This window comes from Anomaloglossus baeobatrachus, chromosome 1 (genome assembly GCF_048569485.1).
Source record: "Anomaloglossus baeobatrachus isolate aAnoBae1 chromosome 1, aAnoBae1.hap1, whole genome shotgun sequence".
Lineage (NCBI taxonomy): Eukaryota > Metazoa > Chordata > Amphibia > Anura > Aromobatidae > Anomaloglossus > Anomaloglossus baeobatrachus.
The window spans coordinates 761,795,218-761,939,396 of NC_134353.1; the positions used below are offsets into that span (position 1 = coordinate 761,795,218).

The 144,179-nt window shown below is 46.8% G+C and overlaps 2 protein-coding genes across 7 annotated transcripts; both read left to right on the top strand.

The window, feature by feature from the left end:
- Window positions 1-7,434: 7,434 nt before the first annotated feature.
- On the top strand, window positions 7,435-54,426 carry LOC142251398 (phosphatidylethanolamine-binding protein 1-like). The gene is made up of 4 exons (XM_075324166.1): window positions 7,435-7,598; window positions 32,069-32,175; window positions 44,388-44,488; window positions 54,020-54,426. Exons 1-4 carry the CDS (start codon window positions 7,464-7,466, stop codon window positions 54,235-54,237), a joined length of 561 nt encoding a protein of 186 aa, XP_075180281.1. The 5' UTR covers window positions 7,435-7,463; the 3' UTR covers window positions 54,238-54,426.
- Window positions 54,427-59,742: 5,316 nt separating this feature from the next.
- LOC142251405 (uncharacterized) lies at window positions 59,743-63,599 on the top strand. Of its 6 annotated transcripts, XM_075324179.1 has the most exons (8): window positions 59,743-60,325; window positions 60,407-60,501; window positions 60,583-61,567; window positions 61,636-61,713; window positions 61,795-61,872; window positions 61,966-62,179; window positions 62,260-62,416; window positions 62,546-63,599. In XM_075324179.1, exons 3-8 carry the CDS (start codon window positions 61,526-61,528, stop codon window positions 63,597-63,599), a joined length of 1,623 nt encoding a protein of 540 aa, XP_075180294.1. In that variant the 5' UTR covers window positions 59,743-60,325; window positions 60,407-60,501; window positions 60,583-61,525. The 6 variants fall into 6 exon arrangements, with proteins under 6 accessions (XP_075180294.1, XP_075180302.1, XP_075180319.1 ...); XM_075324187.1 differs by lacking the exons at window positions 59,743-60,325; window positions 60,407-60,501 and having other exon boundaries at window positions 60,510-61,381; window positions 61,462-61,567; XM_075324204.1 differs by lacking the exons at window positions 59,743-60,325; window positions 60,407-60,501 and having other exon boundaries at window positions 60,510-61,205; window positions 61,287-61,567.
- Window positions 63,600-144,179: the final 80,580 nt, after the last annotated feature.

Sequence of the window (144,179 nt, forward strand, 5' to 3'; positions counted from 1 at the left end):
GAGTGCAAAAAAGTGGAACATTCTGCAATGGCCAAGTCAATCACCAGATCTTAACCCAATTGAGCATGCATTTCACTTGCTCAAATCCAGACTTAAGACGGAAAGACCCACAAACAAGCAAGACCTGAAGGCTGCGGCTGTAAAGGCCTGGCAAAGAATTAAGAAGGAGGAAACCCAGCGTTTGGTGATGTCCATGGGTTCCAGACTTAAGGCAGTGATTGCCTCCAAAGGACTCGCAACAAAATATTGAAATTAAAAATATTTTGTTTGGGTTTGGTTTATTTGTCCAATTACTTTTGACCTCCTAAAATGTGGAGTGTTTGTAAAGAAATGTGTACAATTCCTACAATTTCTATCAGATATTTTTGTTCAAACCTTCAAATTAAACGTTACAATCTGCACTTGAATTCTGTTGTAGAGGTTTCATTTCAAATCCAATGTGGTGGTATGCAGAGCCCAACTCGCGAAAATTGTGTCACTGTCCAAATATTTCTGGACCTAACTGTATATATATATATATATATATATATATAGTATAGATGTTGTTGTGTGTAGTTACCAAGTGTTTGTGTAGGGGCTGTACATGTTCTGGGTGTTGTCTGGGTGTGGTGGGGGGTGAGAGCGGTGTTGTATGTGTGTTGCGTTTGTTGCGTTGTTTGTGGAGCGCTGTGTGTCTGTAGCGTTGTGTGTGTGTGTTGCGCGATTTGTGTGGGTGTGGGGTGTGTGTGTGTGTTTTGGGGGGAGGTATGTTTTGTGCAATGTGTGTGTTGTGCGGTATGTGCGTATATTTATGTATGCCGCGATGTTTGTGTGTTGGGTGTTGTGTGTGTGCAGTGTTGTCTGTGTGTGTGGGTGTCTGTGTAGGGCGGTGTTTGTGGTTCCCAGTGTGTGTGTGTGGTGTGTTGTGCAGTGCGCGTGTGTGTGTGTGTGTGTTGGGGGGAGGTGTGCACCTCCCATCGTGCTCCATCCCCCATGCTGTGCACCCCCCATCGTGCTCCATCCCCCATGCTGCGCACTCCCCATCGTGCTCCATCCCCTATGCTGCGCATTCCCCATCGTGCTCCATCTCCCATGCTGCGCACCCCCCATCGTGCTCCATCCCCCATGCTGCGCACTCCCCATCGTGCTCCATCCCCTATGCTGCGCATTCCCCATTGTGCTCCATCCCCCATGCTGCGCATTCCCCATCGTGCTCCATCTGCCATGCTGCACACTCCCCATCGTGCTCCATCCCCCATGCTGCGCACTCCCAAACGTGCTCCATCCCCCATGCTGCGCACTCCCCATCGTGCTCCATCCCCCATGCTGCGCACTCCCCATCGTGCTCCATCTTCCATGCTGCGCACTCCCCATCGTGCTGTATCCCCCAAGCTGCGCACTCCCAAACGTGCTCCATCCCCCAAGCTGCACACTCCCAAACGTGCTCCATCCCCCATGCTGCGCACCCCCCATCGTGCTCCATCCCCCATGCTGCGCACCCCCCATCGTGCTCCATCCCCCATGCTGCGCACCCCCCATCGTGCTCCATCCCCCATGCTGCGCACCCCCCATCGTGCTCCATCTCCCATGCTGCACACTCCCCATTGTGCTCCATCCCCCATGCTGCAAGCTCCCCATTGTGCTCCATCCCCCATGCTGCATATTCCCCATCGTGCTCCATCCCCCATACTGCGCACTCCCAAACGTGCTCCATCCCCCATGCTGCGCACTCCCCATCGTGCTCCATCCCCCATGCTGCGCACCCCCCCATCGTGCTCCATCCCCCATGCTGCACCAGCATCAGCCTCTCTGCCCCAAGCATTAGCTTCTCTGCCCCCAGCATCAGCCTCTCTGTCCCCAGCATCAGCCTCTCTGTCCCCAGCATCAGCCTCTCTCCTCCCAGCATCAGCCTCTCTCCTCCCAGCATCAGCCTCTCCTCTCTGTCCCCAGCATCAGCCTCTCTGTCCCCAGCATCAGCCTCTCTCCTCCCAGCCTACCCCAGCCTCAGCCTCCCCCAGCATCAGCCTCTCTTCTCTCAGCCTCCCTCCTCCCAGCCTCCCCCAGCATCAGCCTCCCCCTCCCAGCCTCCCCTAGCATCAGCCTCCGCCTCCCAGCCTCCCCCAGCATCAGCCTCCGCCTCCCAGCCTCCCCCAGCATCAGCCTCTCTCCTCCCAGCCTCCCCCAGCATAAGCCTCTCTCCTCCCAGCCTCCTCCAGCATCAGCCTCTCTCCTCCAAACCTCCTCCAGCATCAGCCTCTCTCCTCCCAGCCTCCCCCAGCATCAGCCTCCCCCTCCCAGCCTCCCCCAGCCTCAGCATCCCCCAGCATCAGCCTCTCTCCTCCCAGCCTCCCCCAGCATCAGCCTCCCCCAGCATCAGCCTCCCCCAGCATCAGCCTACACCCTCCCAGCCTCCCCCAGCATCAGCCTCCCCCAGCATCAGCCTCTCTCCTCCCAGCCTCCCCCAGTCTCAGCCTCCCCCAGCATCAGCCTCTCTCCTCCCAGCCTCCCCCAGCATCAGCCTCCCCCAGCATCAGCCTCTCTCCTCCCAGCCTCCCCCAGCATCAGCCTCCCCCAGCATCAGCCTACACCCTCCCAGCCTCCCCCAGCATCAGCCTCCCCCAGCATCAGCCTCTCTCCTCCCAGCCTCCCCCAGCATCAGCCTCCCCCTCCCAGCCTTCCTCAGGATCAGCCTCTCTCCTCCCAGCCTCCTCCAGCACGCCGTGCTCCTCTGCCGACACTCACAGATCCGATCGCATACACACACACACACCCGATCGCATACACTCACACACACCCGATCGCATACACTCACACACACCCGATCGCATACACTCACACACACACTGACGATATCGCACATACGCGCTCACACTCACAACATCCGGAGATACCACATGCTTCTGACCATGTGATCCTCCGGCAGGTCCTGGAAGCTCACTGCACAATATCGCCGCCGAAAAGCAAGCAATATCCCAGGATGTTGTGAGTGTGTGGATGCGATGTGATGTGTGTGTGAGGTGTGTGTGAGAGTGAGTGTGATCTGATGTGTGTGTGTGTGTCTGTTGTTATGTGTGTGCGTGTGTGTATGTTCCGCCGCTGCAGGACCTTGATGCCCTGGTAACTATGCTACCATGGTTACCAGCGTATCCCGTCCCCCGCTCGCATGGGAGCCCACACCAGCATACGGCGACAACCCCAGCAATGCGAGGGTATGTGTCAGCTGGGTTGGCGGCGTACGCTGATGTGGGCTCCCGGGGGTACAGTACTCACCTGGGAGTCGTGGCTCCGTGTCGCTTCGGGGAATGCGTGCGGGGCCAGAGCAAGCGTGCATTGCGTGAGGGGGACGGGGCGTGGCCAAGTTGCCAATACGTGCAGGGTGCCGGGGCGAGAGGCCAATCCGAGTGGGGGCGGAGCCTGGGCGAGCGGCCGGCCAATCCATGTGGGGGCGGAGCCTGGGCGAGCGACCAATCCGTGCGGGGGGCGGGGCCATGGCGAGCCCAGCGGCCAATCCGCTTTGTGTCACCGTAAGGACACAATTTTGGAGCAAGACAGACAGACAGACAGAATAAGGCAATTATATATATAGATACTATCTACAGAGCTCCTGTGAGTAATATCACCCAGTGGTAATATTAGTGTTATTAGAATTGTGTTTTTTATTAATCATCAATAGAGATGAGCTTATTGTGGAAGTTCGGTGGGTGCGGCCAGAATTTTAAAAAAAGGTTCAGTTTGGGACCTGGACTTGACCTGAATAGAAGTCACTAATTGGACAGTTTGGGTCTCCGCCCACATGCAGCCAGCCATAAACAGGACATTTCCGTGGGTGGGGGTTTTTAACTTTTTTTTTTTTGGGCGCACACTACATCCGATCATGCCATTATTACCATCAGTGCGAGTTGATGACACTGGGCTGAGCAGTGTGCGTACCTGATCACAGCGATGCTCGCGCGAGTGGTTTGCATAAGTAAAGCATCCAATCTTCGAACTCAAACTCTATTTGAGTGATCTTGCGCTCTGGCTCATCGGGTGATCTTGCGCTCTGGCTCATCGAGTGATCTTGCGCTCTGGATCATCGGGTGATCTTGCGCTCTGGCTCATCGGGTGATCTTGCGCTCTGGCTCATCGAGTGATCTTGCGCTCTGGCTCATCGGGTGATCTTGCGCTCTGGCTCATCGGGTGATCTTGCGCTCTGACTCATCGGGTGATCTTGCGCTCTTGCTCATTGGGTGATCTTGCGCTCTTGTTCATAGGGTGATCTTGCGCTCTGGCTCATTGGGTGATTCTTTTTGGAGCATAAAAGATCATCGTTTCTAGCAGTGCATCGTCTTATGTAAACAGGACCTGCATAGCCAAGAACAATGGCAATCTATGTGCACTGAATGATCTAATTTAGGCCTAAAACTCACTTCCGCAAAAAAAACGTACGTGTCTCACGGTCCGTTTTTCGGGTCCGTGTTCCGCTTTTTAGGGGCGTTTCTCCGGTACGTATGGCATCCGTGTGATGGTGTATGCGAGCCGTGTGTGTGTGTGGAATGTCCGTATTGACATAAAATACGTACGTGTGCTGTCCGTGTGCTGTCCGTTTTTAAAGGCCCGCATTCTTACCCAATTAACGTTGTTAATCATTCGTCATGAGATCCTGGTGTTGTTGTTTGCCATCAATTGACCTGATAGATTGGTAACAAGTGTTTCCGATTTTGTGATTAAAAACGGACACGGACGATACGTGCTGAACACGGACATACTCTGTGTGCGGTCTGTGCAGGCATCGACCCATAGACTAAAGCGGGTCCGTGTCTGCGTGCTGCCAGCCAAAAACGGACATGTCGTCCGTGTAGAAAAGCGCACACACGTACTTACGACACGGACACACGTTTCGTGTGATTTTACGTGTGTGTGCCATCTACCATTGAATAACATGGGTCTCCGTGTGTACGTGTCTCCGGTACGTGCAAATACGGAATTAAAGGAGAAAAGACATTGCATATATCGCACAACCCATAATGTCATGTGAAAAAGGAACCTTTATTAGCAGTGCACAATAAAATTTAAAACCAATTAAAACATATAATATAGACAGGATCCTGTACCCACAAGTAAATAGTAATAGATAACAGTACAATATTACAATAATGCAGTCACATGGCCCCACCACAAGGGGAAAATCTATTGCAGCCTAGTATACCCTAACTAAAGCACCATAGAAAAATGTCACATATAAAGAAGGTGCATGACCAATGACAATAGTGAAGGCTAGAGGGTAGTGACCAGGCACGGGACCATAAAAGGAGCTCTATAAAGGGACCAGCAAAAACATGGTAATCTCCCCAAACACGCGATGTAAGTTGTTATATGCCCCTAGGGACATCATCACCCTGCTGAACAACAAGGAATGAAACCTCCATTAGATACCTGGCAATCCAGGAGTATGGTCAATTCGGAGTGAGGGACAGCACACCTCAAGTAGGGTGCAGAGGAGCGGTTATGGAGAGGCAGTGTAAGTCCTATGAAGTGATAAGAAATATCAAGGGGACACCACTGCAAGGTCCATTAGAGAGCCAGTCCTCAATGTGGAGGGGCACATACCCGGGGTACAAAGGATCACCCCACGCGTATCGCCGCCGCTGCGGCTTCGTCAGGGAAAGTACAGTGCACTGTGACAACAGGCTCCTATATAAGGAGATGAGTGAGGGTTACTCACGATCAGCTGGGTCATCGCTGGCGCGCGGTCCGGACCATAATTAGGAGGGCGCAGATGCGTACGCAGGCGCAGAGCATACAAGCCGGGCCTCGGCATAGTATTATTATCCCTGGGCTTATGCGCATGCGCCAGAGCCAGTACGGAGCGGCGAGGGGCTCAAAAAGGTGAAGCAGTTGCACAGACAGTGTTAGAGCTCGAAATGAGCATGCGCAAAGAGCAATATGATTATATGTGCAGAGACGGTAATCGGAGCCAAAAGATCAAGAGACCCCGGCTACCAAAAAGGGCAACCACATGTATGTATATAAGAAACGGAGAATAAGAAAGTCATGAGCCCAGCATGGATGCAAGCCCAAAATTATTATTGTGTACGGTGTTAAAAATATCATATTTCATTCCTAGTTAAACAAAACCACATAGAGCAGAACAGCATATAATAAATAGTGATAATGTAATTTGTCCACCAAACACGCAGCCTGATATGTGTCGGATATATACAGGTAAACACACCCAAGCAAACCATGGAGTGACACTGATGTGTCACAGCAGCATGTCATGCACATATATAAAACACATATGTGTACACATGTATAGCATGATGAAAACCCGCCCAAATATGGGCCCATAACACATGATAACACATGTGTAGATGGAAGATATATTTTTATGGGAAGAGGGGCCAATTTGCAAATACGTACCGCACACGTACAAAAAAAACGGATGTGTGTTGCGGGTCTTAGACAGCTCAGTGGTCTGAACGTGGATACCTACAGAAGTTTACTGATTATCAATTGTATATTGCTGTGTGTGAGTGTGTGTGTGTGTGTGGAGGGGTGTGTGGGGGGTGTGTGTGTGTGTGTGTGTGGAGGGGTGTGTGGGGGGTGTGTGTGTGTGTGTGTGGAGGGGTGTGTGGGGGGTGTGTGTGTGTGTGTGGAGGGGTGTGTGGGGGGTGTGTGTGTGTGGAGGGGTGTGTGTGTGTGTGTGGAGGGGTGTGTGGGGGTGTGGATGTGTGTGTGTGTGGGGGGGGTGTGGATGTGTGTGTGTGTGTGGAGGTGTGTGTGTGTGGAGGGGTGTGTGGGGGTGTGGATGTGTGTGTGTGGGGGAGGGGTGGAGGTGTGTGTGTGGAGGTGTGTGTGGATGTGTGTGGATGTGTGTGTGTGTGTGTGTGGAGGTGTGTGTGTGTGTGGGGGGGGGGTGTGGATGTGTGTGTGTGTGTGTGTGTGTGTGTGTGGGGATGGTGTGTGTGGATGTGTGTGGATGTGTGTGTGTGTGTGTGTGTGTGTGGAGGTGTGTGTGGAGGTGTGTGTGTGTGTGGGGGGGGGGTGTGGAGGTGTGTGTGTGTGTGTGTTACTCCAGATAAAGGTGGATTAAGCAGTTCCAATCAAAAAGTGGGAGTGCGAGCCGCACGGTACAGAGCTGACTGTGTGCCATCATTCTGCCAGGGCAGCGTTACACTAGGTGCCAGGTAACGTCCTGAGCTCCTCCCTCTCTTTTGCCATCTACAAGCTGCTTATGTTTCTACATGTACATGGCAATCAGTGCCCGGAGCCATCACAGCTCATACCAGCACCTCCGTGCCAGCTGCCGGTGCCAACCCAAACACTGCAAGCCCGAGCCCGCTCCAGAGCCGACCTGCACTCACACAGAGCAGCAACTACCAATCACAACCGAGCCTGCGTATGGTGCGCGTCAGTCATTGGGTAGGAGCAGCAGGGGGCGGGGCGGAGTGGCCGTTCTTATACGGGGCACACGGGCAGTGCCAGGCTGTTCAGCGGTCACGATGGTGTTTGATGTTCGCGAGTGGGACGGCCCGCTGCAGCTCAGTGATGTGGACGTGACACCACAGTTTCCCCTGACTGTGAAGCACGCAGCTGTGTGTATAGACAAGCTGGGCCAAGTGGTGAAGCCTTGTGAGGTGAGTGCCCGCACTATAGTCCATTACTTGTTAGGCAGCGCTCAGGCTTACGATGGGTTAATACAGCAGGTTATGGAGACACTTATACAGTAGCACTATATTAATTATTATGTATAAAGGATGAATTAGCTGTACCCATAAGGATGCCCAGGTGCCCACACTGAGTGTAAGGGGTACTGAGCGTGGGGCATTCACAGTGACCCCACTTAAACACCACCGTGTGGTGACATCAGTGGCTGGCATTTGGTGCTTGGTGATCTGCTGGGTGCCCTGCCCATTGTTGCAGGGGCTCTACCCCAATCTACAGTGATGCCAGACTAATCCCATGACCACATGCCCACTATGCATCACTCCGCCAGTATAGGAGCCACATAATGTATAGAGCAACACTGCAAATGGTTCTAAAAAGTGCAGTGAGACCCTCTGTAGGGAGGACCCCTCTGCGGTGGGGACATAGACATTATCACACAGGACCGTGCACTGACAGCGATACCAGAGTCAGTGTCTGGGGGGGTTTCCACAATTGTCCAAAATACAAAACTAGAAAACCTCCATTCTGTCCTCCCCTCCATAGCGCCCGTGTTGCTGGAGCGGGGTGCGGGTCATTGCAGGGCCAGATGGGCTCGGTTGGAATCAGACTCCTTTTTGTATTACATTTTATTTTCCTTTTTTTTGGAAAACCAGGAGCCCAAGGCCAGCAGATCTGATGGGGTCCCACATACCGGAGAAAGGGGTGCGTTTTATAGTGTGAACAGTTATGGATCCAGCAGTAACACTTATGTGTTTATGTATTTTTTATCTTTTACCTAAGAAATAGAACAATTTTGTTTTATTTTTTTTAATCTTGTTTTTTTATACATACATATTTGAACATTTTCGTAAAGTTTATTTTCCTTTTTTTCCCAGTAAAGAGAACCTGTCAGAAGGATCTTGATAACTGAAGTACAGCTGTGTCTGTTAGGCCATGTTCACACACTGCACCTTTTACTGCGTTTTTTGGTGCATTTTTGAGGTCAATGAGATTTCTATTTTGCTGTCCACACTGGGCATCTTTTGTTGGCTGCATTTTTGAAGATGCAGTACAGTATGGCAATTCTTTTTGCGTTTTTCCAGCATTTTTGATCCCTTCCACTCAATAGATTTGACTTAAAAAAACACACATTGGGTAATATGCGGTAAAAACGCAGCAAAAATGCAGGCGTTTCTGCCACGGGTGCAAATCTTTAGGGCCAAAAATGCTGCATCTTTGTGGTTAAGAAAAGATGCAGTGTGTGAACATAGCCTTACACTGATTAATATGCTGCCTGCAGTGAAGAAATCCGTGTTGTAGATTTTGTGTAGTGAGTGTTTAAAGTTTTCTTGTAATCGTAATGTCTTACATCCAGAGGGCTGTGGGGTGGACCCATGGGTAGGGTTCGGGCTCTACCACGGCCCCCAGCTGCCTCTCTTTATCATATCTGGTGTAATTTCACGCCACCGCTGTCCTAGCTGCAGGCGGCGCTTCCACACATTGATCACAAAGCGCACCATAAAATGAACATAATGCACAGCTAATGCGGACTTTACACGGTACGATCTGTCGTGCGATTGCACGAGTGATCGTACCCGCCCCCGTCGTTTGTGCGTCATGGGCAAATCGCTGCCCGTGTCTCACAGTCGTTAAACCCCCGTCACACATACTTACCCGCTCATTCCTTGTGTGGCTCCCTCTTTGATGCCGCCTGCTCCCTTTATTTTACAGTATAGAATAAGACGGCAGTTGCGGAGGTGCCACAAGAATGACGGTAAAACTGCCAGGGAAGCTGCCTCAGGAAAATGACTGCCAGCGTTTAGCTAAAGCAGCTTTGACTGGGGCAACTGTGCGTCTAAACACTGTGCACATGGCCCTGTGCGTACGCTGCATTTTTGGTGCAGTTTGTTGCCCAAATCTGCAGGTCTATCCTTATCCCAGCAAAGTCTATGAGAATTCTAAAGTGTTGTGCGCATGTTACTTCTTTTTTGCAGTTTGGGTGCAGAAGAAAGAAGCAGCATATCATTCTTTGGTGCTTTTTTTTTGTTTTTTCCTGTGTTTTTTAGGCTATGTGCGCACGTGTGTGTATTACATGCAGTTACGCTGCGTTCTGCACTGCAGCGTAACTGCATGCGTCCTGCGTCCCCTGCACAGTCTATGGAGATTGTGCAGGAGCCGTGCGCACGTGGCATGTTAGAACGCAGCGATTCGGCTGCTTGCCGAATCGCTGCGTTCTAAGAAGTGACATGTCACTTCTTCCGTGCGGTTTGCATGCCGTCTATAGGGAGAGGCAGCATGCAGAGCGCATGTTCTCTGCCGGCACCATGCGCTTCAGAACGGAGCTTTTCAGCTGCACTCTGAAGCGCACCTTTTAGGTGCGGTGCAGAGCGCACACGTGCGCACATAGCCTTAGACCTTCCAGCCAATGATTTCACTAAAAAAAACACATGGCACAAAACACACCAAAATCACGTGTTTTTGGTGCGTTTTTCTGCCACAAGGTGCAGTTTTTGATGCAGAAAACGTCTGCAACCAAAACCTCAGCGTGCGCACATAAGAGAGGTTTCCTCCTGCGGAGAAGTCATACTTGTCAGTGAGGTTATCTGTAATCCAAAACCAGACCGTATGTGTTACAATATACTGCAGCATCACCACAGGGAAAAGGGAATGATCTAAATAATTTTAGGGCAGGTTTTTGTTAGTGAAATGCATGCACAGTATTTTGGCAATGCAGTTACTTTTGCAATAGGGTTTTGTGAAACATATTGGGCTTTGACAGCCCACATGTGTCACTGTGCAGAGCAGACTGCAGAATGAGCTAACAGTGAATCTGTCAGTAAGCTCGTTCTGATGGCAGGGCTGGAACTCCTATCTCTTCTCCTGAGCTACCTTCTAAGCTGATTCATGACCAAATTAAATTTAAAAAAGTTATCCTAAAAATCCATTTTCTTTTAAAAACTCCCTTTAGCCAAAAAAACACCTTCCTAAAGTAACCAACCAGGCTTTCAGATACTGTGGTACATTCTTATTCTTTCTGGCTCCAGCTCCTTCTCTGATCAATGTGAAGTGGTCAGCGGAGCCCTTAGGAAACTACATTTCCCAGAATCACCCAGCGTCTTCTCCAGGCTCCTGGGCACAGCTGGCATTAGCTACTCCCCCAGCACACTTTGATCTGCTATTGGCAGCAGGACTGGCACTTGGAGACATAGTATCATAGTATCATAGTTTTTAAGGTTGAAGGGAGACTCTAAGGCGGGCTTTGCACACTATGACATCGCAGGCCGATGCTGCGATGTCGAGTGCGATAGTCCCCGCCCCCGTCGCAGCAGCGATATGTGGTGATAGCTGGCGTAGCGAAAGTTATCGCTACGCCAGCTTTACACACACACTCACCTGCCGTGCGACGTCCCTGTGGCCGGCGGCCCGCCTCCTTGTTAAGGGGGCGGGTCGTGCGGCGTCACTGCGACGTCACACAGTAGGCGGCCAATCAGAGCGGAGGGGCGGAGATGAGCAGAATGTAAACATCCTGCCCACCTCCTTCCTTCCGCATATCCTACGGAAGCCGCAGTGAGGCCGGTAGGAGATGTTCCTCGCTCCTGCGACTTCACACACAGCGATGTGTGCTGCCGCAGGAGCGAGGAACAACATCGGACCATGGCGTCAGCGTAATTATGGATTACGCCGACGCTGTACCGATGATATGATTACGACGCTTTTGCGCTCGTTAATCGTATCATCCAGGCTTTACACACTGCGATGTCGCATGCGATGCCGGATGTGCGTCACTTTCAATTTGACCCCACCGACATCGCACCTGCAATGTCGCAGTGTGCAAAGTGCCCCTAAGTCCATCTAGTTCAACCCGTAGCCTAACATGTTGATCCAGAGGAAGGCAAAAAAAACCCAATGTGGCAAACAAGTTCCAATGGGGAAAAAATTTCCTTCCTGACTCCACATCCGGCAATCAGACTAGTTCCCTGGATCAATACCCTGTCATAAAATCTAATATACATAACTGGTAATATTACATTTTTCAAGAAAGGCATCCAGGCTCTGCTTAAATGTTAGTAGTGAATCACTCATTACAACATCATGTGGCAGAGAGTTCCATAGTCTCACTGCTCGTACAGTAAAGAATCCTCGTCTGTGATTATGATTAAACCTTCTTTCCTCAAGACGTAGCGGATGCCCCCGTGTTCCAGTCGCAGGCCTAGGTGTAAAAAGATCTTTGGAAAGGTCTCTGTACTGTCCCCTCATATATTTATACATTGTGATTAGATCCCCCCTAAGCCTTCGTTTTTCCAAACTAAATAACCCCAAGTTTAATAACCTGTCTTGGTATTGCAGCCCACCCATTCCTCTAATAATCTTGGTCGCTCTTCTCTGCACCCTCTCCAGTTCAGCTATGTCCTTCTTATATATCGGTGACCAGAATTGTACACAGTATTCTAAGTGCGGTCGCACTAGTGACTTGTACAGGGGCAGAACTATATTTTTTTCATAAACACTTATACCTCTTTTAATACATCCCATTATTTTATTAGCCCTGGCAGCAGCTGCCTGACACTGTCCACTAAAGTGAAGTTTACCATCCACCCACACACCCAAGTCTTTTTCTGTTTCTGTTTTACCCAGTGTTCTACAATTAAGTACATAATCATAAATGTTATTTCCTCTACCCAAGTGCATGACCTTACATTTATCTACATTAAACTTCAATTGCCACTTCTCAGCCCAATCCTCCAATTTACATAAATCTCCCTGTAATATAAAATTATCCTCCTCTGTATTGATTACCCTGCAGAGTTTAGTATCATCTGCAAATATTGAAATTCTACTCCGCATTCCCCCAACAAGGTCATTTATAAATATGTTGAAAAGAAGCAGGCCCAATACTGACCCCTGTGGTACCCCACTATGAACTGAGACCCAGTCCGAGTACGTACCATTAATAACGACCCTTTGTTTCCTATCACTGAGCCAGTTTTTAACCCAGTTACACATATTTTCCCCTATCCCCATTATTCTCATTTTATGTACCAACCTTTTGTGTGGCACCGTATCAAAAGCTTTTGAAAAGTCCATATACACAACATCCACTGCATTTCCCTGGTCCAGGCTTGAACTTACCTCTTCATAGAAGCTGATCAAATTAGTTTGACAGGATCGATCCCTCATAAACCCATGTTGATACTCTGTCATAAAGTTATTTTTCTTGAGATACTCCAGTATAGTATCTCTCAAGGATTTTACCAACCGTAGAGGTTAAACTTACCGGCCTATAATTTCCCGGCTCAGTTTTTGTCCCCTTTTTGAATATTGGCACCACATTTGCTATGCGCCAGTCCTGCGGTACCGACCCTGTTATTAAGGAATCTGAGAAGATTAAAAATAATGGTCTATCACAGAACTCAATTCCTGTAGTACTCTGGGGTGTATGCCATCCGGGCCCGGAGATTTGTCAACCTTAGTGATTACGAGGCGGCGGCGTACTTCCTGCTGGGTTAAGCAGGTAATATTCAAGGGTGAATTTATGGTATCACTGGTCATGTCATCTGCCATGGCATTTTCTTGTATAAAAACCGTAGAAAAAAAGTCATTCAGCAGGTTGGCTTTACCCTCATTCCCTTCCACCATTTCACCAAGACTATTTTTAAGGGGGCCAACACTATCGCTTTTCAGTTTTTTACTGTTTATGTAGTTAAAGAATATTTTAGGATTATTTTTACTTTCTCTCGCAATGAGTCTCTGTCTCAAACTTGGCTAACTTAATTTGCTTTTTACATATTTTATTTAATTTTCTATAATTATATAATGCCTCATCACTACCTACCCTCTTTAATTCTTTGACATCTGTATGACAATACTTAGTAATTAGTTTATATATATATTAGTTATATGAATAAATGTAATTCTTTTCTGCCCCCGCCCCCTGTGTACAGGTTTATAATCCTCCAATTTCCCAATGTGTGCTCTCTTAGCTTCTTTTGCAATAGCAACCAATCACAGCTCAGCTTTCACTTCACCAGTGTTATTTAAAAAATAAAAACTGACCTCTGATTGGTTGTTCTGGGCAACAAAGCCATTTCACTTTCAGACAGTATAGATTAAGATTCATTTTTATTTATATTGTGTTTATGGGTCAGAGATGTCATAACAAATATGGACCAAAATTCATGCCTTTAATGAGAAAAACCATTAGTGGCTGGTACGTCTGCGCTCTCTCCGCCTCTACATCTATCATACAGCCTACCAGCACTGTCAGAAATGAGGATAGCTGTTCCACCTTTGACAGCATCAGGCGCACAGTGCTGATATCCACCTCATGCATTGAGAATGGCACAAACATGCATGGTCTGTTAGGGAAGTTTAGAGAGAGAAGACGTGGAGTAGTGCTGTCCTGTGGACTGGGGCCTGGAGCTGGAATAGCTTGGCCCAGTAAAGCGGGATTGGCAGAGAGGCACAGAAGAGAATTAGACATAGGAGTCTGTGGTTGCCAGGGTGTAAAACCCTTTCCTGGTAGCCGAATCCGAAGGGCAGGAGGACTGCATCATCAGGGCCCGGTGTGGACCCCAGCAGGGAAGCATCAGAGAGGGCCTGCGCAGCCTATCCTAGGAGCAAGGGACGAAGCACCAGTCCCAGCAGCAAGAGGGACATTGCTAAACTCAAAGTGCAGGGTCCTGTAAAAGTAAAGGAAGAGCAGGGAGTAGGCCTCAATACTCGACTGGCCAAGGTGATTACCCCGACTACTTCCAGGCCGACCGGATCCCCTTCACCACCTGTGCCTGTCTCCCAGGACTGGACTGTTCCGTTAAAGTAAAAGAAAAGAAGGTAAAGAGACTACTGCTTGTGTCTGTTTCTGTGTCGCCCGGGGACCAGGGGGTACTCAGATCCGTGCCACGAGGTCACTTCTGTGGGTATCACGGTGGCGTGACCCGGTCTGTGATCCCAGGCTCCACAGTAAAAGGGGATTTGGTAAGGGAGATTGTCCGTGACGCCACCCACGGTTGTGGTGATTGTGGACACCACCGCTGCGATGAAGGTGCGGGACTCCCGGGAACGGTGTTGGGATGCAGCTTAGGATGTTAACCCCTCCGTGGGTAGGGGCGGTTGGTCCCGGGGCCCGTTCGGGGATAAGCAGGGAGCAGGGTGCAGTGCTGCGGTGCGGTGCCTGAAGGCACGGGCGTACTCACAAGTAGTTCACACAGAGTCACTGGTAACTAGGAATTGCCGGTGTCCGCAGCCTTCGGTACGGGGGTGTTAGTGTCCCACACACGGTGCAGCAGCTCCTGTTGTTCTTTCCCTGCAGCCAGGTGCCTTTTCTCTCCACTCTCTTCCTCTTTCTCCTCAGCCGGGAATGGGGAATACACTCCCCTGCAGTGATCCGGGTCACCCAGGTACCGGGGGGCCACTACCCTGCCCCGGCTACCTCTGGCCCCTTCCTCACTCACAGCCTGTCCCGGCCCTCTCGGAGCACGCTTCACTATCAGCCTGGGAGCTACAACTCCAGACTCCTCTTCTGTCTGCCTCTCCAAACACTCTGCTCCAGCCCCTCCCCTCTGCTCTGCTTTTCTCTTACCCTGGGGGCTGTGGTTTGTCCTGCTGCATCGGTGTGGGATCATGTTACCAAGGAGGATTAACTCTTTCTGTGACAACCTGGCTTTGCCAGGGCGTCACACACCCCCTTGGTAAAACACGGCCCGTCCTCAGGCCGTCTGGACACCAACATTTATTAAAACTGGAAAAATCAACACATTACAATCATACATCTTCCCACATTGGGAGGTACGTTTTCTAAAACTTTAAACCGTTCTGCCACCCCACACCTGCGGAGCAGATGGCCTCCTCCTGAACTTGAGGGCGTTCAACAGGGGTGACAGTCCATAAACAGTCAACTTTTTAACTTGTGGGTAGCCGTCCATGCTCCACTACCGCTGCCGCTGCCGCCACTCCCAGTACGGGGCACGGGTTCCGTGCTCTGCCTCCTGCTCAGAAGCCAGGCCCACTTGGATGCCCTCGGCACGGCTACAACCGGCCTCGCTAACTGCCGAGGGCTCCATCTCTCACTGGCCTGCTCCTCCTCTCTGCAGGTGCACTCCGGCTGCTCCACAGCCGTGACGGGGTACCTGGGAGCGGCTGGCGCCACATCTGGGGCAGACTTCCAATCGGGTGCCACCTCCGTTGCGGCCGGGCGGACTGCCGGAGCCGACGTCATCACCGTGGCGGCTGGGCGAACTGTCGGAGCCGGGTAAGATGTCATCGGGGTTGCGGCTACTGCTTGTCCAGGAACGGAATTAGGCAAAGTCCTGGCGTCCCTGCCTTTACAGTCCTGGTCACATGAACTGCGGTTCCTTCTTCCTGCTCCCCCTTGGTATCTCGGGAGCAGTCCTTCTAGCAACTTTTAAAGTTTTCCTTTCGCTTCCGGTCCTCCGGAGCTTCACTTCCGCCCGCGTTCTCAGGGGGCGGAGCCTCTTTTTCGCACCCACCGCTTGGGGAAGAAGGTGCTGGGCGGGAGATTTTCGCGCCCAAAATGGCGGCAAAGATGGCGACTTTCAAAATTTTTGCAGCGGATCACCGCTGACAGTCCAGAACAAGGCGCGCTTCCTCCAGGTAACTGGATGGGTTCGATCCTGTTCGTGACGCCAAATGTGTCGCCCGGGGACCAGGGGGTACTCAGATCCGGGCCACGAGGTCACTTCTGTGGGTATCATAGTGGCGTGACCCAGTCTGTGATCCCAGGCTCCACAGTAAAAGGGGATTTGGTAAGGGAGATTGTCCGTGACGCCACCCACGGTTGTGGTGATTGTGGACACGTTCGGGGATAAGCAGGGCGCAGTGCTGCGGTGCGGTGCCTGAAGGCACGGGCATACTCACAAGTAGTTCACAGAGAGTCACTGGTAACTAGGAATTGCCGGTGTCCGCAGCCTTCGGTACGGGGGTGTTAGTGTCCCACACACGGTGCAGCAGCTCCTGTTGTTCTTTCCCTGCAGCCAGGTGCCTTTCTCTCCACTCTCTTCCTCTTTCTCCTCAGCCGGGAACGGGGAATACACTCCCCTGCAGTGATCCGGGTCACCCAGGTACCGGGGGGCCACTACCCTGCCCCGGCTACCTCTGGCCCCTTCCTCACTCACAGCCTGTCCCGGCCCTCTCGGAGCACGCTTCACTATCAACCTGGGAGCTACAACTCCAGACTCCTCTTCTGTCTGCCTCTCCAAACACTCTGCTCCAGCCCCTCCCCTCTGCTCTGCTTTTCTCTTACCCTGGGGGCTGTGGTTTGTCCTGCTGCATCGGTGTGGGATCATGTTACCAAGGAGGATTAACTCTCTGTGACAACCTGGCTTTGCCAGGGCGTCACATTTCTTCCACTGCCCTGTCGGCCCTGCACCGTATCATCCACACAACATCATCATAGACTCTTACAAACACCAACTGTTGCCCCGGGGCACCACTCCACCTGTGGGGAGCAGAACCATCCAAGCTGCCATTCCACCAGCCCCGGAGGCCCCATACAGCAGCGGCAGCTTAATAGCCGCAAACCACAGGTGGCGTCACGAATATAAACTTTAAGCACCCCCACTGAAGCCTTATTAATTGACTCCCGCCAGGGTCACGGAGTCGGGCCCCGCCACCACTGACGATCCCCGGACTAGTCCGGCCTGGCACCGGGTGTCCCATAGCCCTGGGGTGGGCGAGTCAAACTTGGCGTCATGAACAGGATAACGTGCTCGGCCCCCACCGGGTACTGTGCGCCTTGAAAGAACTGTATTTTATTGTGTGAAAGCCGCCGCCATTAGCACTGCCGAGCGCAGGAAGAAGGGCGTGCCCGAAAAAGAGCGCGAAGAGAGCGCGCCATCAGAGCAGAGGTTCGTTAACCCCGCGCGACTCAGAAGAGATTTTGAAAAGGGAGCGGAGCCTGGTAAGGTCCACTAAGGGGGAAGGAAGATGTCCGACACCGAGGGAGAACAGGGGGCTGCTATAGCCCAAGACGCAGCAGCACCGGCCAATGTGATCCCAGTCGCCGTCGCCCCAGTTCCCGCTGCAGCGCCTGTAATGCCGCTTACCATGCCATACCTTCCGGGAGCGGACTGGCTACCGCAGTACTCCGGGGAGTCACATACCCTGAGCGACTTCAGAGAAAGGCTGCATAGCTTGTTTAAAGTGTACCCTCTGACTGAGAGCCAGAACGTGGGCATAATAATAGGACAGTTAGCTGGCGCAGCCCAGCGTGAAGTAAAGTCCTGGCCTGATACAGATAAAGGGACAGTAACCCAGATACTGGCCAAGTTGAAGAGTACTTTTGACACCCGCACTGCAGCAGAAATAAAAATGAAATTCCTTTGGGTGCAGTCTCTACAAGTGACCCCACCGCCAGCGAGAATCGAGTTGGCCTCCAGTCCAGATGACGTCCCGTGGATGCAACAAAGGAGGATTCCGCCGACCACAGACCGGTACGACCCAGCTGGACAACCGATCTGCCGCCGCTGCAACCAGGCGGGGCACTACGCAAGATACTGTCCTTTAAATGGGCCGAACCTGGGGCCAGGAGCCAACCCCCAGGGGTAAGAAAGCCCGGCTCAACCCCCAGTCGCAGCAAGTATGTGGGAGGACGACCGGTCCTTCCTATTGTGCTGGATGGGATCCCTTTGACTGCCCTCCTGGGTACGGGGTACCAGGTAACGACCATCCCTTATAAACTGTACAAAAGATATTGGGCTGATTCAGACATTGACCATGGCCCAGATGATGATTTAACAATTGTGGCCAATAATGGTCAGCCCTTGCCTCAAATTGGGTATAAGGAAGTAACCGGGTAGAATTGCATGTCAGGGGATGATAATTGTAGATATTGATCACAAGGAATCTAACCCACTGCTAACCATTGGTACAAATGTAATGGAAAATTGTCTTGCCGAAGTGATAATTTTGTTGCAGCAGGCGGCTGAAACTGCCAGCTCCGGGCAGCAGCGTGCCCTACAGAGGGAGATCAGAGCCCTGATGAGGAGGCAGCAGGTAGAGCTGGCCGGAGGAGAAATTGGCAGTGTGAGGGTAAGTGACCCCTTTCCCATTGCAATACCCCCAAGAAGTGAAATGTTGATATGGTGTCGGGCAGCAATAGGCCTCAAGGGTCAAGATTACCAAGCCCTGGTGGAACCTGTGTATTCAGACAGTAGGCCTGGAGTCCTGATAGCCAGAGGGGTAGCAGACGTCCGCAAGGGAAGAGTGCCCGTCCGCGTTCTGAATTGTGGGGAGGAGGAAGCCAAACTACCCCGGTACGCCACTGTAGCAAAACTGTACACTGTCGGTAACAATTCCATCAAAGCAGTAGAACCCTTGATCCCGTCCGACCAGGCGGAAGACAATGGCTCCAAGGGACAGCTGGAGGACTGGTGCCAAAAATTACATGTGGGCACCGACTCCACCTCCTCACACCAAAAGCATGGGGTTTACCGGGTGGTACAGGAATACGAGCGGGTCTTCCGCCAACACCCCCTAGATTTTGGGCAGGTAAAAGGGGTTAAACATCAAATCCTTACTGGTGACCATCATCCCATTAAAGAGAGATACCGCCATGTACCCCCAGCACAGTATCAGCGTGCAAAGAAATGTTACGGGAAATGAAGGAGGCTGGGGTTATGAGAGATAGTTGTAGCCCCTGGGCAGCTCCCCTAGTGCTTATAAAGAAAAAAGATGGCACAATGAGAATGTGTGTTGACTACAGGCAAATTAACCGCATTACACATAAAGATGCTTATCCACTACCCAGAATAGAAGAGTCATTAGCAGCTTTAAAATCGGCTAACTATTTCTCCACCTTGGATCTCACCAGTGGGTATTGGCAGGTTCCCGTGGCAGAGGCAGATAAGGAGAAGACTGCATTCACGACACCAATGGGTCTCTGCGAGTTCAATTGTATGCCTTTCGGGCTCTGCAACGCCCCAGGAACATTTCAGAGATTGATGGAGTGCTGCTTGGGCCATTCTAACTTTGAAACCGTGCTATTGTACCTGGGTGACGTCATAGTCTATTCCAAGACCTATGAAGACCACCTGAGGCACTTAGCAGAAGTGTTTGAGTCCTTGTCAGAGTATGGCCTGAAAATAAAGCCATCCAAATGTCACCTCTTGAAGCCAAAGGTACAGTACCTGGGTCATGTGGTCAGCGTAGAAGGTGTGGCACCTGATCCAGAGAAAGTCACAATAATCAAGGACTGGCCAATACCCACCACGGTAAAGGAGGTGCGGCAGTTCCTTGGGCTGGTGGGCTACTACCGAAGGTTCATTGATGGTTTCACAAAGATAGCAGCGCTTCTTCAAGATCTCCTGGTGGGCCAGCCAAAGAAGGCTAAGAAGCAAAGCCCTCCATTTGAATGGAATAGCCAAATAGAAGCATCCTTTGTCTGGCTGAAAAGGGCTCTCACTGGAGAAGAAATTCTGGCCTACCCTGACTACAGCCAGCCGTTTGTACTATACACAGATGCCAGCAACGTGGGATTGGGAGCAGTTCTGTCCCAGGTGCTGGGAGGCAGAGAGAAGGTGATAGCTTACGCCAGTAGGAAGCTTCGTCCCACAGAAAGGAATCCAGAAAACTACAGTTCCTTCAAGCTGGAGCTCCTCGCTATCGTCTGGGCAGTGACTGAATGCTTCAAGCACTATCTGGCGTCGGCCAAGTTTACCATCTTAACGGACAACAATCCGTTGACTCACCTGGCAACAGCTAAGCTAGGTGCACTAGAACAGCGATGGATGGCTCGACTGTCCAACTTTGACTTTACCATCAAGTACCGGGCTGGCAAGAAGAATAACAATGCGGATACGCTGTCCAGAATGCCTCACTTACTCGAGTCTGGAGAAGACCTGGATGAACTGGAAGAGAGAGTTACCAGCTTTCCATGGACAAGGTGTCTCCCAGTGTGAGCATGCTGTAAGAGGAAAGCGCTCGAGTCAGCAAGAGGTTTCTATCAACCCATTACTCCACCATAAATGGGAAGAAACCCAGGACAGTGACCCAGCCGTCCGATTAGTTAAAGAAAAGCTGGCACAAGCCGAAACCAATCTTGGTCCCGATGCTCCACAAGAAGCCCAACAGCTGTGGAAGGAGAGGGGACGACTGTTTCTCTACAAAGGCAAGCTATGCAAGAGATATGTCAACTGGCGAACAAATGAATTTGTCTGGCAGATAGTGGTCCCACAGAGGGATGCTCCAATGGTCCTAGCAGCTTACCTTGATAGAGCAGGACACTTCGGGTGGAAGAAGTTGAAGATCCTACTCCGCGATCGGTTCTACTGGGTGCACATGAGAAAGGCAGTCGAAGTGGTGCCGAGACTGTGATCCATGTAACCTGAGGCGGAAGGATGATACCAGCCAGAGGTCTCCCCTACAGCCATTTGTCACGAAGCAGCCCCTAGAGTTGGTGGCCCTGGACCACGTGAAGTTAACACCAAGCCGGTCAGGCTATGTTTACGCCCTCACCATTGTGGACCATTCCTCTCGTTTCCTGGTAGTAGTGCCTGTGAAAGACCAAACAGCCAGAACAGCAGCTAGGGCATTTCAAGCATACTTTTGTCGACCTCACGGTTATCCTGAAAGGGTACTGACTGATCAAGACTCTGCATTCGAGGCAGAAGTGTTCCAAGAGTTCTGTAACATGTACAGCTGTAAGAAAATAAGAACAACACCTGACCACCCCCAAACCAATGGATTGTGCGAGAAAATGAACCATGTGGTTATTGATTTGCTCAAGACTCTACCTCTGGAAGAAAGAAACCAGTGGCCAGAGAAGTTACCAGATCTAGTGGACTTGTACAATAATATCCAAGTAAACTCGACCAACTGCAGCCCTGCTTACCTGATGCGAGCAAGACCTGGCAAGTTACCTGTAGACTTTGAAATGGGAACTGTGTCACCTGAAGCGGTTCAAGAGATAGAAGTTTGGGATACAGAGCGACAACAACAGTACCGCAAAGTTCAGGAATGCGTGGAAAAGAGCCTGTCCCAAGCCAGAATGAGACAAGAAAAGAACTACAATCAAACAGCCCAAGCAACTCCCTTAGCACCTGGAGAACAGGTCCTCAAGAAAAAGCGGAGAACGCATAAATTAGATGATTAGTGGGAGAATGAACCCTACACCATTATTCCCTCCAATTTTGACAATAGTAAAGTGTGTCTCATAAGCAAAGACTAAGGCAAAACCTATCAAACAGTTTCTAGAGACCGCCTGAAAGTGTGCCCTGAACGGTGCAAACTCCAAAAGGAAGTAGAAGTACAAGAAGGTCCCCAAATTCAAGAAAAAGAGGAAGAGATGATCCAAACAATACTTGAAAAATTCCCCAAAACATGGATCCAAATAAATAATGCTATAGTGGTACCAGTATTGACATTCCTGCAAATAGTCGAACCAGCAGCAGAAGAGGTCCCGGATCCACCTGAAGACAAGTCGGTCCCAACAATAGATGTCCCGCCAGCAGTGGAACAGGAGAACCAACCCCCTGCCAGTGGTGAATCTGTCATACCTATGGTGAATCTAAGAACCCGTAGGAGATTGCCAACCCTACCAATTAGGCCAACCTGCAACATTGAGGTAGTACACACACCAGATAGTGAAGAATTACAACCCCTACTACGCAGGTCCCAGCGTAGCACTTGGGGACAGCCCCCTCCAAGGTATAGAGATTAAAAAGAAAAAGTACCTATTAGAGTGTATATAGTTATTTGAAATGTCTCGTATAGAATGCTTTTTATTTTAGGTGATTAAGTAAATGGACAATTGGGCCACTGGACTATGGGTGGCCAACACTTTGTTTATAGTTAGCACCAGTGTGCTCAAACCCCAGAAGAAAAACCCATCCGGCGTGCATACAAAGGGGTCATTGATGCTCTGACGCACGCCCAGAGCCTACGTTGGGGGTTTTATCGCGGTGGGTCCCCCATGGAGCAGTGTAATGGACACCCGGCAGGGAGCCACACTAGACTCATAATCTTTGTTATTTAAGTTTGTAACATTTAAGTAATGCGCCTCCCATAATGGGATGAAATGTACTAACATGTTATGTCTTGTTTATGTTTTTCCTCAGTCCGGGAGTACTGGTTTTAACTACGGGGGAGTGTGGCACCCCAGGATCTGGTTGCCACAACAGCATTGCCCCTCCAAAGGGTTAATGCTGAGCCTGGAGGTAGTTGGGGAAGTCTATTAGCCAGTAAGTTCAACATTCAACGCAGTTTCTCCCTCAGGCCAGCAGAGGGAGCTCTAAACCTGGAGTTCCAGGGAGCATTCCAAAAGCCTGACCTGGGGGAGGAGTTAGTGAGTCTGTTAGGGAAGTTTAGAGAGAGAAGACGTGGAGTAGTGCTGTCCTGTGGACTGGGGCCTGGAGCTGGAATAGCTTGGCCCAGTAAAGCGGGATTGGCAGAGAGGCACAGAAGAGAATTCGACATCGGAGTCTGTGGTTGCCAGGGTGTAAACCCCTTTCCTGGTAGCCGAATCCGAAGGGCAGGAGGACTGCAAGTCTCCTGACCCCCAAAACAAGCCGCAGGTACAGCTGCATCATCAGGGCCCGGTGTGGACCCCAGCAGGGAAGCATCAGAGAGGGCCTGCGCAGCCTATCCTAGGAGCAAGGGTCGAAGCACCAGTCCCAGCAGCAAGAGGGACATTGCTAAACTCAAAGTGCAGGGTCCTGTAAAAGTAAAGGAAGAACAGGGAGTAGGCCTCAATACTCGACTGGCCAAGGTGATTACCCCGACTACTTCCAGGCTGACCGGATCCCCTTCACCACCTGTGACGGTCTCCCGGGACTGAACTGTTCCGTCAAAGTAAAAGAAAAGAAGGTAAAGAAACTACTGCTTGTGTCTGTTTCTTTCACTGCCCTGTCGGCCCTGCACCGTATCATCCACACAACATCATCATAGACTCTTACAAACACCAACTGTTGCCCCGGGGCACCGCTCCACCTGTGGGGAGCAGAACCATCCAAGCTGCCATTCCACCAGCCCCGGAGGCCCCATACAGCAGCAGCGGCTTAATAGCCGCAAACCACAGGTGGCGTCACGAATATAAACTTTAAGCACCCCCACTGAAGCCATATTAATTGACTCCCGCCAGGGTCACGGAGTCGGGCCCCGCCACCACTGACGACCCCCGGACTAGTCCGGCCCGGCACTGGGTGTCCCATAGCCCTGGGGAGGGCGAGTCACATGTCATAAAAATGTCACACCACCCCACGTTCTCTGGAACCGTGTCGGCAGCGGAGGTGAAAATAGGCTTTATTTTTATGGAGGTGCACAAGGGTAATGAGAAGGGTTGTCCAAGTACCTTTTAAAAGCACCACTCCCTGCACTGAAAAAACCCACCATTGGAGTTGTACTTTAAAGCGACCCAATCACCAAAATTTTCCTATATAAACTAAAGCCAGTGCTATACTGGTGCTATCATGCTGCCTGACCTCTGTAGATATTAGGCCTCTTTCACACGTCCGTGAAAATCACGCACGTTTTTCACGCACATGTCAAAGGTGCGTATTGCCCTCCGTGTGCCGTGTTTATGGCACATGTGTGTTCTCCGTGTGCTATCCATACACGGAGAACGGGAATTTTCTGCTCACCTGTCATTGGCGTTGCTGTCCGTGGTGCTGATCCACTGTCTCCGACCCTGCCGACTACCCGCTGCTGCTGCTACCGGCCCGCAGTGGATTGACTATGTAATGAGCATAATGAGCGGGGGTCGGAAGCAAGTGACAGCAGCGGCAGAGACAGCAGCGCTGGAGAAGGTGAGTATAGAAATTAATTTTAATTCACAGACACGTGTGTTTTCTCCAGAGCGTGTCACATGGATCACATCTGTGCGGTCCGTGTGACACCCGTGATGCCGGAGAAAAACGGACAGGTCTACATGTGGAGCACACGGTCATACATATGCTCTACACGGACACACGGTCCATGGCAAAACACGCACGTGAGCGCAAACCCAATGATTTTAATGCGTCTACTTCTGCCCGTGTCTTCGGCATGTGAGGAAACAGACAAAACACGTACTGGAGACACAGATGTGTGAAGGAGGCCTTAAGCCCACTTTACACGTTGCAATTAGTTGTACAATCGCATTTGCGATGTGACACGCCCAGGTTGCATACGGGATCTATGAGATTTCACGTTGGTCGTTCATTTGCTGTCACACGAGCGTTAGTAGTCTATGTTAAATTGGTCAATTTTGTGTGCGATCCTTTAGATCATGTGTTCTGTGACGTATGCATTGAGCACCTTTTTTTTTTTTTTTTATTTATTGACTTGCCAAGCGTGTGTAATGTGGGATGCGTTTTTACTATGTCATCTGCCATTCAGCTCTGCTACATGGCCGCTAACAGCAGACACAGACAGCCATGTAGCAGAGCTGAATGGCAGATGACAGCAGACACAGACAGAGCCGCACTGTCAGAATGAACTCGGGTGAACTTCACCCGACTTCATTGTGATGCTGGCTGTGTCTGTGTCGCGTCCTGATTAGCGGTCACCAGTGAAGACTCACCGGTGACCGCTAATCTCCTGAGTAACTGAAGTTAGCAGCCCTCTCTCACATACTCACCAATCCCCGATCCCCGGCGCTGCACGGCATTCACACTGCTCCGGCGGCTTTTACTGTTTTGAAAAAGCCGGCCGCCCATTAAACAATTTCGTATTCCCTGCTTTCCCCGCCCACCAGCGCCTATGATTGGTTACAGTGAGACACGCCCCCACTCTGAGTGACAGGTGTCACACTGCACCCAATCACAGCAGCCGGTGGGCGTGTCTATACTGTGTAGTGAAATAAATAATTAAATAATTAAAAAAAACGGCGTGCGGTTCCCCCCATTTTTAAAACCAGCCAGATAAAGCCATACGGCTGAAGGCTGGTATTCTCAGGATGGGGAGCTCCACGTTATGGGGAGCCCCCCACCCTAACAATATCAGCCAACAGCCGCCCAGAATTGCCGCATACATTATATGCGACAGTTCTGGGACTGTACCCGGCTCTTCCCGATTTACCCTGGTGCGTTGGCAAATCGGGGTAATAAGGAGTTATTGGCAGCCCATAGCTGCCAATAAGTCCTAGATTAATCATGTCAGGCGTCTATGAGACACCCTCCATGATTAATCTGTAAGTTACAGTAAATAAACACACACACCAGAAAAAAATCCTTTATTAGAAATAAAAACACACACATATACCCTGGTTCACCACTTTAATCAGCCCCAAAAAGCCCTCCTTGTCCGGCGTAATCCAGGATGATCCAGCGTCGCATCCAGCGCTGCTGCATGGAGGTGACCAGAGCTGCAGCACACACAGCCGCTCCGGTCACCTCCACACAGCAAATGAAGACAGCCGCGCGATCAGCTGCTGTCACTGAGGTTACCCGCGGCCACCGCTGCATCCACCGGTGGCCGCGGGTAACCTCAGTGACAGCAGCTGATCGCACGGCTGTCTTCATTTGCTGCATGGAGGTGACCGGAGCGGCTGTGTCTGCTGCGGCTCCGGTCACCTCCATGCAGCTGCGGTGGAAGCGACGCTGGACCATCCTGGAGTACGCCGGACAAGGAGGGCTTTTTGGGGCTGATTAAAGTGGTGAACCAGGGTATATGTGTGTGTTTTTATTTCTAATAAAGGATTTTTTCGGGTGTGTGTTTATTTACTGTAACTTACAGATTAATCATGGAGGGTGTCTCATAGACGCCTGACATGATTAATCTAGGACTTATTGGCAGCTATGGGCTGCCAATAACTCCTTATTACCCCGATTTGCCAACGCACCAGGGTAAATCGGGAAGAGCCGGGTACAGTCCCAGAACTGTCGCATATAATGTATGCGGCAATTCTGGGCGGCTGTTGGCTGATATTGTTAGGGTGGGGGGCTCCCCATAACGTGGAGCTCCCCATCCTGAGAATACCAGCCTTCAGCCGTATGGCTTTATCTGGCTGGTTTTAAAAATGGGGGGAACCGCACGCCGTTTTTTTTAATTATTTAATTATTTATTTCACTACACAGTATAGACACGCCCACCGGCTGCTGTGATTGGGTGCAGTGTGACACCTGTCACTCAGAGTGGGGGCGTGTCTCACTGTAACCAATCATAGGCGCTGGTGGGCGGGGAAAGCAGGGAATACGAAATTGTTTAATGGGCGGCCGGCTTTTTCAAAACAGTAAAAGCCGCCGGAGCAGTGTGAATGCCGTGCAGCGCCAGGGATCGGGGATCGGTGAGTATATGAGAGAGGGGGATAGACTGACATGGACTGAGAGTGAGGGACAGAGATAGTGACGGACTGACAGAGATTAGTGCATGACAGACATTGTGAGGCGCTTCAGAACGCAGCTTTTCAGCTGCGCTCTGAAGCAGACCTTTTTTAAGCTGCGGTGCAGAGCGCACACCTGCGCACATAGCATCAGACAACAAAATCGTATGAGGGATGTCACACGTTACAATTCACTAGGTTCGTGCAACAAAACGCTCAATTCTAGAGAATGATACGATGTGTTTGCGATCAACGGTTTTGCGTTCAATCCTGATCGCATGTAGCTGTCACACGCAGATACCTCACAAACGATGCCGGATGTGCGTCACTTACGACTTGACCCCAACGACGGATTGTGAGATATATTGAAGCGTGTGTAGCGGGCTTTAGACTGTATGGGCTGCATTTCTAACACTCCTCTATCACATAACTGACTCATACCTAGAAGGAGCCCATACAGTTTAGCATCTACAGAGGCCTGGCAGCAGACAGGGGCAGGAATAGATAGCAAAACCGAACCCACATCTTAGCTATTCGGCAGCTGCCAAAGAAAAAGCTTTAGATTTCGGTAAGTTTAATTGCCTATATTTCAAAAACTATACATCCATTCTGACAACTAAAGGAATGTTTAGAATCAGCATGATAGCGCCAGTATAACACTGGCTTTAGTTTATATAGGAAAATCCTGGTGGTTAGTTTGCTTTAAGTGATAACAAAAAATTCAGAATATATTGTTAAAAAAAATAACCAAATATAATGTTTTGCTTCATGTCACCGTTTTCTAAGACTTGTCACATTTTTATTTTTCTGTTGATGTGTGAGGGTTTGTCTTTCGTGCAGTGAGAGCATTTCTTTTTATTGCTACCAATTTCATGAATATCAAAGGTTTTAATTGTTTTTTTATTACATTTTTGGGACGTGAGATGACATGAATTTTGGTGTTTTGATTTTCTTTTTTCTCATTTACAGATTTTAGATCAAACTTTTACAAATGCGGCGACGCCAAATGTTGTTTTTCCTTTTATTTTTAACAGGGAAAAAAAACTTTTATATACCTCTTTCAATTTTTATAATTGAACTATTTTTCTTTATTTTTTTTAGTCCCATAGCGGACTTGAACCTGCTGTCATTTGACCACTTATACTATCTACTGCAATATAGCTGAGCTTTATACGAGGACCACTAAGACAGTGACCGGTGTCTTCAGGAGACATTTGGCTGCTATAGTAACCCAGTAATAATGTTGGGGCGATAGGAGCCATTCTTTGTGGGCACTGATTTGCATTCTATTTAAACTTTGCTGCCAGGGAGTGACAGCAGCATCTAAATAGTTAACAGCAGTGACCGGTACTTGGCCCCTAGAGACAGATGCCAAACTGATCGACTGTCGATCTGGAAACTTTTACCAATTGGCGATTGATTTATAGTCTGTTACACATTGAATGATCGGAATTGCTCAGTTCGCATAGGTTACCATTGTTCTTGTTGCAACCCAACTCTATGGCTTTTTACTGTGGGTCTCAGTAAGGGACATCCTGTAATCCGGTTGTCCAAAGCATACTGTCCCTTTAAAGAGCTGTGACAGCCTTTACATATGATAGCGCAAAAAAGTGTACGATAATTAAACACTGTGTAAAATTATAGAGCCTGACATCTTAAAGATCTTGTAAATGCTTGTTTAGCACTAATTGCCATATGCAAAAGTTGCCAAGAAACAAACATTCTTTCTTGTTTTTCTTTGCAACAGTTGCAGTAGTCAGACCTCAGAAAACTGTACTGTGTATAATCTGGCTTGTTTTGCTGGCCTGTGGGTCTAGCAGAGGAATAAGCTTCACCCTATAAACTTGTTTTCTGCTGCGAGTATAAACATTGTTCCTTCTAAGATACTGAATGAGGACAGTGAACAAAAGGAGCCATAACCTTACAGTTTACTGTTTTGCATGGTAGTCTTGATGAAAGATGCACTGGAGTAATGCCGGCGTCACACGGGACGATCTATCGTGCGATCGCACGAGCGATCGTACCCGCCCCCCGTCATTTGTGCGTCACGGGCAATTAGTTGCCCGTGGCGCACAAAGTCGTTAACCCCCCGTCAGATGTACTTACCTCCCGGACGACCTTGCTGTGGGCGGCGAACAACCTCTTCCTGAAGGGGGAGGGACGTTCGGCGTCACAGCGACGTCACAGAGCGGCCGCCCAATAGAAGCGGAGGGGCGGAGATGAGCGGGATGTTACATTGCCGGCGGGACGCAGGTAAGCTGCAGTTCATCGCTCCCGGGGTGTCACACGGAGCGATGTGTGCTGCCTTGGGAACGATGAAAAAGCGGAGCACAGAAGGAGGACCGACATTTTGAAAATGAACGACGTGTCAACGAACAACGATAAGGTGAGTATTTTTGCTCATTCACTGTCGTTCGGAGGTGTCACACGGTACGATATGTCAAACGATGCAGGATGTGCGTCACTAACGACATGACCCCAACGACATATCGCCCAATATATCGTACCGTGTGACGCCGGCATAAGATGTACCACCTACAGTAAGAGGCATACACTGTTTTATGAATTTTGCATATTTTCCAGCTGCTGTGCAGCATCACAGGAGAAGTATTACAGTCAGGGATTGGAGTACATTTCTGTCTTAATTTACACCATTTTGGTGGAGTAAATTATGATGACGTTGTTGGGCGCGCATTACAATGCCATCTGTGGCTAAGATTTGCCCACATTGCAAAAAGTTGGTGGAGCTGGGGAGGGTTGGTATAGAAAAAGCAGAAGTTGCAAAATTTTTTTGCTACTATGAATTTTGTAAAAACTGTTAGAGGCCACGTGCACACATTAAGTATTTGGTTAGTCTTTGTTATTTGTAAGACAAAACCAGGAGTTGGTAATACAGAAGTCGCTGCTTGTGTTTCTATTATACGTTTCCTCTGATCAGGTCTATATAGAAATTATGGGGCCCCAGAGCAGAAGATCTAATTGCCCACCTGCAAAAAATAATATATATATATATATATATATATATATATATATATATATATATATATACACAGTACAGACCAAACGTTTGGACACAACTTCTCATCTCTAGAATAACTATTAAGAGGAAACTTTGTGCAGCAGGCCTTCATGTTAAAATAGCTGCTAGGAAACCACTGCTAAGGACGGCCAACAAGCATAACAGACCTGTTTGGGCTAAAGAACACAAGGAATGGACATTAGACCAGTGGAAATCTGTGCTTTGGTCTGATGAGTCCAAATTTGAGATCTTTGGATCCAACCACCGTGTCTTTGTGCGACGCAGAAAAGGTGAACGGATGGACTCTACATGCCAGGTTCCCACCATGAAGCATGGAGGAGGAGGTGTGATGGTGTGGGGGTGCTTTGCTGGTGACACTGTTGGAGATTTATTCAAAATTGAAGGCATACTGAACCAGCATGCCTACCACAGCATCTTGCAGCGGCATGCTATTCCATCCGGTTTGCGTTTAGATGGACCATCATTTATTTTTCAACAGGACAATGACCCCAAACACACCTCCAGGCTGTGTAAGAGCTATTTGACTAAGAAGGAGAGTGATGGGGTGCTACGCCAGATGACCTGGTCTCCAGTTACCAGACCTGAACCCAATCTGGTTTGGGGGGAGCTGGACCGCAGAGTGAAGGCAAAAGGGCCAACAAGTGCTAAGCATCTCTGGGACCTCCTTCAAGACTGTTGGAAGACCATTTCCGGTGACTACCTCTTGAAGCTCATCAAGAGAATGCCAAGAGTGTGCAAAGCAGTAATCAAAGCAAAAGGTGGCTACTTTGAAGAACCTACAATATAAGACATATTTTAAGTTGTTTCACACTTTTTTAAGTATTTCATTCCACATGTTTTAATTCATAGTTTTGATGCCTTCAATGTGAATCTACAATTTTTAGTAACTAAAATAAAGAAAACTCTTTGAATGAGAAGGTGTGTCCAAACTTTTGGTCAGTACTGTATATATTCGTCTTGGTCACATAACATACAGTATCTCACAGCTTTACAGCCCTACAAAGTACTGCAGCCCATAGATTCCCCTTTCATTGCACCCATAAAGCTTGATGCCAACAAGTGCCCCTCAAACACTGTATGATACCCCCAGAGTGAATTCCTCCACAACACCCTCAACTGTGACCCCCACACAGCCCTCCATGCAGTATAATGGGATTACCGTACATACAGTATAATGGCCCCCAAACCTCTTCAGACTGTATAGTAACTCCCAACATAGCCCTCCTTAAAGTATAAAGGCTTCCTCATAGCCCTCCAAATATTATAATGGCCGGCACATAGCCCTCCAAATAGTATAAAAGCCTCCATATAGCCTTCCAAATATTAGCATGGCTCCCACATAGCCTTCTATATAGTATAACTGGCCCTGCATAGTCCTCCATGTAGTGTTATGCATCCCCCATTATCCTCCATATAGTATAATAGGCTCCACTTTGCCTTCCATTTAGTATAATATTCCCCCGTAGCCCTCCATGTTAATATAAGCCCCACATAGTGCTCCATAATGTATAATGCACCACATAGTCCTCCATGTATTATATGCACTCTCCATAGTCCTCCATAAATTACAATACACTCCATAGCACTCTATATAGAATAATGCACCTCACATAGTCCTCCAAATAGTGTAATGCACTTCCATAGTCCTGCATATATTATAATGTACTCCCATAGTCTTTCATCAGTATACTCACTGATTTAAAATAAATACTCACCTTTTCTCTTTCCCCCACTGCTCCAGTCTCTAGTGTCATTTGTTCTGCACCTCTGCACAGCGGGCACATCTTGGCACAGCGGGCACATCTCGGCACAGCGGGCACATCTCGGCACAGTGGGCACATCTCGGCACAGCGGCAAAGCGCTCCCTCTTTTATGACTTCTTTCAACTGTATCAGCATTTCAGATGCCTTGGAGGGGGGCATAGTGGGCGTGTGGTCTGCCACCATTGGCAGTACACCACTGCCTCTGATTATCCCACTCCTGGTTTTGCATTACAAAAACTAAGGTAAAAAACTCACCAAATACTCAATGTGTGCACGTGACGTTAACTAAATCAGGGTGTTTATGCTTTTGCACAAAACTGTGGCACAATCAAGTTGGCACACAAAAATCTATACAGTTTGTGAGATCTTTTCTTTAAAATGATTGTTCTAATTTTTATCTTTCAGATTAAAGATAAGCCAACCATTGAATGGGAAGGTATAGATCCTAAGAAGCTTTATACTGTGATATTGACGGATCCTGATGTACCCAGCAAAACTGATCGCTCAATGGCGTAAGAATGACAACCTATATAAATATATATACATTATATTAAGCACTTGAACCGTGTAACTCCCAGCTCCCTCCACTTTATTTTTGCTATATATATATATATATATATATATATATATACACACAGTCAGGGCCAGAAATATTTGGACAGTGACACAAGTTTTGTTATTTTAGCTGTTTACAAAAACATGTTCAGAAATACAATTATATATATAATATGGGCTGAAAGTGCACACTCCCAGCTGCAATATGAGAGTTTTCACATCCAAATCGGAGAAAGGGTTTGGGAATCATAGCTCTGTAATGCATAGCCTCCTCTTTTTCAAGGGACCAAAAGTAATTGGACAAGGGACTCTAAGGGCTGCAATTAACTCTGAAGGCGTCTCCCTCGTTAACCTGTAATCAATGAAGTAGTTAAAAGGTCTGGGGTTGATTACAGGTGTGTGGTTTTGCATTTGGAAGCTGTTGCTGTGACCAGACAACATGCGGTCTAAGGAACTCTCAATTGAGGTGAAGCAGAACATCCTGAGGCTGAAAAAAAAGAAAAAACCCATCAGAGAGATAGCAGACATGCTTGGAGTAGCAAAATCAACAGTCGGGTACATTCTGAGAAAAAAGGAATTGACTGGTGAGCTTGGGAACTCAAAAAGGCCTGGGCGTCCACGGATGACAACAGTGTTGGATGATCGCCGCATACTTTCTTTGGTGAAGAAGAACCCGTTCACAACATCAACTGAAGTCCAGAACACTCTCAGTGAAGTAGGTGTATCTGTCTCTAAGTCAACAGTAAAGAGAAGACTCCATGAAAGTAAATACAAAGGGTTCACATCTAGATGCAAACCATTCATCAATTCCAAAAATAGACAGGCCAGAGTTAAATTTGCTGAAAAACACCTCATGAAGCCAGCTCAGTTCTGGAAAAGTATTCTATGGACAGATGAGACAAAGATCAACCTGTACCAGAATGATGGGAAGAAAAAAGTTTGGAGAAGAAAGGGAACGGCACATGATCCAAGGCACACCACATCCTCTGGAAAACATGGTGGAGGCAACGTGATGGCATGGGCATGCATGGCTTTCAATGGCACTGGGTCACTTGTGTTTATTGATGACATAACAGCAGACAAGAGTAGCCGGATGAATTCTGAAGTGTACAGGGATATACTTTCAGCCCAAATTCAGCCAAATGCCGCAAAGTTGATCGGACAGCGCTTCATAGTACAGATGGACAATGACCCTAAGCATACAGCCAAAGCTACCCAGGAGTTCATGAGTGCAAAAAAGTGGAACATTCTGCAATGGCCAAGTCAATCACCAGATCTTAACCCAATTGAGCATGCATTTCACTTGCTCAAATCCAGACTTAAGACGGAAAGACCCACAAACAAGCAAGACCTGAAGGCTGCGGCTGTAAAGGCCTGGCAAAGCATTAAGAAGGAGGAAACTCAGTGTTTGGTGATGTCCATGGGTTCCAGACTTAAGGCAGTGATTGCCTCCAAAGGATTCGCAACAAAATATTGAAAATAAAAATATTTTGTTTGGGTTTGGTTTATTTGTCCAATTACTTTTGACCTCCTAAAATGTGGAGTGTTTGTAAAGAAATGTGTACAATTCCTACAATTACTATCAGATATTTTTGTTCAAACCTTCAAATTAAACGTTACAATCTGCACTTGAATTCTGTTGTAGAGGTTTCATTTCAAATCCAATGTGGTGGCATGCAGAGCCCAACTCGCGAAAATTGTGTCACTGTCCAAATATTTCTGGACCTAACTGTATATTATACAGTACAGACCAAAAGTTTGGACACAGCTTCTCATTGAAAGAGTTTTCTTTATTAGCATGACTCTGAAAATTGTAGATTCACATTGAAGTGCAGCACAGATTCATCTCAACTAAAAGCTAAGATCCTTTGATCAGGAATAGATCAGACATTTATAGGACATTTCATAACTTTCTCAAATTCTTATGAAAAAATATTAATCATATACTGCATTGAACTGCTGTACCAAATATATACTAAAAAATCCAGTGCATCCGTTTTTGCATCCGTTTCATCAGTTTTTTTGCTGGATCCATTTTTTACAATAAATTGGAGCACGCTCAGTTTAATAAACCGGATCCGGCGGCCGCATCCGTTGTTTTACTGCATCGCGCCGGATCCGGCGTCCATATACTTCCATTGTAAATCATTTTGTCTCTGAAAAAAAAAGTATCGCGCCGGTCGATCCGGTGTGATACGTTTTTTTTTTTCAGAGATAAAAAACGTTCAATGAGACGTTCCATCCAGCCGCCGAATTGAGTAATTACGCCAAATCCGTCAAAAAAACGGATGCAACGCAAAGCCATCAGGCACAATCCGGCGCAAATACAAATCAATGGTGATAAAACTGATCCGGCGCCGGATCCGGTGTATCCGTTTTTTTTCGGATTGTGCCTGATGGGAAAAAAACTGATGTGTGAACATAGCCTAAGGCCTCGTGCACACGCTGAGAATTTGATGTTTTTTTTTTTTACTTCAGTATTTGTTAAACTATGTTCACACGGGGTTTTTGCTCTTTTTTTTTTCATTTTTTTTTGGCAATAGTCTTGTTTACAGATTAAAGTTGGACTGTTCAATACTATGACTTAGTGGGGGGGTTTTAGCTGAAGGGTATATTTATTAGATAAGTGGATGTTTTTTTAGGTTATAGCTTCGGCAACTATTTTTCTGAAATGATCTGTTTCAGGTGTATGATGATGGACCCGTCACATGACTCATGTGTAGGGATGGGGGGCCCACAGGTCCTGAACAGCTCAGGGCCCTGGTTACCCTTAATCTGCCCCTGGTTCTACTATGTTTTTCTCTATAAGCAGATTTATTAGATAAGTGGATGTTTTTTTAGGTTATAGCTTCGGCAACTATTTTTCTGAAATGATCTGTTTCAGGTGTATGATGATGGACCCGTCACATGACTCATGTGTAGGGATGGGGGGCCCACAGGTCCTGAACAGCTCAGGGCCCTGGTTACCCTTAATCTGCCCCTGGTTCTACTATGTTTTTCTCTATAAGCAGATTTAAAAAATGCAGTTGCATCTTTAAGTATAGAATACATTTTTTTCCGTAATCAACACATTAAAAATCTCTGCTTCAAATCTGCATCTCGAACATGAAATGAGTGGAAAAAGCTATAACAAAAAAAATGCAGGAAAAATACAATAATTAGAGAATATTGTTATGTGTTGTTCACATAAAAAGCATCAGAAAAAACATACCCCTTACAGTACGAGTGAACATGGGCTCAACATTACATTTTTATTTTTTTTTTTTTTTTTTAGAGTTTAATAGAGTTAAAAAAAAACAGTATTCTTTTACATCATTTACTGATCATTGAGAGTTTTACATTCCATTGGAAACACAAAGGAGCCACAACGGGTTCACAGCAGCTCAGAGCACATGGTGACAAAAAGGAGAACTGGAGCAAAATTTGCTGAAACAATATAACAAGTTTATTATACAGGATTTCAAAGTGCAATACAATGAGTCACATTAATAATAATATATAGAAAAAAGAGAGGATGGGGGGCAGGTGGTATGAGCAGAACAGTAGCCTGGTACAGACAAACAGGAGAAAAATGTTCCCAAAGACAAGGTTAGGTGCTCCTAGATCCCTGACATACCATAAATTGGAGAGTAGAAAGAAAAAAGTAAATAAATAAACTGGATAAAGGGGTTCACCCTTCACTTTCCCCCTCGATAAAGCGGCAAGCGACGTGCTGTTAGCCGCAAAACGTACGTCGGGCCTTTCTTTTTACCACCGGACTCAGGTAATTATGTTCCCCCCCCTACGGGCAATATTGCCCAGCTCCTCCGCTGACACCTGATTTTTTTCTAATACACTTTTAATGTATTCCTGGATAATATATTTCTTTGAATTAATTTCAGTATTGCCACTCATTGTATTAGGTGCTTACCAGACGGCCATAACTCTAGTGCTTCTACATATTTTGCACTTGTTTGTACGCCGTCTTTTCCCCTATAGGTTCTATTTTCCTTTGGGACAATTTATATATATATATATATATATATACAAGTAAAATATATCTTTGTACCGTGTTAGCCAGTAGAGATAAAAAAAATTGTTTAAAAGAACAGAGAGTCCTCAGTGGTTGATACCTTTTAATGGCTAACTGAAAAGATGGTAATAATTGCAAGCTTTCGAGACTACTCAGGTCTCTTCATCAGGCATGGTATAACACAAAATCTGAAGAGTCACGTATTTATACACAACAGGACTTAGAATAGTGCAGTAAAAAAAAAAAAAAAAAAAAAAAAGAACAAGTTATATGAAACAGAACTATCTCTATGGCAGGGGGACAAGCTGTTCTAGCCATAAATACTGCTGCAGTTCAGTGTGAAAGTTTTATTGTCCTTTGATAAGGGTCTGGTCCAGGGCTGTGACATGCTCGGATGGTCAGAGGAGCACATCTTTTAACTGATGTAAAAAGACATGAATCCATGAGACACATTCATTCCTTCTCTGAATGTGTCAAAGGTCATCATAGTCTCCTGAAGTAATCTTCCATGTCGCTGCAGAGTTATGATGACCTTTGACACATTCAGAGAAGGAATGAATGTGTCTCATGGATTCATGTCTTTTTACATCAGTTAAAAGATGTGCTCCTCTGACCATCCGAGCATGTCACAGCCCTGGACCAGACCCTTATCAAAGGACAATAAAACTTTCACACTGAACTGCAGCAGTATTTATGGCTAGAACAGCTTGTCCCCCTGCCATAGAGATAGTTCTGTTTCATATAACTTGTTCTTTTTTTTTTTTTTTTTTTTTTTTTACTGCACTATTCTAAGTCCTGTTGTGTATAAATACGTGACTCTTCAGATTTTGTGTTATACCATGCCTGATGAAGAGACCTGAGTAGTCTCGAAAGCTTGCAATTATTACCATCTTTTCAGTTAGCCATTAAAAGGTATCAACCACTGAGGACTCTCTGTTCTTTTAAACAATTTTTTTTATATATATATATATATATATAATATATATAATATATATTCTTTTGACCCTTACCCACAGATTATCCATTTCCATGGATACAGGGCCTGTCGTCTCTTACCCGAGCGACAGGTGATAATATATCTTTTGTTCTTTCTTTCTTTGTCCCTAGGGATATTATATAACAACCACATTAGCTCCTTATAAGGGTTATTAATACTTACGATCTCCATACCTTTTTGGCCTCCTTGATAACCTCGTACCTACTGTGACGACATGGACTCTCATGGGTTAAAGTTTCTTAAAATTCAGCCAGACAGGATGATTGTTTATAGACGGGGGATAAGTCCCTCATTGTTTTTACAAGACTCTTGTTGACTCATGTAATTGTGTTGGCCACTGAAAGCCAGACGTATTGTTTCTCCAGACTCTTCCAGTAATCATTGTAATGTCGTTGTGTATTGCTAATGTGATTACCTTAGTAGCCATTATCTAGTCTGTGCATTCCAGACTACATGTATACCCTCAGTCTTTCTGTAGACATCATTTGGATGAACATTGTCCATGCAGCTTGAGATTCATCCAATGAGAGAGGCGATCTTGTCCAACCAATCGATGAGGACGCAGTGTATCCAAGTGGAAGGCTGTGGCTATAAAAGGGATTTCTTTAAGCCACCAGGTGGTTGTTGACGGATGCTGATGGATCCAGTCTAAGCTCTTAGGAGCTGACTAGAGGATCAGGATATCTTATGGCTTCAATCTAGGGACTCCGGTTCCGGTGGGAGACCATATCCACATCCTAGGGATTTTGACTCCGGCTGCCAGGATTGTATCATCATACCAGGACTACCTAAGGAGGACACTCAGGTTGGGACAGTTCAGTCACCTGTTACAGACTTTGCAGACCTCAGCCAGCCTCCTAAATCTGGCGTTATTCCAGTCACGGTGGGTGCCTGCCGAAAGCGGGGTGCTGCTGGATTGGAGTAAGTAGCCCTGGAACCTGTGAGGCATGGACATTCTAAATCCCTGGTGAGCCAGCGGACGGGTGAGACTCTGTTGCCTGTTACATTTGTGTGTTTTGCTGATTATGTGTTATGTGCCGTTAATTGTTTGGGGATCCAATAAAGTCTAATTATTGTGGTTCCTTCACCCTGTGTTGTCTGAGTAGTGTTACGCCCATGGTTAAGGAGGCCGGCGTTCAGTTGGGATGATCCCTGAGCCACACTGTCTTTCTAAAGGCGGCCGGTTTTAGCGAACGAGAGCACCCACTGAGCCCCGTGTCTCCACACCTACTATATACAGTGTTCCATCTCCTTGGTAGAGCAATCTTATACAGGTCTACCCTCTATACAACCTTAGACCCCTTTATCTAGTTTATTTAACCAGGCTACTGTTCTGCTCATATCACCTGCCCCCCATCCTCTCTTTTTTCAATATATTATTATTAATGTGACTCATTGTATTGCACTTTGCACTTTGAAATCTTGTATAATAAACTTGTGATATTGTTTCAGCAAATTTTGCACCAGTTCTCATTTTTGTCACGATTTACTGATCATTGTAAATAATGTGATCACTGTATTGTACAGGTTATTAGGATTACATGGATACCAAATATGTCTGTTATTTGCTAATTTGTGATATTTGTTTGTAAAGTACATTATAATAGTAATAATAATAATCTTTATTTCTATAGCACCATCATATTCCGCAGCACTTTACAATTCAAGGATTCATATACAAGCAAGTAACAGTTATAGAAGATAAAAGTCAGGGAAAAAATAAAGACAATCCTGCTCGTAAGAGCTTACAATCTACAATGAGGTGGGGGGGGAAGGTACAGGTGCTTATTTACAATGACATTACAACCATCTCTAAGAAATGGGGATAGATAAAGGCTGCATGAGCTAGTCATCATCCAAACTTTTGGATGCTTTTTGGTGCGGTGGAGTTTGACGGGGAGTTATGTTCTGAGACGTTGTGGAGGGACTATGTGAATTTAATTCAATTCAGGAGTGTGATAGACCATCCTAAAAAAGATGTGGTTTTAGGGACCATATGAAGCTGAGTAAGTTGTGGTTTGTCCTAGTTCTTAGGGTAGAGCATTCCAGAGGATTGGTGCAGCTCGGGAGAAGCCTTGAAGCCGGGAGTGGAAGATTCGGATTAGTGTGGATGTTAGTCGAAAGTCATTTGTGGAGCATAGAGAACGGGTAGGGTAATAGACAAAGATGAGGGTGGAGATGTAGGGGGGTGCCGCACTGTGTAGAGCTTTGTGGGTGACAACAACCAATTTGAATTGGATCCTGTGATATACAAGCAGCCAGTGCAATGACTAGCACAAAACAGAACCGTCCGAGTAACGATTAGCCAGAAAGGTGACTCTGGCTGCAGTGTTAAGACTGGACTAGCTAGTTAGGGGGAGACTAATTAATAGAGAATTGTAGTAGTCAAGGCGGGAGTGGATCAGGGCCACAGTGAGGGTTTTAGAATGTTGTTGTTTGTATTGTTTTTCATTATTTTTTAGTAATTTTATAGGAAGAAATTTACACCAAAATGTTGGCACTTTTTTAGAACATGTTGTTGTACATTAAACCCTATTCACTAAGGCGCTTTTTAGGAAAACCATATACTCATGTCAGACAAGACATCTACAGTGTCTAAACCACATAATAAATATGGTTCACGTCAAGAGAGACAGTTTTTGATGCAAATTGCCCCAGAATTCCAGTTCATTTAGCTTAATAAATGTCTCCCTAAGTGAAATGTTTCCCGTAAAGGGGTAGTCTGGTCACAACAAATTGATGACCTATTTATGGGATAGATCAGATATCGGACCAGTGTGAGTCCAACATCCAGCACCACCACAATATTTAGTTAGTGTAGTAATAATAATAAGAATATTAGCAAATACCTCCAATTAGAAATGTAGTACACTTATCCTGATAAGCTGTCTCTTACGTCATGTGCAGGGCATTACAGTAGCTTAGGTATCCATGGTTATGACCACGAGGAACTATCTAACTATGTCTGGCTGTAATCATGGATACCTTAGCTTCTGTAATGCCCTGCACAATGAGGTAAGTGACATAGCTAATCAGGAGAACTATACTACATTTCTAATTAGAAGTATATACCATTATTATTATTATTATTATTATTATTACATGTACTACATATTGGGATAGTATTTTGGAGATGGGAATACCAATTTAAGTTTATTTCCTACAGAAGTTGCATTAACCCCTTCACTACAAGTGAGAATTTTAGGAGAAGAAAAAGGACTTTGTGTGCCATCAATATATATAAACATAATCAATATCACCCAAAAATCACTTGCACGTAAAAATATTTTATTTTTATTTAGAAATGGGGATAACAATTACAATAGTAATACAAAATTACATGACGGGGGGGGGGCAAGGAACGAGGACTAGAAAAATGGCACAATAAAAACCCTACTGGATAATAGAATTAAGACCTCAATTGTCATAGCCTGACAGGTACCATTGGCTAGTGAAACTGCCATAATCATAGTTTAAACCAGGCATGAACATACAATATGGAAGGCAAACTGTAATTAAGGACAAGAATCCTGTACACATATCAATAATGATGAACCATGTTATAACAAATAAATCAGAGGGGGTTCATCAATAGTTATAGGTATAGGTCCTCAAGCAGTCGGCTTACCCATGGGAGGTCACGTTGATTAGATCGATGTATGCCCCTACGCGTCTCGCAGAAAAAGCTTCATGAAGGGGAGAGAGATCAGTGGAGTGATGCCAATCACCACATAGGCCGGTAATGAGATTTTTATACTGGTTGCCGATAAAGGAGTAGTGATGTGGGCGTTACTACAACGTGCACACGCGTCACCCGCCGTTCACCGTCACTTCCGATACTCCAGCGGTCACCATAGTTACGTTCAAAGCCATCAGGGGCCGGGAGCAATGGGAGAGAAGGGGGGAAGCGGATGTGGGTGTTACTATATGCGGCACGTGTGTCCGCCTCTCCCATCATTCCCCGTCACTTCCGGCAGTAACCATAGTTACACTCAATGTTGTCAGAAGCCGGAAGCAACGAGGGAAAATGGAGGAAGATGTTGGCGCTACTATATGCGGCGCGCGCGTCCGCATCACCCACCATCCCCCACCGCTCCCAGCACTCCAGCAGTAACCATAGTCACATTTAATGCTATCGGAGGCTGGGAGCGATGAGGGAGGAAGGGCGAAAGCGGGCGCACGCGCACCAAGCATCACCCACATCAACCCATGAATGCAAACACCGAAAGTTCTTAGAGCAAGGACCAAATCTAAGGGATTCAGTATTACAGCATATTCAGCAATACTGCCCTGTATGAACCAGATATATAGGTCTAAACAGAGGTACACACATCTGCAACAAAACATAAGAAGTCATAAATAGACACGTCATAAAAATAGAGTCCCTAAATACACACATGCATGTGTGTGTATATATATATATATATATATATATATATATATATATATATATACATATACAAACATGCACATACATACCACATGCATACACATACATACTTATACACTCATAAATTAGACACAATATATAAAACATGTCAGACGGTCCTCAGTATAAGGATAAACAGTTTCTGAACGAAGGGGTTGCACTCGAATCGTTCCTGATCAGCAAGCAGACTTGGAGGTAACATCCATAGAAGTCAGCCTCCAGAATTGGCACCAACAGAGAATCCAATAGCAGAGACCAACAATCTAAAAACCAAAAAATACATAAGAAAAAAAGAAGGGGGAACAGTTAAAAAGTAGTTAAAAACACCATCACAAGAGACAACGAAGGAATAAAAAGATGTATGTATTCCTATATCAATGAAGAGAATATCCCAATAGATAAAGTATGAAAGGCGAGAAAAGGAAGAAGAAGAAAGAGAAGAAGAAAAAGACAAAGACAAGAGGAGTCAAGATGAAAAAAATGAAGAAAATAGGGGAGATCAAACAGGCAAACAACCAACAAAAACGGCAAAAAAACGGGCAAAAACAACACCCCCCCGAATGCGAGTGGATGGGGATATCAATGAGACAGTTACCCTCACAAAAATGGTGAGAAAGAGAGTTTCTCATTTAACCCGAGAGGGGCCACTGTATCTAATCTGTCCATCCACTCGCACTCACGTCTCGCCAATGCCTTTTTGTAATTGCCGCCTCGTATCCCCAAATGAACCACATCGATCCCCATAAATCTCAACTCATCTGGATTGCAGCCATGGTGTAATTTAAAGTGGCGTGGGATGGTTTTGAGGGATTCAATTTCAATCACCTCACGAGCTGCCACAATGTCTCTGACGTGCTCTTTTACACGTTTCCGGAGTTCTCGTGATGTCAACCCGATATAAATCAAATTGCAGGTACATTTTGCATGGTAAATCACATTCGTAGTTCGACACGAAATATAGTGTCTAACTTTAAAAGTCCTGCTACCATCCGATGAGGAGAAGACGTCAGAGCGCACCATATTTCTACACGCCATACATGACCCACACGGATAGGAACCGAAATTAGATCTCGGAATTCCAAAGAGGGGTTCAGTTTTGACAGTATAATGGCTATGAACCAGATGGTCTTTAAGGTTCATCCCCCTCCTAGCTGTAAGAAGGGGAGTATTTGACAATTTCGGACCCAGTATGCCATCAGATCTTAAAATGGCCCAGTGCTTATTCAAGATAGTTCTGATATCGGACCACTGATTGTTAAATGTGGTAATGAACCTGGTCACCCCTTCCGTCTTCTCCTTTTTTCTCCCCACCAATAGTTCCGGTCTTTTGGCATTTTTAGCACGATTGTAACCGTATTTAATGATACGATTTGAATACCCCCGTTCCCGGAATCTGTCTCTCAGATCGTCAGCCTGCTTTTTAAACAATTTATCATTAGAACAGATTCTCCGGGCCCACAGATATTGACCCACAGGTATTGCTTTTATAGTGGGAGCCAAATGACCAGAAGTAGCATGAAGTAATGCATTGACCGAAGTTTCTTTCCGGAATAAATCAGATTGCTTCACTACAAGGTCAATTTTTGTTTTTTTTCCTCCCGTTCTTCCCACAGCCATAACGTTTTTTTATTTTTCTGTCCACATAGACATGAGGTCTTATTTTTTGTGGGAAGAGTTGTACTTTTGAATCACCTCTCTGAACAACAGGAAAAATTTCAACATAATTCTGACATTTTGGGTGGGAATTCTTTGTACATTTTGTGGTACAAATGACCTCGCAATAAGATTATCCTCAGCAGTACAATTACGGTGATACCAAACATATTCTGATTTTGTTTTTCAACCACTAAAATAATAAAAAAAACCTGAAGTTTGCAAAAGAAAAAATAGTGTGGGGGGGGGGGGTTGTCACCAATTTCTAAGACCAATAACATTTTTATTCTTTGGTTGATGGAGCTGTATGAGAACTTAATTTTTACGAAGGGAGACAACATTTTTATTGATACCATTTTGGGATAATGATTTTTTGATCTCTTGTTACAGCATTTTTGTGGTATTGCAGCAAATTAAAAAAAAATATTTTGTCGTTCTTGATTTTTTTTTTTTGTTTACAGTCTTTACCCATCGGACTATATTTTTTAGATTATGGTAGATCGGACTTTTCTGAATGCGTCGATATCACATGTGTATTCATTATTATCTTTATTTTTAATGAAGGTGATTTTAATTTTTATGTTTTTTTTTACATTTTTTTCAAATTTTTTTTTTATTTTTCACTATTTTAACTAGTCTCCTTTGGGCAATATAACCTATGATTGATAGCTTGTGCTATATACAGCAATGCAATAGCACAGCACATTGAAAGCCCGACTACCAGGAGTAAATTAACTTTATTCATCAGACCAGTCTTTGGCTGTCCGTCATAGAGATGCAGCCATAGCGGCGTCAGTCATTGCTCACTAAACAGTGAGCGGCAGCAGTAACCCAGTCCTGACACTGCCTGACAGCCGGCCCGTACTGATGCACTGCTGCTCTTTCAGTATGGCGGCCGTACAGATTTAGAATGCTATTTACCTGGAGATTAACCCCGAAACTGCAGATTCATAGTGGGTTTTTTTTATGATGATAAGATCTCTTTTAATTTTTATTGCTTATCTCTGACATGTATAGAGTGAGTGTCTGCCTGCTTCTGAGCCCATACAGTACGTCAACTGACTTCTTTTCTCTACAGAGAATGGCATCACTGTCTGGTGGTTAATATGGAGGGAAATAACATGAACAGCGGCACTATTCTTACTGCATATGTTGGCTCAGGAGCAGGAAAAGATACAGGTGAGTGTTATAACTGACAAAAAAGGAAGAAAAAATCGGGCACTGTAGCGTAAAGGCTGTGGAGTGAAGCCGTACTTTCCGACCTGGTATATAGCCGTCAATGGATTAGATTAGCAACTCCAGGTGGTGCTCAGCCTGTGTGACGCCCTGGCCTATCAGGTAGTCACAAGGGTGCCGTGCAATTTGCCCTTCTGCATGGTACCCGCTCCTCCTTGGTTACGGGTCCCGTCAATTTGGTGTTGCTACCAACAGGTATACCAAAATCCTGAGGAACACTCTGCACCACACCCACCAGACACCCATTGGGCAGCCTGAGGGGAATAGGGCCACCCAGATGGGGGGATGGAAGAGGGAGGTCAGAGATGTGAGTACAGGTCAGTTGAGAGGAGGAGAGGAGTTGAGCAGCGGTGACAGGACAGGTCACGCTGTGGAGCTGGGCTCCTGTACCCGTCCCAGACGTTGGCCTGGCCAGTAGTAGCTGGAACCCCGATCGCAGGGGGTAGTGACAGGGGGCACGGTGCCGCTACAGAGAGCGGGCCGGCTGCCTTGTACTACAACCAGGCAGGGGCCAGGGCACGATGGGGTACGCGGACCCTAGGCTGGGAAGTTGCTTCATGCAGCCCAGTAATTCACCCGACGGGAACGGAGTCTTCCGGAACCGTTCCCCACCCGGTCCAGAATCGGGGTACTAGTGCAACGAGGGGAATAGGACTTCCCAAAACCGTCCAGAAAATCCCAAGCGTGAACCCTGAGAGCAGGCTCACCTTGCTAGCTACACAGGTGAGCGGGCCCCGAGTAGTTTTAGGCGAAATGGATTCACCTAAGAGACACACTGTGCCAAGGACAAGGCTTCAGACCAACCAGCAACACCAAAGGGGCACGGACCCAGCGTGCTCGTCCAACAGCAATGGAGCATTCAAGAGTTTGGTTTACCTGGTGTCAGCGTCAGTGACTTTGGACTGTGTGTGTACTCGATATCCCTCTACTCCCGACGGGTCCCCCTGTTCAATCCATCACCGAGTCCCAGGGCACCACTCCCCTGCCCACGGAGGGGTTACAGTCATATGTTAAAGTTTGGGCACCCCTATTAATGTTAACCTTTTTTCTTTATAACAATTTGGGTTTTTGCAACAGCTATTTCATTTTGATATATCTACTAAATCAGGGGTGGGGAACCTTTTTTCTGCCGGGGGCCATTTGGATATTTCTACCAACCTTCGGGGGCCGCACAAAATTATCAACTTGAAAATTACCCTAATATATTTGGTCAAACAATTAACTCACTGACGGCTGGAGCTTCTACTCTTTGGTGCAGCTGTAATATTAGGCGATGTTGATCTTGTTGCTTTTCCAGGTTTGAGTTGTCTGGGACTGCTGTATATACATCACAGGAGGGTATGGGGGCATATACACCACAGGGGAGGGTTGGGAGGAATATAGAACACTGGGGAGGCTGGGGGCATAGACATCACTGGGAGGTACATACATCATTGATGGGGAGCACAGACATAGCTGGGGGGCATAAACATTGCTGGGGAGGGCTGGGAGGAATATACATCACAAGGGAAGCAGCAGAGCATAGACGTCACTGGGGGTACATACATTACTGGGGGTATATACACATCACTGGATTTCACAGACAAGACTGGGGGGCATAAACCATAAACATTGCTGGGGTTATATACATAGCCGGGGGCAGACAGCCCTGGGGGATGCCGGGGGGACACAGAAAGCCCTGGGGGCACAGAGAATGATGGGAGAGGCTGGAGACACAGACAAACCTGGGGGACACTGGGGGCACAGATGGCACAGAGAAGGATGGGAGAGGCTGAAGGCACAGACAGACCTGGGAGAGGCTCGGGGCACAGAGATCACTGGGGAGACTGGTGGTGGCACAGAGAGCACTGGGGAGACTGGGGGTGGCACAGAGATCACTGGGGAGACTGGGGGGGCACAGAGATCACTGGGGAGACTGGGGGGGTGCACAGATCACTGGGGAGACTGGGGGGGGCACAGATCACTGGGGAGACAGCACAGATCACTGGGGAGACAGCACAGATCACTGGGGAGACGGCACAGATCACTGGGGAGACGGCACAGATCACTGGGGAGACTGGGGGGGGGCACAGATCACTGGGGAGGATGGGGGGGGCACAGATCACTGGGGAGAAAGGAGGGGAGCAGAGCGCTGGGAAGAAAGGAGGGGAGCAGAGCGCTGGGGGCACAGGCAGACCCGGGGGAGCTTGGAGGCAGTTAGAGAACTGGGGGAGGCCTGGATCACTGAGTGCTGGAGGTGGCTGCGGGCATGGAGAGCGCTGCCAGCGCACAGAGAGGAGCAGCTGCCGCCGGGCACAAGGAGCCGCCGCCAGGCACAGGGAGCCGCCACCGCCGCCAGGCACAGGGAGCCGCCACCGCCGCCGGGAACAGGGAGCCGCCACCACCGCCGGGAACAGGGAGCCGCCACCGCCGCCGGGAACAGGGAGCCGCCACCGCCGCCGGGAACAGGGAGCCGCCACCGCCGCCGGGAACAGGGAGCCGCCACCGCCGCCGGGAACAGGGAGCCGCCACCGCCGCCGGGAACAGGGAACCGCCGCCTCCGGGAACAGGGAGCCGCCACCGGGAACAGGGAGCTGCCACCGGGAACAGGGAGCCGCGACCGCCGCCGGGAACAGACCTGGGGGATGATTGGCAGTCAATCCTCTCCTATTTGATTTTAGCGCTTCTCACGCTGACCCCACCTACAAAGTACGTCCTCACGTAGGCAGTGCCAGCGTGGGGACGTAGTCTTTCAGGTATAGGAAATGCAGCGTTCAGCATTGAACGCGCTGTGTGGGGTTTTAAAGGGCCAGCAGCCAGCAAGATGCGGCTGCCGCTCCAGCACTGCAGTCCCCGGGAATCAGCTCGGGGGCCGAAAGGAAAAGTCGTCGCGGGCCGGAGGTTCCCCACCCCTGTACTAAATGATGGACTCAGTAATTTTTCTAAATTGAAATGAGGTTTATTGTACTAACAGAAAATGTGCAATCTCCATTTAAACAAAACTTGACAGGTGCATAAGTATGGGTACCTCAACATAAAAGTGACATTAATATTTTGTAGATCCTCCTTTTGCAAAAATCACAGCCTCTAGTCGCTTCCTGTAGCTTTTAATGAGTTCCTGGATGAAGGTATTTTTGACCATTCCTGTTTACAAAACAATTCCAGTTCAGTTAAGTTTTATGGTCGCCGAGCATGGACAGCCCGCTTCAAATCATCCCACAGATGTTCAATGATATTCAGGTCTGGGGACTGGGATGGGCATTCAGAACATTGTAATTGTTCCTCTGCATGAATGCCTGAGTAGATTTGGAGCGGTGTTTTGGATCATTGTCTTGCTGAAATATCCATCCCCTGCGTAACTTCAACTTCGTCACTGATTCTTGCACGTTATTGTCAAGTATCTGCTGATGCTGAGTTGAATCCCTGCGACCCTCAACTTTAACAAGATTCCCGGTGCCGGCATTGGCCACACAGCCCCAAACCTCCACCAAATTTTACTGTAGGTAGCAAGTGCTTTTCTTGGAATGCCGTGTTTTTTTTGCCTCCATGCATAAAGCCTTTGAGTTGTTTGGTCATACAAAATCTTTGTTTCATCAGTCCACAGGACCTTCGTCCAAAATGTTACTGGCTTGTCCAAATGTGCTTTTGCATATCTCAGGCGACTGTTTGTGGCGTGCTTGCAGAAACGGCTTCTTTCGCATCACTCTCCCATACAGCTTCTCCTTGTGCAAAGTGCGCTGTATTGTTGACCAATGCACAGTGACACCATCTGCAGCAAGATGATGCTGCAGGTCTTTGGAGGTGGACTGTGGATTGTCCTTGACTGTTCTCACCATTCTTCTTCTCTGCCTTTCTGATATTTTTCTTGGCCTGCCACTTCTGGGATTAACAAGAACTGTATCTGTGTTCTTCCATTTCCTTACTATGTTCCTCACAGTGGAAACTGACAGTTTAAATCTCTGAGACAACTTTTTGTATCCTTCCCCTGAACAACTATGTTGAATAATTTTTGTTTTCAGATCATTTGAGAGTTGTTTTGAGGAGCCCATGATGCCACTCTTCATAGGAGATTCAAATAGGAGAACTACTTGCAAGTGGCCACCTTAAATACCTTTTCTCATGATTGGATACACCTGCCTATGAAGTTCAAAGCTCAATGAGGTTACAAAACCAATTTAGTGCTTCAGTAAGTCAGTAAAAAGTAGTTAGGAGTGTTCAAAACAAGAAATTGATAAGAGTGCCCATACTTATGCACCTGTCAAATTTAGTTTAAATGCAGATTGCACATTTTCTGTTGGTACAATAAACCTCATTTCAATTCAGAAATATTACATCATACATCATTACATCATCATTTATTAGGTATATGAAAATGAAATAGCTGTTGCAAAAACCCAAATTGTTATAAAGAAAAAAGTTGAACATTAATAGGGGTGCCCAAACTTTTCCATATGACTGTAACATCTCTAGCTGCCACACCATTGTCACCAGGCTCCCCAAACGGCTTCGGTGGTCCCTCACGTTACCACACACCGTGGGTGTCGTCACAAACACTATCCCGTTCACCATTCACAAACAAATCCCCCCTTTTTATTTTCGGGTAGCCGCGCGACCCCGCCTCGGATCCAGAGACCCCTCGAGCCACTGTGGATCCGGGTCCGAGCAGCCCGTCGGCTGTGGCGGGGGCGGCACACCTGCAGCACAGTCACTGTTTTGAAGAATCCAAGCAAGAAAAAAATGGACCCTCTGAAAGAATCCTGCACCCGTTATCTATGGCAAAAACCGCAGGTACCTGCGGAAAAGAAGTGACATGCTCATTAATTCCGCAGTGGAAAATCCGCGGGTAAATCCGCGGGTGTAAAAAAAACGCAGTGTGCACACAGCATTTTTTAAAACCCATAGGTTTTGCTGGGGAATTGACTGCAGCAATGTTAGACACATTTTCTGCAGCAAATCTGTGGCAAATCCACAGTGTGCGCACAGGGCCTAAAGGAAGAAAGGTGGCATCTCACCATGAGGTTTTTCAGCTTTATTTATAGCATGTGAATTACAGCATGTGGGGGAGAGGGGAGTGCGGGAGCAGCAAGCGAATGACTGCCGTTTCGCACTGTAACAAGCTCTTTAACTAGTCCTGTTATAATTGATGCAACCACTGCAAACAATGCAGAATATGCACTATTGTTGTCTAACGTTCAGTTTCCTGTTTTATACCATCTCTTCCGATTTATCTTGTGCATAAAAAGATGTCATACATCAGTCATAAATTTGTTGCATCTGGCAGCGCAAGAAAATTGAGGCCTTTTCTCTAGACACTTTTACACAAAGACACTAGCAAGGATATTTGTTCTTTTAGATGGAAATAATGCCACAATTTAGGCACGAATGTAATAGTAGATCTGGCCCATCTGTTTCCTGTTTAAGAAAAGCTATGTAAGGCTATGTGCGCACTAGAAAATGGACGTTTCTTAAGAAAAACCCTCTGGCAGAATACCGCACTCGCGGCAAAAACCGCGGTAAAACCCGCGTTTTTGCCGCAATTTGCATGGTTTTTCCACAGGTTGGTCCCTGCGTTTTTTTACCGTTATCTATGGCAAAAACCGCAGGTACCTGCACAAAAGTGACATGCACATTAATTCCGCAGCGGAAATTCCGTGGGTAAATCCACAGGTATAAAACAACGCAGTGTACGCACAGCATTTTGTTATACCCATAGGTTTTGCTGGGGAATGACCGTAGAAATGTTAGACACATTTTCTGCAGCAAATCCGCAGTAAAATTCTTTGTAAATCCGCAGCATGCACACATAGCCTAAACCTCCTGAATTGTAGACTCTGGTGGCAGATATTTCTTTAACATATTTAATCTGGTGACACCGAGTCTGTGGAGATTTGAGTGTTGTTCACGGGAGAATGCAGCTGCCCATGACCACGATCCAGGTTCGGCTCGCTGCTGACTTTAGCTCTATTCTCCCTGTGGAGAACACTCGTCTCCGCAGCATGAATTGACATTCTGCAGCGCTGGAAGTCAGTTTATGCTGTAGAGAAAATAAGCACATTGTGCAGGAGATTTCTTAAAATCCCCCACTGCGCTTCTACTGTACAACAGCGTTTTGGATGCAGCGAAAACACAGCGTCCAAAACGCTTGAAACCCTAATCGCGGACACGCAGCCTAAAAAGCTAGGAAGGATGGATGGATAAATAGATAGACAGACAGATGTCAAACACATATATAATGTCCCACCCCCCTGCATATTCTAAGCTGGTACCCTTTAGTGACTTTCATGTGGCACTAAAAGGTGCCTAGCTTTGTATTTAGCCAAAAAATAATAAAAAAAAAACTGATGTGGGGTCCCCCCCATTTTTGATGGCTAGCTAGGGTAAAGCAGACGGATTCAGCCTGCAAACTACAGCTGTCTGCTTTACCTTGGCTGATTATCCAATTTGGAGGGCACCCCAGGCTGTTTTTTATATTTATGAATAAATGATTAAAAAAACATGGGGTCCCTTCCAAATTGGTTCCCCAGCCAAGGTAAGGCGAACAGCTATGGTCTGGTATTCTCAGGGTGGGAAGGTCCATAGTTATTGGCCCTTCCCAGCCTAAAATTAGCAGGCTGCAGCCGCCCCAGAAGTGGCGCATCCATTAGATGCACCAATCCTGGCACTTCTTCTCGGCTCATCCCATTGCCCTGGCGCGGTGGCAAACGGGGTAATACTGTATATGGGGTTGATACCAGCTGTAATGTCACCTGGCATCAACCCCAGCAGTTAGTGATGTAACGGCATCTATCAGATACCCTACATCTCTAACTGTCGGTAATAAAAAAAAAAAAATAAAGATGACAAAAAAAATTTATTTGAAAAAACACTCCAACACATTCCCTCTTTCACCAATTTGTTGGTAAAAAAAAAAAATCCGGTCCGCAGTAATCCAATAAGGGGGCCCCACGACGACTCTGGACTTTCTAGAATATGGGGATACGCTCAGGGAATGTATCCCCCGTTTTCTAGGCGTGCAGACCCTCCATGTGAGGAGTGTGGGTGCAATGATACTGCACCCACTCTCCCCGGGTCCACAGCTCCGCATCTCTGAAATCAGGAAGCTAAGTTGACAGCGGCTCTGCATATGCGGCCAGCATCTATTGAGAAGAAGGGATCGTGGGGGATCAACACTGCATAAGGTTAACGGGGACACCGGGGGTTTATAGGGGGTGGGCTGGCAGGACCTGGGGAGGAGTTTTCTGTCTCATGTGTCATGGCAAATGCAACAAAAATCAGAGCAGGAGGGTGAATGTGGCCAGGCAAGCTGGTGTGCGCCGGGCCACATCCATCTTGGATTATCGGGAGGGGGTTGGGGGGGCACTTTGGCGACGACACTAGGGGACCGGAGAGGAGATTTATCTCTCATCTGACATGTTTGATCATGCCAGGTGAGAGATACATCATTTTTTACCGGCGCCGCCATTTACTGTCACGTCATCAGTTACACGGTGTGTACTGGTGATCATGTGATCGGAGACCAGAAAAAACAGCCGGAATCGTGATCTCCAGGGTGTCGGCTACCCCCAGTAGCTGAAATCCCGAATATTTTTCGACACTGGGGGGGGGGCACTATTTACTCTTTTCCGACCGCCGTTTTAAAACGGCAATCTGGCATGAGTACCCTTTACTACCGCCGTTTTAATGTGTACGGCGGTCGTAAAGGGGTTAAAGGGCTTGTCCAGTGAAAACAAGTTATCATCTATCCATAAGATAGGTGATTCTGACAGATTGGTTGGGTTTTGACCTCTGAGACACACACTGATTGGACGCCTGACTGCTGCTCCATTCCTTTTCTATGGGCTGAGCACGGCCCAGTAGGGAATGAATGCAGCAGCTGTCGAGAATACGCACTATCGCTTCATTCTAACAGGAAGAAAAGTGTTCTGTCAATCGATGCAGGTCCTTTGCAGTTGCACCGCAACCGAACAACAAATTATCACCTATCTATTCCCAGAATTACCACGGATCACCACCCTACTGGCTAGGTCATAAGCATTCGATAGCCTTATATGTGAAACATAAGTTGCCACATTACTTTTCTCACTTCACATCATAATGTCTGAGAATATATGCCCTGCTTTCCGTGTGTGTGTGTGTGTGTGTGTGTGTGTGTAATATGTATGTCTGTGTAGGAATCTAATTGTCTGGAAAAGACGCGTATAGCACTCTGCGGTCTCCTAGGACTGTGCTGAACCTATTTTGGGTTCTTTAAAGCAACTGCAGTCTTATTAAAGTGAACTTGTCACCTACTCACCTGTGGGTAGGTCTAGTATAGTCCAAGGTGGGGCTCGTTGAGCTTGACCCGGCGCTTCCTCTATCCTTCTTGCAGATGACGCGTCCTACGTCATCCACACAGTGTCCTCTGTTGCGCTCCTGCGCACATGCACTTCTCTCTGCCATGCTGATGGCAGAGCAAAGTACTGTAATTCGCAGGCATAGGAAAAGGTCTATCTGTTTTGGGTAAAGCTGATTGTAACCAACAGCTGTAGTCGGGTGGCATATACAGATCTATTATTGGAACATTGCAAAAAAAGTTCTTACCACATTCAGACTTTGACATATACAGTTGTGTTAATTACTGAATTGTGTAGATTTGTCTTTAAAAAATGTTTACATAAATGATGGCTTGCCCATCTCACAAGCCTGGAAGCATACTTTCTATGACACAAAGTCTTTGGTTTCATTATTATTCTTTAGTAGCCAAATTAGGACTGAGGGGTATTAAACTGCACTCTTTGTTTGCTGTTTGTGATGAATAAAATAAAAGCGTGAAGGTGCTGTTACTGCAGGATAATATATTGCAGATCTTCTATTCAGTCACACTGACTCTACAGGTCCAGCACTGTCCTATCACACCTATTTTCAATATGCTTCAGCACTGAAAGGGAACCAGGCACCAAGATTTCCCTTATAAGCTGCGGCCATCATCAGTGAGCCCTCATATACAACATTCTTGAATACTGTATATAAGAGCCCAGGCCACTCTGAATATCGTAAAAGAAGACCTTTATTATACTCACCTAAGGGGCAGTCCAATGGGTGTCACTGCTCTCGATCCTCCTCCATCTTGTGCGATCGCCGACCCCCTGCCCAGCCCCATGTTGATGACGCTATGGCAGTGTTTTGTATTTTTTTTATTATCCTTTCAAACAAAAAACGACTGTGCGACACAGATGCCATACCATTAATCTATAGGTTCATTATTTAATTGTTTTGATAATAAGGTAGTAATATATCAGGGTATTCTGATGTTTGATTTTGATATATGATCATGTCCTAAAATGGACACCGTCCCTGTGAATCTATGTGAATACATAGACTTTGGTATTATTAGAGACTTTTAGACAATATATAAAAATCTTGGCTATTATTTCATAGTATGCCTGTCTTTTATTAAAGGTTGTGATGATTTTATATCTAAGGAGCAGACTGTAACTTTTTCTTTGTTTGGTCCAGGTTTGCATCGGTATACCTGGCTTGTATATGAACAGCCGAAAAAACTCAACTGTGACGAACTTTATGTGAGCGACAGAACCGCTGAACGTCGAGGAAATTTTAATGCTGCTGCTTTCCGTAAGAAGTATGAACTTGGCCCCCCGGTCGCTGGTATTTGTTTTCTGGCTGAGTGGGATAAATCTGTTCCTGAACTTTACGAACAGTTGGGGGTAGCATAAAAGTAACGCACCCCACAAATAATGTCAGTGTATTCCGCTATGTGTAGCACATACAGTATATATCTGTGGACTTGTTTAGGAAGAAAGGTCAGAATCTTGTAGTTCAATTTGATATAAAGAAGCTTTCCATATTCAAGCTATGCATACGGAATTATGGCTATTGTACTAAATAAACCGAATAATACCACAGATGTAGTGTCATGGATTGTATAAAAGGTTGTCTTCTGTATGACTAAAGACTATTTAAAAAAAAAACAAAACGGAGTTTTGAACCATGGTTCCTTTCTATAGGAAGCATATTACATGATACATATTATTAATGGATAGTGACACTTTTATGGGACTTATGCTTACTCAAATGCTTGTATTTTTTGTTTTTTGGTAAACAATTTTGAAGACTATTTAGCTTCCACATATTCTGTGTATAACAGTACTTTTCAGTAGCCATCTACTCTCTTGTAAGCTGATTTATTAACAAATCAAAATTGAACTCTGACATGGCCAATGCTCAACACTATGATGCTGGTATTGGACAGCTTCAAGATGTACTTTATGGGCGGAGTAGCCGCACAATGCACTCCCGTCCCACAGAAGAGGAGCAGCTGCGCCAGCCTCTTTAGTGATGTATATTCCTCCCAACCCTTCTCTGTGATGTATATGTCCCCAGCCTCTCCTGTTATGCATATGTCCCTAGCCTCTCCTGTAATGTATATGCCCATCCCCTCCAGTGATGTATATGCCCACATCCCCTTCTGTGTTGAATATGCTACCATCCCCGTCTATGATGTGTATATACTACCATCCCCTCCTGTGATGTATATGCCCCATCCTCTCTTGTGATGTATATGCCCCATCCCCTCCTGTGATGTATATGCCCCTAGTGTCTCTTGCAATGTATATGCCACAGTGTCTCTTGTGATGTATATGCCCACAGCCCCTCCTGTGATATATGTGCCCCCAGTGTCTCCTATATGATGTTCATACAGCAGTCTCAGCCAACAATAACCTGAAAAGCAGTTGTGAGAAGTAACAAGATCAATATCACTTAACATTACAGCCACACCAAAGAGAAGAAGCTCCAGCCACCACAGTGAGTTTCAAACTGATAATTTTGTGCGGCCTCCGAATGATGGTAGCAATTTCCAAATAGCCCATGACAGAAAAAAGGTTCCCACCCATATTTTAAGTCCTTTTGGAAGGAGGGATGCTTATATATATTTGCACTGCCGTGTCTGCAAAGACCAGAGGTAACAAAATTTAGCTCTCGTCGTGAATAGCATGAAAGTACAAATAAAATAAAGCCAACATTGCGGTTTTATCATTATTTCACTAAAGAAATAAAAGAAATTGAATGAAAGGATGAACCCCAAAAGGGTAGCAATAAATACCACATTTTTTCATACAAAAAAAAACAACCTCACATGGCTCCATCAAAAATATGAAAAACAAGTTATTGCTCTTACAATATGGCAACACAGGATTATTTTATGTTGTTGTTATGATCCAGGACCGGTATTCCTCGTCAGGGATTAACTCCCCTCGGCCTCGTTCCGTTTTCAGAAGACACTATATCTGGGTGCTGAATCGTCATCCCAGCACTGGTTATTGTTTTGCTCTGCAGCCTGTGACTAGCTCTGGAAAGATTCCCTGTTTTATCGCACTCCTAGTTACCTTTCCCTAACTTGTACCCTCCTCCGTTCATCCGTCTGTCCTAGTCACTGACTTCCCACTCCTGTCATTTGTTCACCCACCCTGGTTCGTCTTCTTCCCGTGTTTGTGTCTCCTTGCCCTCTTGTCATGTCTTCTGTTCCCTGTGCCCTACGTGTTCCCCTCTGCATACCTGATCTCCTGGCATCCGACCTTGGTTCTGTTTTCTGACTTGATCTTGATCCTCCCTCTGCACTAACGAAACATCCCGGCTTGACCCTGACTGCTTGACTATTCTATTGCTCCCTGGTTGTTCGCCTGTGAACTGTCTGCTGAAGTTATCTTGCTGTACAGTGCTACTTTGACTTTCCTTCACTACACTGCTGCCACCTAATGGGGAATACGCTGTACTACTTCTTACCAGCCCTTTGTACAGCGTGACAGTTGAATTTTATTGCAAAAAAAAAAGGTGAAAATATACAAATACATTTATGGTATCATCGTGTCTATAACTAACCAAGGTATAAAATGAGCCCAGTAGTAATCCCACTTAGTGAATACTTAAAAAAAAGTCAGGATCGTTGTTTTTATGTTGCGTTGTCTGACAAAAGGAGTAAAAAAACACCAAGCTGTCACATATAGTGGCTTGAAAAACCATTCATACCCTGTGAACTTTCCCACATTTTTTCACATTACAGCCACAAACTTTAATTTATTTTATTGGGATTTTATGTGACATACCAACACAAACTAGCAAATATTTGTGTAGTGTAAAGGAAATTATACATGAATTTGTTAGCATTTTAACAATATAAATTTGTAAATTGTTACATGCAATACTATTCAGTCCCCTGTAATCTTATATCTCTAAATAAAATCCTGAGTAACCAATTACTTCCAGAAGTCACCTAATTAGTAAATTGAGTCCACCTGTGTATAATTTATTCTTATAACTACAGCTGTTCTGTGAAGGCCTCAGAAGTTTTTTTGAGAACATTAAGGGTCAAATATCATCATGAAAACCAAGGAACACACCAGACAGGTCAGGGATAACGTTGGCGAGAAGAGAATGTGGCAGGTATCTACTTTCAGGAAACACATAGTATATAGGTCTGGGGGTTTAACTTCAGCTTTTTTTTAATTAGTAATTTAAATTTTATTGCACATGTGAAAAGTGTAAAAATTGTCCTGACTACCAGAGAAACCCCATATCAGTGAAAGGATTAATATATTGTTCATTTCAGAAAGGAGATTACAAGGGAGATTTAAATTCCCACTCATTCACCTGCCTTTTAATGGACTACATTTATAGCATCCTGTAAATATTAGATCCGTGTCTGACAGCATTGACAGCTTGCCTTTGTGCAATAACTGGTATTTGTATTATGCTGGCGCCTCCTGCAGGCAATAGTAGGTAATTTATGCTTTACTTTTAGATTAGGATTTGTTTTATATCTTCATCAACTATTTTTGTCTCTTTAAAGCATCAGAACAAGGCTCTCATATAATGTAGTTGTATTGATTTGTGACTTCATGCTCTCTCAATGAAACATTGGGGCTGCTCTCAGGTCACAAATCACCAGAGACTGACCGGAGTGGCCGCAGTAACAGAAGAAGACGGTGACAGGTGAGTATAAGACAAAAGGCAGGGGACTTACATTTAAAGCAACACTTTAGGGCTGAAATAAAAAAAACAGACGCTGGAGAGGTGCTTCTAATCTGAGGTCCCTGACTCTACTATTACATACCTCCTAACTTTTGATGAAGAGAAAAGACAAGTTATTGTTCGTACTTAGCGGCATATTTTGACCACGCCCATAGCCACACCCATTTACCATTTCCTTCCATCCTAGCAGGAGATGGCCAAGCGGTGATGGCAGTGAGGGACATTCAGCAGATGGAGAGAGAAGAAATGCAGCAAACATGCAATAAACAGAAGATTATTATTGCTTCCTGTGTTGAGGACACCTGCAGAAAAAATAAGTAGAAAAATCACAGCATGTATGCTATATATGAAAACTGTCTCAACGTTCCATTTTTATTACATTTTTTTATGTTTAATAGAGAAAAAAATCAATTAAACCATTTTTTGTCATTTTGCCAAACATTGTAAATAATCTATTGCTGTGTTGTACAAGTTTTAACAATTACAGGGACACTGTTATTTGCTGATTTGTGATGTTTATTTATTTACTAGCTGTAGTACCCAGGCGTTGCCCGGGATAGTAATGTGGGCGTCACACGAGACGATCTATCGTGCGATGCATCGTCGAGGGCATGGTTTTTGTGACGCACATCCGGCATTGTTTGCGACATCGTCCCGTTTGACACCTACGAGCGACGGAAAACATTTGCAAATCGTGTGCAAATCGTTTATCTGTCACTCGTCGCTCATTTTTAAAAAATCGTTTATTTTTCTTTCAGCTGTTTGTTCATCGTACCCGGGGCAGCACACATCGGTCCGTGTGACACCCCGGGAACGATGAACACAGCTTACCCGCGTCCCACGGCACCCGCCGGCTATGCGGAAGGAAGGAGATGGGCGGGATTTTTACGTCCCGCTCATCTCCGCTTCTATTGGCCGGCCGCTGTGTGACGTCGCTGTGACGCCGAACGTCCCTCCCCCTTCAGGAAGAGGATGTTCGCCGCCCACAGCGAGGTCGCTCAGCAGGTAAGTACATATGACGACTGTTTAACAACTTTGTGCGACACGGGCAGCGATTTGCCCGTGACGCATAAATGACGGGGGCGGGTACGATCGCACGAGAGATCGTACTGTGTGACGCCCGCATTACTCTCTCTCTCTGTCTCTCTCCCAGTCTCTGTCTGTGTGTCATGGTCTGTCTGTCTCTGTGTCTGTCTCTTTCCTTGTCTGTCTGTGTCTAAAGCGGGCTTTACACGCTACGACATCGCTAATGCGGAGTCGTTGGGGTCATGGAATTCGTGACACACATCCGGCCGCATTAGCGATGCCGTTGCGTGTGACATCGATAAGCGATTTTGCATCGTTGCAAAATCGCTAATCGGCGACACGGGGGTCCATTCTCAAATCTCGTTACTGCAGCAGTAACGAGGTTGTTCCTCGTTCCTGCGGCAGCACACATCGCTGCGTGTGACGCCGCAGGAACGAGGAAGCTCCCCTTACCTGCCTCCCGGCCGCTATGCGGAAGGAAGGAGGTGGGCGGGATGTTACGTCCCGCTCATCTCCGCCCCTCCGCTGCTATTGGGCGGCGGTTCAGTGACGTTTCAGTGACGTCGCTGTGACGCCGCACGGACCGCCCCCTTAGAAAGGAGGCGGTTCGCCGGTCACAGCGACGTCGCTGGACAGGTAAGTATGTGTGACGGCTGTGGGCGATGTTGTGCGGCACGGGCAGCGATTTGCCCGTGTCGCTCAACAGATGGGGGCGGGTACCCACACTAGCGATATCGGGACCGATATCGCAGTGTGTAAAGTAGCCTTAAGTCTCTGTCTGTCTGTTTCTATCTCTCTGACTGTATTTGTATCTCTGTCTGTCTGTCTGTCTCTCTATCTCTTGTCTCTATTTGTGGGTCTGTCTGTCTCTCTCTTTCCCCGTCTGTCTCTTTTCCCGTCTGTCAATATCCAGGGCTGTCTCTTTGCCCGTCTGTCTCTTTGCCCATCTGTCTCTTTGCCCGTCTGTCTCTATCTGTCTCCCCACCGACATCTTATTACCTCACACATAAGCTTCTTATACTAACAGTTTATTTTGTTCCTATAGCAACCACTGACAGTTGCTATTAATAGCCTGTAACTCCCACCTCCATTCAGCTTAAGGCTACTTTCACACATCAGTTTTTTGCCATCAGGTACAATCCGGAAAAAAAAGGATAAAACGGATCCGGTATCGCATCCGGTTTATCCCCATAGACTTGCATTGTAACCGGATTGTACCTGATGGCTTTGCGGTGCATCCGGTTTTTTCCGGATGCGGCAAAATAATTAAATGCGGCGGCCGGATAGAACGTATCATGTAACGTTTTTTTGCCCCTTAAAAAAACCGCATTCTGCCGGATCCGGTACAATGCGGCATTGTATAGAATGGTTGTCTATGCATGCCGGATCCGGCGCAATGCGGTTTAAACCGGATGCGGTGACCGCATCCGGTTTGGTAAACAGAGCATGCGCAAATTTTTTTTTTTCATCATCACAAAACTTATAAAAGGATCCAGCACATTCTACACACCTCCTGCCGTTGGTTCCTGACTTCAACTTCTGCTGTCCTCCAGTCCAGTGCTCCAGGGAAGAGGTAATGTCCACAGTACTGTCCACAGATAAGTGTTGTGAGCTGCGTACATGTACTTAGACATTTTTTTTTCTTTTTTTACAGGTGCAGTGTTGCGGTTATATTTTGGGCCAGCCAGTTGCTGGGTACGGTTCGCTTCAGTGCCAGTGCGAATTTATTTGGAGGAGAGTGTTCCTGAGGTAATGTCCACAGTACTGTCCACAGATCACTGCTGTGAGCTGCGTACATGTACTTAGACATTTTTTTTTCTTTTTTTACAGGTGCAGTGTTGCGGTTATAGTTTTGGACAGCCAGTTGCTGGGTACGGTTCGCTTCAGTGCCAGTGCGAATTTATTTGGAGGAGAGTGTTCCTGAGGTAATGTCCACAGTACTGTCCACAGATCACTGCTGTGAGCTGCGTACATGTACTTAGACATTTTTTTTTCTTTTTTTACAGGTGCAGTGTTGCGGTTATACTTTTGGACAGCCAGTTGCTGGGTACGGTTCGCTTCAGTGCCAGTGCGAATTTAATTGGAGGAGAGTGTTCCTGAGGTAATGTCCACAGTACTGTCCACAGATCACTGCTGTGAGCTGCGTACATGTACTTAGACATTTTTTTTTCTTTTTTTACAGGTGCAGTGTTGCGGTTATACTTTTGGACAGCCAGTTGCTGGGTACGGTTCGCTTCAGTGCCAGTGCGAATTTAATTGGAGGAGAGTGTTCCTGAGGTAATGTCCACAGTACTGTCCACAGATCACTGCTGTGAGCTGCGTACATGTACTTAGACATTTTTTTTTCTTTTTTTACAGGTGCAGTGTTGCGGTTATACTTTTGGACAGCCAGTTGCTGGGTACGGTTCGCTTCAGTGCCAGTGCGAATTTAATTGGAGGAGAGTGTTCCTGAGGTAATGTCCACAGTACTGTCCACAGATCACTGCTGTGAGCTGCGTACATGTACTTAGACATTTTTTTTTCTTTTTTTACAGGTGCAGTGTTGCGGTTATACTTTTGGACAGCCAGTTGCTGGGTACGGTTCGCTTCAGTGCCAGTGCGAATTTAATTGGAGGAGAGTGTTCCTGAGGTAATGTCCACAGTACTGTCCACAGATCACTGCTGTGAGCTGCGTACATGTACTTAGACATTTTTTTTTCTTTTTTTACAGGTGCAGTGTTGCGGTTATACTTTTGGACAGCCAGTTGCTGGGTACGGTTCGCTTCAGTGCCAGTGCGAATTTAATTGGAGGAGAGTGTTCCTGAGGTAATGTCCACAGTACTGTCCACAGATCACTGCTGTGAGCTGCGTACATGTACTTAGACATTTTTTTTTCTTTTTTACAGGTGCAGTGTTGCGGTTATAGTTTTGGACAGCCAGTTGGTGTGCGAGGCCTGTAATAAAAAAAATATGTCGTCTTCTGGTAGCCCGCCCTCCGGTTCACAAACTGAGGTATATTTTTTTTTTTTGGGTTTTTTTTTTAAAAAAAAAAAAATTTTAAATAAACGACATTTACACAGGTGGCCGAAACATCACAGGAGATGCTGCCAGAAGAGGACGGAAGGGGTGGAGAAATACACGGAGCGGGCGGTCATAGTGTAAGTTTCATACAGGAATTGTTTACCACAGCACTCCAAACACATAAGTAAATAATGTTTTGTTTTTTTTCTTCACTAAAGGCTTCAACTTCTAGGGCTCACGATAGAGCTCCCCCAAGACCGTCCCAGGGTCGTCGTCGAGGTGGCGGTGGTCATAGTGTAAGTTTTTTTGTTTTTTTTTTTTTTTTTTCATGTCAGTGTGAATTTATGTCTATTTTTTTTTTTTAATTTCTTTTTTCTTTCTTTGAACAGGCATCACAGCGTGCTCCCGATTCTGACGGTGAGGAGGCCGGATTTATCAACATCGACCTCCTCATCGATGAAGTTAGAGAGAGGGAGCCGCTGTGGAACATGGCTGACCGCCGCCACGCTGATTCGATCGTAACCCGTCGACTCTGGGACGAGGTATGCCACGCAGCGGTAGAAGGTTGGGGGGAGCTCAATTCTCGTGGCCAGAAGAAACAGCGTAAGTATTCACAGTTCAGTAGGTTATGCTGCAGGATGTAATGTGTTGTATACTAACCACTTTGTGCTTTCCACTTTCAGGTGACAAACTTCAGAAGCAGTGGCGGTCTATCAGGGATCGCTTCAAAAAGGAGTTGAATCAAGAGATGCAGGCCCCGAGTGGATCCGGAGGACGCAGATCGAAGTACCGTTACTTTAGAGCGTTGTCGTTCCTCCGGACAACTATGGTGTGCAGAAGGTAAATATTCCCCACAATATGTACAAAGTATAATATTTTATGTCTGATTTTTTTTGCCTTTTTTTTTTATTCAGTGGCACTGTATAGCAATTAAATTAATTATTATTTTGTTTTTCCTCTTTTTACCAGCACCGTCTGCAGCACTCAGGAGCCTGCATCGAACCCGACAGGAGCGATCCCTGAACAGTCCGCCACTGGGGAACACAGGCACAGACCCCACCCATCTGAACCTTCCCTTCCATCGACATCTGTCCCATCCACCTGCGCTGGAGCTTCCCGTGAGACTTCATTACCTGAAGCTGCTGGTGATGAGATAGCTTTTCCCCTACCCCACCCCTCTGACACTGCTGCCCTCAGTAGAACACCTTTGGGTTCTGGGCGTCAGCGTCATAGGGGTCAGGAAAAGAGCTATGCGCCCGAGTTCTTGCATCTAAATGCAGCCTTCCAGAACGCCATTCAATTATTAGCCGAACAAAATCGTTCATCTTTTAGCTTTATAAATGCCAATATGGAAAAAAATACACACGAATTGTGCACGCGTCTGGACAGGCTGCATTTAGATGCAAGTAAATCACCCAACCATTGTTTTTTTCAAGCCGTACTAGAGCGCATGGAAAAGCTATCTCCTGACCAGCAGATGCATGTAATGCAAGCCACACGGCAGGCTCTGGCGCAGGTTTCCTCCCAACCACCTCCACCCACCCCTCCTCCAGCACCTGCCCCCCCTCCAGCCATTGTCCCTACTCCCCCTGCTGCCCAGTACCAGCCTGCTGCCCAGTACCAGCCTGCTGCCCAGTACCAGCCTGCTGACCAGTACCAGCCTGCAGCCCAGTACCAGCCTGCGGCCCAGTACCAGCTCCCAACCACATCTGCCCCTACACTTCCTACCCACTACCACATCTCGCCTTCCACACCCATCATGACCCCAACTCAAGCCACTAATTCACCCGCCACCTCTTCTGTCTCCCAATCCCTCCACTCCACCCCTCAATCCTTACCAAATCCCATCCCATCTCCTGGTTTCCCTCTTGGTTTCTCAACCACACCTTCACCTTCTGTTACTTCCCCACCACCACCACCAACACCACTTTCCACCCTCAATACTCCAACTGTGCGTGTGTTCCCACCTGTCAGCCCCTCCAGTACTATCTCCACCCCAAGCCCAAGATATACAAATTTATAATTTATGTATGTAATAAAAATAAAAGTTTTTTGTTGAAAAGTATTTATTTGTTCTTGTTTTTTTGGGGGGGGAATATTATTTTGCAAGTTAAGTTAATAATAAGGTAATACAAAAACATAACATGTTGTAATTTGACGGTGTAAAAATTACAAATTTTTAAAGCGAGTGAAAGATTAAAATTAACAAGGTTAACAAGATATTTTTTAATTTATTTTTAACTATGTTTATTTGTTATAAAACTAAACAAAAATCTTATACCATTTGATCTTGCCAATCTACTCTACCTTCTGGGGACACAAAATAGTCAGCATATTTGTCACGTATTGTTGAACAGGCAACACTACTCCTAAATCCAGGACTGGTGTAGTCAGTCAAAGAGGTGGATTCCAAACTCTGGTCATCCAAGGACAAAGGTTCCTTTGTTAAAACAAAATTGTGCAGTACCACACATGCTTTCACTATTTCATCAACAGTTTCAATGTTTAAATTAATGGCTGTTAACAACACTCGCCATTTGCTGGTTAGTATCCCAAAGGAGCATTCCACCATTCTTCTGGCTCTGGATAATCTGTAATTATATATTTTTTGTGTTTGCGTCAATCCACGGCTTGCATATGGCTTCAATAGATGTTGGGAGAGTTGAAAGGCTTCGTCGGCCACAAAAACAAAGGGCATTGGGGGCTCACATGTGCCAGGAAGAGGTCTTGCAGGAGGGAAATCAAAAGTATTCCCATAGATTCGCCGCCCCATTGGGGACATTTTAAAGACCTGCGAGTCATTGGATCTCCCATATGCGCCAATGTCCACTGAGATAAATTTGTAGTCCGCATCCGTTATTGCCATTAGGACAATTGAGAAATACTTTTTATAATTGTAGTATTCTGACCCCGAAGCAGCAGGTTTCACAATTCTTATATGTTTGCCGTCCACTGAGCCAAGGCAATTTGGAAACTGACAAATGTTATAGTATTGTTCAGCAATTGCAAGCCATCTGTCCCTGGTGGGCTGGGGGATGAAATCCTCATGGAGGCAATCCCACAAGGCTTGGCAAGTGTCTCTAATGATTCCCGAGATGGTGGAAATTCCTAGTCGAAACTGGTAGTGGAGGGACGAAAGCGACTCTCCAGTTGCAAGGAATCTGTAAAGGAAAGACAATAATTATAAAAAAATAATACCAAACACATTACAGTTAAAAGTCAATTTACAGGAGGATACAATTAAAAAAAAAAAAACTTACCTAAGCGTAACCAGCAAACGCTCCTCGGGTGTTATAGAGTAACGGCAGAAGGTGTCCGTTTTACGTATGTTGTCCGCAACAAGGCCAAGGAGGACGTCAAAATTATTCACTGCCATCCGGACATAGCTTGTGAATTTTTCATGGTTTCCACGGAGCTCCAGGTATAGGGTTGAAAACACCCCACGTGTCAGTCTCTGGGCAGTCAGGGGATGGATCCAAAAGCGTCGATGTCGCTGACGCCTCAGTCGCTGTCGCTCCTTTTCTCTGACGATGATAGCCAAGCGATTTGCCTCAAATATAAAATCTGCAGTGATCTTTGTGTAATTTGCAAGAATAGCATCCATGGTTTCTGATTGTCTCTGTCTTCATTCTGTAATATATGCTTCAAAATACTGTATATATACTATATTTTCCCAATAGCCAATCAGAATACGGAACTCGTTAATTGTTTGTTTAGTGTTTAAAAAACGGATCCGTAAAAAAACGGACATAACGGATGCAAAACGGATGCAAACCGGACCCACCGGATCCGTTTTATTCCGGATCCGTCCACAACGGATCCGCTTAAAACCGGATCCGGTGGGTCCGGTTTGCTCCGGTTTGCACAACAAAACCGGAAACGTTGGATACGGCAAAAAAAAGGACTGTACCTGAATACAGAAAACTGATGTGTGAAAGTAGCCTAATGGAGGCAGGATTTTGGAGAGTAACTGTAAAGCGCAGGGTTAAATTTTCCTGTCAAAACATATTCTATGACGTTCCCTGAGTCACATGAGGCGTCTGTGCAAAATTTCGTGATTGTAAAATGCGACGGCGCAGATTCCTTTAGCAGACACACACACACAGCTTTATATATTAGATTTATTTATTTATATTTTAAAAAAAAGCGCATTCAAATTATGTTATTCTAATGTTTTTCATAATTTATAGTTAGTTTATAGGAAGAAAAACTCTCTTTTATTTTCCCTTTAGAATAAGATATATTATGCAAATGACACTCTGTTCAAACTCTCCTATGAAGAAATCTGAGCGGAAAAGATGCAGAACTTACCGTATGTTTCGCTTTATAAGACGCACCGGAATATAAGACGCACCCCAAACTTAGACATAAAAAAGGTAAAAAAAAGAAAAATGGGGTCCGTCTTATACTCCGGTGTTCTCTTACCGGAGGGGGGCAGCAGTGGTGGTGAAGCGGGATCACAGGAGGCACAGGTTGTGCTGGCAGGCGCGGCAGGTCAGTGGCAGCGGGGTCCGTGGTTGCAGGTGCCGTGGCATCCGTGGTTGCAGGCGTGGTGGCTTCCGCGGTGGCAGGATCCGTGGGGTCCGTGGTGGCGGCAGGAGCCGTGGCAGGTGAGCCGTGCAGCAGGCCGGTGCAGTGAGTGTCCGCGGTCCCGGTTCAGTGGTGGCAGCGGCGGCGGCGACTGCTCAGTGGTGTCAGGGACTGCTCAGTGGTGGAGTGTGTCCACGGTCCCGGTTCAGTGGTGGCAGCGGCGGCGACGGCTCAGTGGTGGGAGTGGCGGCGACGGCTCAGTGGTGGGAGCGGCGGCAACTGCTCAGTGGTGGCAGCGGCAGGGACTGCTCAGTGGTGGAGTGTGTCCGCGGTCCCGGTTCAGTGGTGGCAGCGGCGGCGACGGCTCAGTGGTAGAGTGTGTCCGCGGTCCCGATTCAAGTAATGGCGCCCGGAGCGACGCATGCGCAGATGGAGCTCTCATCCAAGGGCTCCATCTGCGCACGCGCTGACTCCCGGAGCAGCGCGAGCGCAGATGGAGCTCTCATCCAAGAGCTCCACCGGCGCCATCATTTGAAAGTGGGACCGCGGACAACTGGTAAGCTGCACAGCCGCCTGCCCCGCATGCACAGAGTGGCAGCCAGCAGGCTGCCCGCCCACCCTGCGTACAAGCCGCCGGGTACCTGTGCTTGCGTGCGGTGGCAGCCGGGTACCCATGGCTGTGTGCGGGCGGCAGCTGGGTGACTGTGTGAGGGCGGCAGCCGGGTACCTGTGTGAGGGCGGCTGCCGCCCGCACGGGCACCCGACTGCCGCTCGCACACAGCACCCGGCTGCCGCCCGCACACAGCCATGGGTACCCGTCTGCCACCGCATGCAAGCACAGGTACCCGGCTGCCGACCCCACACAGCACCCGCTGCCGCCCGCACACAGCCACGGGTACCCGGCTGCCGCTGCACGCAAGTACAGGTACCCGGCCGCTTGCATGCAGCCACAGGCACCCGGCCGCCCGATCGCCTCAGACAGGACCCCCCCGGTACCGCTTTATAAGACGCACCCCCCATTTTCCTCCCAAAATTTGGGGAGGAAAAGTGCGTCTTATAAAGCGAAAAATACGGTAATTTCTCCATTGTCTGTGTTGGTGTATAGCAGAGGACATCTGAGTGCAGTGCGATGTTTTGCATGCACTCATTAACTTAAATGGGTGCGTGCTGTCCAATATATGTTGCCAATTGCTACATGTAGCAATTTTTTTCTCATGCCAAATCGGCATGAGAAAAAAAAGTGCTGGTGGACCACTCATCCAATGTGTACACCAATGTGACCAAGCCCATATAGAAATACACTGCTATGCACAGCTGTATCTCTGTGTACCAGTATATTCTTCCTGTGGGCACAGAGCCTACACTGTAGCTTCAAGTACAGAAAATTCTCCCATCCTTGTCATTGTAGCCTGTGGCTCACAGTTTTAGCTGCTGCCTGCAATGATAGAGGTTGTGGGTTTGATTCCCTGGGAGACCAGATCTCAAGAAGTGATTGTTTTTCATAGTTTGATTGAAACGAAACAAAAAAAATCTGATTTTCTTCACGTCTAGAATACAGGTACCTAGAAATACACTGCTATGCACAGATGTATCTCTATGTACCTGTATAATCTGATTGTAGGTGCTGCAATGTAGCTTTAAGTACACCAATTTCTCTCATGCCAACTAATTTAGGCTGTGGCTCATAGCTTTAGGTACTGCCTGCAAAGATAAAGGTTGTGGATTCAATTCCTAGCGAGACCAAATCTCAAAAGAATTGTTTGGAATGGTTTGGAGCTATGGTACAATGCTTACTTGTCAGTGTCAGCTCTATTCTGGATCCTGTGGTGTCATCTTTTTTTTTTTTACATCTTTTTATTAATTTTAACAGAATTACTTTTACAATCTGCTCTTATACAAAGAGCATTCCATTTATAACATTATAATCAAAACAGTCTCAACCATACCGCTCCCACCCCCTCTCTGCTCTGCGTGCGACCAGAAGCAACTTAAAATAGCTAACTTATGCAATTGGTATGTGTCCATTGAGCAGTTCAAGAAGGTACCAAAAGGTCTGTCCAAACTGAGATTTAAGTCTACCCTTAAGCACTGTAGACAAGTTAGGTATAAATAAAGACCAGGTTTCAAAGAAACGCTTAGTCAACTTCTCCACATTTGACAGTGCATCCACCCAGTCCATTGAATATGAACATTAGTTTTGTTTGCATAAATGCTAGAGAGGGTGTTTCAGGATTTACCCAGAGGTGTAGGATACTCTTTCTAGTGGCCGAGGCCCAAATAGTTAAAGGGGTTATCCGGCTTTTTTTTTTTATTACCCTATGGGGCTACATTGGGGCAGGTAAGTAGATAGAGACCACTTACCTGCCCTGCTGTCAGCCCCTCTCCCATGTGACCGCTCCTGCCGCGATTTTGCTGCTTCCGGTCATTTCATGTCAACATGGGCAGGACCATGTTGACATGCAAATGTGGAAACAGCATGTCGCCTCCCTGCTGGGCTGTACAGTGCGAGGAGTCACCGCCCCCTTTCCTGCACCTTACCACACATTCCCCCGCACCTCTGTTACTCTCCAGTAACCTCCCCCTGCACTGCTGTGGGGTCCGTGCCCTGGGGGAGGGGCCTGGCGGCAGCTGCCGTGGTGTCAGCTCCAGCACCGGGCCCCTGATCAGGATCACACATTCAAATGTACCGGCATCACAGATCACAGATGCTGGTACATTTGAAAGTGCTGATGAGAAGCAGCGCAGCGCTGCTTCTCATCACTGTCCCTCCCGCTGTCTGAGCTCTCTTCAGCACAGTGGTGACGTCAGAGCACAGACAGCGCGCGAACGTGCAGGAGCGGCGGGGACCGATGACGGGTGAGTATGTATTCCTTACATGTGTTCCCGATGGGGATGGGGGGCGGGCAGTGCAGAGCCATATGTGTGAGTGTGCAGAGCCATATGTGTGCGTGTGCAGAGCCATATGTGTGCAGAGCCATATGTGTGCGTGTGCAGAGCCATATGTGTGCGTGTGCAGAGCCATATGTGTGCGTGTGCAGAGCCATATGTGTGCAGAGCCATATGTGTGCAGTACAGAGCCATATGTGTGCGGTACAGAGCCATATGTGTGCGGTGCAGAGCCATATGTGTGCGTGTGCGGTACAGAGCCATATGTGTGCGTGTGCGGTGCAGAGCCATATGTGTGCGTGTGCGTTGCAGAGCCATATGTGTGCGGTGCAGAGCCATATGAGTGCGTGTGCGGTACAGAGCCATATGTGTGCGGTGCAGAGCCATATGTGTGCGTGTGCGGTGCAGAGCCATATGTGTGCGTGTGCGGTACTTAGCCATATGTGTGCGTGTGCGGTGCAGAGCCATATGTGTGCATGTGCGGTACAGAGCCATATGTGTGCGTGTGCGGTGCAGAGCCATATGTGTGCGTGTGCGGTACAGAGCCATATGTGTGCGTGTGCGGTACAGAGCCATATGTGTGCGTGTGCAGTGCAGAGCCATATGTGTGCGGTGCAGAGCCATATGTGTGCGGTGCAGAGCCATATGTGTGCGTGTGCGGTGCAGAGCCATATGTGTGCGTGTGCAGAGCCATATGTGTGCATGTGCAGAGCCATATGTGTGCGTGTGCAGAGCCATATGTGTGCGTGTGCGGTGCACAGCCCAATGTGGGGCTGTTATTTGCAATGCTGTAGTGATAATAGGTCAGGTGCTGGGGCAGAATATACTGACAGGGAATGTGTGTGCAGGGGGCGGGCAGAGGGCGAGGCTGGACACTGGGGTGGGTGGTGACAGCTCTGGCTGAGGTTCTGCACAGAAAGTGGTCATGTTTGCTGGATCTGAATGTAAACAAGAAGCTGCAGAGAATAAAGGGTGAATTCAAGAGGAACAAAAGTTAGAAAACAAAACATAACAATGTAGGTGTGATTTATATGACAATACAGCACAGATTAGCTTAACAAAAATTTGTGAGTTTATGTCGGACAACTCCTTTAACATTGCCCTGGTATCTCTCGGATTACTTCGTTGAGCCTCCTCCAACATGTTAAAAATCGCCCACTGTGGTGTCAGAGCAAACTGAATATTGTATGTATTTTGTAAGACTGAGTTAACACTTCTCCATACTCCCTGTATCTGAACGGAGTCCAATTAGTGGTGGAACATGTCAGTGAACATGTCAGTGTCTCTTATGCCACATTTAAAACAAGAGTATAAGGCAGTTGTGTCCATTTTTGATTGAATTTTTGGAGTAATGTATGCTCTATGTAAAATCATCAAGGCCATATCTGTATAACTACTGGATGAGAGAAATTTACGTTGCAACAGCGTGGCTTGCAAGAAATCCTCTACCTCGAAATTTGGTATGTCTACCTTCCACCTGTTGTTTTCCCCTCCCATGTCAAAACTGTAAGCAACATTGAATAGATCTGACTAGTTGAGGAGGCCTGGCTTCTTGCCCTCCTAAGAAAGTTATCCACATTTCCTCCAAGATCTCCCTTTGGCTTGTTAACGAGGTATTTTTGTGCCAAGCTACGCGCCTGAAGAAAAAGAAAAGACTGACCCGCAAAGGCTGGAAAGTGGAAAGAGGTGCCGCTGAGACCATCATGGAGCTTCAAGGTACTGCATCCCTAACCAGGATGCAGGGCCTACCCCCTAGGGTCCCAGAAGACCAGTGCCAGCAACACACAAACACTCCAGATAATCCCTGTTTTTCCCCAACATAGACTGGTACCAGGCTAGGGTTGGACCAATGGAAGGCCGCCTAGAGGTGGAGCCAATCCAGTCGACTAGACAACCAGGTGGGAGGGGCAGACAGTGGACAGTCAGTAAGACAGTAGTCAGTCTAACAGTGACAGTGAAAGTGAGCAGACGGACTGACAGGAGTGAACAGTGACCTGAGGGCCCAGGCAGTTAGTTTCCGGTGGAGTACAGTGGAGTGCTCCCGGAATAACACACCAACGGGGTACAGAATCCTAGGTCAGGCAAAAACTCCAGGCAGACCTGCTAAAATCTGCACAGTGAGAGGACCATCAAGGACCTCACTGACCTTGAAGTTTGGGACTCAGTAGCAAAGGGAGAACCAGACACAGGACCAGAGACTCCAACCCCACAGGGTTCACGCTACTGTCATACGGACTGCTGTAGAAGACAACCAGGAGCGGACCCCCAGCTGCTCTACACCACGGGGACCCACCAACCAAAAGACAGGTGCAGGGGAAGAAGCCACAAGGTTACTAAACCGCCACTGGGACTAAGGGGACCTGAAGGTTAAACCAGCCGGCCTCGGGTGACCAGTTACCACCAGAAAGTGAGTAAAGAACCAGTTGCACTGAAACCCTCGTGTGGCCTACCTTCTACCAACACCCGCCACATCACCTACCCTCTGGGGCCCGGCCCTGCTTGCAGAGGGCCTAACATCCAGGCTGCCATTAACACCAGCCCCAGCAGCAGGAACTGTGCAGTGGCAGCTCCATCTACTAGCCGCAAAACCGCAAGTGGCGTCACGTGTGAACATTATCCTAATCCCCTATAAATATTCCCCTTTTCAAAAAGCACCCACGGCATGGGACCAGGCAATGGCCACCAAAGTGACATTCCCCAGTTATACACCACCCGGGACTGAGTACCCCATAACCCTGGGCGACACACCGCCTTTTCATAAGAAAGCAATGACCAATCAGGCTCCAATAGATCTGCAGCATAAGAACAACCTTGCATTAACAATGTTTCATAAATCCTCAGAGGGTGACCCTGGATGAATCCTGGAATCCAATAAAGGGTTGAAATGGGGAACTTGAAGTGTTAATTTTACCGAGTTTACTCACCTTCCTCCACGTTTGTATAGTATGCCATACTGTTGGATGATCCCTAACCTCACCCAGTATTTCCTCATTCCCTAAATGCAGCAATGCTGTTAACGAGACTTGTGAACAAAGCTGTTGTTACAATTGGGCATTGGCAAAGATACTCCTCGCACCTAGTCCACCACATATCTCAGATTTGCTGCTAGATTATATCTGCCCAGATCTGGAAGATTTATGCCCCCAGCCTCTTTTGGTAATTGAAGCTTGATTAAGCTGATCCTAGTTCGCCCCTTGTGCCCCCAAATGAATTTTCCAAAAGATGAGTTTAGTAGCTTAATATCTGATTTGCGTAGAAGCAACAGGAGAGTCTGAAATAAGAACATTATTTTGGGGAATGCTACCATTTTAATTAAGTGGCATCAGCCCGAAAAGGATATTTTCAGATGTTTCCAAGATTGGAGTAGATGTATTAATGAATTTATAAGAGGCTTATAATTAATTTGATATAGTAACAAGGGGTTTGCTGGGAGCTGAATCCCCAAGTATTTAATCGACTTGGTACACCACTGGAAGGGAAATAAGTTATCAATTTTACCCGATTTGTACATTGCCAATGCCTCCATTTTTTTGTAATTCACCCTAAAGCCTGAGGCCTTTCCAAAATTATTCAATGTGTTCATTATCTCTGGAATCGCTTGAGAGGGATTTGCAATAAACAATATCATATCATCAGCAAAAGCCAAAAGTTAAATTGTTGTCCCACCGATTCTCATGCCCTGAAATATTGCTACATTATGTAGGGTCCTCAACATCGGGTCCAGAGCTAAATTAAATAATAAAAGTGACAAGGGACACCCCTGCCTCGTTCCCCTTTGTACCTCAAATGGCTCAGAGAATGTATTATATGTATTTATAGAGAGTCTGGATCTGGGTTCCGTGTAAATCATCTTGACAGCTTCGCAAAACTAGGATCCCACCTGGTGACATGCCAAAACATTATGTAAATAGGCCCAAGAGACCCTGTCAAAGTCCTTGTCCTCATCAAGGCTAACTACAATGTTTGGTGCATCTATGCTTCCTACTATAAGAGATAGCCCCAATAGCCGTCCTGATGTTATAGGTGATGGATTTCCCGTGCACGAATCCTGTTTGGAAGGGCAGAATAAGATCTGGAATCACCTGTTGTAGTCTACCAGCTAGTATTTTAGTAAAGATTTTAAAATAAGAGTTGAGTAATGAGATGGGTCTGTATCCCTCCACCTGTAGTGGGTCTTTTCCTGGCTTAGGTAATACTATAATGTTTGCCTCGTTGAATCTGTCAGGAATCATTTTATCCGTGACTATCTTATTATACACTGCACATAAATGAGGTCCGACAGAAGCTCCCAAGATCTTATAATATTCGTTACTAAACCCACCTGGCCCTGGGCTTTTGGCTAGTTTAAGAGTGCCAATAGTTTGTACTATTTCAGAAATATTTATAGGGGCGTTTAGTACCACTCTTTGTTACTCTGTTAAGATAGGCGCTACTGTACTATGGATAAAATCAGCTTCCCCGTCAACCTCCCTCGGTTCCGCCTCATACAGCGAGCCAAAGAATGCCCTGAACTCCTCCACTATTTCCTCATCTTTTGTTACCATGGTACCATCTTTCTTTTTAATTTTGTGGATTCTAGTGGTGGTTCTAAAGGGTTTGGTTAAGGAAGCTAGTGATTTCGTATGTTTCTAGTAGTCCAGGTTACTAAGTGCGATCTCATGGACCAAGGTGTTTGCCGCCTCCTTGGCCTCCAAGAAATGTTGTTTTGTCATATCTGTGTTGTTATTGTTAAACTTTTTATATGCCTGCGTGAGATGTTTTTGTGCTGATATAGTTTGTTCCAGGAGCTTTTTTCTCTTATGGCTGACATATGATATTATCTGACCTCTTACTACTGCCTTGGAGGCAGCCCAAAAAAAAACAGCGTCCCCACTATGCTCGTGATTATCATTCTCATAAAAGCTCCAGTAGTTCCATAAAGAAATTTTGAAATCCTCAGATTGATATAAATATGAAGGGAACCTCCACCTTCTTTCCCGTAGTATTGTGAACACCAATTGTTAGAGAACAATACCCATACCATACCAATAAATGTATGAAAAAACACTAATAATATTGTATAGCAATTATAAGATTATAATAATCAGTGTGGGGGTATATTGGACCAATAGGACCATTCGGATTTAAATATCTATATCACCAAAGAAGGAAACCGAACAAAAGGTCATAAAAACACGTAGTCTTTATTAATATTCATTTAAAACAAACATTTTCTGCATATATTTTTAAAAAACAACCATTAGCTGGAAGAAAAGGGCGTCACGAAGATAAATGTGTGTTTAAACATACAAAGATATGGGTAAAGTGCAAGGGTTAAGGAAGGTTGTTTAAATGTAATTGTATGTAAGAACATCAAGCACTAGAGAAAGTGTGGCCAGAGGTCATGCCACAAAAAGTCCAACGCTTGTTGCCACCAAAGCAGCCATTATAACCAGAGTAGTTTACCCAGACCTCAGATTACGAGTGAAATTCATAGAGGGAACCAGTTCTATAAAACGACAAAACAGTCAAAGTGTCAGAATCGACACAGAGATACACATGGTAGTGAAATATTTACCAGGTAGTTAGTGGAGTACTGCTCCTAAGTTTCACATGACGCCCACACCCCGACGCGCGCACGTTTCGTTGCCGTCTTCTTCATATATGCATAAAATGTTTAATTGTTTTTTAATGAATATTAATAAAGACTATGTGTTTTTATGACCTTTTGTTCGGTTTCCTCCTGTAGTATTGTGGTAGATAATAACAATTTAATAGTATCAGGTGCATGATCCGAAACACAGATGTCTAGGATGTTGGAGGAAAGTAAATGAGGCATCAGTGCTGGGTTTAGTAGCCAATAATCAAGCTGTGTATGTAAGTCATGGACATGTGAATAAAATGTCTAGTCTTTATCTATTGGGTGCTGCATGCACCATGTGTCTATTAGTCCCAATTGATCGATGAGATATTGCAAACCATTGTGGGGTGCCAATAGAGGTGATAGCTGGGGACTTGACCTGTCTAAAATCCCATCATGAGCCTCATTGAAGTCTCCGCCTACAATTAAATTAGTTATATCCCAACCTGTGATACTTTCGATCAATCTGGCTCTGAACTGTGGATCAGGAATATTTGGTGCATATATGTTTGCTAAGTTGTAGATAGTGCCCTCTATCTTCACTTTCATTAATACTAATCTCCCCATAGGGTCCTCTGAAATCTCCAGAACATCATGATTAATATGCTTATTGATCAATATAGCTACCCCTCTTTGTTTTCTTGTAAATGACACTTCTGCGCATATGGCATATTTTCTGCTGTGAAGAAATGGGTGGTTGCCCTTAATCCAGTGTGTTTCCTTATCCCGACTGCCTGGTTTTCGGTAGCCCTCCGCTGATTTGTATTTGGGCTTCTCTCAGGCTGTAACGGCGCTCTCTTAAAAGCGGCCATTCCGAAGCTCCGCCTCCCAGAAGTCCTCCTTTGACCGCAAATTCTGACTACTGGAAGCCAGCGGTATCGATCACAAGCTATTTATGTAAGTCTGAGAACCAGAACGAGGCGCTCATAGACTTGCATTGAAAAGTGACCTCCAGCTTGCTCCATGAAACACTGGAGATATCCGGTAGATTACAAACTGCTGCAGGCCAACAGCAGCAGTGGCAATAGAAAGTGAAGTTGCAATTGAAGGAAAGATGAATGCGGTCAAGTACAGAGGTATCCTGGGGAAAAAAAACCTCTTCCAGAGTGCTTTGGACCTCAGACTTGGCTGAAGGTTCACCTTCCAACAAAACAATGACCCTAAGCACACAACTAAAATAATAAAGGAGTGGCTTCAGAATAACTCTGTGACCATTCTTGACTGGCCCAGCCAGAGCCCTGACCTAAACCTAATTGAGCATCTATTATTTTCTTTGCATTATTTGAGGTCTGAAAACAATGCATTGTTTTGTTATTTTGACGATTTCTCATTTTCAGGAAACAAATACAAAATTTAGTGCCTTGAAATTCGGAGACGTTGTCAGTATAGCTGCTCGAACTTGTAAAAAACCGGGACCGACGGGTACCTGCTCAATTAAAAAAAACCATATGTGCTCCGGAATCCGATACCTATATAGGTCTATGGGGACAAGAATCCAGAGATTAAAAATGTTGGTGGAAGGGATAGGGGGGTAGGAGCGCGCACGGTGTACTCACCGAGGCTGTGTCATGGCGGCACACTCCTTCCAGGTCATACTTTCCCTTCCGGAGCTGACAATTGACTATTCACTGCTTTGCCCGCCCACCGGCATGTGTAATTGGTTGCAGTTAGACGCGCCCCTATCCTGAGTGTCAGCGTGTCAACTCACGGCAACCAATCACAGGCGCCAGGACGGCCGTTGGGCGGGGAAAGCAGTGCAAGTATCTACGGGTCAGTATTTTGAGTGTGCATGTACATAGAAACTCATGCGAGTCTGGCATGACATCACCCAGCATGGCCTGCCACTCTCTAAACATGAGCTTGCATGTACATAGAAACACATGCGGCCCGCTCCTGTCAGAAGTGTGTAACTGCCGGGTGATGCGATGTCAGACTCGTGCGAGTCTGGCATGACATCACCCGACATGGCCTGCCACTCTCTTTACATGAGCGTAGAGGTACAGTGCCTTGCGAAAGTATTCGGCCCCCTTGAATTTTTCAACCTTTGTTTGGTGTGTCTCCTAGGTCGCTTGTTGCAAACTTTAAACAACACTTTTTATGGATATCTTTGAGAAATGGCTTTCTTCTTGCCACTCTTCCATAAAGGCCAGATTTGTGCAGTGTACGACTGATTGTTGTCCTATTGACAGACTCTCCCATCTCAGCTGTAGATCTCTGCAGTTCATCTAGAGCAGGGGTGGGGAACCTTTTTACTGCCGGGGGCCATTTGGAAAATTCTACCAACCTTCGGGGGCCGCACAAAATTATCAACTTGAAAATGACCCGGCTATAATTAGTCAAACAATTAACTCTCCCCTATACCCCTACTGTGGCGGCCGTAGATGATTCTCTGTCTTTGTTTGAAGCGCAGATTGGTAAATCATATATATCACACAGGAGACACTGTACATACACACACACCGCTCTGACACACTGCCCGTATACTGCACACAGCCTTGACACAGTTGTCCTATTTTACACCACCCACGATACACACTGGCCATATATAGTACACATGCACAGGAGATACTGTATACTGCACACAGCACTCACACGCCGTATACAGCACACACACAAGCCATACACAGCACTCACACGCCGTATACAGCACACACACAAGCCATACACAGCACTCACACGCCGTATACAGCACACACACAAGCCATACACAGCACTCACACGCCGTATACAGCACACACACAAGCCATACACAGCACTCACACGCCGTATACAGCACACACACAAGCCATACACAGCACTCAACAAGCCATAGATAGCACTCAACATGCCGTATACACAGTACATAAGGAGAAGAAAAAAAGCTCTGCATGTAAACATGTGCACACCAGGAATTAGATATACCAATAAACCTTACAATATGAAACTTTAAGTGCCAAACACAACAAACAGCGCGCGCACACACACACACACGCCGTATACACAGCACACACATGCCGTATACACAGCACACACATGCCGTATACACAGCAGACACACGCCGTATAAACAGCGCGCACACACAGCACACATGCCGCACACACGCCGTATACACAGCGCATACACAGCACACACGCCGTATACACAGCACATACACAGCACACACGCCGTATACACAGCACATGCACAAGCCGTATACACAGCACACGCACAAGCCGTATACACAGCACACGCACATGTATACACAACAGACGCTGGACACTGAAGTCACAAATACATTTGATATATGGTGGTATATATTAGATATAAACACACTTAGCGCAGATATAAGTACCTGCTGCTTAGGTGCCCTGTAAGATCAGGTGCAGCACAAGTGATGGATGCAGCAGCTCAGCTCAAGGGCTGGCTTCATTCTCGTCTTCTCTCCAAGAAGACCTCCTAGACCTGAGCAGCCGAGCACAGAACGGGAGGGTGAGAGGCAGCACGCACAGCACTATGCAGCCTTCTATGTCCCGTACAGGCCCCAACCCCATCACTCTGATTCTAGCTGTAATCTCACAGGGAGCATGTAGGAGCCAGAGGGAGGAAGTCCCACCCCCAGTGCTGTCTCCCGGCAATAGACAAGATGAGCGGCTGCCCGAGCACCGCAGCCACTGGGAATCTGCTCCAGTGCCCCGGGGGCCACAGAAAAGGTCATCGCGGGCCGCATACGGCCCGCGGGCCGGAGGTTCCCCACCCCTGATCTAGAGTGAAAACACACTTTATTAAACCCCAACACACCCCTCCAGGTCCGGCATAATCCACACGAGATCCCACACACTCTTCTACATGTCACAGCAGCAGCCATAGAACACGACCGCCGGCTGTGAGCGCAGACAATAGTTTGCAGCCACAATGAGCAATGACTACAAGCAGACACTGTCACAGGCTGGGAGCGCGTCTGACTGCAACCATCACAGACGACAAGACGGCCGGTGGGCGGGGAAAGTACGGAAAGCTGTGTGTATGCGATAAGCCTATTGCGCGGTACAGGAAGTGAATGCGCGACCTGGAAGCAGTTTGCCGCCATGACACCGAGTCTCTGTAAGTATGAAACGCTTGCTTAATTTTTGTTTTCTTTATTTTTCCATTAATTTGCGCAGTGCCGAATCCGGATCGTATACCCGGAATTCTGGGTCCGGGTCCAGCACCCGGGCATCTTTGAAACCGCGTGGATCCGGACTTTTACAGTCCAGATCCGCTCATCCCTAGTTGTCAGTAGTTTATAGAATAAAAGAACAATTTACATATTACTCAAAAATATACCTATAAAGAGAAAAATCAGAAAAGCTGAAAATTTTGCGGTGGTGTCTTAATTTTTACCAGACCTGTACATTTAGATACACTGTGTGTGTGTGTGTGTGTGTGTGTGTGTGTGTGTGTGTGTGTGTGTGTGTGTGTGTGTGTGTGCGTGCGTGCGTGCGTGCGTGCGTGCGTGCGTGCGTGTGTTTAGTATATACTACTAAATGCCTTCTCAAGATAGTGGGGTCAAAATGAGATGGCAGCCTCTGATAAGGCATATATTGGGTGTATGTACAATACATATCTTATTGTCCATGTCTGTATGTGTGTAAATATCTGTGTTTTTGTGTATAAAAAGTTAATATTTGCCATCTTCAATATACTGCAAGTGCCTATGTAAACGATCCCTTTATGTGAAGCTCTTCCACCCTGCTCTCCAGTACAAGCTTCACTGTATACACTGCTAGTTACTCACATTTAATTTCCTAACACAGCATGTGCTGCTTCATACTCGGGTGGGTGATTGCTCACTGAATAAATAATTTACTAACCTCTTGTAGGCTGGAAACAATAAATATACAGTTGTCAGTGCTTGCTCCTGAGATTATATGTTAGCACCTCAAGATGGCGCTGACACGCTACAGAGCACACTTCTCTATTCGCAATGTACTTTTTGTCACGAAAATAGCCATCAAATCCCCGAGGAGACCTTATGACATTAGAGTGGAGACACCATTACTAATTTGGTCCAATAAATAGGAAAAAAATTACATATTACCTTTAAATAATAGGTAAATAGTTATCATGTATATTATTTTAGTTAATATTTCTCCTAAAATAAAAATTAAGAAACCTTTACTTCCTTAAAGGGCTTGTCCAGTGAGAAAAAAAAAGATAGTTGATAATATACTGATCACTGGGGATCTAACCGCTGGGATGCGCACTGACGATAGACAGATCGGGTAACTTTTATCCTCGTTACTAGATGAATGGGTTACTACCGCGGTCCAATCGTGACCGGGCTTGCAGGGTTAGGGGCCCGGCGCCAGGGCCGAACTGGGACTAAAATTCAGCCCTGGCATTTGGGGGTGCACAGTCCAACTTTATGCGTGTTGAATGTGTAATATCTGTGTGCACTTGTAGATTATGTAAGACAACCATATAACATGTAGTCACAGCTGCGTTCAGTATTACAGCTCAGGCCTATTTATTGCTCTTAGTAGCAGGACCTGGTGAAGCCGCTATTTTCCCTACAGAGCTGGGTCTCGCAGATAATGAAGAGGATGCTGCTCTCCACATAATGTTGCGTCGTCGTCATATAGCTGATGGGCAGGAACACAAAATCAGATAATTTTGGACACATACCACTTAGGGAATATGCAATTACATTTTTGGGGGGTAGATCCCACTATGGAAACTACTATGAAACATACTCGAATGACCATATGCATCTTCTCGCTGTGCACAGGTTAAGGCTTTTGAGCATCTTTTACCTACTTCAGGTTTCTAAAACCATCAAATGATTAAAAGAAGTGACCGCTCCATTCTTCTAGTGTTTGCCACTCGGAAAACGTTCTGTACTTTACAATGCAGATCAATGGGAAGGCTCGGGAGATGCCCGGAATCTACAACTCCCAGCTTGTCCTTAGCAATGGTCAGGAGATGCTGGGAGTTGTTGTTATCAGACTGCGGACCATACAGGAACCACAATACTGATAAGACGCAGGCAATATCACAAATAATCATTTACATCGAGATACCTTTATAGGTGACATCCTCTGAGTCGATCCCATCCCTTTTGCTGCCACGCAGTACAGACGTCATGATGAAGTTTCGTGCCCACTGCTCGTCTCTGAAGACCTCCCTCTTTATTCTTCAGCAGCACTTCCCCACACAGCACCTTTAAAAATAAAAGTATCATTATACTGCCCCATAAATATAAATATCTCCCATGCTGTGCCCCTGAATAAATAATTGATGTGCTTTCTTCATAAAATATCCCCCCACACTGCCCTTATCCAAAATACCTCCCACACTGCCTCTCTCCTTAATATGCCCCCACGTTGCCTCTTTCCATAATGTCCCGATACACAGCTTCTCTCCATAATGTCCCCTCCACACTGCTCTCTTTGTCATATACCCCCACACTGTCTCTCTCCTAATATTCCCCCATATTGCCCCTCTCCAAAATATTCCCCCCAAACTGCTCTTTTGTAACCCCCGCCCAAACGCACAATACAATGCACCCCCATCACCCCCTCCCCACAGACACACAATATAATGTATCCCCATTACCCTTCCCCACACACAATACAATGCACCCCCATCACCACACACACCACACACACAATACAATTTACCCACCATCACCACACACACACACAATACAATGCACCCCCATCAACACACACAATACAATGAACCCCCCATCACCACACACAATACAATGCACCCCCGTCACCACACACACACACACACAATACAATGCACCCCCGTCACCACACACACACAATACAATGCACCCCCCATCACCTTACACACACAATACAATGCACCCCCCATCACCACACACACACACACACTAAAATGCACCCCCATCACCACACACACAATACAATGCACCCCCATCACCACACACACACAATCTAATGCACCTCCCATCCCCACAGACACACACACAAAGTACAATCCACCCCCCATCACCACACACACACACACACACAATACAATGCACCCCCCCATCATGACTCACACAATACAATGCACCCCCATCACCACACACACACACACACACGCAATACAATGCACACCCCATCACCACACACACACACACACACACAATACAATGCACCTTCCCATCACCACATACACACAATACAATGCACCCCCATTACCACACACACACACACACACAATACAATCCACCCCCCATCACCACACACACACACACACACACAATATAATGCACTCCCCATTACCCGTCCCCACAGACACACAATATAATGTATCCCCCATTACCCCTCCCCTCACACAATACAATGCACCCCCATCACCACAAACACCACACACACAATACAATTTACCCACCATCACCACACACACACAATACAATGCACCCCCATCAACACACACAATACAATGAACCCCCCATCACCACACACAATACAATGCACCCCCGTCACCACACACACACAATACAATGCACCCCCCATCACCTTACACACACAATACAATGCACCCCCATCACCACACACACAATACAATGCACCCCCCATCACCACACACACACACACACTACTTTCCCCCCCATCACCACACACACAATACAATGCACCCCCATCACCACACACACACAATATAATGCACCCCCCATCCCCACAGACACACACACAAAGTACAATCCACCCCCCATCACCACACACACACACACACACACACAATACAATGCACCCCCATCAACACACACAATACAATGAACCCCCCATCACCACACACAATACAATGCACCCCCGTCACCACACACACACAATACAATGCACCCCCCATCACCTTACACACACAATACAATGCACCCCCCATCACCACACACACACACACACTACAATGCACCCCCATCACCACACACACAATACAATGCACCCCCATCACCACACACACACAATATAATGCACCTCCCATCCCCACAGACACACACACAAAGTACAATCCACCCCCCATCACCACACACACACACACACACACACAATACAATGCACCCCCCCCATCATGACTCACACAATACAATGCACCCCCATCACCACACACACACACACACACACGCAATACAATGCACACCCCATCACCACACACACACACAATACAATGCACCTTCCCATCACCACATACACACAATACAATGCACCCCCATTACCACACACACACACACAATACAATCCACCCTCCATCACCACACACACACACACACACACAATATAATGCACTCCCCATTACCCCTCCCCACAGACACACAATATAATGTATCCCCCATTACCCCTCCCCACACACAATACAATGCACCCCCATCACCACACACACCACACACACAATACAATTTACCCACCATCACCACACACACACACAATACAATGCACCCCCATCAACACACACAATACAATGAACCCCCCATCACCACACACAATACAATGCACCCCCGTCAGCACACACACACACACACACACACACACAATACAATGCACCCCCCGTCACCACACACACACAATACAATGCACCCCCCATCATCTTACACACACACAATACAATGCACATCCCATCACCACACACACACACACACACACACACACTACAATGCACCCCCATCACCACACACACAATACAATGCACCCCCATCACCACACACACACAATATAATGCACCTCCCATCCCCACAGACACACACACAAAGTACAATCCACCCCCCATCACCACACACACACACACACACACACACACACAATACAATGCACCCCCCCATCATGACTCACACAATACAATGCACCCCCATCACCACACACACACACACACACACACACGCAATACAATGCACACCCCATCACCACACACACACACACACACACACACAATACAATGCACCTTCCCATCACCACATACACACAATACAATGCACCCCCATTACCACACACACACACACAATACAATCCACCCCCCATCACCACACACACACACACACACACACAATATAATGCACTCCCCATTACCCGTCCCCACAGACACACAATATACTGTATCCCCCATTACCCCTCCCCTCACACAATACAATGCACCCCCATCACCACAAACACCACACACACAATACAATTTACCCACCATCACCACACACACACAATACAATGCACCCCCATCAACACACACAATACAATGAACCCCCCATCACCACACACAATACAATGCACCCCCGTCACCACACACACACAATACAATGCACCCCCCATCACCTTACACACACAATACAATGCACCCCCATCACCACACACACAATACAATGCACCCCCCATCACCACACACACACACTACTTTCCCCCCCATCACCACACACACAATACAATGCACCCCCATCACCACACACACACAATATAATGCACCCCCCATCCCCACAGACACACACACAAAGTACAATCCACCCCCCATCACCACACACACACACACACACACACACAATACAATGCACCCCCCATCATGACACACAATACAATGCACCCCCATCACCACACACACACGCAATACAATGCAACCCCCATCACCACACACACACACACACACACACAATACAATACACCCCCCATCACCACACACACACACACACAATATAATGCACTCCCCATTACCCCTCCCCACACACACACACACACACACAATACAATGCACCCCCCATCACCACACACAAAATGCAATGCACCCCCATCACCACACATACACACACACACATACACACAATACAATCCATACACACACACACTACAATGCACCCCCAATCACCACACACACACACAATACAATGCAACCCCCATCACCACACACACACACACACACACACACACACAATACAATGCACCCCCCTATCACCACACACACCCACCCCCACCCCCTCCCTCAGAATACAGTACTTCCCCTCTGCCTGTCGTAAAGCTGTGTTTCTTCACAAATGTTCCCCCATTATGTGCCCTCAGATTGTCCCCACTCATCCCCATTAATAAACCTGTCATCTTCGGCTCCTGCATGGAGCGCTTACCGCTGCCCAATGTGTCTGTGTCTCCCGCAGCACTGTGATGACATCAGCAAGGTGCTGATCTCATCACGTTGCTGCACGTCGGGGGCGGGCCGCAGTCATGGCACAACACACTGTTCAAATGTATTTACGTCTGAGAGACGCAAATACATTTGAATAGGAAGGAGGAAGTTGCGATCACCGGTACTGCCACCGCCACACTTCTCAGCAGTGTGTTCATGCCGAGCACACTATCACACAGCAGGGCCGGCACAGCGCAGCACAGCCCGCTGCCTCCTGGTCCTGCTGCAGCTAGTGTGCGCATGGCAAATAATGCTGCCTGGCCTGCACACAGCCCAGCAAAGTGGCGGTGACTGCAGATAGAGCGGCCCACTACGGGCACCGGCCCACTTCAGGGTATTTGCTAGAATTGCCCTATGGCCAGTCCGGCCCTGTGCGGTGCCCACACTGCAGAGAAGCAGCCGACTCCTCTCTGTGAGAGAGTAGCTGAGCTGTTCTGAGGCAGACCACGTGGCCACTAAGTGGCCGTGAGTCAGGGGGAATGGTATCAGTGGCAGCGCCGTGCCCCCCCTCACCCATCATCGCACACAGCAATGATGAAGAATGGAGAGGAGCACTCCGTTCCATTCTTATTCATTCTCCCCCTGTGCCTGCGCTCGTAGAGCATGGGGACGTCATCACTGCATGCTGCTGAGCTGAGACAACAGAGCGCAGGACGGGAGAACACTGACCGAAGCAGCGGGGGAACGAGGAGAGGTGAGGACTTCAGTGGCTGTGCAATTGTTGTACCGGGGCACAGAATGAGTTACTCATTCTCACCTGGTCCAGTGGTGTGTCTCTGTTGCATAGTCTATGTTTACAGGCTGCAGTAATAATGTTACACGTGACCACTTTAGCTAATCACAGGGCTCCGCAACTGACGCCATCTACCATGGCGTGATGGCTGAGCTCAGTGATTGGCTCCAGCAGTCACATGTTTTAGTCATAACATCACTACTGCAAACATAGACCAGAGCAGTATCAAAGATGAATTGCTGGTCCTGAGCATAAATATAATATATAGACATACACACATACTATTTATGCACAGACGTACTTATGTAGCGCCCCACGAGGCAGGTGCATTTAACCTACTCGTCGCCGGGCCGTCGACTGTCGTGGTCATGGGTGGCCTAGCCCGGCTCCGTTGCCCCGAGGAGTACAGAATAGGCAGGTGAGAAGGATGATAGGGACAGTAGTGAGGTGAATGTCGTCATGCCACCTGTGGTATGCGGCCAGGGAATGGGCCGCCGCTGCTGTCGTTGTCTTCCGGGCGGATGGTAGTAGCAGCCAGGGATGGTATGATGAGGGGAGTAGTAATGGCGGCACGGAGCGGGAGTCCCAGTACTAAAGAGTCAGAGTCTATGGCTGCAGTTCCAGGTTATTTACTTACTTTTGTGCGGTGCCGCTCACCCAGGTAATACCAGTCACTTGCTATGATGGGCTCTGTCGACTCCAAATCCCTTCAGAGATCAGTCTGGTTTGGTGTTCGGTGGGTTCCCTCCTTAAAGCGCCTGTCAGTGGATCCCCTGGCTTGAAGCTACATGGGGACCTGGGTTTTCACGTGTAGTACTCTTGTCTCTATATGTAGGTGCCGCCGTTCCGATAGGGGGTCCGGCTTGATGCGAGGCCCCGGATCCTCTCTATCACTGTGCTGTCGGGCACTGTGTGGTCAGGGAAGCTTGAAACTTTCCCCGTCCAGGCACATTCTGGAAAACCAACGGGAAGTATGATCTTCCCTAGGGTCCTGCCGCCCTGTGTGGTGCTGGTTCCGAGGGGAGCAGATGCACTCTCCCCATGGCAATCGTGTGAACTCTTCCTCCGTCCCACCGGAGCACCTGTGAGGCACGTCTGCTCCGTTGCTCTGCTGTTGGAGAACTCCCTAACTGTTGTGTTGGCTCTTGACTCCTCCTGCTGGCTGCTCCTCCTCTCTCCCAGGTCCTAAGCTAGTGGGACTGAGGCCCTTGTTTGAGGGCATCCTGTAAATGCCACTCTGTCGGCGACCCCTTTATTACCCGACCCTAGCTCAGTCCCCAATGGGAACAGGGCAACCTGGTGTGTATTTCAGTTTGTAATGTAGTGAAACTGGGACTGACCTCCTCAGGAACCGGGTTTAGCATTACACCCAAATTTTGGTGCAATACTCTGTGACTCAAAATATTTAAAAAAAACTGACCCGCACATCCTACAAGTGTGTATAGGTGCCAGCTGAAAAAACATAGGAAATACAAAATACATACAGCTGGACACTAAAATGCCATCAATGTATAAGGGAACTCTGGTACTGCATTACTGCTATATGAAAAAATGAGATTTTTAGTTTATGAATTGGCCAATGCATGTAAACCCGGAAACCAGCGGCAAGGTAAATTTCAATATTCCGGGTACCTAACTAAAATGCCACTATCTAGGTTAAAAACATCTGTGTCTGGGCAACTAGACTAAAAAAATCTACCTTGAAATGCCACTATCTGGATTAACCTCCATGTCTGGGCAGCTAGTACTCCTGGTATAAGGATCATGAACACAGCCTGGTTTATAGGGCGGAGTGCTCAGTCAGAAAGAAACTCACTCAAAATATTTAAAAAAAAACTGACCCGCACATCCTACAAGTGTGTATAGGTGCCAGCTGAAAAAACATAGCAAATACAAAATACATACAGCGGCACACTAAAATGGCATCACTGTATAAGGGAACTCTGGTACTGCATTACTGCTATATGAAAAAATGAGATTTTTAGTTTATGAATTGGCCAATGCATGTAAGCCGCTGGTTTCTGGGCTTACATGCATTGGCCAATTCATAAACTAAAAATCTCATTTTTTCATATACAGTTAGGTCCAGAAATATTTGGACAGTGACACAAGTTTTGTTATTTTAGCTGTTTACAAAAACATGTTCAAAAATACAATTATATATATATAATATGGGCTGAAAGTGCACACTCCCAGCTGCAATATGAGAGTTTTCACATCCAAATCGGAGAAAGGGTTTAGGAATCATAGCTCTGTAATGCATAGCCTCCTCTTTTTAAAGGGACCAAAAGTAATTGGACAAGGGACTCTAAGGGCTGCAATTAAATCTGAAGGCATCTCCCTCGTTAACCTGTAATCAATGAAGTAGTTAAAAGATCTGGGGTTGATTACAGGTGTGTGGTTTTGCATTTGGAAGCTGTTGCTGTGACCAGACAACATGCGGTCTAAGGAACTCTCAATTGAGGTGAAGCAGAACATCCTGAGGCTGAAAAAAAAGAAAAAATCCATCAGAGAGATAGCAGACATGCTTGGAGTAGCAAAATCAACAGTCGGGTACATTCTGAGAAAAAAGGAATTGACTGGTGAGCTTGGGAACTCAAAAAGGCCTGGGCGTCCACGGATGACAACAGTGGTGGATGATCGCCGCATACTTTCTTTGGTGAAGAAGAACCCGTTCACAACATCAACTGAAGTCCAGAACACTCTCAGTGAAGTAGGTGTATCTGTCTCTAAGTCAACAGTAAAGAGAAGACTCCATGAAAGTAAATACAAAGGGTTCACATCTAGATGCAAACCATTCATCAATTCCAAAAATAGACAGGCCAGAGTTAAATTTGCTGAAAAACACCTCATGAAGCCAGCTCAGTTCTGGAAAAGTATTCTATGGACAGATGAGACAAAGATCAACCTGTACCAGAATGATGGGAAGAAAAAAGTTTGGAGAAGAAAGGGAACGGCACATGATCCAAGGCACACCACATCCTCTGTAAAACATGGTGGAGGCAACGTGATGGCATGGGCATGCATGGCTTTCAATGGCACTGGGTCACTTGTGTTTATTGATGACATAACAGCAGACAAGAGTAGCCGGATGAATTCTGAAGTATACCGGGATATACTTTCAGCCCAGATTCAGCCAAATGCCGCAAAGTTGATCGGACGGCGCTTCATAGTACAGATGGACAATGACCCCAAGCATACAGCCAAAGCTACCCAGGAGTTCATGAGTGCAAAAAAGTGGAACATTCTGCAATGGCCAAGTCAATCACCAGATCTTAACCCAATTGAGCATGCATTTCACTTGCTCAAATCCAGACTTAAGACGGAAAGACCCACAAACAAGCAAGACCTGAAGGCTGCGGCTGTAAAGGCCTGGCAAAGCATTAAGAAGGAGGAAACCCAGCGTTTGGTGATGTCCATGGGTTCCAGACTTAAGGCAGTGATTGCCTCCAAAGGATTCGCAACAAAATATTGAAAATAAAAATATTTTGTTTGGGTTTGGTTTATTTGTCCAATTACTTTTGACCTCCTAAAATGTGGAGTGTTTGTAAAGAAATGTGTACAATTCCTACAATTTCTATCAGATATTTTTGTTCAAACCTTCAAATTAAATGTTACAATCTGCACTTGAATTCTGTTGTAGAGGTTTCATTTCAAATCCAATGTGGTGGCATGCAGAGCCCAACTCGCAAAAATTGTGTCACTGTCCAAATATTTCTGGACCTAACTGTAGCAGTAATGCAGTACCAGAGTTCCCTTATACATTGATGCCAATACTCTGTGACGACTGAAGCCTCAGGGGCACCACACATATACAATATAAACACACACATACTATATATACACACACAAGCACTTATACTATATACACAGGTACATACATACTATTTATGCATATTTATGCACAGAGATACATATAATGCATACACACATTCACATACACACATCATATACAGTCATATGAAAAAGTTTGGGCACCCCTATTAATGTTAACCTTTTTTCTTTATAACAATTTGGGTTTTTGCAACAGCTATTTCAGTTTCATATATCTAATAACTGATGGACTGAGTAATATTTCTGAATTGAAATGAGGTTGATTGTACTAACAGAAAATGTGCAATCTGCATTTAAACTAAATTTGACAGGTGCATAAGTATGGGCACCTCAACATAAAAGTGACATTAATATTTTGTAGATCCTCCTTTTGCAAAAATAACAGCCTCTAGTCGCTTCCTGTAGCTTTTAATGAGTTCCTGGATCCTGGATGAAGGTATAATTGACCATTCCTGTTTACAAAACAATTGCAGTTCAGTTAAGTTTGATGGTGCCGAGCATGGACAGCACGCTTCAAATCATCCCACAGATTTTCAATGATATTCAGGTCTGGGGACTGGGATGGCCATTCCAGAACATTGTAATTGTTCCTCTGCATGAATGCCTGAGTAGATTTGGAGCGGTGTTTTGGAGCATTGTCTTGCTGAAATATTCATCCCCTGCGTAACTTCAACTTCGTCACTGATTCTTGCACATTATTGTCAAGAATCTGCTGATACTGAGTTGAATCCATGCGACCCTCAACTTTAACAAGATTCCCGGTGCCGGCATTAGCCAAACAGCCCCAAAGCATGATGGAACCTCCACCAAATTTTACTGTGGGTAGCAAGTGCTTTTCTTGGAATGCCGTGGTTTTTTGCCTCCATGCATAACGCCTTTTTGTATGACCAAACAACTCAATCTTTGTTTCATCAGTCCACAGGACCTTCTTCCAAAATGTAACTGGCTTGTCCAAATGTGCTTTTGCATACCTCAGGCGACTATGTTTGTGGCGTGCTTGCAGAAACGGCTTCTTTCGCATCACTCTCCCATACAGCTTCTCCTTGTGCAACGTGCACTGTATTGTTGACCGATGTACATTGACACCATCTGCAGGAAGATGACGTTGCAGGTCTTTGGAGGTGGTCTGTAGATTGTCCTTGACTGTTCTCACCATTCTTCTTCTCTGCCTTTCTGATATTTTTCTTGGCCTGTCACTTCTGGGCTTAACAAGAACTGTACCTGTGTTCTTCCATTTCCTTACTATGTTCCTCACAGTGGAAACTGACAGTTTAAATCTCTGAGACAACTTTTTGTATCCTTCCCTTGAACAACTATGTTGAATAATCTTTGTTTTCAGATCATTTGAGAGTTGTTTTGAGGAGCCCATGATGCCACTCTTCATAGGAGATTCAAATAGGAGAACAACTTGCAAGTGGCCACCTTAAATACCTTTTCTCATGATTGGATACACCTGCCTATGAAGTTCAAAGCTCAATGAGGTTACAAAACCAATTTAGTGCTTTAGTAAGTCAGTAAAAAGTAGTTAGGAGTGTTCAAAACAAGAAATTGATAAGGGTGCCCATACTTATGCACCTGTCAAATTTAGTTTAAATGCAGATTGCACATTTTCTGTTAGTACAATAAACCTCATTTCAATTCAGAAATATTACTGAGTCCATCATTTATTAGATATATGAAACTGAAATAGCTGCTGCAAAAACCCAAATTGTTATAAAGAAAAAAGGTTAACATTAATAGGGCTGCCCAAACTTTTACATATGACTGTATATATTCACATAGACACACATTATATACACTACAGTTCAAAGGTTTGGAGTCACCCATACAATTTTGTCTTTTCCATGAAAAAACATACTTTTGTTTATCCTTAGTTGCATAAGGAATAGAAAATATAGTCCAGACATTGATGAGGTTAGAAATAATGATTTTCACTTGAAAAAATAATTTTCTCCTTCAAACTTTGCTTTCGTCACAGAATGCTCCTTTGCAGCAATTACAGCTTTGACCCTTTTGGCATTCTAGCTGTTAATTTGATGAGGTAATCTGGAGATATTTCACCTCATGCTTCCAGAAGTCCCTACCACAAGTTGGATTGGCTTGATGGACACTTTTTGCATACTATACGGTCAAGCTGCTCCCACAACAGTTCGATAGGGTTGAGATCTGGTGACTGGGCTGGCCACTCAATTACAGATAGAATACCAGCTGCCTGCTTCTTCCTAAATATTTCATGCATAATTTGGAAGTGTGCTTTGGGTCATTGTCCTGTTGTAGGATGAAATTGGCTCCAATCAAGCGCTGTCTACAGGGTATGGCATGGCTTTGCAAAATGGAGTGATAGCCTTCTTTATTTAAAATCCCTTTTACATTGTACAAATCTCCCTCTTTACCAGCACCAAAGCAACCCCACACCATCACATTACCTCCACCATGCTTGACAGATGGCGTCAGGCACACTTCCAGCATCTTTTCAGTAGTTCTGCATCTCACAAATGTTCTTCTGTGGGATCCAATCACCTCAAACTTCGATTTGTCTGTCCATAACACTTTTTTCAAATCTTCTATTAGCCAGTCTCAGATATGGCTTTTTGTTTGTCACTCTGCCTTGAAGGCCAGCATCCCAGAGTCGCCTCTTCACTGTAGATGTTGATACTGGGGTTCTGTGGGTACTATTTAAAGAAGCTGTTAGTTGAGGACCTGTGAGTCATCAATTTCTCAAACTAGAGACTCTAATATAATTGTCTTGTTGCTCAGTTGTGCAGCAGGGCCTCCGACTTCTCTATCTACTCTGGTTAGAGCCTGTTTGTGCTTTCCTCTGAAGGGATTAGTACACACCGTTGTAGGAAATCTTCAGTTTCTTGGCAATTTCTTGCATGGAATATCCTTCACTTCTAAGAAGAAAAATAGACTGTCAAGTTTCACATGAAAGTTCTCTTTTTTCTGGCCATTTTGAGAATTTAATGGAACCAACAAATATATTGCTCCTGATTCTCAACTAACTCAAAGAAAGGTCAGTTTTATAGCTTCTCTAATCAGCAAAACTGTTTTCAGCTGTGCTAACATACTTGCATAAGGGTTTTCAAGGGATTTCTAAACATCCATTAGCCTTCTAACACAGTTAGGAAACACAATGCACCATTAGAACACTGGAGTGGTGGTTGTTGGAAATAAGCCTCTATACACCTATGTAGATATTGCATTCAAAACCAGACGTTTAAAGCTAGAATAGTCATTTACCAGATTAACAATGTATAGAGTATATTTCTGTTTAATTTAATGCTAGCTTCATTGAACAAAATGTGTTTTTCTTTCAAAAATAAGGAAATATCTAAGTGACCCTAAACTTTTGAACTGTAGTATGTATATATATATATATATATATATATATATATATATATATTATATATACTAACTGTACTACCCGGCTTCACCTTGGTTAATAACTGCTGTTAATAAAATAGAATGTATTAACAAAAATTTATTCTACACACAAAAAACACAAAACAAATAGATAGAAATGTAATTATTAAAATGCAAAGGACTTCCGGATCCTGTCCTGGCTGAGGTGGAAGCTTAGAGGAGAAGCTCCTGCCACCCCTCACAGAAACCGACTAAAAAAAGACCCCCCCGGACGAGCCACCAAACAGAGAGCAGCACAGGAGGTTACCTAAAGCAGCCAGCTATGGAACGGTACCTCCTGAGAAGTGCTGGGAGCGGTGAGGGAGCCTGGAGAAGCTTTGACATGGACAGAGGAGAAGATAAGATAATGGCGCCGACGAGCCTGATGGGGGAGGAGCCTGAGCGCATGGTGCGAGACACAGAAAAGCAAACACAGAGCTGGAGGGGGAGATATGAGCAAGGAGACAGGAGATAAGGAAGATATGAGCAAGGAGTCACAGGAGGACACAGCAGGAGAGAAGTGGATGCAGGGGACTGATGAAGGTGGATCGCAATGGGAGGATGAAGAGGATATGGAGGCAGAGGGGAGAGAAGATGCAAGCAAAGCAGGGCAGCTCAGAGACACAGCAGTGTTGGAGGATGAAACTGACAAACAGCACAGGGAGATTAATCCCACTCAGACTCACAGGAAGTCAAATGCAAGAATTAATAATACCCCTTCCAAAGGAAACAAAAAACAGCCTACTACACCAACATCACAAGCCTGCAAGCTATTGGGGGATGGAGGTGGTGGCCCAGTCCAGACAAAGAGAACTAAGAAAACAGCACCACCTGCAGGCCAAGACAAGTACACACAAAAGCTTAATGTGGACTATAAAAAAACTGGCTGAAGAAGTGACATCACACTTGTCAAAAGAGGTTAAAGTGGCTATTAAGGCAGCCATACAAACATCATTAGCTAATATGCAAAAACAGATAAATGCCCATGCATCTAGACTGGCAGAATCAGAGCAGAGAATATCTGACTCCGAGGAGACAATACTGGCTATGCAAGCACAAATAGCAGCTCTAGCAAAATCTAATGAATACTTGAAGGATAAAGCGGAAGATTTGGAAAACAGATCGAGACGAAACAACCTACGTATAGTCGGGTTGCCAGAGTCTGTGTCGATTGGACAGTTGGATAATATATGCCAGTTGGAGCTACCGCAGGCCCTGGGCATAAAGGCGAAATTCAGAGTTGAAAGAGCCCACAGAGTGGGTCCACTGAGACACCAGGAGGCGAATAAGGGAGAGGGCCACAACTCAAACAAGAATACCCCGATAAGAGCCAGACAGGTGATTGTCAAGTACCTTGATTATAAGCATAAGGAGGAAATATTGAGGGCCTTTAGAGAATGAAAGCATCCACTACAATATCAAGGCAACAGACTGCTAATTTTTGGGGATTATTCAGCGGAAGTATCCAGAAGGAGAAAAGAATTTACCAAAATTTGCTCATTTCTGTACAACAAAAAAGTAAAGTGCCAGCTATTATACCCTGCTACACTGAAAGTTAGAAACCCCAATGGCTCGTTTGTATACTACAAGGACTACAAAGAAGCAGAAAACATTCTCATGGCAGAGCTCGACAAGACTAGGTCAGAAAGGCAAGAAAAAGGAGCTAGTGGAGAAGGGAATAATAGAAGAGGATCCCTCACAAGCTCAGGAAGAGATGTGGGACGTCTTGGGGGACAAAAGCAAGTCGAGACCAGGGAGGAAAGGAGGCCAAGCCCAGGTCGACAGCATAATTCTCGCCCGGAACACAGGAACCAACCCTTGGAGAGAAACCATGATACCTGAACTGGAACTCGCTCATTGTTTTTCCTTTTTTTGCCTGTTTTTTTTTTTTTTTTCTTTTTTTTCTTCCCAAACAGGAAGAGGCGTTGAGGAGGATGCATTACGGAGAGAGGGTTGGGGAGGTGAGAGGAGGAGGGGGAAGGGAGAAAAGAGAGGAAAACATCCCAAAGTCTGGGTCCTCTTCCCCCCCCCTCTTTTTTTTTTTTTTTTTTTTTTTCTTCTTCTTTCTTTCTCCATCTTCTCTCCCCTTGGTCTTTTTTCTTTTTCTCCTTTGTCCAGGAACATCATCCAAATTCAAATGAAGTGGGCCTGTTCTGGGCGGACTGATGGCTACCTGGAGTCAGAGATAAGTAGGACTGGAGAATCTTGCTGAGGTTTTGACATACTGTGCTAATTTTTGCATAATTTTCAAAGGTTTATTCCAGTTAGTCCGGGGATAGAACATATATTTTTTGAGGGGTGATTAGGGAGCTACATATTTTGGCTAGGAATAGGGGAGCTCACCAACGTGGCGGAAAGCGCCGTGGATTTCTCGGAAGGGAAAATATGTTTTACAGTTACATGCTTTTTGTTGTATTTGTTATATTTGTAAGGTGGGGAAAGGGAGTGTCGATTTTGTGGTACCAACTGTGATTCTAGTGTCGAACATCTCGTCTTCCTTGATGCAGGGGCCCATAGGGGAGGGAGTAGTAAAAGCAGAATACACAGGTAAACATGATACAGATAACTACGTGGAATGTTAAAGGGCTGAGATCACCTAACAAACGAGCAATGATATTGAGACATCTGAAAAGACTAAAGACAGACATTGCCTTATTACAGGAAACCCACTTGGGGGGGGAGGACTTTTTCCGCATGAAGAAACATTGGGTGGTCACCGTTTACGGGGCAGCGGCACAAGGTAGAAAAGCGGGCACTATGATTCTAATAAATAAACAATTCAGTCATGAGGTAGTGGCACATGAGGCAGACGACCATGGAAGGTGGCAGCACTTAACGATCGTTAGTTGAGCGGGTAAACTCAGTATTTATAATGTCTATGGCCCAAATTCACAACAAATCACATTCCATGATGACATAAAGGCCACCATATTAGCAGATGGGGAGGCTAACATTATAGTGGGAGGCGATTTTAACACCGTCCCAGACTCAGCTGAAGATAGGAGGAGGGGCGAGGAGGGGACAGCTAATGTGGGCAGGAGTTTAGACAATAGGGATGTAACATTAGAAGACGTAGGACTGAAAGACATCTGGAGACTAACTCACCCACATGACAGAGAGTATACACACTTCTCTCACCCTCATGATAGCTGGTCACGTATTGATCAGTTCTGGATCTCGCAAGACTTACTGAGTGGAACGCAAGATTGTGTGATAGAGAATATGGTGATCTCTGATCATAGTCCGGTGAGATTGGGCATTAGAGAGAAATTCAGGAGAGGTACAGATATCATATGGAGATTCCCATCGTTCCTTCTCAGGCAAGATAATTTCCACAAGGTGCTACAGGAGTGGTGGGGAGAATTCGCAGAGGACAATAAGGAACATAGAGAGTCCCCAGTGATATTTTGGGAAACGGCAAAAGCGGTCCTAAGGGGCCGTCTGGTGGGGTACGCAGCCATGATCAAACGGAAAACCAATGAGAATTATAATTTCCATAGTGAAGCAGTACGGGTAGCATATACAAATTATGTGACAAATAGATCTCCCATGACAAAAGGCAGATGGCTGGAGGCAAAAGAGGGATTTGACGAATGGGCCAAAAAAAAGGAACAACTATTCTGGTCGCACAAGGAGGTTGACTTACATAGGTTTGGCAACAAGGCGGGAAGGATGTTGGCCAATCTGGCAAGGGGCAGCAGAAAGATGACAGTGATCTCTAAACTGAAAACAAAGGGGGGAGAGGTGACTACGGATCCTAAGGACATTAATAAACTGTTGGGAGATTACTATAGAAAACTATATGGGTCAGGGAATAACGACATGACTGATGAGGCAGAGTGGCTAAGACAAGCCCAAATGCCTAGCTTGACGGAGGAAGATTTGAGTGCCTTAAACGCAGATATCACAGTAGAGGAGGTGACGAGAACAATTGGGGAGCTTAACACCAACAAGGCACCGGGACCTGACGGTTTCAATAGTGAATTCTATAAGGCTCTGAAGGATCTGATCTCGCCGGATCTAACCTCAGTCTTTAATGCTTTCCTGGGAGGGGCGGAAATACCCAAAAATTCCAACATAGCATATATTAAATTACTCCCCAAGGGAACCAAGGACCTGGATGATCCCTCTAGTTATAGACCTATATCGCTCATAAATCAGGATTTAAAAATTATGTCCAAGATCATGGCTAACAGACTAGCCGAGATCTTACCTAGGATCATTACGAATCACCAGGTGGGGTTTATTAAGGGGAGAAATGCCGTTACCAATATCCGAAAGACAATTCTAGTGGTAGACGCAGTTAGACTGGGTCTCACTGAGGGAGGGGCTAGACCTGCCCTAGTTACACTTGACGCAGAAAAAGCGTTTGATAATGTAAATTGGAGGTGGTTAGACAGGGTAATGGAGGCCATAGGGATTGTAGGCAAGATGAGACTTTACATTAGAAACCTTTATGCCAACTCGGGAGCTAGGGTACACACTCCGGGCTTTCTATCAGACGTGTTCCCTTTGATGAAGGGAACAAGACAGGGCTGCCCATTATCTCCTCTTTTATTCAACCTGGCAATCGAGCCGTTGTCAAGAATACTACAGGGACAAAATAGCTTTAAAGGAATCAAGATAAGGGGTTCAGAAGTAAAGACAGCGCTTTTTGCTGATGACATCATACTTTATATGGGGGACCCCGGTGCGGATTTGCCACAGACTCTTGCCTTGATTGAAAAATTTGGCTCATTCTCCGGTTTCAAACTGAACAAAAAAAAGTGCGAGATCATGTTCCTAAAGGGGCATCATGGGACAATGGGGGGACAAATAAGGGATGGCTGTCTATGTGGAATTCCTATAGCACAATCTTCAATTAAATACCTGGGAGTGCATATAGGAAGATCGGTGGAAACAATCTATAACTTGAACTATGGACCGCTAATCAGGAAAATTATAGTTCAATTAAAGGGATGGAAAGGTCTGCCACTTCCATTACTGGCAAGATGCCACCTGATAAAAATTATGAGCTTTCCTAGGCTGCTGTATCCCTTCCAGACAATCCCGCTATTGCTAAAACTAAAGGATGTGAATAAGCTCAACTCCGCGTATACAGAATTTCTGTGGAGGGGAAGGAAACCCAGAATAAAGTTGCGTACGCTGATGAAGTCAACAGAGGAGGGAGGTCTAAACTTTCCAGATGTCCAAGGGTATAATCTTGTATGTATCATGAGGCATGTAATTGATTGGGTGAGAGGAACGAGTAGGCACTCAGATCATGCGATGGAAACTAAATATGCGTCACCGTGGGATCTGACGTCCATTCTGCACTCCCCACTATCCAGGGTTGAAGGGCACATAAGGAACTCAATTATATTCCGAGACACCATGCTACCATGGAAGTCGGTAAGGAAAAAACTGGGGCTCTCATGGAAAGTGTCCAAGTACTTGAACCCCTGGGCATTCCCAAATGTTCCCCTGGGACAAGAAAACAAGCTATTTACTAGATGGAAAGAGAGGGGAGTCAGGAGAATGATAGATGTCATGAATGTGGAGGACAGGAGGTGGATGACAGGTCGGGAAGTGTTGGATAAGTACAACCTTAATAGCTCACATGTCATCCAGTATGAACAATTGAAACATGGAATAATAGGAGACCTTGTTGTGGTTGGAAGAGAGCTGAACAGAAGTTCGATTGATGAGTTACTGGAATGTGATGTAACAAGTATAAATGTCTCTAAAATTTATCGATCGCTAAGGGGGGTGCTTATCTCACGGGAGGATAGTCGGACTTTAAAAGCGTGGGGGAAACAATTGGGAAGGGAAGAAGTGGTGGATGATATACTGAGAGGATGGGTACAAGTGCGGAAACATATTACCAATGAGAGATGGAGAGACACTCAATTCAGAATTCTACATAGGGCCATTATAGGTTTCAACATACCAGGTAGGGATAGGTGGTGTCCTAAGTGTCAAAAAGAAAAAACGGATATGCTGCATGGGCTATGGGAATGTGAGACAATCGCTAGGTTCTGGAACCAAGTCAGACTATTTGCCCAGTCAACATGGGGAATTTTCAGCAAACTAGACTTAATGGTGTGGATTTTCCACTCCTTTGAGGGAGGAGTAGGAGAAGGACCGAGCACGCAGGAAAAGAGGAAATACGCAATAACGCATGACATAGCCATGATAGCTAAGCGTTGCATCTTAAAACACTGGATTCAAAGGGAGGGCCCATCCATAAAGGAGGTTATGGGCGAACTACACAACCTTCTGAAGTGGGAAAAACTAGAAGCGGAGAGGGATAAAGATGGGTTGACAGCCAAGTTTTTTGTGAGATGGAGACATTTTATTGAAAGCCAATTCACACAGGGAGAAATAATTAACCTGATGGCACCTTTTGTTCGCTCGGAGTGGTATATCCTGAGCGATATCCAGGACAGCCTGGGTAAACTGAGAATCACCTAGGAGGGGGCTCTGGCGGGAGGGGGAGACGAGACGGTTGGGAATACCAAGGCACGCTAGCAAAATTGAAATCATTCAGGGACGACACAGAGATTTAACGAATTGTATTGCATATGTTATATTATATTTCATTACCTCTGTTTTGGTTTAATGTTACTGTATACTATCTTAAATCGAACAGCAACATGGAACTCCAAATTGGGGTATCACCCACCTCTATGTCACATTTTGTCAGACGAATGTTCTTCTTTTGCAATGATACTTGTCATGTTTTTACAAATTTGAAAAATCAATAAAAAACGTTTTGGAAAAAATGCAAAAAACTAAGCTAATAGAAGCATTTCACAACATATATTTCAACACCACAGATATTCCACACAGATTTAACTAAATTGGCCAAGTAATGGGCTCCATCTGTCTCTTTCCAGGTCTGCCTCTTTCCAGTGAAGAAAAAACAAAAAGCCAGCACCAAATGTGCACTGCGGCACTAAACATTCCAAACTGTACTTATTTTAAAAATTTTGAGATTTTTGGCAAAAAATTGCAATTTCTTGAGCTGCTTCGCCACGTCACGGCAAATCTCATTTGAAGCAGTCCTACACTAAAATATTTTTATAAAATGTGCCATACGGCCTCACATATGAATAGTAGAACTGCTCTTAGCAGCACTCACCTGGTCTATTTCAATCCCGTACCCATGACTGAGTCATGGCTGTGGGCGGGACAGGTCCAAGCAAATGCTGCATGAAGTAAATAGCCTGTGGACAAAGCCTGATGACTTAATGTGAACAGTCACCAACCGCCAAAATCCAGACAGATGGAATACATCCCAAATTGGGGTGCATAGCAAGGTGGAGGTCAACCACCGACCAATTCAATGAAGAAAAAACAAAAAGCCAGCACCAAATGTGCACTGCGGCACTAAACATTCCAAACTGTACTTATTTTAAAAATTTTGAGATTTTTGGCAAAAAATTGCAATTTCTTGAGCTGCTTCGCCACGTCACGGCAAATCTCATTTGAAGCAGTCCTACACTAAAATATTTTTATAAAATGTGCCATACGGCCTCACATATGAATAGTAGAACTGCTCTTAGCAGCACTCACCTGGTCTATTTCAATCCCGTACCCATGACTGAGTCATGGCTGTGGGCGGGACAGGTCCAAGCAAATGCTGCATGAAGTAAATAGCCTGTGGACAAAGCCTGATGACTTAATGTGAACAGTCACCAACCGCCAAAATCCAGACAGATGGAATACATCCCAAATTGGGGTGCATAGCAAGGTGGAGGTCAACCACCGACCAATTCAATGAAGAAAAAACAAAAAGCCAGCACCAAATGTGCACTGCGGCACTAAACATTCCAAACTGTACTTATTTTAAAAATTTTGAGATTTTTGGCAAAAAATTGCAATTTCTTGAGCTGCTTCGCCACGTCACGGCAAATCTCATTTGAAGCAGTCCTACACTAAAATATTTTTATAAAATGTGCCATACGGCCTCACATATGAATAGTAGAACTGCTCTTAGCAGCACTCACCTGGTCTATTTCAATCCCGTACCTATGACTGAGTCATGGCTGTGGGCGGGACAGGTCCAAGCAAATGCTGCATGAAGTAAATAGCCTGTGGACAAAGCCTGATGACTTAATGTGAACAGTCACCAACCGCCAAAATCCAGACAGATGGAATACATCCCAAATTGGGGTGCATACAGGGCCGGATTATAGGCAGGGCAGGCGGGGCTGCCGCCCAGGGGCCCCCACCACAAGAGCCTCCAAGGGGGCCCCCACCACCAGGGCCGGATTATAGGCAGGGCAGGCGGGGCTGCCGCCCAGGGGCCCCCACCACAAGAGCCTCCAAGGGGGCCCCCACCACCATCTGTCTTCGGCTCCATGTGTTGGCGGCCCCCATGATCATAGCTGGCTTTATCTATATGTGAGTAGTGCAGTTGCACAGTGTGCCGTCCGCCAGGCTCCAGAGGGGGGCGGTGCAGGGAGACAGATGTCATTTTGATTTTCAGTTTCCTCTCTGCCGCGGCTGTTAGCTGCCCGAGAGGATTGTGGGGGCGGGAAATTCATCGTCTCTGATGTGTCACCGGCCATTCTGCTGCTGTGGATGCAGCTAGAGCCTGCACCGTCCATGAGAGATGCAGGCTGTGATAGAAGGACGATGTCAGCTGTGAGAGTAAGGTCACTCAGCAGGGCAGGGGGAGGGGGGTGTAGAGGGGGCTACAGTGCTCTCCAAGTAACTCCAAAACAGAGCTATCAGTAAGGGGAATAACTGCATATAGCTGTGCATGAAAGGTGGAGACAGGGACATTTTATTGCAAGTGGTGTACATTTTGTTCCTGGAGTTTGGGGGGGGGTCATTTTACTGCAAGAGGTGAAGTGTGTATGAATGACCTACATAGGAGCTACATTACAGTATAGTCCCTGACACCCATCATTGTTTAAAGCTACCTACACCTCCTTAATTACACTATTCCCTTTTCATATAATCAGAATGTAAGCCCCTTCCCTAGATTATAATCATATAATAATGCCCCCTCCCCCACTAGATTGTAATCATACAATAATGCCCCCTCCCCCACTAGATTGTAATCGTATGATAATGCCCCTCCCCCACTAGATTGTAATCATATAATAATGCCCCCTCCCCCACTAGATTGTAATCATATAATAATGCCCCCTCCCCCACTAGATTGTAATCATACAATAATGCCCCCTCCCCCACTAGATTGTAATCATATAATAATGCCCCTCCCCCACTAGATTGTAATCATATAATAATGCTCCCTCCCCCACTAGATTGTAATCATATAATAATGCCCCCTCCCCCACTAGATTGTAATCATACAATAATGCCCCCTCCCCCACTAGATTGTAATCATATAATAATGCTCCCTCCCCCACTAGATTGTAATCATATAATAATGCCCCCTCCCCCACTAGATTATAATTATATAATAATGCCCCCTCCCCCACTAGATTGTAATCATATAATAATGCCTCCTCCCCCACTGGAGTATAATCATAGGATAACACTCCCCTCACCTGGAGAGCAATCATAAAATAATGCCCCCTCCTTCCCCTGGAATATAATAGAGTAAAACACCTCACTAATGGAGTATAATCATAGAATAATGTCCCCCATCCCTTTGACTATAATCATTATCCCCTTTTTGAGTATATTCATACACTACCTTATTGTGATATAACCGCCTCCTGGAGTATAATTACATACACCCCTTGCAGTAAAATGATGCCCCCCCGGAGTTTAATGTGTTCTTTCCATGTACATGTGCCAGACGTATTGCTGAGTGCCATTCACTGACAGCTATCAGTTTTGTTATTCATATTGACTTCATAAAATTTTGTCATAGTATTATAGTACTCAAAATTTAACTCCTTCACCCCGATTTTCCGTTTTTTTTTTTGTTTTTTTCTCCCCTTCTTCTGAGAGCCGTAACTTTTTTATTTTTCCATCAATCTTGCCATATAAGGGATTATTTTTTGTGTGACAAATTGTACTTTTGAGTGAAATCATCAGTTTTACCATATATTGTACTAGGAAACAGGGAAAAAAATCCAAGTGCGATAAAATTGCAAAAAAAGTGCAATTGCACGATTGTTTTTGGGTTATTTTATTCACCATGTTCACTATATTGTAAAACTACCATGTCAGTATGATGCCGAGTTCATAGATACCAAACAGGTATACTCTTATCTAAGGGGTTAAAAAAATTCAGAAGTTTGTTAAAAAAAAAAAAGTGCTTTTGGTGCCATTTTTTGAAACCCGTAGTGTTCTAATTTTTTGGGATGTGAGGCCCAGTGACTCCTAATATTTTTGCATCTTGAGCTGGTGTTTTCAATTATACAATTTTTATGAAGTTGCTACTTTTTGATCGCCAGTTATTGGATCTTTTTAAAAATTTTGTGGCGACCCAAAAACATAATTTTGGCATTTGGATTTTTTTCTCGCTACACCATTTACCGATCTGATTAATTGATTTTATATTTTTATTGATCGGGCATTTCTGAACTCTGAGATATCAAATATGTGTATATTTTTTTAACTGTTTTATTTTCAGTGGGGCGAATGAGGCATGATTTGAACTTTTTATTTATTTTTTTACATTTTGTATTTATTTTACTTGTCCCCTTGAGAGCTATAAGGATCAGCAGTCTGATCGCTTGTGCATCCCTGTTGATCAGAGCTGTACAGCTCTGGTTAGCAGAAATACAGCATTCCTGTGTGAGTCGGCGCTCTATCGACTGTGACAGAAAATATGTCATGATAGCAACAGGGGTCATTACATGGCCCGCCGCTACCATAGCAACCATCGACTTCCCGTGATCGTGTCAAGGGGCCACCGATGGCGGCAGGGAACAGCGCGATCCTCGATCTTTCTGTGTGTAAGTGGACAGCTGTGAGTGATCCTGGACTGTGTCTGTATTGTAGTACTGGAAATCTGAATGTGGCAGAACAGGATAAGACACATGCTCATTGGATTTATATCTAAATGCTACAGTTCGCGCTTTACTGTTATGGCTAAAAATGTTAACGTTATGGGGCCCCCACCAGATTTTCTGCCCAGGGGCCCCCACCAAACTTAATCCGGCCCTGGGTGCATAGCAAGGTGGAGGTCAACCACCGACCAATTCAATGAAGAAAAAACAAAAAGCCAGCACCAAATGTGCACTGCGGCACTAAACATTCCAAACTGTACTTATTTTAAAAATTTTGAGATTTTTGGCAAAAAATTGCAATTTCTTGAGCTGCTTCGCCACGTCACGGCAAATCTCATTTGAAGCAGTCCTACACTAAAATATTTTTATAAAATGTGCCATACGGCCTCACATATGAATAGTAGAACTGCTCTTAGCAGCACTCACCTGGTCTATTTCAATCCCGTACCCATGACTGAGTCATGGCTGTGGGCGGGACAGGTCCAAGCAAATGCTGCATGAAGTAAATAGCCTGTGGACAAAGCCTGATGACTTAATGTGAACAGTCACCAACCGCCAAAATCCAGACAGATGGAATACATCCCAAATTGGGGTGCATAGCAAGGTGGAGGTCAACCACCGACCAATTCAATGAAGAAAAAACAAAAAGCCAGCACCAAATGTGCACTGCGGCACTAAACATTCCAAACTGTACTTATTTTAAAAATTTTGAGATTTTTGGCAAAAAATTGCAATTTCTTGAGCTGCTTCGCCACGTCACGGCAAATCTCATTTGAAGCAGTCCTACACTAAAATATTTTTATAAAATGTGCCATACGGCCTCACATATGAATAGTAGAACTGCTCTTAGCAGCACTCACCTGGTCTATTTCAATCCCGTACCCATGACTGAGTCATGGCTGTGGGCGGGACAGGTCCAAGCAAATGCTGCATGAAGTAAATAGCCTGTGGACAAAGCCTGATGACTTAATGTGAACAGTCACCAACCGCCAAAATCCAGACAGATGGAATACATCCCAAATTGGGGTGCATAGCAAGGTGGAGGTCAACCACCGACCAATTCAATGAAGAAAAAACAAAAAGCCAGCACCAAATGTGCACTGCGGCACTAAACATTCCAAACTGTACTTATTTTAAAAATTTTGAGATTTTTGGCAAAAAATTGCAATTTCTTGAGCTGCTTCGCCACGTCACGGCAAATCTCATTTGAAGCAGTCCTACACTAAAATATTTTTATAAAATGTGCCATACGGCCTCACATATGAATAGTAGAACTGCTCTTAGCAGCACTCACCTGGTCTATTTCAATCCCGTACCCATGACTGAGTCATGGCTGTGGGCGGGACAGGTCCAAGCAAATGCTGCATGAAGTAAATAGCCTGTGGACAAAGCCTGATGACTTAATGTGAACAGTCACCAACCGCCAAAATCCAGACAGATGGAATACATCCCAAATTGGGGTGCATAGCAAGGTGGAGGTCAACCACCGACCAATTCAATGAAGAAAAAACAAAAAGCCAGCACCAAATGTGCACTGCGGCACTAAACATTCCAAACTGTACTTATTTTAAAAATTTTGAGATTTTTGGCAAAAAATTGCAATTTCTTGAGCTGCTTCGCCACGTCACGGCAAATCTCATTTGAAGCAGTCCTACACTAAAATATTTCTATAAAATAGATTTGCCGTGACGTGGCGAAGCAGCTCAAGAAATTGCAATTTTTTGCCAAAAATCTCAAAATTTTTAAAATAAGTACAGTTTGGAATGTTTAGTGCCGCAGTGCACATTTGGTGCTGGCTTTTTGTTTTTTCTGCCTCTTTCCAGGTCTGTCTCTTTCCAGGTCTGTCTCTTTCCTTGTCTGTCTCTTTCCCAGTCTGTCTCTGTCTGTCTCTTTCCCCGTCTGTCTCTTTCCCCGTCTGTCTCTTTCCAGGTCTGACTCTTTCCAGGTCTGTCTCTTTCCAGGTCTGACTCTTTCCTCGTCTGCCTCTTTCACCGTCTGCCTCTTTCACCGTCTGCCTCTTTCCCCGTCTGCCTCTTTCCCTGTGTCGCCCTGGACAAGCCAGGGGACACAGGTAACAACACACACACACCCCCACCCCCAGCAGTTCACAGCAGACGTCCCCAAAGTGACCTGCTTTCTGCCTCGGGCTGACACACCAGGTGGGCGGAGTGAGGAGATGGGGACGCCCACCCTGGAGTGAGCTGACCTGAGACAGGAAACAAGCCCAGTCTAGTCCTAGGAGAGGAAGAGTGAAGGTCTGCAGAGAGGCAGACAGAGCCAGGGGCCTAGGTTGGAGCCTAGGGCCTCGCAGAGAGAGTCCGGCAGACGCTAAGTGCCATCTGCAGGGAGCCGGGGAGACAGCTGGTGGAACCGCAGGTAGCCGGGGCTGGGCAGTGGCCCCCCGGTACGGAGTCGGGGAGCCAGCTGGAAGCCGGAGTGCAGGAGAGGGGTGCACGGAAGTAGAAGAAAGGACTTACACCACCAAACTGGGTCAGGGGAGAAACAACAACCGCAGCCGTCTGAGGGTACCCGTCCATCCAGCCGAGTGTTTTACTAAGAACTGTGTCAGTGTCTCAGGCTGAGTGAGTACCACAGTGCCGCAAGGCACAGCGCTGCCCCCGCGTCCCTGCGCCCAGCAGTCCCTGCACCTCCCTCACCATCACCGGGCCCCGGGATCACCAACCCCTACCCACGGAGGGGCAACGCAACATCTCGCTGCTACACACCATCGTCCCCGGGCCTATAGAGCAGCGGTGGTGAAATCACCACAACCGTGGGTGGCGTCACGGACAATAAACAATTCCTACACCCAACAACCCCCCTTTCACTCACGGGCGAGGAGTGCCGCTCGAGAAACCCCCGGGATCCGGCCCACCGCTCGAGCCACCACTGAGCAGCAGCCGCCGGACCCGAGCAGAAGGGGTGAGCGTAGTGTGCTGACACCCTCCTCCCCGCCCGCGACATCCCCGTCTGTCTCTTTCCCCGTCTGTCTCTTTCCCCGTCTGTCTCTTTCCCCATCTGTCTCTTTCCCCATCTGTCTCTTTCCCTGTCTGTCTCTTTCCCTGTCTGTCTCTGTCTGTCTCTTTCCCCATCTGTCTCTTTCCCCGTCTGTCTCTTTCCCCGTCTCTCTTTCCCCGTCTGTCTCTTTCTACGTCTGTCTCATTCCCCGTCTGCCTGTCTCTGTCTGTCTCTTTCTTTGTCTGTCTCTATCTCTTTGTTTCTTTCCCCATCTGTCTCCAGGTCTGTCTCTTTCCCAGGTCTGTCTCTTTCCCCGTCTGTCTCCCCGTCTCTTTGTCTGTGTCTTTTCCTGTCTGTCTCTTTCCCTGTCTGCCTGTCTTTGTCTGTCTCTATTTCTCGGTCTCTTTTCCCGTCTGGCTCCATCAAGGTCTGTGTTATTTCCCTATCTTTGTCTGTCTCTCTGGCTGTTTCCTCCTTCCTTGTCTGCCTGTCTCTGTCCCTGTCTGCATGTCTGTCTGTCTCTTTCCCCATTTGTCTTTTACCAGGTTTGTCTCTTTCCAGGTCTGTCTCTTTCCCCTTCTGTCTCTGTCTTTTTCACCATCTGTTTCTGTCTGTCTCTTTCACCGTTTGTCTCTGTCTGTCTCTTTCTCTGTCTGTCTCTATCTCTCTGTCGCTTTCCCTGTCTGTCTCTGTCTGTCTCTCTCTCTTTCCCCATCTGTTTCTTTCCCCATCTGTCTCTTTCCCCGTCTGTCTGTCTCTGTCTGTCTCTTTCTTTGTCTGTCTCTATCTCTCTGTCTCTTTCCCCATCTGTCTCTTTCCAGGTCTGTCTGTGTCTCTCTCCCCTTCTGTCTCTGTCTGTCTTTTTCACCGTCTGTTTCTGCCTGTCTCTTTCACCGTTTGTCTCTGTCTGTCTCTCTCTCTCTGTCTCTCTGTCTCTCTGTCTCTCTCTATCCGTCTCTCCACCGACATCTTATTACCTCACATATAAGCTTCCTATACTATGAATGTCTTTTGTTCCTATAGCAACCACTCAGAACTCCTACTAATAACCTGTAGTTCCAGGCTCCATTTACTTTAATGAAGGCATGTTTTTTGGAGAGTAACTGTAAAGCGCAGGGTTAAATTTTCTTGTCAAAAGTAGTCTACGACGTTCCCTGAGTCACATGAGGTGTCTGTGCAAAATTTTGTGATTAGAAATGCGACGGTGTGGATACACTTTTCATTTCACTTTTTCCCCATTATGTAGATAGAGGCAAAATTGATTGGTAAATTGGAACAAGCGGGGTTAAAATTCGCCTCACAACATAGCTTATGACGCTCTCGGGGTCCAGACGTGTGAGTGTGCAAAATTTTGTGGCTGTAGCTGCGACGGTGCAGATGCCAATCCCGGACATACATACATACACACACACACGCACGCACGCACGCGCACACACACACACACACACACACAAACACACATTCAGCTTTATATATATATAAATATATATATATACATACTAGCTGTAGGGTAGGGATAGTAACTGTCTCTCTGTATGTCTCCCAGTCATCATCTGTCTGTGTCTGTTTGTCTAACTCTGTCCGTCTGTTTGTCTGTCTCTGTCTTTCTGTCTGTTTCTGTCTGTGTGTCTTTGTCTCTGTGTGTGTGTCTCTGTGTGTCTGTCTCTGTGTCTGTTTCTGTCTGTCTCTTTGTCTGTGTATCTCTGTCTCTGTCCATCTGTCTCTGTCTGTTTGTCTCTCTCTGTATGTCTCTGTCTGTCTCTCTGTTTGTCTCTCTGTCTGTCTCTGTCTCTTTCCTTCTCTGTCTATGCGTGTCTGTTTGTCTGTCTCTTTCCCTGTCTGTGTCTGTTTGTCTGTGTGTCTGTCTCTGTCCATGTGTGTCTCTCTCTATTCATTTCTGTTTGTCTGTGTCTATCTCTCTGTTCGTCTGTGTCTATCTCTCTGTCTGTCTGTGTCTATCTCTCTGTCTGTCTCAGTATCAGTTTCTGTCTGTCGCTCTTTATCTCTGTGTCTGTCTCTCTCTATCTCTGTGTCTGTCTCTATCTCTGTGTCTGTCTCTATCTCTGTGTCTGTCTCTCTATCTCTGTGTCTGTCGCTCTATCTCTGTGCCTGACTGTCAGTCTCTTTCCCCGTCTGTCTCTTTCCCCGTCTGTCTCTTTCCCCGTCTGTCTCTTTCCCCGACTGTCTCGTTCCCCGTCTGTCTCGTTCCCCGTCTGTCTCGTTCCCCGTCTGTCTCTTTCCCTATCTTTTTCCTTGTCTCTGTCTCTTCCCCTGTTTTTGTCTCTTTCCCTGTCTCTGTCTCTTTCCCTGTCTCTTTCCTTGTTTCTGTCTCTTTCCCTGTATCTTTCCCTGTCTGTCTGTCTCTTTCCCCATCTGTCTTATTCCCCGTCTATCTCTGTCTCTTTCCCCGTCTGTCTCTGTCTCTTTCACTGTCTTTTCCCTGCCTTTTTCCTTGTCTCTGTATCTTTACCTGTTTTTGTCTCTTTCCCTGTCTCTTTCCTTGTCTCTGTTTCTTTCCCTTTCTATCTCTATCTGTCTCTCTGCTTGTCTCTTTTCCTGTCTGTCTGTGTCTGTCCGCCTCTGTCTGTCTCTTTGACTGTCTGTCTCTCTTTCCCTGTCTCCTTCTCTCTGTCTCTGTCTCTTTTTGTCTATCTCTATCCGTCTCCCCACCAACATCTTATTACGTCACACATAAGCTTCTCATACTAACAATTTATTTTGTTCCTATAGCAACCACTCACAGCTGCTATTAATAGCTCCCACCTCCATTCAGTTTAATGGAGGCAGGTTTTTTGGAGAGTAACTGTAAAGCGCAGGGTTAAATTATCCGGTCAAAATATAGTCTATGACGTTCCCTGAGTCACATGGGGCGTCTGAGCAAAATTTTGCGATTGTAAATGCGACGATGCGGATTCCTTTAGCGGACATACATACATAAGTACACTCAGCTTTAAGCTGATCAAAAGAATGCCAAGAGTGTGCAAAGCAGTAATCAAAGCAAAATGTGGCTACTTTGAAGAACCTAGAATATAAGACATATTTTCAATTGCTTCACACTTTTTTTGTTAAGTATTTCATTCCACATGTGTTAATTCATAGTTTTGATGCCTTCAATGTGAATCTACAATTTTCAGAGTCATGAAAATAAAGAAAACTCTTTGAATGAGAAGGGGTGTCCAAACTTTTGGTCTGTACTGTATATATATATATATATATATATATATATATATATACATACATACATACACACGCACACATGCACATTTATATACAGTACAAGCAACATAGGTATATACAGTATGTAAAAGCAAACAGACAGGTCCAAAAAGTATATACTCACCTCTGTTTCTTCATAAGTTGCTGTTGTCCTGTGGAGATTTTCCTGCTCCTCCTCTCCTGCTGTGGATGTGGAGCTGTGCGGCCTCCATCTTCCTACTGCCCCTCATTTCTGACCTCCACTCCTGCAGAAATCACACAGAACTGTAGGAATCAGCTGCTCCTCTTTGGCTGCGGCCTCCATCATCTCCTGAGCTCTGAGTCCCAGCATCTTCTGCCCTCGCTCTTAGCTGAGGGAGGGGCAGAGTGAACTGCAGAGCACTGAGCAGAGCTGCACAAGAACATAGAAAAGGCCTCTTACTGGTTCTGGGGCACTCAGCAGTTTTCTGGTAAATGTATAATACTTTTTACGTGCATGGACCTTCGCTTAGTTGCGAGGGCCCCCTCCCATCTGTGCCCCAGTACAACAATTGCAAAGGCCATGTATCAGCCACTGGAGTCCTCACCTCTCCTCGTTCCCTCATTACTCCGGTCAGCGTCTTCCCGTCCTGCGCTCTCTTGTTTCATCTCAGCAGCGCGCAGTGATGACGTCTCCATGCTCTGCGAGCGAAGGCACAGGGGAAGAATGAAGAAAAATGGAGCGGAGCGCTCCTCTCCATTTTTCATCATTGCTGTGTGCGATGACGGGTGATGGGGGGGGCCCGGTGCCGCTGACACCAGGCCCCACTGACTCACGGGCACATAGCGGCCGCGTGGTCTGCCACTGAACAGCGCAGCTCCTCTCTCACAGAGAGGAGCTGACTGCTGATCTGCAGGGCGGGCCCCTCACCCTGCAGGCCCAGTCGTAATGGCGACCTCTGCGACCGTGGTATTTACGCCTCTGTGGGCTGCATAATACAATATGAAGGACTATGGTTTGCATAATAAAATATGGAGGACTATGGGGGCTGCATTATAATATATGGAGAACAGTGGGGTGAATTATAATACATGGAGGACTATGGGTGCAGTATAATATATGGAGGACTATGGGTGCAGTATATTATATGCAGGACTATGGGGTGAATTATAATACATGGAGAACTATGAGTGAAGTATAATATATGGAGGACTATGAAATGCATTATAAAACATGCAGGACTATGGGGGCTGCATTATAATATATGGAGTACTATGGGATGCAGTATAATATATGGAAGACTATGGGATTAATTATAATATATGGAGGACCTTGGGGGTGCATTCTAATATATTAGGGGTTATGTGGGACCCATTATACTATATGGAATGGTATGTGGGGGCCATTTTAGTATTTGGGGAGTTATATATGAGGGGGGACAAAGATACAAGCATGGGATGGGAAAGTTTTGAGGCTCCTTCCCTCAGCACCCAGCTTTCCCATGCTCTGCTATACATCTTTCCCTCAGCACCCAGCTTTCCCTTGCTCTGATATCATGGGAAAACTGGGTGCTGAGTGAAAGATGTATAGCAGAGCATGGAGAAGGTGGGTGCTGAGGGAAAGATGTAAAGCAGAGCATGGGGAAGGTGGGTGATGAGGACAGGATGGATATCAGAACATAGGAAAGCTGGGAGCTGATAGAAAAAGGGATTTCAAATCATGGTAAACCTGGGTGCTGAGGGAAAGAGCCCAGTGTCAGCCAAACTATCCCGTACCCCAAGTGTACGGTTGGGGGGCCCCCAGGTCCAAACTTTGCAGCAAGGCCCATCAAATTATAGTTACACCACTGGTCAGAGCTCCATTCATTCTCCATGGGGTTGGTGGAAAAAGCCATGTCCAGTGCTAGGGAGCCCATAGGGAATGAAGGCACATGAGTACTGCCGCTCCATTCTGACTGGGATAAAAGTTCCCCCCTCTGACAATCAGTGCAGATCTCTACACTGAGCAACCACTCTAAAGGGGGCTTTACACACTGCAACATTGCTAACGATATATCGTCGGGGTCACGGTGTTTGTGACGCACATCTGGCATCGTTAGCGACGTCGCAGCATGTGACAGGCTGGAGCGACCTATAACAATCGCAAAAAAGACAAAAATCGTTTGTTTTGGAGAGGTCGTTTAATTGCAAAAAATCGTTGTCAGGTAAGTAGCGACATCGCTATGTGTGACACCGTAGGAACATCTCCTTACTTCCGTTCACCGGCAATGAGGAAGGAAGGAGGTGGGCCGGTTGTTCGGCCCGTTCATCTCCGCCCCTCCGCTTCTATTGGCCGGCCACTTAGTGACGCCGCAGTGACGTCGCTATGACGCCGAATGCACCTCCCCCTTGAAGGAGGGATTGTTCGGCGGTCACAGCGACGTCGCTGACAAGGTATGTGCGTGTGAAGCTGCCGTAGTGATAATGTTCGCTAGGGCAGCGATCACCAAATGTCGCACGAGCGACGGGGGCGGGTGCTATCGCGCACGACTTCGCTAACTATAGCTAGTGATGTCACAGCGTATAAAGTACCCTTAAGTCATAATGTGTCAGAGATTTACCTGTTTCTGAAAATGCAGGGTGACAGCAAATAATAACGTCATTACAGTTCTCTGAAAGGGGTTTTGTCCACATAATTCATCAATATCAGTTCCACAGATATTAAAGAGATATAACCATCTTCATACATTGGTATTATTGGATACTGTTTGTAAATTTCAGCAATTTTGCATTTTACTGCTTGTCAAAATTTTCACCTGTTGTTGAGATATCAACACTTTTCTTTAATTCAATGTTCATTGCCTTGGAGACCGACCACTGCTGCTAGACAGCAGCACAGGAGCAGTGCTTTAGAAACTCTTTTATATTGAGCATTTAAAGTATAACCGCCATTTTAATTTTTATTTTATAAATCAAATGTACACATTAAAATAAGTAACTTAGTAATATATCCTGACACATTTGCTATCGGTATTGCTGGATGTAGTGAGTGTGTCCGTGCGATCTGATATGTGTGTGTGTGTGTGCGTGTGTGTGTGTGTGTGTGTGTGTGTGTGTGTGTGACGTGTGTGTGTGTGACCTGATGTGTGTGTGTGTGACCTGATGTGTGTGTGTGTGACCTGATGTGTGTGGGTGTGCGTTCCACTGATTGGTGTCTAGTGAGTATGATTGAGGGGTCTTCTATCTTCTCTTTTCTTTCTTTTGGGGGGTGCCTGCTTTCTATATTGAAGTGTCCTGCAGTATTCTTTAACTTTTTTAGCTGCATGGACACTTCATTATTGAAACGTGACTAGGGCTTATTTTCGGGGTAGGGCTTATTTTCGGGGGAAACACAGTAGCTAACTGTGACTATATGCATCGTTGTAACCATGGATACCTAAGGTCCTGCAATGCCCTGAATATGAGGTAAGCGACATAGTGAATCTGAAGAACTATACTACATTTCCAATTGGAGGTATTTGCTAAAATTATTATTACATCTACTACATATTGGGATAGGATCTATAAGATCAGAATACCCATTTAAGCACTTTGAAGTTGGCCAGTATTGCTGGAATGCGCTGTTACTGCCTATTAAAGGTCAGCTTCAGCGCAGTGTGTCGCGGGCGGAGGAGGTGACGCTGGGTAGGGGTGGATGGCAGGTGAGTTACAGGGCCTGGTGAGGTGCAGGGTCGCAGGGGCAGCGCTGTGCCGCACGGCACGGTGGTACTCAGCCAATGATGAAGACACAGTTCTCGGTAAAACACACGGCTGGATGGATGGGTCCCACTGACGGCTGCGGTGGTTTCTGCTCCCGGCAGGTTGATGGTGACTTCCGCAACTTCCTCCTCGTGTCTCCGCACGGTCGCTATGACCTCCGTCATGTCGGTCTCCCACTCCTCCAAGAGGAGCTGCATTTTGACCTGCAGCCTCTGTTGGAGCTGCGCGGTCCAGATCTCCACCCACGCCGCGGTTCCAGGGGCGGGGGCTACGGTGCTACGGGACGGCATGTACATCTTGCTGGCGGCCTCTCCCAGGAACAAGATGGCCGCAGGGTCCTGGCGTCCCTGCTTTTATAGCCGCGCTCACATGCGACCAGTCGCCATTTCGTCCCCCTTAGTCTTTTTTCGGCTCCTCCTCTACAGGGGCGGGGTTTTGGCCTTCGCGCCTCCACTACTCGAGGAGACGCTCGAGCGGGAATTCTTCGCGCCCAAGATGGCGGCTTCACAAATTTTCCGGCCGGACACCTCCGGCGGTAACAAGGCGCACCTCTACCCGACGGCAGAGCGGTAAGATCCTGTTCGTGACGCCAAGTTGTCGCGGGCGGAGGAGGGGACGCTGCGCTCTCCCACTGCTCGGGTCCGGCTGCTGCTGGTGCCGCTGCTCGGTGGTGGCTTGAGCGGTGGGCCGGATCCCGGGGACTCGAGCGGCGTTCCTCGCCCGTGAGTGAAAAGGGGATTTTGATTGTGGGGGTTTTGGTTATTGTCCGTGACGCCACCCACGGTTGTGGTGATATTGGTGACACCACCGCTGCTCTAGATGGGGATCCCGGGAGCGGTGACAGGGAGCAGCCTTGTTGTTAGTTCTCCCCTCCGTGGGTAGGGGGTTAGTTGTCCCGGGGCCCGGTGATGGGGGTAGGGGTGGATGGCAGGCGGGTTACAGGGCCTGGTGAGGTGCAGGGTCGCAGGGGCAGCGCTGTGCCGCACAGCACGGTGGTACTCACTCAGCCAATGATGAAGACACAGTTCTCGGTAAAACACACGGCTGGATGGACGAGTCCCACTGACGGCTGCGGTGGTTTCTGCTCCCGGCAGGTTGATGGTGACTGCCTTTCCCTGCACCTATATACGGTAGATGGTTCCAATGGGTTCCCACCGGTAACCCGCTCCCCAGCTTGGATATGGGCTGGAGGAGCCCCTTTTGCCATGCAGGCTCTGGCCCTGAGAAACGGTTGCCTTGGCGGTGGCGGTGTCTCCCTCTCTTGGTTGGACTGTTGCCTTCTGTCGGGACTTGGCTGCTGGGAAACCCAGGAGGTTCCCTTCACTAACGAATTCGGCAAATTCACGGCGACTCCTAGCCTTGCCGGGGTCCGTAAGCCCGTGCCAGATGGTGCTGGCTTCTCTTTGTGTACCGGTCCGGTACCGCCGGGCCACCGCCCGTCCACGGTCCTTACGGCAGACTCCGATAGGCCACTCCTGCAGACGGTCACCACCGTCTGCCAACCTTGCTGTACCGCCCGGGCCACACACCCGGACGCTGTCAGTTGCTCCATTACCACTTCGCTTCCTCTCACTTTCACCTCCAAAGCTAAACTGGTTACTTTTCCTGCCTCCAGGACTGTGAACTCCTCGGTGGGCGGGGCCAACCGCCTGGCCCACCCCCCTGGTGTGGACATCAGCCCCTGGAGGAAGGCAACAAGGGTTTTGTGTCTGACTTAGGTGTGCCTGACGGAGTGGGGGGTGTGTGGGTGTTGTGCTCTGTGGCCCCTGGCATGTCCAGGGCGCCACAAGTGCTTACAAGCTAGACAGCAGCAGTGGTCGGTCTCCTAAGCCACAAGTGTAAAACAAAAAGCATTTATCTCAAGAACAGCTGCAAATTTTAATAAATAACAAAAGTGGTTGTTTATGCAAGAACTATGACAATATCCATCTATGAAGATAAGAATAATTATTTTATAAAGCAGGCAGTCATATATACACACTCTCACTTCATTCACAAAACAGTATGATAAGTGAAGGTTCCAGTGACTGAGCCCCAAGTGATTACGGTATACATTTATCACTTACACTTCCTGGATGGCACAATATGAGGCAGATGGACAAGCTGGAGCAGGAATCACTAGTTGAAATAGTCAGGTGTGAGGATACATGTATGGAGATATGATGTCTTCTAGCAGTGATTCAGTTAATCACAGGGATAACAAAAAAGTAGATGCAGTCTGGTAATAGGAAAGAGGTATATACAAATTGGAACTTGCAGCAGACATGCAGTACCATAGTGTGTGGCGCCCCTGAGGCTCTGGTTGTCACAGGGTACTGCACTCCACTTGGGGTGTAGTGCTGGTCATGGATTTAGGGGAGGTCGGTTTCGGTTTCACCATACACAACCAAATATACACAAGGGTTGCCCCTTCCCCACTGGTGACTGGGCTAGGGTCGGATTTCAAAGGGGTTGCCAACAGTGTGGCATTTACCGGCTGCCAACACAACAGGGCCCCTAATCCACTAGCTCAGGACCTGGGTAGGGGGAGGAGCAGCCACCAGGGGGAGTTAGGAGTCACATACAGTTTTTACGGGAGTTCTCCAGCAGGAGTGACAGTGAGCAGACGTCTTTCCCGGTAGCTCCAGTGGGACATAGGAGTTTAACGGTCGCTGTGGAGATACCGAGTCAGTTCTCCCGCGGCCAGCGCAGTTCAAGGTGCAGCACCCTAGGGTGGTGTAATTCCAAGTTGCACCATCAGATTCTGCCGGACGGAGGAGTTCAATGCTTCTCCGACCACACAAGTTTGCAGAGCCAAGTGGCACCTAGGATTCCGGGGCCTAGATCACAGTCAGACTCAAGGGGATCCAGGCTACTGGCATAGGGAACGGTACTCTACCTAGTACGGAAGGGACTCTAAGTGCTTCAAGCCACAGGGACCCGCACTAAAAGCGCAGTGAGGAAGGGCCCACAGACTACCGCACCGGTTCTGACTTTCAAGGATCCAGGATCGACCAGAGCCCATCACAGCAGGGACTAGTACTACTGGGCTGGCAACTGAAACTGTGAGTAAACTACACCTTGAACGCGCAGAGACTGTGTTGGCTTGTCCTTACCGGCGTTGCCGCCCAGCGCTTAGGTGCCAACCACCAATACTTCCCCTCTTCATCCACCCGGGGCCAGCTCTGCCTGTGGGGAGCGACACCATCCCGGCTGCCATAACACCTGCCCCGGCGAGGAATCCTGCAGCGGCGGCTGGCTACTCCCTGGCCGCATACCACAGGTGGCGTCACGACAAACTTTCCCTAACACCCCTCTTATCCCCACCATTTACTGTACGCCTCGGGACAACGGAACCGGGCAAGGCCACCCGTGACATCACCTGACCCGACTCGAAACGGCCCGGCAACGAGTAGGTTGACCACCTGCCACGTGGGGCGCTACAGTTGCAGAATTTGTAAGTATGAACAACACCTACAGATGTTGGAATGAGATTGGAAGTATATGCTGTAAGCTGAATGGAAGTCAGAAGAAGTAAGAGATTAGGTACCCGGCTCAAGCTAGAGCTAAGTGGAACCAACAAAGAAAGAAAACCGAACTAGAAGGTCACTTAATAGTATATCTTTATTAGTATAAAAAAATTGTATACATAAAAAACACAGGGCTGTTGACTGGAATTAGATTTAATATTAGCCTTTTGTCACATTCGCCCCTTTTATTACACTTGCCATATAGTTTTACATCATCAAATTTGTATTACATGTTAGGCTATATGCCTTTTCTGTTACACACCTTGGCAATTCGCCCCTTTCTTGACACCCTGACAAGTTGTTTGCTTTGTTTATTACACTCCTATATGATCTGCCTTTGCAGATATTTTGACTATTAGCGTCCTGTTATTCGTCCCCTTTGTGATTGGTTTGGGCCACCCGCCCTCTTTACGACATGATTAGCATTTTCCGTCCCTCCTATTCTCTTATTTGTTTGGCCATCTGCCTCCCTCTATACGCCCCTTCTATGACACGTTTTGGTTACCCACCCTTCAAAGGATATTATCTCACGTTGGCTTTCCACTATTTTATGTCACCCATATGTGATCCGCCCCTTCCAACATGTGTTTGGCTACCTGCCTTTCTCACCCGCCCCCTGTATGACATGCACGGTTTATTCCGCACCCTTTATATCACGCTCGGCGATTTCCCGCCCACTCTATGACGCACTTATCACATGATTTCCCCTGACTAATATTATGACGTTTGCACTAATGCTAATGTCTGTTCCCCCTTTTTATATATACTTAAACTCTATATACATGATTTCGCTGTGCTGTAATGTATGAAAATCCATTTGGTTAGCCCAATCTGTTATTCCCTGCCGTATTTCCACGCCCACCTCCTTGTTCCTGTCCAGTGATTTGATAATCCAACTATGACGCTTTCTGACACCTTCCCCACGTGACCCCCTACGTGTACGACTAAGGACGCATGCGCACAGACTTTGCGCTTATTGGTCGCTTGTATACATTTAACCCCATGCAATCCCCAATGACTCCACCCCCTGAGGAAGTCGCTACGAAATGTGCGCGCGTCAAGGGGCAGGTGTCGCATACTGTCACGCTCCCCGGGTCCCGACGTCGTTCCTCACTCACCGCTCCGGTCCCCGGGCCTCCTGCCTCCAGTCACACGTCCTCCTCGGCACCGCTCCCTGCTCTCGCCTCCGGCACCCGGGCGTCGCGCACGCGCATTAGGGCGCGCGCGGTCACTGACCTCCTCTTTAAGGCCCAGCACTCCCTAAACAGGATATTGCATCAGCCAGGGTCAGGTATATTAGGAGCTTCCTGCCTGGAGGGCGTCGCCTGTTCTACGTGTCTAGCAAGCTAGTGTTCAGGTCCCTATTGCTTTGCCTTGTGCTTTGCCTGCTTTAACCCTGTCCTGTCTCGTAGAGCCTGTCCTGCCACGCCAGCCGCTCCGAACCACGCTCATTCCCGTACCCTGAAGGTGACCTCGGCGGATGTTCCACCATCTCTGCAGCTCCGCCAGTCTCCAGTCCCTGGCTCCGTTTGGTGACCCGTACCATCGCTCAGCAGGTTCCGGATCCCGCCTGACCTTACCACCTGGCCTCGGACTCTGAGCCTCGTCACCCGGACTACCGTCCATAACTCCATCCACCTTTCCTGCTCCCCTACGGACTGTCCGGCTACCAATAGTGCTTCGGCTGCCGTGCACCCAGACCCTCTGGCGGAGTGACCTGCCTGGCTGCCTCCTCAAGGGAAACCGGTGTACGGTCCAGAGGTTCCACCACCCGGACGTTACAGCTAGAACAGGCCATGGATCCCGCCGAAGCACTAGCGGCCCTGCAGCAGGAACTCACACGACAGCGCGAGACCCAGACCCGCATGCTGAACTTCATGTCTTCTGTGGATACCCGTCTGAACGCGCTACAAGCAGCGGCCACGCCTGTGGCATCTCAGGATCTCACTGCACAATCCACGGCCGCAGCTCCCGTGGCAGTCTCCTCGGATGCTTCCAAGTTTCGTTTGGCCTCACCACCCCGGTACGCTGGAGATCCCAAGACCTGCAGGGGATTTATAAACCAATGCTCTCTCCATTTCCAGCTGCTGCCGCACCTTTTTGCCTCCGACCAAGCCAAGGTCGCGTTCATGATGTCCCATCTAGAGAGAGAGGCACGGGCCTGGATGAACCCCTTGTGGGAGAAGGAGGATCCGGTGACCACTGATATCCAGGAATTCCTGCGGGCTTTCCGTAACACCTTTGACGAGCCCGGACGCACCGCCGCTTCTGCTTCATCCCTTCTCCGGCTACGTCAAGGGACTCTGACGGTGGGCCAATACGCCATTCGTTTCCGCACCTTGGCCTCGGAACTCGGGTGGAACAACGAGGCCCTAACCGCCGCCTTCTGGGAAGGACTCTCTGCTCGCATTAAAGATGAGTTGGCTGGTCGTGACGTGCCTTCCACCTTGGATGCCCTGATTGCTCTGGCGACTCGCGTGGATCTTCGCTTTCAGGAACGATCCAAAGAGGTGTCCCGCGAGAGGCGTCCAATACGGCACTCTTCCCCACCACAGAAGTCCACCGCTCCTCAGTCGGCGCCCCCTGGCGCGTCTACCTACGAGCCCATGCAGATTGACCGCCTGAGGCAGCCGGAGCAACGCCGAGCAGAACGACTAGCAAAGGGTCTCTGCTTCTACTGCGGTGATGGCTCACACCTCTTGTCCCGAGAAGCCGGGAAACTCCAAAGCCTAGGCTTGGTATGAGAGGCCACCCTAGGTGCTGGGACACTCTCAGACTCCGTTACCTGGACTATTCAAGTCACTACAGAAGAGACCCGGTTCACGGCAGAGGCGTATCTTGATTCCGGAGCAGCAGGCAACTTCATCCAGCAGGCCACAGTGGATAAGTACCAGGTGCCTGTCCTCCCACTAGAGAAACCGCTGGTGATCGCCTCTGTAGATGGGAGACCCCTCTCTGACACCGTCTCACTGATCACCAAGCCTGTGGAAGTACGGATCGGTGCCCTGCACACCGAAAATATCACCTTCTACGTCCTCCCGCGCATGTCTCATCAGATCCTGCTGGGACTCCCATGGTTACGGACACACGAACCGTCGGTCAACTGGAGTACAGGTGAAATCACCCGATGGGGCTCCTCGTGCCACGAGAGGTGTCTGAAGACCATCCAGCCCGTTCGACGTCCTCCGGTTCCAGAGTCTCTACCAGGACTGCCTTCTGCCTACTGGCCCTTCTCGGACGTTTTTGATAAAAAGGAGTCAGAGGTACTACCGCCTCATCATCCCTACGACTGCGCCATTGATTTACTGCCATGAACCACGCCTCCTAGAGGAAGAATATACCCCTTGTCCCCTGCGGAAACACGAGCTATGTCTGCCTATATTACCGAGAGCCTGGCAAAGGGGTTCATTCGGAGGTCCTCATCCCCTGCCGGAGCAGGGTTTTTCTTTGTCAAGAAAAAGGAAGGTGATCTGCGCCCTTGCATCGACTACCGGGGTTTAAACCAGATCACCGTAAAGAACAAATACCCTCTGCCGCTTATCCCCGAACTATTCGATCGGCTCCGAGGAGCCCGTGTATTCACCAAGTTGGACCTCCGTGGGGCTTATAACCTGGTTCGCATTCGCTCTGGAGACGAATGGAAAACCGCATTCAACACTCGGGATGGGCACTACGAGTATTGTGTCATGCCCTTTGGTCTGTGTAATGCTCCGGCAGTCTTCCAAGAACTGGTGAACGACGTGTTCAGAGATCTCCTCTATGTCTGTGTCGTGGTATATCTGGATGACATCCTGGTCTTCTCTCCGGATCTACAGACCCACCGAGAAAACGTGCAGTTAGTTCTCCAGAGGCTTAGAGAAAACCGTCTGTACGCCAAGTACGAGAAATGCATCTTTGAAAAGTCATCTCTTCCCTTCCTGGTTTATGTAATCTCGGACACTGGCCTGCAGATGGACCCTGAGAAAGTGTCTGCCATCATCAACTGGCCTCCTCCTTCTGGACTGAAGGCTATCCAACGCTTTCTCGGCTTTGCGAACTATTATCGGCAATCCATCCCGCATTTCTCTGCCTTAACTGCGCCTCTCTCTGCCTTGACTAAGAAAGGAGCTAATCCTAAGGACTGGCCCCCGGCGGCCGATGCCGCGTTCTGCTCCTTGAAACAGGCGTTTGCTTCTTCCCCGGTTCTCCATCGCCCTGAATTGAACCGACAGTTCACCTTGGAGGTGGATGCCTCTTCCTCAGGAGCCGGAGCAGTGTTGATGCAGAACTCCCCCTCCGGCAAGATGGTCACTTGTGGATTCTTCTCCAAGAGCTTCTCGGCACCCGAACGCAACTACACCATCGGGGATCGGGAGCTACTGGCTGTGAAGCTTGCCTTGGAGGAATGGCGCTACCTCTTGGAGGGAGCAGTATACCCTGTAATCATATACACGGACCACAAGAATCTGGAGTATCTGCGGTCAGCCCAAAGACTGAACCCACGACAAGCCCATTGGTCCTTGTTCTTTGCTCGATTTGATTTCCAACTCCATTTCCGGCCTGCGGACAAAAACGTGCGGGCAGACGCTTTGTCCAGGTCCTTCGTGCCCGTGGAGTTGGAGGAGGAGACGTTCCAGCCCATCATCAACCCCAGCAAAATCATTCCGGTGAATCCTGTCGCTTTAACTCAGATACCCCCTGGGAAAACCTATGTCTCAGATTCTGTCAGACAGAGAGTCCTGCACTGGGGCCATGCCTCGAAGATCGCCGGCCATGCTGGTCAGAAGAAGACGTGGAGCACGATTGTCCGTCACTACTGGTGGCCGTCCCTCCTTAAAGACGTCTCAACCTTCGTCTCGGCCTGTCCGTCCTGTGCCCGGAACAAGACACCCAAGCACCTACCATATGGACGTCTCCTGCCGCTGCCCATTCCTTCTGTTCCGTGGTAACATATCGCAATGGACTTCATTACGGACTTACCCTTATCCTCCGGACACACAGTCATATGGGTTGTGGTGGACCGTTTCTCAAAAATGGCTCACTTCATTCCCATGGCCGGGCTGCCCTCTGCCCAGGAGCTAGCTGACTCCTTCATCCAACATATATTCCGATTGCATGGCTTTCCCGCACACATTGTGTCCGACAGAGGAACTCAGTTTACCTCGCGCTTCTGGAGGGCCCTCTGCAAACATCTGGGAGTGTCTCTGGACTTTTCTTCGGCCTACCATCCTCAGTCGAATGGGCAAGTGGAACGGGTCAATCAAATCCTGACCTCCTTCCTGCGCCACTACGTTAATGCCCATCACGATGACTGGTCCACGCTTCTTCCTTGGGCTGAGTTCTCCCACAACCATCACATCAGCGAGTCCACCTCCAGCTCTCCATTCCGAGTCGTTTACGGACTTCAGCCTTCGGTTCCGTTGCCGGTATCCTCGGCTTCCGATGTCCCCGCAGCAGATGCTCTGGTCCAGGACTTCTCAGCCATATGGAGCTCTGTCAAGACCTCCCTTGAGCGGGCTTCTTTGCTGATGAAGAGACATGCGGACAAAAGGCGCCTGGATCTCCCGTGTTTCTCCCCTGGTGATCTGGTCTGGCTTGCATCCAAGTATGTCCGATTGAAGTTGCCATCGTACAAGTTGGGTCCTCGTTACATCGGGCCGTTTAAAGTCATCAGCAAGATCAATGCAGTCTCCTACAAGCTGCAGCTCCCGGCCACGATGCGGATACCCAACTCTTTCCATGTCTCCTTGCTCAAGCCTGTTGTCCTTGGTCCCTTCTCCGCTGAGGTCGGTACTGCTCCTCCTCCCATCGCTGACGATGACATCTATGCGGTAAGGGCTATCGTGGCCATGAAGACCGTACGAGGTCTGCAGTATTTCTTGGTGGACTGGGCGGGTTATGGTCCCGAGGATAGGTCCTGGGAGCCCCGGGAGAATGTGGGTACTCCTCTGATTCGTGCCTTTCTGTCCCGGTTGCGGGGAGGGGGGCCTGGGGGGGGGGTACTGTCACGCTCCCCGGGTCCCGACGTCGTTCCTCACTCACCGCTCCGGTCCCCGGGCCTCCTGCCTCCAGTCACACGTCCTCCTCGGCACCGCTCCCTGCTCTCGCCTCCGGCACCCGGGCGTCGCGCACGCGCATTAGGGCGCGCGCGCGCGGTCACTGACCTCCTCTTTAAGGCCCAGCACTCCCTAAACAGGATATTGCATCAGCCAGGGTCAGGTATATTAGGAGCTTCCTGCCTGGAGGGCGTTGCCTGTTCTACGTGTCTAGCAAGCTAGTGTTCAGGTCCCTATTGCTTTGCCTTGTGCTTTGCCTGCTTTAACCCTGTCCTTCCACGCCAGCCGCTCCGAACCACGCTCATTCCCGTACCCTGAAGGTGACCTCGGCGGATGTTCCACCATCTCTGCAGCTCCGCCAGTCTCCAGTCCCTGGCTCCGTTTGGTGACCCGTACCATCGCTCAGCAGGTTCCGGATCCCGCCTGACCTTACCACCTGGCCTCGGACTCTGAGCCTCGTCACCCGGACTACCGTCCATAACTCCATCCACCTTTCCTGCTCCCCTACGGACTGTCCGGCTACCAATAGTGCTTCGGCTGCCGTGCACCCAGACCCTCTGGCGGGGTGACCTGCCTGGCTGCCTCCTCAAGGGAAACCGGTGTACGGTCCAGAGGTTCCACCACCCGGACGTTACACATACCTGAAGGAGGCTGTGCTCTGTGGCCATAGGTGACTATATCGCTATCTAGTGCTTTACTTTGCCGATTCTGTCATTTTTATTGTGCCGATTCTGACACTCTTCTAATTTAACTTAACCTAAATTACATGTCTTTTCCCTACTGGCCGATAGAGCCGTCTCCCCCTCCTCCCCTTATATTTACCTGCGTTCTTTAGGCCATCGGTTTAGTGATTTGTGGAATTCAAGTATGACGATTTTGTTGGGTGGCATCAGCTGAATTTTCTGCTGATTATATTCCATTACTGCGGCATAACTGTTGCCACAACCCTTAGCACCTGACACCTTAGCTGTGTTCATAATTATTTATTTATTTACACTATTTATATTTATATTTATTTTTATTCATTGTCTCTGAATTCCCTTACACTATCCTTTGCCCTATTACACTACTGTTATGATTATTATTATTATTATTATATGATATGCAGGTTTTTGACGCCGTTTTTTCCAGTCAACAGCCCTGTGTTTTTTATGTATACAATTTTTTTATACTAATAAAGATATACTATTAAGTGACCTTCTAGTTCGGTTTTCTTTCTTTTTTGGTTCAGTATTTAATCCGAATGGTCCCATTGATCCTATATCCCCACATTCTGATAATACTATTATTGATCATATATTATTCACCTTATATTTAATATTTACTAGTAATCTAATGTGGTATGGATTTTATCCTTTAATTATTGGTGTTTCAGCTAAGTGGAAGATGAAGTGTGACGCCCTGGCCGGGCCAGGTAGTCACAGATAGGGCCCCGTATTACACCAGTCCCCTAACAAGGTGACAGCAGGCAAACATTTAAACCAAAGTCACCCCCCTCAGGGCTTGATGGACACACCAGGGGGTGGAGCCAGGCGGTAAGACACGCCCACGAAGGAGTTCGGATGGCCTGAGGCGGGAAAAGACAGGAGATCAGTTTGAGAGTTGAGTGGAGGAGGTCAGGCCTGTGTGACAGGCCTGTAGCAGACTGACAGGTGCCAGGGTAGGAGCCTGGGTACCTTTGGCTAGGAGGCAGACGGAGGCCTCTGTCTGCAGGAGCCGGGAAGACGGCTCTGTGGAACCAAGGTGGACCGGGACAGGGTAGTTGCCCGCCGATACCGACCCGGGGAACCGACTCAGAAACCGGAGCACAAAGGGGGGTACTCAGACCCTGAAGCTAGGTCCAGAAGCTACTGGGGGCTAGCTAATTAACTGATTGCGGCCAGGACTATAGGTCCTGTCTCACCCAAAGTCCCGACTGAAGTCAACAGCCCAACGAGGGGGATAGAAAGCCACCGCCACGGCAGAGAGATCCCATGGGCCAGCGTCTGCGGGCAAAGGGCTCCTCAGGCGACCACAAGCCAGGGAGCAGACTCCTGAAGTTGCAAGCGCAGGTAGTCCACCATCACAACCAGGTGCGGTAGAAAGACGGAGACCACCAATCGGGTGGGGGACCAGACTGCAGCCGGCTGCGGGCACGACCACCATCACCTTGGTTTACCAAAGACTCGTGTGTTTGTTAATAGTGAGTACATCAGTGCCCTCCGGCCGCCCATCTCCCTGACCCGCCAAACAACCCCCAACGGGTCCCGGGGCCACCATCCCTGCCCACGGAGGGGTTAACAACTTGCTGCACAACATCTCCCCTGGGTGCCCCGTAACTGCAGCGGTGGTGTCCACCTTCATCACATCCCGTGGGTGGCGTCACGAACTTAAACACGGCTCCGGCCGCACACCTACGTCCCCAAACCGCCAAACCCTTTTTGATCGGAGTGACCACAGGACCCCCGGGTCCGGAGACCCTCGAGCCACCCACTGAAGGTCCGGACCCTAGCGGCTCGACTGCCGAGCACAGGGTGGCACAGAAGCAAAACCTGAAAACCACATGGTTGCTGAGAGCAATGTTATTTCGATACCTCAATACTCAGACAGAAAATGTCTGAATGATAACATGTCTGACTGGCAATTAATAGTGGAGAAGGAGAGTTTACCTGCTCCAGTTGAGCTGAAGGAGCGTGTTGTGTCGGGGTGTGCAACTAGAGTACAGCACATGCATAGAAAAGTTGGACTGAAGTGGCTTGAAGCCTGGGAGTAACTGACCAAAGCAAGAGTTACTACAGCAGCAGTAAAGCTGTATTGCATGAAGTGGAGCAGGGAGTTAGATATCATAATTGTCAACTGTCCCATATTTCCTGAACTTCTGGGCCTAAAGGAGCAGAAATTGTGTAAACTACGCCCACATATGGCTGTTTTTGTTTGGATTATTGAGATTAATGGAAAAGGTTTGGGGTGTTCATTGGTAGATCTATTTATTTTATGGATAGCTGTTATGGGCTCCTCTGGCGAGGTGGATTCACTAAGTTGTATGTCCAGGTGAGCGGCACAGACTGGAAGCGATATAGCAGCGGAACCGGTCTTGCTGGATTGGCAATTATGCAACCAGGAAGCAAAGCAAAGGTGCAGGTAGAAAAGAGAGGCACTGTTTTTGAAACTTGAAAATGTACAAAAATGTAACCCCTTCAATCTGGGCAATTTTCTGTTTTCATTTCTTCCTCTCCTTCTTCCAAAAGCATTAGAACTATTGTATTTTTCCATCAATATAGCCATATGAGGGCTTGTTTTATGCAGGACGAGTTGTACTTTTGAATAGCACCATGCATTTTACTATATAGTGTACTGCAAAATGCAATGAAATTGCAAAAAAAGTACAATTCCATAATTGTTTTGGGGTTTTTATTTACCATGTTAACTATAAGGAAAAACTGACCTAGCAATATGATTTTCCAGGTCAGTACGAGTTCGCAGATACCAAACATCTTAATAAACAGAAAAACATATTATTGGTTCCAGTATACACTACCATATATATAACCTACAAAAAGAGTACTGAAACTCATGTTTAAAACAATAATTTTTATTGTTGAGGAATTGTTAAAATTTTACAAAAAGGAAAAATGGAGGGGGGGGATTAGGGAGCAGGAAAAATAGGCAGTGAATATTTTAGTCCTGAATTGGTCACCCAGTAACTGTAAGAAGAGTAATATATTGTTTCAATACATGGACTAACAAGGGGGTCTCAGTGTAAGTGGGATACTGTGGGGTGAGTCGGACTCTATAATGAAATATAGCCTGTATACATGTTAAATACTTTATTGGTAAATAATTACTATTGATTGCATATAGAGCCCGAGTCAGCCCACATTGATGTCTCTAGTTCAATAGTCCTCACTGTATGGAATGAAGTAAACATTTGACTGAATATAAAGTGCTCAGTGCTCCTAATTGGACCCCAAAATACCTACATATCCAGTCAACTCGAGACTCAGATTCATTGACTACACTCCTATAAATTAAGCTAAATAGCAAAGAGGACCACTCTAATACAGATTACACCTAAAGTGTTAGAAATCCATGCAAAATTGAAAAATTCTCTGTATATTCAACATTAATTTTCAAAGGAAAAAGAACAAAAATGACAGCTATTAGTTCAAAAGTGCACAGCCAAGTAAACCTCCAGCTAAATGTTGAGCGCCCAACGCTCCACATAAAGGGATAGAGAAATCATATGTAGGCTATATGTGCACACGTATTGATGACTGTAGATGAGAAGTCACGCTGATTTGGAAAATTTGTACACATAACACACCAAAGATTAAGGTGTGTATTGGTTTATCAGTGTAAACAAAGGCATATAATTACGCTCAGCAAGACTGCTCATCTACAGAACAAAGACAGCAACCATTAATCTGGGTGTGCATGACCAAATCAACATCTAGCAAAAGATGAAATATGCAGTGCTCTGCCCGTAATGATAGACACTCAAATATATATCACAAGTGTAAACAACATATCAGCTATAAATGAGCAAGTATGCCTATCACAAACGGAGTATCCATAGAGCACACCCAGGGTAAAAATATATAATGATAAACCATGGAACATACAGTGAAAGTTACTTACATGTTAAATACTGGGGACCACAGGTTGTTTCCCTTGCTAAAGACGGCGAAACGCGCGTTGGGAAGCCTCCCTGTGGTCCCCATTATTTAACATGTAAGTAACTTTCACTGTATGTTCCATGGTTTACCATTATATATTTTTACCCTGGGTGTGCTCTATGGATACTCCGTTTGTGATAGGCATACTTGCTCATTTATAGCTGATATGTTGTTTACACTTGTGATATATATTTGAGTGTCTATCATTACGGGCAGAGCACTGCATATTTCATCTTTTGCTAGATGTTGATTTGGTCATGCACACCCAGATTAATGGTTGCTGTCTTTGTTCTGTAGATGAGCAGTCTTGCTGAGCGTACTTATATGCCTTTGTTTACACTGATAAACCAATACACACCTTAATCTTTTGTGTGTTATGTGTACAAATTTTCCAAATCAGCGTGACTTCTCATCTACAGTCATCAATACGTGTGCACATATAGCCTACATATGATTTCTCTATCCCTTTATGTGGAGCGTTGGGCGCTCAACATTTAGCTGGAGGTTTACTTGGCTGTGCACTTTTGAACTAATAGCTGTCATTTTTGTTCTTTTTCCTTTGAAAATTAATATTGAATATACAGAGAATTTTTCAATTTTGCATGGATTTCTAACACTTTAGGTGTAATCTGTATTAGAGTGGTCCTCTTTGCTATTTAGCTTAATTTATAGGAGTGTAATCAATGAATCTGAGTCTCGAGTTGACTGGATATGTAGGTATTTTGGGGTCCAATAAGGAGCACTGAGTACTTTATATTCAGTCAAATGTTTACTTCATTCCATACAGTGAGGACTATTGAACTAGAGACATCAATGTGGGCTGACTCGGGCTCTATATGCAATCAATAGTAATTATTTACCAATAAAGTATTTAACATGTATACAGGCTATATTTCATTATAGAGTCCGACTCACCCCACAGTATCCCACTTACACTGAGACCCCCTTGTTAGTCCATGTATTGAAACAATATATTACTCTTCTTACAGTTACTGGGTGGCCAATTCAGGACTAAAATATTCACTGCCTATTTTTCCTGCTCCCTAATCCCCCCCCCTCCATTTTTCCTTTTTGTAATATTTTAACAATTCCTCAACAATAAAAATTATTGTTTTAAACATGAGTTTCAGTACTGTTTTTGTAGGTTATAGATACCAAACATGTAAAGTTTTTTTTTCTTTAAGTGGTGAATACAAATGCTGAAATTTCTAAGAAAAAAAATAATTTTGCTTTTGTCGCCATTATCCGAGTCTGGTAACGTTCTCATTTTTCAGGACATGGGGCTGTGTGATGGCTTATTTTTTGCTCCCTTAGACGACATTTCTATAATACTATTTTGGGGTAGATGTGGCGTTTTGATCACTTTTTTTTGCATTTCATTTCCATGTTGCGGCTGGCAAAAAAAACGTAATTGTCGCCTTTCATTTTTTTTTTTCATTGTTTACCAGTCAAATTAATTTATTTTAAATTTTGCTTGATTTGAAATTTCTGAACACAGTTATACCCAATATCTGTATATTTCTTTTTTTATTGTTTTATTTCCAATGGGGCAATGGGGGTGATTTGAACTTATGTATTTTTTTCATATTTTTTAAATATTTTTATTGGATTTACTAGTTTTTTAGGGGATATGAAGCTGCAATCAGCCGATTGCTTGTACTGTAGAGAGCAGCACTTCTCTGTATAGCAGAAATCACAATCTTCTATGAATGTCGGCCATGTGCCGGCGATCACATGAGGTTCATAGCGACAAGCTCGGGGGTCATCAGTAAACCTCTGGCTGTCATCACAACCCATCAGTACCCCACCATCACATCACGGGTGCACTGATGTGCAGAAGGAATGACGTGCCCCCCCTTATGACTCATATTAAATCCCACTGTCAGAGATTGACAGTGGGATTTAACAGCTTAATCGGGGCAAACAGATCTTCTACCCACCTGTGGCTGTTAGGGCACATGACGGCTAATTAAATCAGTCATCATGTCGAGAGAAAGATGCAGGCGCGGCGTGCGAGGCCAGTATCAAAGTCAGGGAGCCGACATATAACATATCATATTCAAGGAAATTAATTTAATTTGGTCTGCAATTGTTTTCATTGTCTTTGATGGCCACATTCAGACATGGTGAAAATGCAGCTGACTCTTTTTTTAGGCCAGAATCACACTTGCTAGTGCCTCGCGTGTAACTCGCGCGAGTCTCTCATGGTAGAACCCGGCTTGGCCGCACAATCCCCTGACAAGAGCGGGTTGGTTGCATGTATCTCTATGCAGCTCAGATGCTCCTGTTTGCATAGTGTGTGGCCATGCCGGGTGATTCAATGACAGACTCGCGCGAGTTATACGCGAGGCACTAGCAAGTGTGATTCTGGCCTTAGAGATAAAAAATGGTTACATAACAACACCAGGGACTAGGTCGACCTGTAAAGTAACTAAGCCTATGTAAGCTTTTTATATTTAGTGCCCTATAGTTACCACCACCAATTGCTCAAATCTCACCCCCCCCCCAGTCCCACATGTGTATAGCTCTTGTTTGAGTGCACATATAGATTGGGGTATGGATTCAAAAGAAATAGGCTACAAAGTCTATGCTTTCTATTGAATCTCTACCCCGCTTTCTGGGCACACGTACTCCTATCTGCTGGGCTGCGTACATCTTCAGGGAAAAGGTAGCAATCGGTGGCAGGACCAGGGCTAGGAACTGCCACTGATCTGCTTGTCAACACCATGTTGGCTTCGTTATTAGTAGTGTAGCCTTGCACGGCTGGTGTTATGGAATCATATATACCTAAGGCCTGTTTCAGACGTCAGTGATTCTGGTACGTATGAGCTTTGTTTTTTTTATATGTACCAGAATCACTGACATACGCAGACCCATTATAATCAATATGTCTGCGCACACATCAGTGATTTTTCACTGACCGTGTCTCCGTGCGGCATACCCGCGTGTCCGTGATTGCCACATGGAGACAAGTCTGTTTATTTCTGGCATCACTGATGTCTCACGGACCACAGTGTGGTGTGATCCGTGAAACACGTACCAGAAAAAAATGTACATATAAAATAAAAAACATTTTCAACTCACCTTTCCAGGGATGCTCTGCGCAGCCTGTGCTCTCTGCAGCTTCCTGGCCGGCTTATGCATATCATGAATGCAGTCAGAGCCGACCCGGAAGTAGCTGCAGAGAGCGGTGGGTGGATGCTGCAGAGCCGAGGAGTTCTGAACCATGGAGAGCAGGAACGTGACAGGTGAGTAATGTCCATGTGCAATTGTGACACCCTGGACTAGTCAGGTCGTCCCAGGTAGTCACACACAACACCACACCCCATCCTGATTAGGTGACATCAGTCAAACTAAAAAAATTGTCACCACCCTCCAGGTTTGATGTCCACACCAGGGGGCGGAGCCAGTCAGTTGGCTCCGCCCACCGAAGAGTTCACAGGCCTGGAGGCAGGAAAACACAGACACAAGTTCAAGTTGACAGTGCAGAGTAGTTTTAACAGTGAAGGAGGAAGGTTGGGTCCAAGGGCAGACCTGCTCCCAGGCCTGCCATAGACTACTCCGGTGGCTGGGTCGGAGCCCAGTCACCTTTGGCAAGGAGGCAGATGGTGGTGGCCGCCTGCAGGAGCTGGGATTACAGCCGGTGGAACCATAGGGACCGGGGTCGGACGGTGGCCCACCAGTACCGAACCGGGGAACCGATTGGAAACCGGAGCACCAGGAGAGGTACTCGGTCCCAGACAAAGCCCCGAACCGACAGGGCCGAGTCAAATCAACTGATTGTGGACTGGACTTAAGGACCTATCCCACACAAGACCCGTTAGAAAAAAACAGCCCAACCATACAGGGTAAAGCCACCGCCAAGGCATAGAGACGCAAAGGGCCAGCGTCTGCGGGCAAACGGGCTCCTACAGCATATACAAGTCGGGGAGCGGACTACCGGTGTCTAGGCATAGGAGTCACTTATTTACACACAGAGGTGCAGGAGAAAGGCGGAAACCACCAACCTATACCGGGAGAAGCTCCAGCCGGCTGCGGTCCCCGTTCATCACTCCGTTTGGTTTACCAGAGACTCGAGTGTATTGTGTCAGAGTGAGTACACCAGTGCCTTCAGGTCGCGCACCGCACCGCACCAGCGTCCAGCCCACTCCCATGCCTCAGCACCTCCCTCGGGCCCCTGGGACCAACGCTCCCCTACCCACGGAGGGGTCAACACCAAGCTGCGCAACACCGTCCCCGGGAGGCCTAGTTAACGGCAGCGGTGGTGTCTATCCATTCACCACAAACCGTGGGTGGCGTCACGAACTTACAATCCAAACCAATCAACCGCGGCCCCGGCCGACCCCCGGGTCCATGAGAGGCTCGAGCCACCACCCGCAGTACGAGCAAGGATCCGAGCAGCTCGGCGGTCGCAGCCGAGCCCGCGGGGCGGTACACAATCACGGAGTACGGATTACATATCACGGATTGCACACGGAGGGACATAGGCGTTTTTTACACGTCAGTAAAGAACGTCTGTCTTTTTTACTGACGTGTGAAACAGGCCTAAGAAGAACAGTAGTAAGGAGTTTGCATTCTCTTTGCGTGTTTGCGTGGGTTTTCTCCTTGCCCTTTAGTCCTTTAATTTCTTCTCACACTCCAAAGACATACTGAAAGGGAAATTAGATTGTGAGCCCCAATGGGGACAGTGATGCTCACATCTGTAAGGCTCTGCGGAATTAATGGTGCTATATACTTGTGGCACATAAATAAGGGCACTGAAATATGAAAAAACCTTTATAAAGATTTAGGTACTCTTTAAAGGGAACCTGTCAGGTACAATATGCATCCAGAACCACAAGCAGTTCTGGATGCATATTACTAATCCCTGCCTAACGTCGTGGGGACTAGCCCCAAGGGTGTTATATCCCCCGACTAGATGCCCTCTTAGCATGTTAGCACACCCACAGGGGTGTACTAACATGATATTCAGTTCAGCATCACCAGCGGTGCCGCGCGTACCTGTTCTCGCTGTGACTGCGCTTCTGAATGCCCGGCACTTCCGGTCATGCACCGTATCAAGCCGGGTGTAGGGGCTTCAGAGAGGTCTACTGCACATGACTGGAAGTGTCGGGCATTCAGAAGCACGGTCACAGCGAACACAGGTACGCTCTGTATCGCTGGTGATCCTGAACTGAATAGCATGTTAGTACGCCCCTGTAGGCATGCTAACATGCTAATGTGGCGCCCTGGACAAGCCAGGGGCCACAGATAGCAACACACACACACACCCACCCCCAGCAGTTCACAGCAGACATCCCCAAAGTGACCTGCTTTCTGCCTCGGGCTCAGACAGACACACCAGGTGGGCGGAGTCAGGAGATGGAGACGCCCACCCAGGAGTTTAGCTGGCCTGAGGCAAGAAACAAGCCCAGACAAGTTCAGGCAGAGGAGGAGAGAGGAGGTCTGGAGAAAGGCAGACACAGACTGGGGCCTAGGTTGGAGCCTAAGGCCCCGTGTAGAGAGTGAGGCAGACGGTAGTGGCCGTCTGCAAGGAGCCGGGCAGCCAGTTGGTGGAACCATAGGTAGCCGGGGCTGGGCGGTGGCCCACCGGTACTGAATCGGGGAGCCAGCTGGAAACCGGAGCGCAGGAGGAGCGTACAGAGGGTGCAAGAAAGGACTTACACCACCAAACTGGGTCAGGGGAGAAACAACAACCGCAGCCGTCTGTGGGACCCGTCCATCCAGCCGTGTGTTTTACTTAGAACTGTGTCATCATCATTACCGGCTGAGTGAGTACCACCGTGCCGTGTGGCACCGCGCTGCCCCCGCGACCCTGCACCTCACCAGGCCCCATAACCCGCCTGCTACCCATCCACCTACCTCACCGGGCCCCGGGACAACCATCCCCCTACCCACGGAGGGGAGAACTAACATCTAGCTGCTCCATACCATCACTCCCGGGATTCCCGTCCAGAGCAGCGGTGGTGTTCCAATCTCACCACAACCGTGGGTGGCGTCACGGACAATCTCCCTTACCAAATCCCCTTTTACTGTGGAGCCTGGGATCACAGACTGGGCCACGCCACCGTGATACCCGCAGAAGTGACCCCGTGGCCCGGATCTGAGTACCCCTGGTCCCCGGGCGACACATTTGGCGTCACAAACAGGATCCTACCGTTCTACCGACTGGTGGAAGTGCGCCTTGTGTGGCCGCCAGAGGTGTCCGGCCGAAAGTTTTGCAAAGCCGCCATCTTGGGCGCGAAAAATTTCCCGCTCGAGCGTCTTCCCCGAGCAGGAAAGGCGCGAAAGTGGAGCCACGCCCCCTGAAGAAGGAAGTGCTAAAAAGAGGCTAAGGGGGGCGGGATGGCGTCCGGCCGCATGTGAACCGCGGCTGTGGAAGCAGGGACATCAGGACTCTGCCAGTGTTTGGTTCCTGGAACACCGCTGCACGAGATGTCCCATCCGTCCGGCACCGCTGAAACCTCGGTGCCCGCAGCCAACGCCCCGACCGACCCGTTACCCCTGTCACCGGTAGCGGAGCTCGCAGCGTCTGCGAGGGAGGGCCCAGACCTGGGGTCCCCAGGTCTTACCTTTGTCAACGCCCTGCCACCGGTCCCGGCTTCCATCCCAGCCGCACCGCCGATGACGACGGCCCCGGCAGTCCGCCCGGCCGCGACGGAGATGACGACGGCTCCGGCAGTCCGCCCGGCCGCAACGGCAGTGAAGCACCCATCCCGTTAACTATCTGGGCAGCCTGGTTCTGGACTGGGGCCAAGGGGTGCTGCCCATTTCTTATGGGCAGCATCAGGGCCAGGTTGTTTGGGTGGGTGACTAAAGGACCCGTTCCATTGCCATTATTAAAAGTGTTTATTTTTGTTGCAACGTTGAAGTAATGTGCATCCCGTTGTGGAAGGTTTGCAAGGGAATGCTTGTGTTTTGATGTTTTATTCTTTTTGCAGTTAAAAGAAAAATAAAACCGGTGATGGACAAGCAGCCCGCGGACGGTCTGCATTTTGCTAAGGGGGAATGTGGCGCCCTGGACAAGCCAGGGGCCACAGATAGCAACACACACCCCCACCCCCAGCAGTTCACAGCAGACATCCCCAAAGTGACCTGCTTTCTGCCTCGGGCTCAGACAGATACACCAGGTGGGCGGAGTCAGGAGATGGAGACGCCCACCCAGGAGTTTAGCTGGCCTGAGGCAAGAAACAAGCCCAGACAAGTTCAGGCAGAGGAGGAGAGAGGAGGTCTGGAGAAAGGCAGGCACAGACTGGGGCCTAGGTTGGAGCCTAAGGCCCCGTGTAGAGAGTGAGGCAGACGGTAGTGGCCGTCTGCAAGGAGCCAGGCAGCCAGTTGGTGGAACCGCAGGTAGCCGGGGCTGGGCGGTGGCCCACCGGTACTGAATCGGGGAGCCAGCTGGAAACCGGAGCGCAGGAGGAGCGTACGGAGGGTGCAAGAAAGGACTTACACCACCAAACTTGGTCAGGGGAGAAACAACAACCGCAGCCGTCTGTGGGACCCGTCCATCCAGCCGTGTGTTTTACTGAGAACTGTGTCATCATCATTACCGGCTGAGTGAGTACCACCGTGCCGTGTGGCACCGCGCTGCCCCCGCGACCCTGCACCTCACCAGGCCCCATAACCCGCCTGCTACCCATCCACCTACCTCACCGGGCCCCGGGACAACTAACCCCCTACCCACGGAGGGGAGAACTAACATCTAGCTGCTCCATACCATCACTCCCGGGATCCCCGTCCAGAGCAGCGGTGGTGTTCCAATCTCACCACAACCGTGGGTGGCGTCACGGACAATCTCCCTTACCAAATCCCCTTTTACTGTGGAGCCTGGGATCACAGACCGGGTCACGCCACCGTGATACCCGCAGAAGTGACCCCGTGGCCCGGATCTGAGTACCCCTGGTCCCCGGGCGACACACTAAGAGAAAGACTAGTCGGGGGGATATAACACCCTTGGGAATAGTCCCTGCGCTCATTAGCATACGGTAAAAGATCTTTAAAAATACTTCTTCTAAAGATTTCTTTGTCTATGCTAGTGTATACAGGGACGGTTAGGCAGGGATTAGCAATATGCATCCAGAACTGCTCATGGTCCTGGGTGCATTTGCACCTGACAGGTTCCCTTTAATGCTTCCAAGTATATTGCAGAGCATTTGGGATTTTAAACTGCTAATTGAACTGAGGGCTAATTTTGAAATTGAAATTCGCCAGGTCTCATTCATTTTTTCCAATAATTTTGACGCAAATTGCAGGTATTCTTTTTGCCCTGAAAAGATGTGTACAACACTCTGAATTCCCCTTATCCAACTGCTGTTAATCTTTTCAGCGCAAACAAAGCTTTAATAATGTCAAGGTGACCTCCCCATAAAAATGAATGGCAATCTGATAACCAACACGACAGCCCATAACGCAGTACACTAACAGACCTTTCATGATATTTTAAATTAAAATTAATTTAAAAAAATGGTCCAAAAATGATCCATCTTAGTAATTTTTGATCAAACAGACAATTTTGTGGAGAACACTGACTCAAACTAATGATGTGACTTGTAGAAGTAACATCATCCTGCTTTAACTGAGAAGAGTGATGTCCCATATATTCCATAATGCCCTTCGCTCCCTCCCCACTAATACACATTCCGAAGGCAAAGGAGGCCAATTATGGCCTGGATTTGGAATTACTACAAGGGGCTACTGATAAGTCTTTGGCTTTGTGATCTTTTTTTGTTTCTATGTTAACGAATGTTACATCACATGAAAGCCTTATGTGTCTAATATATGTTTTCAAAATGTTGTTTCTTGCTTATGGCAACTGTGTTCTAAACACGTGGGAAAACAAAATGGCGGAGTCTAATGCAATATTCACAGCAACTGAGAGCAGTGGAGTGATAAAATTCTTGTTTCTGCAAGGAAAGTCTGCAAAGGATATTAATGGTGATATGTCGCACATAGTGAAGGGTGATCCCCCTGATGGTCGGGATCGGGAGCCTCGCCCGATCATTTTGTGAAGATCGAGATTGGGATCGAGATAACGAGAACTTGTATCCGATCACCGATCTCGGGCTTTACGGTAATGGGATGGGGTGGGGGGGCTGTAAAATAAAGAATACAGTTAATATTAAAACTTTGTCATTATACTTAGTTGTCCCGCAACGCATCCTGCAGACTCTGTCTCCCGGCTGCTTCAGCTTCTGCGTCCAATCATTGCTGTGCCCCTGGGATAAAGGACCTTCTGTAATGTCACGTTCATGTGACCAGTGAGGTGGGAATGTTGTATTACCTCGTTGGTTACAGACTGGTCACATTACTATGATGTCATCAAAGGTCCTGTTAACTGATTTTCACTGTGCGAGTGTCACACCGTATCATCACGGCACACAATCTCTTGACAGGAGCGGGTCAGCTACATGTATTTCCATGCAGCTGAGGCGCTCCTGTCCGGAGGGCGTCAGGCTTTGCAGAGTGGTGCAATGCGAGACGCAAGTGCAATCATCCCCTCACTGTCATCCTGCTTCTCGCCCTGTACATAGTGATGTAGCAGAGCTGACATGGCTCTCGCTGCTTCTCACTTTGTACAGAGTGATGAAGCTTACCTTGCTGTCCCTGTGGATTAAGACTAAGGATTTTTTTATAATAAAGATGGAGTCTTTAATTTTTTTTTGTTTTAATTCTAATAAAAAAAAAATTCTGTGTTGTGGTTTTTTTTTACTGTTTACTAGAAATTCATGGTGGCCATGTCTAATTTGACACCATGAATTTCGGGCTTAGTACCATCTGAGAATACAAAGCTGGTATTGACTTCTTTATTATCCAGCATGCCACCGCCATCAGGGCCACTGGATGAGCCAGGTAAAGTGCCTGGAAATGGCACTAAGAAACAATGCGCCATTTCCAGGGGTGGCTGCGGGCTGCCGAGAATCCCAGCCCCCATCTGCCTAGTTTTACCTGACTGGCGATCAAAATACAGCAGGAGCCCGTGCATTTTTTTTAAATTATTTTTTTTAAATAATGAGAAAAAAAAATAATGGGCTTCCCTGTATTTTCATTGCCAGGCAAGGTAAAGCCAGTCAGGTGGGGGTGGCAGCCTGTAGCCGTCTGCTTTATCTGCGCTGAGAATCAAAAATACCGCAGAGCGCTACTTCATTTTTTTAAATTATTTATATATATCTTTATATAACCATATGTTGTGTACAATACATTATTATATACAGTAAACATATATATATATATATATATATATATATATATATATATACACACACACAGTACAGACTAAAAGTTTGGACACACGATCTCATTCAAAGAGTTTTCTTTATTTTCATGACTCTAAAAATTGTAGATTAACATTGAAGGCATCAAAACTGTGAATTAAAACATGTGCAATTAAATACTTAAAAAAGTGTGAAAAAACTGAAAATATGTCTTATATTCTAGGTTCTTCAAAGTAGCCACCTTTTGCTTTGATTACCGCTTTGCACACTCTTGGCATTCTCTTGATGAGCTTCAAGAAGTAGTCACCGGAAATGGTCTTCCAACAGTCTTGAAAGAGTTCCCAGAGATGCTTAGCACTTGTTGGCCCTTTTGCCTTCACTCTGCAGTCCAGCTCACCCCAAACCATCTCGATTGGGTTCAGGTCTGGTGACTGTGGAGACCAGGTCATCTAGCATAGCACCCCATCACTCTCCTTCTTAGTCAGCCCTTACACAGCCTGGAGGTGTGTTTTGGGTCATTGTCCTGTTGAGAAATAAATGATGGTCCAACTAAACGCAAACCAGATGGAATAGCATGCCGCTGCAAGATGCTGTGGTAGCCATGCTTGTTTAGTATGCCTTCAATTTTGAATAAATCCCCAACAGTGTCACCAGCAAAGCACCCCCACACCATCAGACCTCCTCCTCCTCCATGCTTCACGGTGGAAACCAGCCATGTAGAGTCCATCCGTTCACCTTTTCTACAAAGACACGGTGGTTGGATCCAAAGATCTCAAATTTGGACTCATCAGACCAAAGCACAGATTTCCACTGGTCTAATATCCATTCCTTGTGTTCTTTTGCCCAAACAAGTCTCTTCTGCTTGTTGCCTGTCCTTAACAGTGGTTTCCTAGCAGCTATTTTACCATGAAGGCCTGCTGCACAAAGTTTACTCTTAACAGTTGTTCTAGAGATGAGAAGGTGTGTCCAAACTTTTGGTCTGTACTGTATATAAATATATATATATTTATATTATAAATGGATAATCTTGCTCACTGTCAATTAGAGGGGTGCTCAGAGAAAAAGAGACGATACTGAAAAGCGTAGCTCTGGCACACCCAAACGAGAAAGACACAGATTTGGTGGCCCAAAAATTATTTTTATTAGTATTATAATTCTTCACTCATTTGCAAAATATTGAGTTGTAACCTTCATTCATTTCATTCATGAACGTTTTCGGCATTAAATAGCCTTTATCAAAAAATTAGGTCTAAGTTTACTGGGTCACAGAGTGTGGGCACCCATAGGAGTCTGTATAATAACCGGTAAGGCTGGTATAGCTGGGAATTGGCATATAAATAGATTCAAAACACTTTTCGTGATACAAGGAATACAAACAGGGCCGTGCTCCAGCGTGGTGTCATCATGATCATGTTACCTTACCGGTTATTATACAGACTCCTATGGGTGCCCACACTCTGTGACACTGTGACACTCTGTGACCCAGTAAACTTAGACCTCATTTTTTTGATAAAGGCTATTTAATGCCGGAAACGTTCATGAATGAAATGAATGAAGGTTACAACTCTATATTTGCAAATGAGTGAAGAATTATAATAATAATAAAAATAATTTTTGGACCACCATATCTGTGTCTTTCTCGTTTGGGTGTGCCAGAGCTACGCTTTTCTATATATATATTTATATATATAGCTCTGGCAAAAATTAAGAGACCACTGCAAAATTTTCAGTTTTTCTGATTTTTCTCTTTATTATTCTTAATTTTTCTCTTTTCAGGTTACTCTAACAGACAATCACATTCTCTGTGCCGAATCTGTGATTGCTTGACATCACAGTACTGTAAAAATGAATCATTAAAAAAAATGACATAGCGCTCTACAGTATTTTTGAATCTCAGTGCAGAGAAAGCGGACGGCTACAGGCTGCCACCACCATCTGCCTGGCTTTACCTTGGCTGGCAATCAAAAAACAAACCACTAAGTTTTTTGTTCTTTTTTTTTTAATTATTTAAAAAAATAATTTAAAAAAAAAATGCGAGGGCTCCACCATATTTTGATCGCCAGTCAGGTACAACTATGCAGCTCGGGGCTGGAATTCTCATTAGCCCGCAGTCGCCCCTGGAAATGGTGCATTGTTTCTTAGTACCATTTCCAGGCGCTGTACCCAGCTCGGCCAACGGCCCTAATGCGGTGGCACGCTGGGTAATAAAAAGGATAATACCACCTTTGTATTCTCAGATGGTATTAAGCCTGAAATTCATGGTGTCACACCAAATTAGACATGGACACCATCAATTTCTAGTAAACAGTAAAAAAAACACAACACAGAGAAACTTTTTTTTATTAAAAATAAAACAAAAAAAAACATTTAGATACTCCATCTTTATTATAAAAAAAAATCCTTAGTCCAACGTAATCCACAGGGACAGCAATGTCAACTCTGCTTCATCACTCTGTACATACACAGTCTATACAAAGTCAGAAGCAGAGAGAGCCATGTAAGCTTTGCTACATTGCTCTGTACAGAGCGAGAAGCAGCCTGAGAGTGAGGGTATGATTGTACTTGCGTCTCGCATTGCATCACCCCGCAAAGCCTGATGCTCTCAGGACAGGAGCTCCTCAGCTGCATGGAAATACATGCAGCTTATCCGCTCCTGTCGGGAGATTGTGCACCATGATGTGATGCGATCCTCGCACAGTAACAATAAGGTAACAGGATCTTGATTACGTCATAGTCATGTGACCAGTCTGTAAGCCAATGTCTGTACAACATTCACACCAGACTGGTCACAGAACTATAATGTCATGGAAGGTCCTTTAGGCAGTGGTGCTTACCAGGGGCACAGCAATGATCAGACGTGGAAGCAGAAGCGACCGTCTGCAGGATGTGTCGCGGGAACTGTAAGTATAATCAGAATGTTTTTTAATAATGTGCCTTTTTTTACAGCCCCTGGACACGATCTGTAACATGAGCTTCCCAGGAAAGCTTGTGATCAGGATCATGTACACAATCACTATGTGATTGGTATGATCCCCAATCTTTATAGTTTGGGATCGCCCATCACTAGTTGCAGACATTGGGAAATCAATTCCCTTCATATTCCATAGTTAACAACTGGGTTGCCAAATTTAAAGCTGGACACTTCAGCACCAATGATGAGGAACGTGCTGAACAACCGAGAGTGTTTGTTGTTTCGGAAATCGTCAATGCTGTGCACAACCTTATACTTGAGAATTGACGAATTTCAGCTAAAGCAATAGCAGACATCATGGGGATTTCCCGTGAACATGTTTGTGTCATTATCCATGAATATTTGGATATGAGGACGCTATCTGCAAAGTGGGTCCCCAAATGTTTGACAACAGATCAGAGAAGCATGTGAATGAAAACTTCCCGATCCATTTGTCAGCGCTTACGGACTGATAAGAACTTCCTGGATCAACTGGTCACTATGGATGAGATCTGAATTTATTTGTATGACCCTGAAAACAAGGAGCAGTCAAAAGAGTGGAGGCACAGTAGTTCTCCTCGTCCAAAGAAGTTCAGGATGCAAAATTCATCCACTAAGGTGATTGCGCCTGTGTTGTGGGATAAGAAGGGTGTGCTGATAGTGGACTACCTTCAAAAGGTTTCCACCATCAATGCAAGGTATTACATTGAATTTTTGGAACAATTGAATTCTGGAGAAAATTAGAAAGAAGATTAAGAGACCACTGCAAAATTGTCAGTTTTTCCTCTGTGTAGGTATATTTTTGAGTAAACTGTAAATTATTCTTTTAGTCTATAAACTACTGACAACATGTCTTCGAATTTCCAAGCAAAAATGTTGTATTTATTTTCTGAAAATAGTAGTTTATTGAATAAAGCAACAGTTTACTCAAAAATATACCAATAAATAGAAAAATCAGAAAACCTGAAAATTTTGCAGTGGTCTCTTAAATTTTTGCCAGAGCTGTACATATATATATATATATCTTCTAATATATAAAGCTGAATGTGTGTGTGTGTATGTCCGGGATTGGCATTGGCATCCGCACCGTCGCAGCTACAGCCACAAAATTTTGCACACTCACACTTCTGGACCCCGAGAGCGTCATAGGCTATGTTTCGAGGGGAAATTTTAACCCCGCTCTTTACAGTTATTCGCCAAAACACCTGCCTCCATTAAAGCGAATGGAGCTGGGAGCCACAGTGCAGCCAGAACTTCAGAAGAATGCGCAGCCACGCCCTTATATGGAATGTTGGCGTGTCACAATGCAGCCAGGGAAAGAGACAGACACAGACAGGGAAAGAGGCAGACACAGACAGGGTAAGAAACAGACATAGACAGGGTAAGAGACAGACACAAAGAGACAGACACAGACAAAGAGACAGACTGACAGGGAAAGAGACAGGGAAAGAGAGGGAAAGTGACAGACAGGGAAAGTGACAGGGAAAGAGATTGAGACAGACGGAGAAACAGACAGACAGGGGAAGAGACAGACAAAGAGATAGAGAGAGAGAGAGACAGAGAGAGATGTATACAGAGGGAGAGACAGACAGAGAATGGGAAAGAAACAGAGAGACAGTTACTATCCCGGGCAGCGCCGGGTGCTATGTTGTGAGGCGAAATTTTAACCCCGCACGTTCCAATTTACCAATCAATTTTACCCCTATCTACATAATGGGGAAAAAGTGAAACGAAAAGTGTTGGGGGCAAATTGACAGCTGCCAGATGTGAACAAGGGGGACTTAAAGAATGAGAGCGATGGCGCCAAAGAGTATATACCATACAGTTGCTAAGGTGGGGCCCCGACATGTGATACTCACCACACTCGGGGATATGAACATACACACACAAAATGCGCCACACACTACCACGTACTTGAACACATATACCACCCTCAGCACACATCTCACCACACATACACCAACCTCGCCACATAATCTCCCTAAACACACACAAGTCTGGTATTATCCTTCAAAAATAAAAATCTGATTAATAAGCAGCCAAACTACAAGAACAACAAATGTACCACATAGGAAATACGGCAGCTGTCAGTCACATGACCTGTCTATTATGTGTATGTGTGAGTTAATATATACTGTCAAGGGGAGGGCTTTCTGTTGCCTGGAGATTTATCAGGCTGCCAATAGCAACCAATCACAGCTTAGCTTCTATTTTGCTACAGTTAATTAATCTGAGCACTGATTGGTTAATATAGGCAACAAAGGACATTCTCAGTATGTGTGAGGTCATAGGATGTTAAATGTGTGTGGAATATCTGTTGTGGTGTTGAAATATATGTTGTGAAATGCTTCTATTAGCTTAGTTTTTGCCTTTTAATAATTACATTTCTATCTATTTGTTTTGTGGTTTTTGTGTGCATGATACATTTTTGTTAATACATTCTATTCTGTTAACAGCAGTTATTAACCCGGGCGAAGCCGGGTAATACAGCTAGTATATATATATACACAGTACTGACCAAACGTTTGGACACACCTTTTCATTCAAAGAGTTTTCTTTATTTTCAGGACTCTGAAAATTGTAGATTCACATTGAAGGCATCAAAACGATGACTTAAAACATGTGGTGTGAAACAACTGAAAATATGTCTTATATTCTAGGTTATTCAAAGTAGCCACCTTTTGCTTTGATTACTGCTTTGCACACTCTTGGCATTCTCTTGATGAGCTTCAAGAGGTAGTCACTGGAAATGCTTTTCCAACAGTCTTGAAGGAGTTCCCAGAGATGCTTAGCACTTGTTGGCCTTTTTGCTTTCACTCTGTGGTCCAGCTCACCCCAAACCATCTCGATGGGGTTCAGGTCTGGTGACTGTGGAGACCAGGTCATCTGGCGTAGCACCCCATCATTCTCCTTCTTAGTCAAATAGCCCTTACACAGCCTGGAGGTGTGTTTCGGGTCATTGTCCTGTTGAAAAATAAATGATGGTCCAACTAAACGCAAACCGGATGGAATAGCATACCGCTGAAAGATGCTGTGGTAGGCATGCTGGTTTTGTATGCCTTCAATTTTGAATAAATCTCCAACAGTGTCACCAGCAAAGCACCCTCACACCATCACACCTCCTCCTCCATGCTTCAGGGTGGGAACCAGCCATGTAGAGTTTCTCCGTTCACCTTTTCTACAAAGACACGGTGGTTGGATTCAAAGATCTCAAATTTGGACTCATCATACCAAAGCACAGATTTCCACTGGTCTAATGTCCATTCCTTGTGTTCTTTAGCCAAACACGTCTCTTCTACTTGTTGCCTGTCCTTAGCAGTGGTTTCCTAGCAGCTATTTTACCAT

Excerpts from the sequence above, each read along its gene's own strand:
- LOC142251398 (XM_075324166.1), top strand. The coding sequence starts at position 7,464 with ATGGTGTTTGATGTTCGCGAGTGGGACGGCCCGCTGCAGCTCAGTGAT. Across the intron at positions 7,599-32,068 it reads AAGTGGTGAAGCCTTGTGAG|ATTAAAGATAAGCCAACCAT; the intron begins GTGAGTGCCCGC and ends TTTATCTTTCAG. Across the intron at positions 44,489-54,019 it reads AGGAGCAGGAAAAGATACAG|GTTTGCATCGGTATACCTGG; the intron begins GTGAGTGTTATA and ends TGTTTGGTCCAG.
- LOC142251405 (XM_075324179.1), top strand. The coding sequence starts at position 61,526 with ATGTCGTCTTCTGGTAGCCCGCCCTCCGGTTCACAAACTGAG. Across the intron at positions 61,873-61,965 it reads GAGGTGGCGGTGGTCATAGT|GCATCACAGCGTGCTCCCGA; the intron begins GTAAGTTTTTTT and ends TTCTTTGAACAG. Across the intron at positions 62,180-62,259 it reads TCGTGGCCAGAAGAAACAGC|GTGACAAACTTCAGAAGCAG; the intron begins GTAAGTATTCAC and ends TTCCACTTTCAG.